The sequence below is a fragment of the Salvelinus alpinus genome, chromosome 12 (assembly GCF_045679555.1).
Source record: "Salvelinus alpinus chromosome 12, SLU_Salpinus.1, whole genome shotgun sequence".
In the NCBI taxonomy this organism is placed as follows: domain Eukaryota; kingdom Metazoa; phylum Chordata; class Actinopteri; order Salmoniformes; family Salmonidae; genus Salvelinus; species Salvelinus alpinus.
In genome coordinates, this window is record NC_092097.1 from 32664337 (window position 1) to 32782738 (window position 118402).

At 44.7% G+C, this 118402-nt stretch overlaps 3 protein-coding genes and 1 long non-coding RNA gene across 14 annotated transcripts; 1 reads left to right on the forward strand and 3 right to left on the reverse strand.

Annotated features, from left to right (window-relative positions):
* Positions 1 to 24463: 24463 nt before the first annotated feature.
* Positions 24464 to 71570, reverse strand: LOC139535901 (arf-GAP with GTPase, ANK repeat and PH domain-containing protein 1-like). Of its 4 annotated transcripts, XM_071335840.1 has the most exons (19): positions 49584 to 52662; positions 44898 to 44956; positions 44602 to 44689; positions 43221 to 43306; positions 42868 to 43009; positions 42447 to 42581; positions 42138 to 42259; positions 41731 to 41895; positions 38791 to 38877; positions 38408 to 38512; positions 37915 to 38080; positions 33460 to 33578; positions 33178 to 33319; positions 32741 to 32800; positions 32082 to 32233; positions 31808 to 31898; positions 31287 to 31509; positions 30664 to 31003; positions 24464 to 28459 (listed from the first exon to the last, which is right to left on the reverse strand). In XM_071335840.1, the coding sequence occupies exons 1-19, from the start codon at positions 50752 to 50754 to the stop codon at positions 28226 to 28228; spliced, it is 3687 nt and encodes a 1228-aa protein (XP_071191941.1). In that variant the 5' UTR covers positions 50755 to 52662; the 3' UTR covers positions 24464 to 28225. The 4 variants fall into 4 exon arrangements, with proteins under 4 accessions (XP_071191941.1, XP_071191942.1, XP_071191939.1 ...); XM_071335841.1 differs by lacking the exons at positions 32741 to 32800; positions 49584 to 52662 and adding an exon at positions 71173 to 71570 and having other exon boundaries at positions 37921 to 38080; XM_071335838.1 differs by lacking the exon at positions 33460 to 33578 and having other exon boundaries at positions 33178 to 33315; positions 49584 to 52660.
* Positions 59379 to 70293, reverse strand: LOC139535905 (uncharacterized). Of its 2 annotated transcripts, XR_011667224.1 has the most exons (7): positions 69740 to 70285; positions 69012 to 69193; positions 68777 to 68895; positions 68191 to 68268; positions 67731 to 67883; positions 66955 to 67616; positions 59379 to 61555 (listed from the first exon to the last, which is right to left on the reverse strand). It is a non-coding gene; the product is annotated as an uncharacterized lncRNA (long non-coding RNA). The 2 variants fall into 2 exon arrangements; XR_011667223.1 differs by having other exon boundaries at positions 66955 to 67883; positions 69740 to 70293.
* LOC139535904 (tetraspanin-31-like) lies at positions 70925 to 90631 on the forward strand. Of its 4 annotated transcripts, none has more exons than XM_071335845.1 (7): positions 70925 to 71062; positions 79752 to 79919; positions 80209 to 80289; positions 84498 to 84638; positions 84969 to 85076; positions 88106 to 88165; positions 88313 to 90631. In XM_071335845.1, exons 1-7 carry the CDS (start codon positions 71042 to 71044, stop codon positions 88385 to 88387), a joined length of 654 nt encoding a protein of 217 aa, XP_071191946.1. In that variant the 5' UTR covers positions 70925 to 71041; the 3' UTR covers positions 88388 to 90631. The 4 variants fall into 4 exon arrangements, with proteins under 4 accessions (XP_071191946.1, XP_071191949.1, XP_071191948.1 ...); XM_071335844.1 differs by lacking the exon at positions 70925 to 71062 and adding an exon at positions 77634 to 77845; XM_071335848.1 differs by lacking the exon at positions 88106 to 88165 and having other exon boundaries at positions 70929 to 71062.
* Positions 90222 to 106027, reverse strand: LOC139535902 (cyclin-dependent kinase 4-like). Of its 4 annotated transcripts, none has more exons than XR_011667221.1 (9): positions 105960 to 106027; positions 102098 to 102322; positions 100025 to 100160; positions 96036 to 96203; positions 94959 to 95068; positions 91900 to 91950; positions 91583 to 91718; positions 90917 to 91318; positions 90222 to 90695 (listed from the first exon to the last, which is right to left on the reverse strand). XR_011667221.1 is itself a non-coding variant. In XM_071335842.1 (8 exons), exons 1-8 carry the CDS (start codon positions 105968 to 105970, stop codon positions 91223 to 91225), a joined length of 933 nt encoding a protein of 310 aa, XP_071191943.1. In that variant the 5' UTR covers positions 105971 to 105985; the 3' UTR covers positions 90780 to 91222. The 4 variants fall into 4 exon arrangements, 2 of the variants coding, with proteins under 2 accessions (XP_071191943.1, XP_071191944.1); XR_011667222.1 differs by lacking the exon at positions 105960 to 106027 and adding an exon at positions 105460 to 105701 and having other exon boundaries at positions 90638 to 90695; XM_071335842.1 differs by lacking the exon at positions 90222 to 90695 and having other exon boundaries at positions 90780 to 91318; positions 105960 to 105985.
* Between the last annotated feature and the right edge of the window lie 12375 nt (positions 106028 to 118402).

The following is a 118402-nucleotide window of genomic DNA, read 5'->3' on the forward strand; positions in this document are numbered from 1 at the left end:
AGCATGGTGAAGTTATTAATTACATTTTGGATGGTGTATCAATACAATCAGTCACTACAAAGACACACGCATCCTTCCTAACTCAGTTAAAACTGAGGATGGATCAATAACATTGTAGTTTCACAATAGTAACCTACATTTACATTTACATTTAAGTCATTTAGCAGACGCTCTTATCCAGAGCGACTAAATGACAAAGTAAAAAGATGGAAGCCTGTACAGAATAAAAACATCCCAAAACATGTGTCCTGTTTGCAATAAGGAACTAAAGTAAAACTGCAAAAAATGTGTCAAAGAAATTAACTTTGTCTTGAATACAAAGTGTTATTGTCACGACTTCTACCGAAGGTGGCTCCTCTTCCTGTTCGGGCGGCGCTCGGCGGTCGTCGTCACCGGTCTACTAGCTGCCACCGATTCCCTTTTCTTTTTTCTGTTGGTTATGTCTTTATTGGTTTCACCTGTTTCTTGTTTGGGGGTTATTGCAGGGCTATTTAAGCCTTTTATGCTTGCCTTATTTTGTGCGGGCTTGTTTTCTGTTTTGTCGTGGAAGGTTATATTTGTGCATTTTTCCGGACTGTTTGGTGTCCTGTTTTGGGTCGGTCTTTATTTTGCGCCTATTGTTTCGGAGTGACCATTTAAACCGAATAAATACGGTTTTCCCCGAAACCTCTGCTCTCTGCGCCTGATTCCATACCCACCACTCCTAACTACGTGACAGAAGCCCGCACCCGAGTAATGGAGTCAGCAGGAGCAGCTGCACCACCTCTCCCATCTATGGAGGAGCGTGTTCTCCATCATACGACCATCCTCCACCGAATCAGCTCAGCGATGGGGCAGATGATGGAGAGAATGGACCGATGGGAGAGGAGTGGTCTCCCTACCTCGCCTCCAGCTCCTCCTCCGCCTGCTCAACCTATTCTTCCGGCGGCGTCGGGATCCAGCGCTCTTCGTCTCGCGCCCCCAAGGGAGTATGATGGGACGGCGGCTGGGTGCAAGGGACTTTTGTCCCAGCTAGAGCTGTACCTGGCAACCGTTCGCCCGACTCCCTCTGGTGAGGAGAGCATGAGTGTCCTCGTCTCCTGCCTGACGGGCAGAGCCCTGGAGTGGGCCAACGCGGTGTGGTATAGTCCAGACTCCGCCAGGGACCACAACCCAGAGTTCACCCGCCGTTTCCGGGCCGTGTTCGATGTTCCACCTTCGGTGAACGGCTGTTCCACCTTCGGCAGGAGAAGAGGAGCGCACAGGACTTCGCGCTGGAGGTCCGGACCTTGGCTGCTGGAGCGGGATGGAACGACAGGGCCCTGATGGACCACTACCGGTGCAGCCTCGGGGAGGACGTCCGCAGGGAGCTAGCTTGTCGGGACGCCACCCTCTCCCTCGATGAGCTCATAGACATGTCGATCCGACTGGACAACCTGCTAGCTGCCCGCGGGCGTCCAGAACGGGTCCTGTTAGTTCCACCTCCTGGCCCTCCCGCTCCAATACCTATGGAGTTAGGGGGGCCGCATCGAGGGGAACCGGAGGAGGAGGCTCCTCCTGCACCAGTTGTGGTCGGAGAGGACACACTGCCGATCGGTGCTGGAGGAGCTCGTCTGGGAGTCGAGAGGGCAGGCAGAGCACTTCTCGGTCACCCCAGGTGAGTCAGCACCAGACTCACCCAGAGCTCCCTGTTGGTCACATGTCTTTACTAATCTCTTTCCCTGAGTTTTCTCCTTCTCTCCAGCATCTCGATTCAGGCGCAGCTGGGAACTTTATGGATTGCGGACTCGCTCTTAGGTTAGGGATTCCATTGGTGCCGATAGATCAACCCTTCCCCGTGCACTCCCTAGATAGCCGACCGTTAGGGTCAGGGCTGTTCAGGGAGGCCACGGTTCCACTGGACATGGTAACGCAGGGGAATCATGGGGAGCGGATTAGTCTCTTCCTTATTGATTCACCTGCGTTTCCAGTGGTGCTGGGGATTCCCTGGCTGGCTAGTCACAATCCTAAGATTTCTCCCTGGCTCTCCAGGGGTGGTCAGAGGAGTGTTCAGGCAGGTGTAGAGGAGTTTCCATCGGTGCTACGATGGTGGAGAGTCCAGACCAGGTTTCCACTGTGCGCATTCCCTCAGAATATGCCGATTTGGCTGAAGGAGACCCAATTACCACCTCATCGACGAGGGGATTGCACGATAAACCTCCAGGTAAACGCAGCACTTCCCAGGAGTCACGTGTACCCGTTGTCACAGGAGGAGACAGTGGCTATGGAGACATATGTCGCTGAATCTCTGGGACAGGGGTACATTCGGCCCTCCACGTCACCCGCCTCCTCGAGTTTCTTTTTTGTGAAAAATAAGGAGGGAGGTCTGCGTCCGTGCATTGATTACAGAGGTCTAAATTCCATCACAGTGGGGTTTAGTTACCCGCTACCTCTCATCGCTACGGCGGTAAAATCATTTCACGGATTGCGCTTTTTCACTAAACTGGACCTCAGGAGTGCGTATAATTTGGTGCGTATCCGGGAGGGAGATGAGTGGAAGACCGCGTTTAGTACCACATCTGGCCATTATGAGTACCTCGTCATGTCGTATGGGTTGAAGAATGCTCCAGCCGTCTTTCAATCCTTCGTAGACAAGATTCTCAGGGACCTGCACGGGCAGGGTGTGGGGGTATACATCGATGATATCCTGATCTATTCAGCCACACGCGCTGCGCATGTGTCTCTGGTGCGCAAGGTACTTGGGTGACTGCTGGAGCATGACCTGTACGTCAAGGCTGAGAAATGTTTGTTCTCCAAACAATCCGTTTCCTTCCTGGGTTATCGCATTTCCACCTCTGGGGTGGTGATGGAGTGTGACCGAGTTACAGCCGTGAGTAATTGACCGACTCCGACCACGGTAAAGGAGGTGCAGCGGTTTTTAGGGTTTGCCAATTACTACCGGAGGTTTATCCAGGGTTTTGGGCAGGTGGCGTCTCCCATTACCTCACTGCTGAAGGGGGGGCCGGCGCGTTTACGGTGGTCGGCGGAGGCGGACAGAGCTTTTAGTCGTCTGAAGGCGCTGTTTACTGACGCTCCCCTGTTGGCTCATCCGGACCCCTCTTTGGCGTTCATAGTGGAGGTGGACGCGTCCGAGGCTGGGGTTGGAGCCGTGCTTTCACAGCGCTCGGGCACGCCACTGAAGCTTCTGCCCCTGCGCTTTCTTTTCGAAGAAGCTCGGTTCGGCGGAGCGAAACTATGACGTGGGGGACCGGGAATTGTTAGCTGTGGTAAAAGCTCTGAAGGTGTGGAGACATTGGCTTGAGGGGGCCAAGCACCCTTTCCTCATCTGGACTGACCACCGTAATCTGGATTATATCCGGGCAGCGAGGAGACTGAATCCTCGTCAGGCAAGGTGGGCCATGTTTTTCACCAGATTTAGGTTCACCATCTCCTATAGACCAGGTTCCCTTAACTTCTTGACGCTAGGGGCCAGATTTATTTAAAATTTTTTAATAATGTTCCCAAGGTAAACTGACTATTTCTCAGGCCCAGATCGAAGAATATGCATATAATATACAGATTAGGATAGAAAACACTCCAAAGTTTCCAAAACTGTCAAGATATTGTCTGTGAGTATAACAAAACTGATTCTGCAGGCGAAAACCTGAGAAAATCCAACCCGGAAGTGCTTTTTTTTATCCCTGTTCTGTTGCCTGCCCCTCTTCCATTTAAAGGCATATCAACCAGATTCCTTTTCCAATGGCTTCCTCAGGCTGTGACCAGGCTTTTTACATAGTTTCAGGCTTTTATTTTGAAAAATTAGCGAGATTTTTCAAAACGAGTCAGGTGTCCTTTGATTAGTTCCTGCGCGCGAGAGGGGTAGCTCGACGTTTTCTTTCTCTCTTTTATTGAATAGGTTACCGTCCTGTTGAAATATGATCGATTATGTATGTTAAAAACAACCTGAGGATTGATTATAAAAAACATTTGACATGTTTCTACGTACATTACGGATACTTTTTGGAATTTGTCTGCCTTCCAGGAACGGAACAAGGTTGTGGTTTTCTGAACATAACGCGCAACCCAAATGGCGTTTTTTTGTTATAAAACTAATATTTATTGAACAAAAACAACATTTATTGTGTAACTGGGAGTCTCGTGAGTACAAACATCCAAAGATTATCAAAGGTAAGCGATTCATTTTATTGCTTTTCTGACTTTCGTGACCAAGCTAATTTAAGGCTAACTGTTCTAGCATTGACTGATACACTCACAAACGCTTGGATTGCTTTCGCTGTAAAGCATATTTTCTAAATCTGACACGATAGGTGGATTAACAACAAGCTAAGCTGTGTTTTGGTATATTTCACTTGTGATTGCATGATTATAAATATTTTTAGTATTATTTTTTGAATCTGATACTTTTTTGAATTTTCTTCTGTTTTTCAGTACCGGAACGAGCATGTGGTTTTCTGACCATAACGAGCAACCCAAATGGCGTTTTTTTTGTTATAAAACTAATATTTATCGAACAAAAAGAACATTGTGTAACTGGGAGTCTCGTGAGTGCAAACATCCAAAGATTATCAAAGGTAAGCGATTCATTTTATTGCTTTTCTGACTTTCGTGACCAAGCTAATATAAGGCTAACTGTTTTAGCATTGACTGATACACTCACAAACGCTTGGATTGCTTTCGCTGTAAAGCATATTTTCAAAATCTGACACGATAGGTGGATTAACAACAACCTAAACTGTGTTTTGGTATATTTCACTTGTGATTCCATGATTATAAATGTTTTTGGGATTATTTTTGAATTTGGCGCTCTGCAATTCAGTGGTTGTTTAGGAAAATGATCCCGGTAACGGGATCCGTAGCGTCAAGAAGTTAACACTAAGGCCGACGCGCTGTCCCGTCTCTATGACACCGAGGAGCGGTCCATCGATCCTACTCCCATCCTTCCAGCTTCATGTCTGGTGGCACCGGTGGTATGGGAGGTGGACGCGGACATTGAGCGGGCGTTACGGTTGGAACCTGCGCCCCCACAGTGTCCAGCGGGTCTTCAGTACGTGCCGCTTGGTGTTCGTGACCAATTTATTCGGTGGGCCCATATGCTACCCTCTTCGGGTCATCCGGGTATTGAGAGGACGGTGCGAGGTCTCAGGGGGAAGTACTGGTGGCCCACTTTAGTGAAGGACGTGAGGTTTTATGTCTCCTCCTGTTCGGTTTGCGCTCAGAGTAAGGCTCCTAGACACCTGCCTAGAGGGAAGTTACAGCCCCTCCCCATTCCACAACGGCCGTGGTCTCATCTGTCGGTGGATTTTCTCACCGACCTTCCCCCGTCTCAGGGGAATACTACGATCCTGGTCATTGTGGATCGGTCCTGCCGTCACCTCCCATTGCCCGGTCTCTCTACGGCCCTACTGTTAAGGGAATTATGTTCCCAAGGTTCATAAACTGAACTTCAATTAAATACTCTGTCTGTAGCCCAGAGTTTGTAAGGTTCTGGTTGAAATGAAAGACAGAGGCCAGTCACAATAGACAGAATGTTTATTCCCGAGAGCTCTGGCAATCATACCATGTACATAGGTTTATATACCTCACATTTCGTTATAAATGTCCCTCCTCCTCTCTGACAATGACAATGCAGTTTCTAAGTTTATTCCAACACATACATTGCTTATCATATTCTGCAACATGTTACATAATCTACTGCAAGCCTAACGGTTTCTCCCCTCCCTGAGTGGGGAGACTTTCTTCCTGTTAACAGTTTCACAGTGGTCACAAGTTGTCTGTCACAAGTTGTCTGTCCACAGTTCCTCTTTTCCTCTGAACAAACATTCAAATCATTATACAGAGACAGGGTAGAATTCTGTTAGTTATAGTCCTATCATTACTTTAAACGTATACATCAGTTAGTCATTATACATAAAATCCATAATACCTACAGACTGCGGAGGCCCTGTTTACCTACGTCTTCCGGCACTACGGGGTGGCTGAGGACATCGTTTCTGATCGGGGTCCCCAGTTCACGTCCCGAGTTTGGAGGGCGTTTATGGAGCGTCTGGGGGTCTCGGTCAGCCTGACCTCGGGTTTTCACCCCGAGAGTAATGGGCAGGTGGAGAGAGTGAACCAGGATGTGGGTAGGTTTCTGCGGTCGTATTGCCAGGACTGGCCAGGAGAATGGGTGAGGTACGTCCCATGGGCGGAGGTGGCTCAGAACTCACTCCGCCACTCCTCCACGAACATGTCGCCTTTCCAGTGCGTGTTGGGCTACCAGCCGGTCCTGGCACCGTGGCATCAGAGCCAAACCGAAGCTCCTGCGGTGGAGGAGTGGGTGCAGCGCTCAAAGGAGACCTGGAAAGCCATCCAGGAATCACTCAAACAAGCTGGTGGGCGGCAGAAGAGGAGAGCTGACCGCCACCGCAGTGAGGCCCCCGTGTTCGCACCGGGGGACCGGGTCTGGCTCTCGACCCGAAACCTGCCCCTCCGCCTGCCCTGCCGGAAGCTGGGGCCGCAGTGTGTGGGGCCGTTTAAAGTCCTGACGAGGATAAACGAGGTGTGTTATAGGCTACAACTCCCTTCTTGCTATCGTATTAACCCCTCATTTCATGTCTCTCCTCAGGCCGGTGGTAGCTGGTCCCCTGCAGGAAGGTGAGGTGCTGGAGGTCCCTCCGCCCCCTCTGGACATCAAGGTGTTCCCGGCGTACACAGTACGTTCCATTCTGGACTCTAGACGCCGGGTGAGGGGCCTACAGTACCTCGTGGACTGGGAGGGGTACGGTCCGGAAGAGAGGTGCTGGGTACGGGTGGAGGACATCTTGGATCCATCACTACTGAGGAATTTCCACCGCCTCCATCCAGATCGCCCTGCGCCCCGCCATCCGGGTCGCCCTCGAGGCTGGTGTCGGCGCGTGGCTCAGGGGGGGGTTACTGTCACGACTTCTACCGAAGGTGGCTCCTCTTCCTGTTCGGGCGGCGCTCGGCGGTCGTCGTCACCGGACTACTAGCTGCCACCGATTCCCTTTTCTTTTTTCTGTTGGTTATGTCTTTATTGGTTTCACCTGTTTCTTGTTTGGGGGTTATTGCAGGGCTATTTAAGCCTTTTATGCCCGCTTGCTTTTGTGCGGGCTTGTTTTCTGTTTTCATATTTTCAAGCATTATAAGGACACAAGGCGAGACCCAAATGCAAACACAGGAGGCAGATGGTAGAGCTCCAATATATATTTGACCTTGTTTTAGGTTATTGTCCTGCTGAAAGGTGAATTTGTCATTTAAATTGGTTCTCTTGTTCACTTGCTCCCTCTCCCCTCTCTTTCATCGTGTTGTCAGGTTAGAGAGTTGCCAATTGGCAAAGATGTTGACTTCGGGAATAACATGCAGAAGGTTTATGTGAGTGATCTCATCGTTGTTGGTTTATCAGTATCTGTATTTGTTTGACATGTTTTGTTTGTGTGATTCCTAGTCTGGAGCAGAAATCTCCACTGTTCACCCTGAGCAGTATGCCAAGAGGTTCCATGAGTTCATTGCTGAGATCTTCAGAACACAGCTACAACTACAGCTACAGAACCATAGCTGGCTCAATACGAAAACACTCCTTATTTACTACCTTGTTGTTACAATTCCTTAACTGACAAGTACTTTCGTATAGAGATAAAATATTTAAACAAATTAAAGAGCTATTTATTTAATTGTATCCATCAATAAGTTTAAAAAGACTCTTAGTACTAACTTTGTCACCTGTGGAACACAGAGAAACATGATCATCATCAGGTGCCTCGAGTTCTGGATTTCTGGAATTTTGGACCTATCAGTCCTATTCTCTGTCGAAGTCTGACAACAGGGTGTGTTTTAATGGCTTCTACGATGATGGCAAGAGAGAGAGCATTGTCTTTATGGCATGCTCTTCCAGCTGATTCTCCGACCAGATGGAGGCACAAAAGGACAGAGTGGCTATTTTATGGACACACACTGGACTGGTATTTTAGAAAGACTGATTGATTTAAAGTCCTACTTCACTTGGACTTCCTTGCTTAAATCAAAACACATGGTGAAAAAATGCCTCCCCTCCAAAAAAATGTCATCACTGATTTATCTTAATATTTTTTTAGCAAATGTATTCAATGTTTGTTAAATCTATGTTTGAGTTGATATCTATTAAATTATCTGTAACATTTTCGGAAGTTGTGTGTCACGCCCTGACCATAGACCATTTTATTCTCTATTTTGGTTAGGTCGGGGTGTGACTAGGGTGGGTGATCTAGTGTGTTTATATTTATGTTGGCCTGGTATGGTTCCCAATCAGAGGCAGATGTTTATCGTTGTCTCTGATTGGGGATCATATTTAGGCAGCCATTTCCCCACTGGTTTTTGTGGGATCTTGTTTCTGTGTAGTTGCCTGTGAGCATTGCTTGAGCTTCACGTTTCGTTTGCTGTTTATTGTTTTTGTGAGTTTCCTTTATTAAACATGTGGAAACCAAATCACGCTGCACGTTGGTCTGAGTATATTTCCAGTTCGTATGACGAGCGTGACAGAAGATCCCACCACAACAGGACCAAGCAGCATGCCCGGGAAGAGAAGGTATCCTGGGCTTGGGAGGAGATAAAGGAGGAGAAGACATCCTGGACTTGGGAGGAAATTATGGCTGGAGACGAAAGCCTTCCGTGGAAGCAGACGCAGGGAGGGAAGGGAGGACAGCGACGACGCGGGGGTTCGCGGCCACAGAGTAAGCCCAAAAGACAGCCCAAATTTTTTTGGGGGGGGGCACACGGGGTGGTCGGCAGAGCCGGGGAATGAGCCAGAGACCGTCAGGGAGTCGAAGGAGGAACTCGACGAAAGATTCCGGAGAGAGGAGGTGGCGATGAGAGTGCTGCAGCGTGGGCGTGCTGAGGAGCGTGACACCAATCCGGTGTCATCTGCACCAGTTTCACGCATCTCGCCTCCAGTGCGCCTCCCCAGTCCGGTACGTCCTGTGTCTCCTCCACGCACTCACCCTGAAGTGTGTGTCACCGTTCCGGTACAACTTGTGCCGGTTCTATGCACCAGGTCTCCAGTGAACATACACAGCCCAGTACGTTCTGTGCCAGCTACCCGCACTCGCCGTGCGAAGTGTGTCATTGTTCCGGTACAATTTGTGCCGGTTCTACGCACCAGGTCTCCAGTGCGCCTCCACAGCCCAGTACGTTCTGTGCCAGCTACCCGCACTCGCCGTGCGAAGTGTGTCATTGTTCCGGTACAATTTGTGCCGGTCCTACGCACCAGGTCTCCAGTGCGCCTCCACAGCCCAGTACGTCCTGTGCTAGCTCCTCGCACTCACCATGCGGAGTGTGTCATCGTTCCGGCACCATCTGTGCTGGTTCTACGCACCAGGTCTCCAGTGCGCCTCCACAGCACAGTACATCCTGTGCTAGCTCCCCGCACTCACCGTGCGGAGTGTGTCATCGTTCCGGCACAATCTGTGCCAGCTCTACGCACCAGATCTCCAGTGCGCCTCCACAGCCCAGTACGTCCTGTGCCTCCTCGCACCATCCCTGAAGTGCGTGTCCCCAGTCCGGTACGTCCTGTGCCTGCTCCTCGCACTAGCCCTGAAGTGTGTTTCACCAGTCCGGTGCCACCTGTGCCTGCCCCACGCATCAGGCCTCCAGTGCGCCTCACCAGTCCAGAGCTCCAGGCGACGGTCCCCAGTCCAGAGCTCCAGGCGACGGTCCCCAGTCCAGAGCTTCAGGCGACGGTCCCCAGTACGGAACCTCCTGAGACGGTCCGCGGTCCGGAACCTCCTGCGACGGTCCACAGTCCGGAACCTCCAGCTCCAGGGCAGGAGCCTTCCTCTGCACCAATGCCCAGTCCGAGCACGGCGTCCAGTCCCGCTCCATGGCAGGAGCCTTCCTCTGTGCCGATGTCCAGGCACGGCGTCCAGTCCCGCTCCAAGGCCGGAGTCTTCCTCTGCGCCGGTGCCCAGTCCGGGCACGGTGTCCGGTCCCGCTCCATGGCAGGAACCTTCCTCTGCGCCGATGTCCAGGCACGGCGTCCAGTCCCGCTCCATGGCAGGAGCCTTCCTCTGCGCCGGTGCCCAGTCCAAACATGGCGGTCAACTCAGCTCCATGGCCGGAGCCTTCTTCGGCGCCGGTGCCCAGTCCGAGTGCGGTGTACAACCCAGCTCCATGGCCGGGGCCCTCCTCTGCCCCGATGTCCAGTCCGGGCACAGCATTCTACCCGGCTCCATGGCCGGACCCGTGGTCTGGGCGGGGGCAAAGTCTCGCACCAGAGCCGCCACCGATGCTGGACCCCCACCCGGACCCTCCCTATAGAGTCAGGTTTTGCGGCCGGGGTCTGCATCTTTGTGGGGGGGGGGGGGGTGGTACTGTCAGGCCCTGACCATAGAGAGCTTTTTATTCTCTATTTTGGTTAGGTCGGGGTGTGACTAGGGTGGTGATCTAGTGTGTTTATATCTATGTTGGCCTGGTATGGTTCCCAATCAGAGGCAGATGTTTATCGTTGTCTCTGATTGGGGATCATATTTAGGCAGCCATTTCCCCACTGGTTTTTGTGGGATCTTGTTTCTGTGTAGTTGCCTGTGAGCACTGCTTGAGCTTCACGTTTCGTTTGCTGTTTATTGTTTTTGTGAGTTTCCTTTATTAAACATGTGGAACCCAAATCACGCTGCACGTTGGTCTGAGTATATTTCCAGTTCGTACGACGAGCGTGACATTGTGGCTCTATCCCATAAATAACGTTCTGAGAACCATATGTTTCTTAGAGCTTGGTGAGAGCGTGGTTGTCTTATGATTATTTTATTCTGGGAATGGTGCAATATACCCAGCTGGCACAAAACGTTCTGAGAACCATGTGTCTCTTAGGTGGGAATTTCAGTACTTAAACATAACGTTTCCTACAGGTTTCTTCAGGGTTCTATTTAAAGTAATGTTTTCAAATTGTTCAGAGAACGTTAAGAAACAACATTCTTCTGTGCGAATGTCAGTACTTCAGCATAATGTTTTTTACAGGTTTCCTCATGGTTCTATTTGTCTGTGCCCAATAATGTTCGTACCCGGTTTTGTGCTTCTACCATGTTGTGCTGCTGCCATGTTGTGTTGCTACCATATTCTTGTCATGTTGTCACTCCACTAGGGCTCTCACCTACTCCCTGTAGGCTGTCTCATCGTTGTTGGTAATCAGGCTTACCACTGTTGGGTTGTCAGCAAACTTGCAGTCATGGATGAGCACGGAGTACAGGAGGGGGCTGAGCAAATACCCCCGTGGGGCCCCCATGTTGAGGATCAAATTGGCGGAGGTGCTGTTACCTACCTTCACCACCTGGGGATGGCCTGTCAGGAAGTCCAGGACCCAGTTGCACAGGGTGGAGTTCAGACCCAGTGCCCTGAGCTTAGTGATGAACAAAAGATGAACAAAATAAGTTGGTATGGGGAACAATGGCAATTGCTGAGTGGACACAGAGAGGTACAAAGTTGTTGTAAAAGGCGCTCTTTTCTAAGAAAGAGCCTGAAACAAATCCAAGACAGAAATGATCTGGGTCTGTGTGACCTGAGAGAGATATGGAATGGGAAGGAAATTAACTGTGTCTGTGTGACCTGAGAGAGATATGGAATGGGAAGGAAATGAACTGTGTCTGTGTGACCTGAGAGAGATATGGAATGGGAAGGAAATGATCTGTGTCTGTGTGACCTGAGAGAGATATGGAATGGGAAGGAAATGATCTGGGTCTGTGTGACCAGAGAGAGATATGGAATGGGAAGGAAATGATCTGGGTCTGTGTGACCTGAGAGAGATATGGAATGGGAAGGAAATGATCTGGGTCTGTGTGACCTGAGAGAGATATGGAATGGGAAGGAAATGATCTGGGTCTGTGTGACCTGAGAGAGATATGGAATGGGAAGGAAATGATCTGGGTCTGTGTGACCTGAGAGAGATATAGAATGGGAAGGAAATGATCTGTGTCTGTGTGACCTGAGAGAGATATGGAATGGGAAGGAAATGATCTGGGTCTGTGTGACCTGAGAGAGATATGGAATGGGAAGGAAATGATCTGTGTCTGTGTGACCTGAGAGAGATATGGAATGGGAAGGAAATGATCTGGGTCTGTGTGACCTGAGAGAGATATAGAATGGGAAGGAAATGATCTGTGTCTGTGTGACCTGAGAGAGATATGGAATGGGAAGGAAATGATCTGGGTCTGTGTGACCTGAGAGAGATATGGAATGGGAAGGAAATGATCTGGGTCTGTGTGACCTGAGAGAGATATGGAATGGGAAGGAAATGATCTGGGTCTGTGTGACCTGAGAGAGATATGGAATGGGAAGGAAATGATCTGGGTCTGTGTGACCTGAGAGAGATATGGAATGGGAAGGAAATGATCTGTGTCTGTGTGACCTGAGAGAGATATGGAATGGGAAGGAAATGAACTGGGCTCCTTTCTAAAAAATCACTGGGGTCTATCATTGTGCAAGTTTTACTGTAACTTTAATGCATTCTGTAAAACTGTGACACAATTTTGTGGATATCAATGTTTAGGTGGCAACAATATTTCAGGGGTTATAGAAGACAACAATAGAAGACAGCAGTATTTGGGTATGGCAAAATCTCAAATAGCCTAACATGTTAGTGCTTTCAGAAAGTATTCATGCACCTTGACTTATTCCATATTTTGTTTTGTTACAGCCTGAATTGAAAATGGATTAAATATATATCACCTATCTACACACAATACCCCATAAAGAAATGTTTGCTAATTTATTGAAAATGAAATACAGATATATCTAATTTACATAAGTATTCACACACCTGAATCAATACATGTTAGAACCAACTTTGGCAGCCATGACAGCTGTGAGTCTTTCTGGGTCTTGAAGAGCTTTGCACACCTGGATTGTACAATATTTGCACAATATTCTTTTTAATGGCCAAATAATAAATGTTTAAATATATAATCGTTTTTATGGATGGTTTATTATGAGATTTTAGGTTTTATTTATTCACACCAAAGAAAAGACAAAACAGTACAGATTAAAAAAACAGCTATAAACAGTGAGGTTGGAAACCCAAAGGGGCTTATATGAAAACCGCTCCACAAATATAAGTAAAAAAAAAATGTACGTTTGTTCAATCAGTTAAACTAAGCATATTAATCATAATTGTACATATACTCAGTATACAAGAAAAAACGTGTGTGTGTGTGTGTGTGTGTGTGTGTGTGTGTGTGTGTGTGAGAGAGAGAGAGAGAGAGAGAGAGAGAGAGAGAGAGAGAGAGAGAGAGAGAGAGAGAGAGAGAGAGAGAGAGAGAGAGAGAGAGAGAGAGAGAGAGAGAGAGAGAGAGAGAGAGAGAGAGAGAAAGAATTAGGCTACATGGAGGGGATTATTGGTTAGTTTGGGTCATCAGGCTGACCCCCAGTCTTCGCTTGAAGTTATTGAGGGATGATGAGGTTTTGGCAATGTGAAGATAACAATTCCAGAGTATGGTACTGTACCTCTGTATCTGATAGAGAAATGACTATGTGAGGTGCGGCAGTTGGGAGGGTGAAGGTTATCACAGTGTATTGTGTTATATAGATGGATTTCAGAATTAACCTGGAAGAATCCATTGAAGGGTACACTGTCTGGGAGGTATGAGTATTTGTAGATTAAAGTACATAATTGGCGTACATTCATGTCGTAAATACCTGGCTACCCCTACCCCGGTCAACTGCCCGGCACCCTCCACAGCATCCCACCAAAGCCCCCACCATTTCTCCTTCACCCAAATCCAAATAGCTGATGTTCTGAAAGAGCTGCAAAATCTGGACCCCTACAAATAAGCCGGGCTAGACAATCTGGACCCTCTCTTTCTAAAAGTATCTGCCGAAATTGTTGCAACCCCTATTACTAGCCTGTTCAACCTCTCTTTCGTATCGTCTGAGATTCCCAAAGATTGGAAAGCTGCCGCGGTCATCCCGCTCTTCAAAGGGGGAGACACTCTAGACCCAAACTGCTACAGACCTATATCTATCCTACCCTGTTTTTCTAAGGTCTTCGAAAGCCAAGTTAACAAACAGATGACCGTCCATTTCGAATCCCACCGTACCTTCTCCGCTATGCAATCTGGTTTCAGAGCTGGTCATGGGTGCACCTCAGCCACGCTCTAGGTCCTAAACGACATCATAACCGCCATCGATAAGAGACATTACTGCGCAGCCTTATTCATCGACCGGGCCAAGGCTTTCGACTCTGTCAATCATCACATTCTTATTGGCAGACCAAGACAGCCTTGGTTTCTCAAATGATTGCCTCACCTGGTTAACCAACTACTTCTCTGATAGAGTTCAGTGTGTCAAATCGGAGGGCCTGTTGTCCGGACCTCTGGCAGTCTCTATGGGGGTGCCACGGGTTCAATCCTTGGGCCGACTCTCTTCTCTGTATACATCAATGATGTTGTTCTTGCTGCTGGTGATTCTCTGATACACCTCTACGCAGACGACACCATTCTGTATACTTCTGGCCCCTCTTTGGACACTGTGTTAACTAACCTCCAGACGAGCTTCAATGCCATACAACTCTCCTTCCGTGGCCTCCAACTGCTCTTAAACGCAAGTAAAACTAAATGCATGCTATTCAACCGATCACTGCCCGCACCTGCTCGCCCGTCCAGCATCACTACTCTGGACGGCTCTGACTTAGAATACGTGGACAACTACAAATAGCTAGGTGTCTGGTTAGACTGTAAATTCTCCTTCCAGACTCACATTAAGCATCTCCAATACAAAACTAAATCTAGAATCGGCTTCCTATATCGCAACAAAGCATCCTTCACGCATGCTGCCAAACATACCGTCGTAAAACTGACCATCCTACCGATCCTCGACTTCGGTGATGTCATCGATAAAATAGCCTCCAACACTCTACTCAACAAACTGGATGCAGTCTATCACAGTGCCATCCGTTTTGTCACCAAAGCCCCATACACTACCCACCATTGCGACCTGTACGCTCTCGTTGGTTTGCCCTCGCTTCATACTCGTCGCCTAACCCACTGGCTACAGGTTATCTACAAGTCTCTGCTAGGTAAAGCCCCACCTTATCTCAGCTCACTGGTCACCATAGCAGCACCCACTCGTAACACGCGCTCCAGCAAGTATATCTCACTGGTCACCCCCAAAGCCAATTCCTACTTTGGTCGTCTTTCCTTCCAGTTCTCTGCTGCCAATGACTGGAACGAACTGCAAAAATCTCTGAAGCTGGAAACACTTATCAGTGTTTATCACGCTGCTCTGACAGCTGGTGCTGTCAGAGCAGCTCACAGATTACTGCACCTGTACATAGCCTATCTATAATTTAGCCCAAACAACTACCTCTTCCCCTACTGTATTTATTTATTTATTTTGCTCCTTTGCACCCCATTATTTCTATTTCTACTTTGCACATTCTTCCACTGCAAATCTACCATTCCAGTGTTTTACTTGCTATATTGTATTTACCTCGCCACCATGGCCTATTTTTGCCTTTACCTCCCTTATCTCACCACATTTGCTCACATTGTATATAGACTTATTTTTCTACTGTATTATTGACTGTATGTTTTGTTTATTCCATGTGCAACTCTGTGTTGTTGTATGTGTCAAATTGCTTTGCTTTATCTTGGCCAGATCGCTATTGCAAATGAGAACTTGTTCTCAACTAGCCTACCTGGTTAAATAAAGATGTTTTTTGTTTTTTTAAATAGACAAGAAATCGAGTTCTTAAACAAAGGTGCAGATGGGGCCAGGTAATTAGAGGAGGTGGCTAGTCTTGCAAATGTATTTTGTACGATGAGTAATTTGTGTAGGTAGGAGGCATATGTACTGGCCCAGACAATATTACAGTAAATTAGATATGCCTGAATTAAGATAGTATACAGTAGAGTTAGGAAGCTTGCCTGATGAACCAACCCACTCATCTTTCTGATGATACCAAGATTTCATCACTTTGCTACAGACAAAATGAATATCTCTCCAGGATAACTTTTCATCAATTAGAACTCTGAGGAATCTAGTGGTGTGACTTGTTCCATTTCATTCCCACCAAAATGAGATTCTGGCTCTTTTTCTTTTTTCCTTTTTTTTTAACAATATTTCTTATTCTTACTAATGAATACAATAAATATAGTTGTTTTTACATTTAAAGATAATTTGTTTATCTCGAACCATTCAGAAAATTTAGCCATACCTGAGTTGGCTTCATTAATTATTGAATCAAAATTCTTGTGTGATAAAAGCAAATTGGTGTCATCAGCAATTTTCTTTTATTATAAAAATGACACCGAACAAAACAATAAACACTACAAAAACAAACCGTGAAGCTAAAGGCTATGTGCCCTAAACAAAGTCAACTTCCCACAAAGACAGGTGGAAAAAAGGGCTACCTAAGTATGGTTCTCAATCAGAGACAACGATAGACAGCTGCCTCTGATTGAGAACCACACCCGGCCAAACACAAAGAAATAGAAAACATAGAAATAAAGAAACTAGAATGCCCACCCTAGTCACACCCTGGCCTAACAAAAATAGAGAATAAAAGCCTCTCTATGGCCAGGGCGTGACAAAGACACTGATTTAACCAGAGGCACCAATCTCATCATGACCTGCAGATGATATCTTTAAGTTACCAATTACCTCCATCACCTCCATTACAGTTGACATGATCATTAGAAATTATTCAATGCCCAAAATGTCAGATAGGGACTGTTAATCTTGGGGTGAAAAATAAACAGTGGACTCCATATGTTCCATGTCCTAAACTAGCATTTTGGCTTCCAAACTGTGTGTTGGATCTGTTTGGGTTCCCTGACCTCCCTGATTGAGAGGTGACATTGACTTGCCCTTCAGTGACCTCTGGATTTCGGCTCTTGCTCACAACTCTTGTGATAGTCTCAAGTCTTAATAATAACTTCATTTTAGCCCCTTTAGTTACATCATAAAATTGAACTCAGGGAGGCTCAGTTTGGTGAAATTCTTGTCTTTTTTCTTTTTGGAGGCTTCTGTCTTCTGTCTCGTGTATATCTCCCCTCTATGTTGGTCTCCTCTACTCTCCTGTCCTGTCCTCTCCTCTCCTGTCTTCTCCTCTCCTTTCATGTCCAGCGTGGATACAGTATCTGTCCTCTCATCTAACTGGGGGATGGGGGAGTGGGTGTGGAGTGTACTTTAACTGTGAGGCTTGTGTCTGTACCAGCACAGTGGTCATTGAGGAACATACAGAGCAAGTGCACAGAGCCTGAAATAGTAGTCTGCTCTATGCGCTGGGACAGTGCTCAGTAAACCAGGACTTTGATCTCTCTCAGCCGTGTGTATCCTGCTCTGCTCTGCTCTCTCGCTCCTCATCTTATCCTCTCATTACTGCTCTCTGCTGCTCACGGTAAGCCTCCTGATGTGGAGTCTTCTCTTCCCTTCATTGTTAATGCTAAATTGTAATTATTTCGCTTCTATGGCCTATTTATTGCCTTACCTCCCTAATGTTCTACATTTGCACACACTGTACATAGATTTTTATTTTGTGTTACTGACTGTATGTTTGTTAATGTGTAACTCTGTGTTGTTGTTTTTGTCACACTGCTTTGCTTTAACTTGTCCAGGTCGCAGTTGTAAATCAGGTTGATTTAAAACAACTGCTTTGCTTTAACTTGTCCAGGTCGCAGTTGTAAATCAGGTTGATTTAACCTACCTGGTTAAATAAAGGTGAAATAAAAAAATACAAATGATCTTGCAGGATGCATCCTAAATGGCACCCTATTCAAATCAAATGTATTTATATAGCCCTTCTTACATCAGCTGATATCTCAAAGTGCTGTACAGAAACCCAGCCTAAAACACCAAACAGCAAGCAATGCAGGTGTAGAAGCACGGTGGCTAGGAAAAACTCCCTAGAAAGGCCAAAACCTAGGAAGAAACCTAGAGAGGAACCAGGCTATGAGGGGTGGCCAGTCCTCTTCTGGCTGTGCCGCGTGGAGATTATAACAGAACATGGCCAAGATGTTCAAATGTGCATAAATGACCAGCATGGTCAAATAATAATAATCACAGTAGTTGTCAAGGGTGCAGCAAGTCAGCACCTCAGGAGTAAATGTCAGTTGGCTTTTCATAGCCGATCATTAAGAGTATCTCTACCGCTCCTGCGGTCTCTAGAGAGTTGAAAACAGCAGGTCTGGGACAGGTAGCACGCCCGGTGAACAGTTCAGGGTTCCATAGCCGCAGGCAGAACAGTTGAAACTGGAGCAGCAGCACGGCCAGGTGGACTGGGGACAGCAAGGAGTCATCATGCCAGGTAGTCCTGAGGCATGGTCCTAGGGCTCAGGTCCTCCGAGATAGAGAAAGAAAGAGAGAAAGAGAGAATTAGAGAGAGCATACTTAAATTCACACAGGACACCGGATAAGACAGGAGAAGTACTCCAGATATAACAAACTGACCCGAGCCCCCCGACACATAAACTAATGCAGCATAAATACTGGAGGCTGAGACAGGAGGGGTCAGGAGACACTGTGGCCCCATCCGATGATACCCCCGGACAGGGCCAAACAGGAAGGATATAACCCCACCCACTTTGCCAAAGCACAGCCCCCACACCACTAGAGGGATATCTTCAACCACCAACTTACCATCCTGAGACAAGGCCGAGTATAGCCCACAAAGATCTCCGCCACGGCACAACCCAAGGGGGGGGGCGCCAACCCAGACAGGAAGATCACGTCAGTGACTCAACCCACTCAAGTGACGCACCCCTCCTAGGGACGGCATGAAAGAGCACCAGTAAGCCAGTGACTCAGCCCCTGTAATAGGGTTAGAGGCAGAGAATCCCAGTGGAGAGAGGGGAACCGGCCAGACAGAGACAGCAAGGGCGGTTCGTTGCTCCAGAGCCTTTCCGTTCACCTTCACACTCCTGGGCCAGACTACACTCAATCATATGACCCACTGAAGAGATGAGTCTTCAGTAAAGACTTAAAAGTTGAGACCGAGTCTGCGTCTCTCACATGGGTAGGCAGACCATTCCATAAAAATGGAGATCTAAAGGAGAAAGCCCTGCCTCCAGCTGTTTGCTTAGAAATTCTAGGGATAATTAAGAGGCCTGCGTCTTGTGACTGTAGCGTATGTGTAGGTATGTACGGCAGGACCAAATCGGAAAGATAGGTAGGAGCAAGCCCATGTAATGCTTTGTAGGTTAGCAGTAAAACCTTGAAATCAGCCCTTGCCTTAACAGGAAGCCAGTATAGGGAGGCTAGCACTGGAGTAATATGATCAAATCGTTTGGTTCTAGTCAGGATTCTAGCAGCCGTATTTAGCACTAACTGAAGTTTATTTAGTGCTTTATCCGGGTAGCCGGAAAGTAGAGCATTGCAGTAGTCTAACCTAGAAGTAACAAAAGCATGGATTAATTTTTCAGCATTATTTTTGGACAGAAAGTTTCTGATTTTTGCAATGTTACGTAGATGGAAAAAAGCTGTCCTTGAAACAGTCTTGATATGTTCGTAAAAAAAGAGATCAGGGTCCAGAGTAACGCCGAGGTCCTTCACAGTTTTATTGGAGACGACTTTACAAATATCAAGATTAATTGTCAGATTCAACAGAAGATCTCTTTGTTTCTTGGGACCTAGAACAAGCATCTCTGTTTTGTCCGAGTTTAAAAGTAGAACGTTTTCAGCCATCCACTTCCTTATGTCTGAAACACAGGCTTCTAGCGAGGGCAATTTTGGGGCTTCACCATGTTTCATTGAAATGTACAGCTGTGTGTCATCCGCATAGCAGTGAAAGTTAACATTATGTTTTCGAATGACATCCCCAAGAGGTAAAATATATAGTGAAAACAATAGTGGTCCTAAAACGGAACCTTGAGGAAAACCGAAATGTACAGTTGATTTGTCAAAGGACAAACCATTCACAGAGACAAACTGATATCTTTCCGACAGATAAGATCTGAACCAGGCCAGAACACTGCACCGCCTGCAACCGTAGGGCTCTCCAGAGGGGGTTACCGGTCTGCAGAATGCATCACCGGGGGCACACTGCCTGCCCTCCAGGACACCTACAGCACCCGATGTCACAGGAAGGCCAAAAAGATCATCAAGGACACCAACCACCCGAGCCACTGCCTGTTCACCCCGCTATCATCCAGAATGCGAGGTCAGTACAGGTGCATCAAAGCTGGGACAGAGAGACTAAATAGTCACCACTAGCCGGCTACCACCCGGTTACTCAACCCAGCACCTCAGAGGCTGCTGCCCTATATACATAGACATGGAATCACTGGTCACTTTAATAATGTTTACATACTGCTTTAATAATTTCATATGTATATACTGTATTCTATTCTACTGTATTTTAGTCAATGCCACTCCAGCATTGCTTGTCCTAATATTTATATATTTCTTAATTCCATTATTTTACTTTTTGATTTGTGTGTATTGTTGTGAATTGTTAGATACTGGTTGCACTGTTGGAGCTAGGAACACAAGCAGTTCGCTACACTCGCAATAACATCAGCTAAATATGTGGATGTGACCAATACAATTTGATTTGATTACTTATTTCTCATGCAGGCTCTTTCCGTATGGTCTGATAATTCTCCAGACAAATTTTTATTTGTAAATATGATATCCACAGAAATAATCTGTAACAGTCCAGAGCTCTGGTGGTACTCTGGTGGGTTGCGTGTCATAGAGATTCTTATGACACTGTATTCATTTCTCTGATTTATTTCTGTATTTTCTCATGGTCCTGTAATGGATAAACTACCACCTACAGGTCATGAACAAGCACTAGCATAGCAACTCATCCTGGTACGAAGACAACCACACAGACCAGGACAACACCTCGCAGCGCATGGCACTCCTCCTGCTCTAGCTGCTGCTCTTCGTGGCCGGCCTGACGCTCAACGCCCTGGTGGTGTGGGTCAACTGGCGCCTGCTCAGCAGTTGCAACGGCTGTGCTCTTCTGTGTGCTCAATGTAGGCGTGTCGGACCTGCTGATTATAGTGGTGGTGCCCTTCTCCATCCTGTAGGCCATGTTGGAGAACGTGTGGTTGTGGGGACACTTCCTGTGCCGCTTCACCTTCCTCGTTTGTGTCATCAACTTCTACAGCAGCTCCTTCTTCCATGGTCTATATGATGGTGGAGCACGACCTGTCCGTGGTGCGCTCCGGCCCCACGAACTTGTGGCCCCAAGCAGACAGGCTCAGGGGGTTCCTCTGTGTCCTGTCCGTAGTTCTAGGCCTGCTTGATAACGCAAAGAATATATATAGGACACCACTCCTTGGCATGTTTTTATTGCTGCACAAACGTTTTGGGTATGAGCCCTTTTTCAGCGTGCAAGGCAATGACAATCAATGTCAACTGAACAATACCACAGAGGTGGGCATAATTATAAATTCACAGTCAGTATTGGCCCAATCAAGAGATCCCAGCAGAGAGCTGTGATGGTAACATGACAAACTAATAAAGATACTGTATATAGACACACAATGCAAATACATTATGATGTCATTACCTGCTGGATAACGCCCATGTGACGCTGCTGGAGTGGGACGAGCAGGAATGCTACATCTATCAGCACAACTTTGTGGACTGGTATGCTGCCCACACCTTCCTCTATCTGATCTTCCAGTTCCTGGGCCCGGCGGCCATCATCATGACCTTTAACATGCTGACTCTGCAGGCGGTGTGGACCAGACCTGAAGGGCTGGTTTAGGGGAAAGAACAGGGGGAGCTGTGGCTGGTTCATCTGTACTCCCTATTGTTTGTGCTGTGCTGGCTGCCCTTCCACATTGTCTTGCCGCTGCTGCTGGTGAACTAGCTGAACCCGAGGGTGCTGAGCTACCAGACGGTGGTCCAGGCCCTGTCACGGTTCCACTGCCTGGCCAACCCCATCCTCTACAACTTCCTCAGCAGGAGTTTCTGTGGCAACCTCATCGCCAACTTGGCTCGCCACCTGCCAGGGGAAGAGACGAGAATTACGTCAACGCAGGGGTAAAGGGAGGACGGCGGCCAATGAGAGGGCAAAGGAGTTGAGTGACGCTTGCACCAGCCAATCAGATGTGGAGTCTTAACCCATTGTTGCGCAGTAACAAAACTAATGTAGTGGAATGTCCCTTTGCCATGCTTAATGTCTCCCTCAATAAAGTGCATGATGGAATAAGCTAGCGGTTACTTTCTTTTCCTCTGTCACGCACTTCCTGTTTCTCGTTGCTGTAATGAAGGGCCCCCCAGTGGCATAACATTTCCAGGAAGGGAATATCGTCCATGTCCTGTGTCCATAAACACTGATGTCGAGGAATGCAGAAACTGGCTTAAGCACAGATCAAGTTATATCACCTATCACCTCCACCCTACCGGACACCCTAGACCCACTCCAATTTGCTTACCGACCCAATAGGTCCACAGACGACGCAATCGCAACCACACTGCACACTGCCCTAACCCATCTGGACAAGAGGAATACCCATGTGAGAATGCTGTTCATCGATTACAGCTCAGCATTTAACACCATAGTACCCTCCAAACTCGTCATCAAGCTCGAGACCCTGGGTCTCGACCCCGCCCTGTGCAACTGGGTCCTGGACTTCCTGACGGGCCGCCCCCAGGTGGTGAGGGTAGGTAACAACATCTCCACCCCGCTGATCCTCAACACTGGGGCCCCACAAGGGTGCGTTCTGAGCCCTCTCCTGTACTCCCTGTTCACCCACGACTGCGTGGCCATGCACGCCTCCAACTCAATCATCAAGTTTGCGGATGACACTACAGTGGTAGGCTTGATTACCAACAACGACGAGACGGCCTACAGGGAGGAGGTGAGGGCCCTCGGAGTGTGGTGTCAGGAAAATAACCTCACACTCAACGTCAACAAAACAAAGGAGATGATTGTGGACTTCAGGAAACAGCAGAGGGAGCACCCCCCTATCCACATCGACGGGTCAGTAGTGGAGAAGGTGGAAAGTTTTAAGTTCCTCGGTGTACACATCACGGACAAACTGAATTGGTCCACCCACACAGACAGCGTCGTGAAGAAGGCGCAGCAGCGCCTCTTCAACCTCAGGAGGCTGAAGAAATTCGGCTTGTCACCAAAAGCACTCACAAACTTCTACAGATGCACAATCGAGAGCATCCTGTCGGGCTGTATCACCGCCTGGTACGGCAACTGCTCCGCCCACAACCGTAAGGCTCTCCAGAGGGTAGTGAGGTCTGCAGAACGCATCACCGGGGGCAAACTACCTGCCCTCCAGGACACCTACACCACCCGATGTCACAGGAAGGCCATAAAGATCATCAAGGACAACAACCACCCAAGCCACTGCCTGTTCACCCCGCTATCATCCAGAAGGCGAGGTCAGTACAGGTGCATCAAAGCAGGGACCGAGAGACTGAAAAACAGCTTCTATCTCAAGGCCATCAGACTGTTAAACAGCCACCACTAACATTTAGCGGCCGCTGCCAACATACTGACTCAACTCCAGCCACTTTAAAAATGGGAATTGATGGAAATTATGTAAAAATGTACCACTAGCCACTTTAAACAATGCCACTTAATATAATGTTTACATACCCTACATTACCCATCTCATATGTATATACTGTACTCTATATCATCTACTGCATCTTGCCATCTTTATGTAATACATGTACCACTAGCCACTTTAAACTATGCCACTTTATGTTTACATACCCTACAGTACTCATCTCATATGTATATACCGTACTCTATACCATCTACTGCATCTTGCCTATGCCGTTCTGTACCACCACTCATTCATATATCTTTATGTACATATTCTTTATCCCTTTACACTTGTGTGTGTATAAGGTAGTAGTTGTGGAATTGTTAGGTTAGATTACTTGTTGGTTATTACTGCATTGTCGGAACTAGAAGCACAAGCATTTCGCTACACTCGCATTAACATCTGCTAACCATGTGTATGTGACTAATAAAATTTGATTTGATTTGATTTGAGTTAGTGGTGACTAATTCTACATTTTGTGAAGAAGGATTTGACTATTGTAAAAATTACCTGTAAATTAATCACGTCCCAAGTGGTACCCTAGTAGTGGTGAAATAGTACATTGGAAATAGGGTGCTATTTGAGACGCAACCAGGATTCATTAGCAGGTTTCTGTGGCTTGGCCTGAGCTGACACTACAGAATTCTTGAATGATATCGTCTGCCTTCTCATGTCTCCTCACAATCTACAGTACATGCTGCCTCCCCATGGCCGACACTGGAAATGAGTGTTTCAGGTTCATTTACCACACACACACACACACACACACACACACACACACACACACACACACACACACACACACACACACACACACACACACACACACACACACACACACACACACACACACACACACACACACACACACACACACACACACACACACACACACACACACAACCTTGCATAGCAAAACACTATACATGTACAGAGACAGATCCATGCCTGAGTTTTGCTTAACCCTTCAAGTCAATTCATTATAATGACAAAATACCCAGAAACATATTATGAACATTTTATTCTGTTGCTTTGTTGTATGGTGTTGTTTTCTATTTCCATCTTTTTTTAAGCAGATAAAGGTTTCACATTAAAATATGAAATACCCCCAAATCTATAAATAAAACACCACAGGTTGGACAGTAATTGTATTGACAGCTAGCTTGAATGAGCCATGAATCATGAACATGAGTAGAAAAACACTGAAAAAAAAAGAGAACCTTACACTATTTACAGACACAAAGTCATTGGAGATTTTCAATTTCAGTTAAAAAAAGACTAGCGGTATGATCATACTAGAGTAGATTTGTAAGTCTCAATATTCAAGCAACATGGTCCTTGTGGTATTATTATAATAGTCTCTAATGTGGCCACTAGCAAAACATTCTCAGCACAAGGCCAATGATTTCTCTTACTAATGATCATTTTGTACAGTTGGGATGATAATCGAGAATGACGTCTGCGACTTTTGGTTTTGAAACCCTTTTTCTTTTGGAGGTGTGGCAGTTCACCAAAACCTTACCAATAATTGCAATACATTCAATCAAACTGAAGGCATTTCATTTGTTTCACACTAAAACGGCGTCTGGCAGTAACACTGTTCAGCTAAAATAGGACATAGAGCAACTGCACTAGTGGGTCTCTCTCTCTCTATTCTTCGATATGACTACACAGTAAATCAATGTTTCTAATTTCTGAAACACACATTATGCACACACATTACAAGTCTCCATCTTGGAACTCAAAGTGATGTCATGGAGATACAGTCATGTGAAAAAGTAAGTACACTCCCTGGAAAGTGGTCTTTTGTTGTACATATTTGGACAGATGGATGTGTAATCTTCACTTCACCACAATTGACAGATAAAGGAAACCTAATTTAATAAATGACACTGAAAGACTATACTTTGCAATGTTTTATTTATCAAAAAATGTACAGAAATGCAACTCCATAGTGCAGAAAAAAATAAGTACACCCCTAGCTTCAATAGCTGGTGTTGCCCCCTTTGGCTGAAATAACTTAATGTTTCTTGTAACTATCTATTAGTCTCTTACATCGACAGCAAGGAATTTTTGCCCACTCTTCTTTACAGTACTACTTCAACTGACATGTTCGAGGGCTTTCTTGCAAGCACGGCCAGCTTCAAGTTCCCCCACAGCATTTCGACAGGATGCTGTGGGGGAATTCCATAACCCTCCATTTCTTATTTTTGAGTCATTCTGTTATAGCTTTGCTTGTGTGTTTTGGATCATTGTCCTGTTGCAAGATGCATGTTCGGTTCAGAATCATCTTGAATGATGGCAAGTTGTCCAGGCCCTGAGGCAGCAAAGCAGCCCCAAACCATAACGCCACCGCCTCCATGCTTTACGGTTGGTAGGAGGTTCTTCTGTTCAAAGGCAGTGTTCCGAACATGGCGTCTGGCAATGCGGCCAAACAACTCCACCTTTGACTCATCTGTCCAGAGCACATTGTTCCAGTAGTTTTGGTCTTCACCCAGATGTTGTCTGGAAAATGTCAGCCGTGTCTTCATATTCTTTTTTGAGAGCAGAGGCTTCTTCCTTCCTGACCTCCCATGTAGGCCAAGTTTGTGCAGTCTCTTTCTGACAGCTGACTCATGCACTTAGACATTGATTGTGGCAAGAGAGGCCCGTAGATCCCTTGATGTTACCCTGGGGTTCTTAGAGACTTCTATGAGCATCTTTCGGTCAGCTCTTGGGCTGATTTTGGTGGGACGATCTGGCCTAGGTAGATTGCCAGTGGTCATTTGTAGATGAGCCGTCAGACAGTGGAATGATGTACTTCAAATTGCTTGGAAATGGATTTGTAACCCCTCCCAGACTCATGGGCATCAATAATCTTTCTTCTGAGGGCCTCAGGTAGGTATTTTGATCTTGACATGATGTTTTACCAAACACCCATACGGTTAAGAACAAACCAGTTTCTAATCTTTATGGAAAGCTGGACCCTCCCAAGTTACTCTCTAATGATTTTCACCTATTTTGGTGCACCTGATTCTAATTTTAGCCATTTTATGTGATGGTAATGGTAGGGGTGTACTAACTTTTTCTGCTTAAAGAAACTGCATTTTTGTTTATTTTAATTGCATAACATTTTCAAAGTAACTTTTTTTGTGTGTGATTTGTTAAATTGGATCACCTTTATCAATGAATGTGGTTGGAATTTAGCTCAGATATCCATGTGTCCAAATACTGTATGTCAAATTTAAAAAAGACCACTTTCCAGGGAGCGTACTTACTTTTTCACATGACTGTAGATAGCGGACTGCCAAATAAAATAAATCAACAAATCTGTCACAGTTTTGAATCTCTCAACAGCTAAGAGTAACCCATGTGTATTACAAACAAGAACCTACCATATAAACTTCAGAACATACAATAACATTCTTGAACATGAAGTACTTCTCAATATTGATAACTATGACAAGTAAAGTAATAATATCAATTTCATATATGTCTTTCTATACAATTATTATTTTGACCTAAATTCTTAAAATACAAATCCTTTATCTGTCGGACAGTATTTCTTTTGAATTTGACCTCAGCTGAGCATTGTTCAGTAACTGACCGTTTTGTTTGACTGTGGTACAGTGATGAGGTTTAACAGTGGTTATGTTCGTTCCAGCACTGGCAGTTGGTGTTGGTCTTGGCTCCACTGTTAAGTTTCTGTATGAGTAAGTACAATGCCGTTCAGAGGATTCAATGAGCCCCCTCATACTCATTTTATCATAATGTAGCATCTTCATTGATTTAGCTGCATTTTGAGTTAACCTGCTCCACCTCACGTCAACCTAACCATCGAAGCACAGGAGAAATGTTCATATTCAATTTGACATTTACATCTTCTGCCGTCGATAACGGAAAGCATCTTCCCGTTTTCATATTGTTGTCTGTTATCATGGGATTCCAAGTACCTAGAGGTACAGTAGGATGAGAAAAAGCCACAAATCCACTGTCTCACACTGGTAATTCAATTATTGCAGTTCTGTACCTCTCGTTCATTTTCCTCTCCCAGCCCTGTGGTTTGAGAGATGTGATTGGGCATGAACCCAAGTCAGCATACAGGATGGGCCACCATTTTGGCCCCAGCGCTTGTCATTACATTATCCCTTTGTCTTTCTGTCTGTGTGTTACTAAGGTGCAGGGCACGGGTGGTGGTGTAGCAGTAACACACAGGTCAAAGTTCCCACAGAGCGGTGGTGAGGGGAGCCTGGAAGAGTGGATCATCAATCAGCGCCATAGTGGGGACAAGGTAGCCACTGAGTAGAGCAGTCCCTCTCTCTCACACACACACACACACACACACACACACACACACACACACACACACACACACACACACACACACACACACACACACACACACACACACACACACAGACACAGACACAGACACAGACACAGACACAGACACAGACACAGACACAGACACAGAGCCAGAGCCAGACACAGAGCCAGGTAAGAGTGAGCTCTGCCTTCTGGCTTTACGGTGGTGACAGTATTAGCTGCTTGTCCATTTTAGAGGACACTGTGAGGACACAGCCTCCCCCTTCAACTAGAGCCACCCTGGCATACATATGGTTACAAACACACATGCACCACCCACACAACCTCACACACACACACCGGCATTCTAACACACACTGACGCACACATCCACCCACACACATATCCCCCCTCTCTCTTACACACACACACCCTCTCTCTTACTCTCTTACACACACACACGTTTTCTAACCCCCTTCACATTAAGACACTGCTCTTCTGGAGCTGCTGCGGCTGAGGCTGCCGGCGCTGCTCTTGCGGGAAAGGCTGGGTGTCGTGGCGACCGAGAGGCTCGGTGTTGTGGCAACCGAAGGGGCGGGCTCGTTGGGGCAGCCATACTGTAGGAGGATGTCGGCACACTCCTGACTGCCAGCATAACGTGCCAACGTGACGGCCGTCTGCCCCTGGGCGTCCCGACACCTCACATCACTGCCATACTACGACCAGGGAGAGAGAGAGAGAGGGAGGAGGATTAGGGAGAATGAGAGAGGGCAATAAGATTCAGTTGAAATTCGTAGTGAATAAAAAAACACATGTATAGCTGTTTTTGGTCAAGTGTCACTTCTGTGTGATATCCACTACAGTATGTACAGTTGAAGTCGGAAGATTACATACACCACATTTAAACTCAGTTTTTCACAATTCCTGACATTTAATCCTAGTAAAAATTCCTTGTCTTAGGTCAGTTAGGATCACCACTTTATTTTAAGAATGTGAAATGTCAGAATATTAGTAGAGAATTATTTATTTCAGCTTTTATTTCTTTCATCACATTCCCAGTGGGTCAGAAGTTTACATACACTCAATTAGTATTTGGAACCATTGCATTTAAATTGTTTAACTTGGGTCAAACGTTTCGGGTAGCCTTCCACAAGCTTCCCACAATAAGTTGGGTGAATTTTGGTCCATTCCTCCTGACAGAGCTGGTGTAACCGAGTCAGGTATGTAGGCCTCCTTGCTCGCACACGCTTTTTCAGTTCTGCCCACAAATGTTCTATAGGATTGAGGTCAGGGCTTTGTGATGGCCACTCCAATACCTTGACTTTGCTGTCCTTAAGCCATTTTGCCACAACTTTGGAAGTATGCTTGGGGTCATTGTCCATTTGGAAGACCCATTTGCGATCAAGCTTTAACTTCCTGACTGATGTCTTGAGATGTTGCTTCAATATATCCACATAATTTTCCTCCCTCGTGATGCTATCTATTTTGTGAAGTGCACCAGTCCCTCCTGTAGCAAAGCACCCCCACAACATGATGCTGCCACCCACGTGCTTCACGGTTGGGATGGTGTTCTTCTGCTTGCAAGTCTCCCCCTTTTTCCTCCAAACATAATGATGGTCATTATGGCCAAACAGTTCTATTTTTGTTTCATCAGACCAGAGGACATTTCTCCAAAAAGTACAATCTTTGTTCCCATGTGCAGTTGCAAACCGTAGTCTGGGTTTTTTATGGCGGTTTTGGAGCAGTGGCTTCTTCCTTGCTGAGCGGCCTTTCAGGTTATGTCGATATAGGACTCGTTTTACTGTGGATATAGATACTTTTGTACCTGTTTCCTCCAGCATCTTCACAAAGTCCTCTGCTGTTGTTCTGGGATTGATTTGCACTTTTCGCACCAAACTACGTTCATCTTTAGGAGACAGAACGCGTCTCCTTCCTGAGCGGTACGACGGCTGCGAGGTCCCATGGTGTTTATACTTGCGTACTATTGTTTGTACAGATGAACGTGGTACCTTCAGGTGTTTGGAAATTGCTCCCAAGGATGAACCAGACTTGTGGAGGGCTACAATTTTTTTTCTGAGGTCTTGGCTGATTTCTTTAGATTTTCCCATGATGTCAAGCAAAAAGGCACTGAGTCTGAAGGTAGGCCTTGAAACTATTCTTGTTGCCAAATACTTTATACACAAACAAACACCCAAATTCTATACCAAAATTACCAATTTTTCTGATTGAATTGAATTATCTTATTAAAACATTAACCCTAGTGAATAACAACAAGAATAACATCTTCACGAATCATTATAATAAGATCTTTTCAGAGTGAATATAATTGCACTTAAATTGTTTGTTTTGTATTATTTTATTTTTATTGATATTTTTTGTATGTTTGAGTATTGTTAATACCTGTGTTTGGTTTGCTAGACATGTTTGATGTAGCAATGTAAGTTGATTTTTGTATTATGATTATTATTTTTTTAATATAAAATAATAAAAAAAATAAAAAAAAGTAGGCCTTGAAATACATCCACAGGTACACCTCCAATTTTCCAAGCTGTTGAAAGGCAGAGTCAACTTAGTGTATGTAAACTTCTGACCCACTGGAAATGTGATACAGTGAATTATAAGTGAAATAATCTGTCTGTAAACAATTGTTGGAAAAATTACTTGTGTCATGCACAAAGTAGATGTCCTAACCGACTTGCCAAAACTATAGGTTGTTAACAAGAAATTTGTGGAGTGGTTGAAAAACGAGTTTTAATGACTCCAACCTAAGTGTATGTAAACTTCCGACTTCAACTGTAAGTTATTTCTGCTATTCTTTGACTGTAGTGGCATGATGTCATGATGCCTCAAACCGAGAATGGATGAAAGAAAAAAAATGGAAATGCAGGATGAAGAGATTATAGGAGGGACGCTCTCTCACCCAGACGAGCAGCTGGGTCATGACCACGTCGGCGAGCTGGCAGGCGGCGTGCAGCGCGGAGCAAGGCGGCCGGAGGGAGCCCTCCAGGGGAGGGCTAGGGGAGGCAGCAGGGGGGGGTGGAGAGAGGTGACCCCCTTGGGGAAGGGGGGCATTGATGTCATCCTTGGTGCTATGGGCCAGGAGAAGGAGCAGGCGGGGGAGGTCCCTCTCCATCACGGCCGCCAGCAGACTGGCTGACAGCGTGTTGACCTCTAACCCCTGACCGGGGGAGGGCAGGGCCAGCGGAGCCACAAACAACCTCTGCTCGTACTTGGCCCGGATCCATGACTCCCGCTCCTCTCTGGGACCAGACAGACACACATGGTTACAGAGACACAAAGACACAGTTACAGAGACACGGTTACAAAGGGAACGGAGTGTGTGAATACAGGCAGGTGTATGTAGTCAGACACCTTCACATCTCCTATTTCTACTACTAGCTCTAGCACTTCTATCAACGCAACTGCCTCCTTTTCTACAACAACATCAACAACTGAAACTAGCAAGCTTGCCACTTATTCACACATTAAGTGTCCTATACTCTGTACCCCAGTGTCTCCCTTTCCCTGTCCCCCAGTCCTCACCGGGTGGCATCGGGCGTGGGTTTTCGGCGGCCCAGCGTACGTCCCTCCCAGATGCTGTTGGCCAGGTGGTTGCCGATGGCACCCAGCACCAGGGTGAGTTCTCTGGGCAGGTCGTCCAGGTCCAGAGAGCGGACACGGGACAGGTGGGTGCCCAGGTTCCTGTGGATTCCTGAACACTCAATGCAGATCAGAGCCCCCAGGTTCAGACTGGCCCATGTTGGGTCTGAGAGAGAAGACACAGTTAGGTCTGGGATCAGTCTATATAATAGGCTAAAACATGTACAGTTTTCAGTCCGGGTTGAAACTGCATGAGTAGGATGTATATGGGAGAAAGAGTGGAAGGATATGGAGAACGGAGGGGGTTCCACCCACACTGAAAACCAAGCTCAATGACATCTGGAAGATGGATGAGGAACCAAGAAAGCAGAAAAAGCAGTAGAGCAAGAAAGGAAAGAGAAAGAGAATAGAGATATATTAAGAGCAGCACGGAGAGATACAACCATCCCTAATAAATGACTTACTAGGTGCTTCACAGTCCACACAGAGACTGTTGCCCTTGGCGTTACGGATAGCCTGCAGTGCCACAGCTTCACTCTGGCTGTTCTTACGAGCCTGTGGAACACACACACAATTAGTCTCTCCTCAGTGACAGCTGGTTTCCAACACAAACACTTTGCCAGACACAGATATTTTCTTGTAGTGTGTGTGTGTGTGAGTGCATTCATGCGTGTGTGTTTGTGTGTGTGTGTGTGTGTGTGCATATGTGTGTGTGTGTGTGTTCGTCTACATTCTTGCCTTGTTCTTGCTGCTCTCACACAGCTGCAGGCTGGCCAGGATCTGGCTCTCGATGGCCGTTACCCAGGAGTCCCTCTCCTCCACACTCTGGGTCTCGAAGTGCCAAGTCTGGCCCGTGCTCGACACGATCAGAAAGTCAAAGTTATCCTCGTCTGATGACAGAACACATACAGTACACAGACTTGTATTAGAGACAGTCAAATCATGACGTTTTCCCTGACCATGTGACCTGACCAGGAATACAACATTGGTTCCAATCAGGTCACATGGTCAGGATAAAGTCATAAAGTACCACCCTGTGGGTTCAGAGGGTTACGTCCTCCATCACAATGATGATTGGTGGTGGATCTCCAAACGGCACGTACCTGCTAAGTAGACATCGGCATGCATTATTGCATTGCTGTCATGGTGGACAAATGCAGATGTATGGAGTATATGGAGAGAAGTCTTTTACCGAATGGAGATACAGCAAGTGCTTTGTCATAGAGACAGACTCAAGAGGCTGCTCAATAAAAGCAGACACTGACAGACAAATTGACAAACAGAAAAGCAGACAGTCAGACAAGACAGGCAAACAGGATGAAAAGCATGGCTGACAGGCAGACAGACCGAAACAGACAGACAAACAGGGCTGACAGACAGACAGAGTTCCTCATTACCTGTCTTGTTTATGTTTCTTAAGCTACCAAAGCTTTTTAGTTTCCACATTTTGCGCTTTGCTACAGGGTAAGAGATTAGCAGATCAGACATCCCAGGGAAGCAGGGAGAGAGAGAGAGAATAAAGGAACACAGGAGGAAATGAGAGGAAGACAAAATAGATCAAAGTGATAAAGGCAGATATTTTGGAGAGAATAAGTAGAAATTCCAGCAGAAGGGCATAGACTGAGTTGAGACTAAGCTTTTTCTTTATACATCTGTTCAGTATTGACCCTTTTCTGATTCACTACCAAAGTCTATATGGTGGCAGAATTCAATGTGCAGAAAATATATGATTATCTGTCATGAGTAGGGAATCATCTGATCTCACATACATTTATATCTGCAATGTACATTTATATCTGCAATCTGCAATGAGTACACTGTGTTGGAAGCTTACCATCTGCTTGGCCAATGGCTACGTCTCCTTTCTGGTTCATGCTCTTCTTCCTGCGATGCTTCTTCCTGTCAACCATTGGGGAGGCTGGGCCTGTATCTTTATAGGAGGAGGGTCTGGACACCCCCCCGATGGCAGAGTCTGCCACAGTCACACAAGCACAGGAAATAAGTTTGTGCCATATGGTATAAAAGTACAAAAAAAACGAATATCTACAATGACTCAAGTAAATTAAAAAGTGACAAAATAATTTTTCAAAGTATCAAGTCCACAGAGGACCAGGGTGCTTTGGGGCTTGTTAGAGAGAGTAGAGGGGCAGCGCTGCACCCCTCTGTTCCCCCCAGGAGACAAGCCTCCTCCCGCCCCCTCCTCTACGGGCAGGAGGTTACTACCACTACCAGGGACTATGGGGGAGAGAGCATCACATTTCAAAGAGATATTACATAAAGACACTCATGACAATTCAGTGATCAAACCAAATAATGTATAGATATTGTAATGTAGATCACACACAAAAAATGTAAAGTGCTTATTTCTGTTCTATGACATAAGTGAGAGAGATGGATGAAAGAAAGGTGTGAAGAAGAGTAAGTTACAGGTAGAATGAAAAACAGTGAGACCCCAAGACGGCTAGAGCGAGGAGGCTCTAGATTAGGTTCAGAGACAAGGAGAAATAGAAGGGGAGAGGTGATAAAGAGAGAGATTGGCTGTCCTTTTGGAGCCTAGGGTGTGCCGAGTAGTCAGACAAAAACAAGTATGGGCAATTTTCTGCATACGATTATGATCCGAGTATTTTTTGTAATTATCGGTGATTGGAAGAAGAAGAAAAAAAGAAAAGAAAAAGCACACATCTTTCTCATGCTAGTCAGTCATGTGCAAGGTTCTACGTGGTCTGAAACACTCAACTGGCTGGTTGTAAAGAGAAGGGTGGGTTGTACGTTGATCCTGCTGTATTTCTCCGTTCACTCCGTTCATAATTTCACCTGATCAGATTTCCTTCCATGTTTTCAGGCTGATCATTTACAGTGCATTCGGTAAGTATTTAGACCCCTTGACTTTTCCCACATTTTGTTACGTTACAATCTTATTCTAACATGAATGAAATATATGTTTTCTACACACAATACTCCATAATGACAAAGTGAAAACAGGTTTGTAGAAACTTTTGAAAATTTATTTAAAAAATAAATAAAAATACCTTATTCACATTCAGTGGTAAGAAAAAGTATGTGAACCCTTCGGAATTACATTTACATTTACATTTAAGTCATTTAGCAGACGCTCTTATCCAGAGCGACTTACAAATTGGAAAGTTCATACATATTCATCCTGGTCCCCCCGTGGGGAATGAACCCACAACCCTGGCGTTGCAAGCGCCATGCTCTACCAACTGAGCCACACGGGACTTCTGCATAAATTGGTCATCAAATTTGATCTGATCTTCATCTAAGTCACAACAATAGACAAACATAGTGTGATTAAACTAATAACACATAAATTATGGTATTTTTCTTGTCTATTTTGAATACATAATTTAAACATTCACAGTGTAGGTTGGAAAAAGTATGTGAACCCCTAGGCTAATGACTTCTCCAAAAGCTAATTGGAGTCAGGAGTCAGCTAACCTGGAGTCCAATCAATGAGACGAGATTGGAGATGTTGGTTAGAGCTGCCTTGCCCTATAAAAAACACTCACAAAATTTGAGTTTGCTATTCACAAGAAGCATTGCCTGATGTGAACCATGCCTCGAACAAAAGAGATCTCAGAAGACCTAAGATTAAGAATTGTTGACTTGCATAAAGCTGGAAAGGATTACAAAAGTATCTATAAAAGCCTTGATGTTCATCAGTTCACGGTAAGACATGTTCTATAAATGGAGAAAGTTCACCACTGTTGCTACTCTCCCTAGGAGTGGCCGTCCTGCAAAGATGACTGCAAGAGCACAGCGCAGATCTCAATGAGGTTAAGATGAATCCTAGAGTGTCAGCTAAAGACTTACAGACATCTCTGGAACATGCTAACATCTCTGTTGACGAGTCCAAGACACGTAAAACACTAAACAAGAATGGTGTTCATGGGAGGACACCACGGAAGAAGCCACTGCTGTCTGCACGTCTGAGGTGTGCAAAAGTCCACCTGGATGTTCCTACTGGAAAAATATTCTGTGGACAGATGAAACTACAGTTGAGTTGTTTGGAAGGAACACACAACACTATGTGTGGAGAGAAAAAGGCACAGCACACCAACATCAAAACCTCATCCCAACTGTAAAGTATGGTGAAGGGAGCATCATGGTTTGGGGCTGCTGTGCTGCCTCAGTGCCTGGACAGCTTGCAATCATCGACGGAAAAATGAATTCCCAAGTTTATCAAGACATTTTGCAGGAGAATGTTAGGCTATTTGTCCGCCAATTGAAGCTCAACAGAAGTTGGGTGATGCAACAGGACGACCCAAAACACAGAAGAAAAATCAACAACAGAATGGGTCAAACAGAAAAAAATAGACCTTCTGGAGTGGCCCAGTCAGAGTCCTGACCTCAACCCGATTGAGATGCTGTGGCATGACCTCAAGAGAGCAGTTCACACCAGACATCCCAAGAATATTACTGAACTGAAACAGTTTTGTAAAGAGGAATGGTCCAATATTCCTCCTGACTGCTGTGCAGGTCTGATCCACAACTACAGAAAACATTTATTTGAGGTTATTGCTGCCAAACCAGTTATTAAATCCAAGGGTTCACATACTTTTCCCACCCTGCACTGTGAATGTTTACACGGTGTGTTCAATAAAGACATGAAAACGTAAAATTGTTTGTGTGTCATTAATTTAAGCAGACTGTGTTTGTCTAATTGTTTTGAACTAGATGAAGATCAGATAACATTTTATTCCCAATTTATGCAGAAATCCAGGTATTTTCAAAGGGTCAACATACTTTTTCTTGCCACTAAGTATTCTGATCCTTTGCTATGAGACTCGAAATTGAGCTCAGGTGCATCCTGTTTCCATTGATCATCTATGAGATGTTTCTACAACTTGATTGGAGTCCACCTGTGGTAAATTCAATTTATTGGACATGATTTGGAAAGACACACACCTGTCTATATAAGGTCCTACAGTTGACAGTGCATGTCAGAGCAAATACCAAGCCATGAGGTTGACGGAATTGTCCGTAGAGCTCCGAGACAGAATGGTGTCGAGGCACAGATCTGGGGAAGGGTACCAAATAATTTCTACAGCATGAAGGTTCCCAAGAATACAGTGGTCTCCATTATTCTTAAATAGGAAAAGTTTGGAACCACTCTTCCTAGAGCTGGCCACCCAGCCAAATTGAGCAATCGGGGGAGAAGGGCCTTGGCCACCAAGAACCCAATGGTCACTCTGACAGGGCTCCAGAGTTCCTCTGTGGAGATGGGAGAACCTTCCAGAAGGACAACCATCTCTGCAGCACTCCACCAATCAGGCCTTTATGGTAGAGTGGCCAGACGGAAGCCACTCAGTAAAAGGCACATGACAGCCCACTTGGAGTTTGCCAAAAGGCACCAAAAGACTCAGATCATGAGAAACAAGATTCTCTGGTCTGATGAAACCAGGATTGAACTCTTTTGCCTGAATGCCAAGCGTCACATCTGGAGGAAGCCTGGCACCATCCCTACGGTGAAGCATGGCGGTGGCAGCATCATGCTGTGGGGATGTTTTTCAGCAGCAGGGACTAGGAGACTAGTCAGGATCGAGGGAAAGATGAACAGAGCAAAGTACAAAGAGATCCTTGATGAAAACCTGCTCTTGAGCGCTCAGGACCTCAGACTGGTGCGAAGGTTCACCTTCCAACAGGACAATGGCTCTAAGCACACAGCCAAGACAACGCAGGAGTGGCTTCGGCACAAGTCTCTGAATGTCCTTGAGTGGATGAGACAAAGCCTGGACTTGAACCAAATCTAACATCTCTGGAGACCTAAAAATAGCTGTGCAGCGACGCTCCCCATCCAACCTGACAGAGCTTGAGAGGATCTGCAGAGGAGAATGGGAGAAACTTCCCAAATACAAGTGTGTCAAGCTTGTAGCGTCATACCCAAGAACACTCAAGGCTGTAATCACTGCCAAATATGTTTCAACAAAGTACTGAGTAAAGGGTCTGAATACTTATGTATATGTAATATTTTAGTTTTTTATTTGTAATAAATTTGCAAACATTTCTAAAAACCTGTTTTGTCTTTGTCATTATGGGGTAATTTGTGTAGATTGATGAGAAAAAAATAACAATTTAATCAATTTTAGAATAAGGCTGTAACATAACAAAATGTGGAAAAAGTCAAGGGGTCTGAATACTTTCTGAATGCACTGTAGATTGCTGTTGCGTCCTACTATAATAAATCACATGGCCAGGACGTTTACTATCAAGCTATTAATGTGCATAATATCTAACAAATGGGGCAAGGGTAGCGAAAAAGATGCCGATGCTCATTCTGACCGAGTGACAACAAACTTGGCAGCCCACTGCAAGTTGAAAACACACACAAAGACACACACACACACACACCCCTTCCGTGCGCTGCTTCTAATCTGCAGCGTTTTTGCAGTGAGTTTTTTGCCAACATCTACTCTAGCATATTAAAACACTTACGTTCTTTCCGATCACGATTATCATCCGAACAGATCCGACTATCAACTGTCAATTTATGGATACGATTACAAATACGAGTATGGCCATGTCGGCACACCCCTATTGGAGCCCCTCTCACCCGCACTGGCCCCCTCAGGCCCCTGGACGTCTTTGACCAGGCCGTTGAGGCCGGGCGGAGGGCCACAGGAAGGGACGGCACCAGCACGGGGCGGGCGTTTCCCTGGCACCTTCACAGTCACCCTCAGCAGGTCCATCTCTTTCCCATGGACATTCTGCATGTAGTCCTGTCAGGTCAGGGGGAAAGGCCAACCATTACAGCAGATATTTCAAACATACGTATATAATGTTACTGTAGCATGGTCCAACCCATTCTGAGATTCAAAATGGTCTTCAGCAGGTTATACAAACTATAACAATGTAGCCAACTCAGGGATTCAATGAGATTCAATATCCGACCATATTCCAAAGTCTTTGTAATAGAGCCAGAGGATTTTCCTGACTGGTCATGTGGAAGCTCTATCATAAATGCATGTCCCTGATCAGCCCTTTATGTGTGTCAATACAAACAGCTGGAATATAGTGTAGCACTTAGTGTCAGTGCATTGACTCACGTTGACGCTGGAGTGATAAGAGAGCATGCCGTTGTTGGACAGCGTGACGTATTTCTTCTTCCATTCCTTGTTGAGGGAGTTCCCACTGCGCTTCAGCAGGATGCTCTGGTGGAGGGAGACAGGGTTGACGGACAGAGGAGAGGAGACAAGGATAAGACACACATTCTTTATCTGTTCTTTATTATGCTCCTTATGCCAAAAGAGCCTAGCAGGCTTCCACAAAATCTACCTCAACAAAATTCTCAAAGGTAAGTCAAATCCCTCTCTTAGCTCCATGATGTTAGTTCATTGTCTTTGATGAGCTCCTGTAGACTACTGTCAGTTCCTCTCTACAGAAGGGAGCATACAGCTCCTACAGGATATACTGTCTGTCTGTCACCTACCTGTTTGATGGGGATGGAGCGTCCACTACCCAGGTCTCCTATCTTACCGTCTGTACTCCTCCTCTCCGAGTCACTGCCCCTACGGCCCTGCAGACATGGCACAAGACAAACAACAAGAATAAACAGCTAAAGAGAAAACAGAGCGAGAGGGAGAGAGAATGCTGTTCATCGACTACAGCTCAGCATTTAACACCATAGTACCCTCCAAACTCGTCGAGACCCTGTGTCTTGAGCCCGCCCTGTGCAACTGGGTCCTGGACTTCCTGACGAGCCGCCCCCAGGTGGTGAGGGTAGGAAACAACATCTCCAGCCGCTGATCCTCAACACTGGGGCCTCACAAAGGTGCGTTCTCAGTCCTCTCCTGTACTCCCTGTTCACCCACGACTGTGTGACCATGCACGCCTCCAACTCAATCATCAAGTTTGCAGACGGCACTACAGTGGTAGGCTTGATTCCCAACGACGACGAGACGGCCTACAGGGAGGAGGTGAGGGCCCTCGGAGTGTGGTGTCAGGATAATAACCTCCCACTCAATGTCAACAAAACAAAGGAGATGATCGTGGACTTCAGGAAACAGCAGAGGGAGCATCCCCCTATCCACATCGACGGGACAGTGGTGGAGAAGGTGAAAAGTTTTAAGTTCCTCGGCGTACACATCACGGACAAACTGAAATGGTCCACCCACACAGACAGCGTGGTGAAGAAGGCGCAGCAGCGCCTCTTCAACCTCAGGAGGCTGAAGAAATTCGGCTTGTCACCAAAAACACTCACAAACTTTTACAGATGCACAGTCGAGAGCATCCTGTCGGGCTGTATCACTGCCTGGTACGGCAACTGCTCCGCCCATAACCGTAAGGCTCTCCAGAGGGTAGTGAGGTCCGCACAAAGCAAACTACCTGCCCACCAGGACACCTACACCACCCGATGTCACAGGAAGGCCAAAAAGATCATCAAGGACAACAACCACCCGAGCCACTGCCTGTTCACCCCATTACCATCCAGAAGGCGAGGTCAGTACAGGTGCATCAAAGCGGGGACCGAGAGACTGAAAAACAGCTTCTATCTCAAGGCCATCAGACTGTTAAACAGCCATCACTAACATTGAGTGGCTGCTGCCAACATACTGACTCATCTCTAGCCACTTTAATAATAAAAAATTGGATGTAATAAATGTATCACTTTAAACAATGCCACTTTATATAATGTTTACATACCCTACATTACTCATATGTATATACTGTACTCTATACCATCTACCATCTATGCCGTTCGGCCATCGCTCATCCATATATTTCTTCTTTTTTTTTACCCGTTTTTCTCCCCAATTTCATGGTATTCAATTAGTAGTAGTTACTGTCTTCTCTCATCGCTGCAACTCCCGTACGAAGAGGCGAAGGTCGAGAGCCATGCGTCCTCCGAAACACAACCCAACCAAGCCGCACTGCTTCTTGACACAACGCACATCCAACCCGGAAGCCAGCCGCACCAATGTGTGGGAGGAAACACCGTACACCTAGCGACCTGGTCAGCGTGCACTGCGCCCGGCCCGCCACAGGAGTCGCTAGTGTGCGGTGAGACAAGGATATCCCTGCCGGCCAAACCCTCCCTAACCCCGGACGACGCTGGGCCAATTGTGCATCGCTCCATGAGCCTCCCGGTCGCGGCCGGCTGCGGCCTGGGCTTGAACCCAGAATCTCTGGTGGCACATCTAGCACTGCGATGCTAGCACTGCGCCACCCGGGAGGCGTCCATATCCATATATTTCTATGTATACATTCTTATTCATTCCTTTACACTTGTGTGTATAAGGTCGTTGTCGTGAAATTCTTAGATTACTTGTTATATATTACTGCATGGTCGGGAACTAGAAGCACAAGCATTTTGCTACACTCAAATTAACATTAGCTAACCATGTGTATGTGACAAATACAATTTGATTTGATTTGATTTAGAGAGAGAGAGAGAAAGAAAGAAAGAGTGAGAGATAACTATTATACAGACAGAGAGTGAAGGAAAAAGCACAAAATAGGGACTATAATCCATGAAGAGAGCTAAAATAGGGACTATAATCCATGAAGAGAGCTAAAATAGGGACTATAATCCATGAAGAGAGCTAAAATAGGGACTATAATCCATGAAGAGAGCTAAAATAGGGACTATAATCCATGAAGAGAGCTAAAATAGGGACTATAATCCACGAAGAGAGTTAAAATAGGGACTATAATCCATGAAGAGAGCTAAAATAGGGACTATAATCCATGAAGAGAGTTAAAATAGGGACTATAATCCATGAAGAGAGCTAAAATAGGGACTATAATCCATGAAGAGAGCTAAAATAGGGACTATAATCCATGAAGAGAGCTAAAAAAGGGACTATAATCCATGAAGAGAGCTAAAATAGGGACTATAATCCATGAAGAGAGCTAAAATAGGGACTATAATCCATGAAGAGAGTTAAAATAGGGACTATAATCCATGAAGAGAGCTAAAATAGGGACTATAATCCATGAAGAGAGTTAAAATAGGGACTATAATCCATGAAGAGAGTTAAAATAGGGACTATAATCCATGAAGAGAGTTAAAATAGGGACTATAATCCATGAAGAGAGCTAAAATAGGGACTATAATCCATGAAGAGAGCTAAAATAGGGACTATAATCCATGAAGAGAGTTAAAATAGGGACTATAATCCATGAAGAGAGCTAAAATAGGGACTATAATCCATGAAGAGAGTTAAAATAGGGACTATAATCCATGAAGAGAGCTAAAAAAGGGACTATAATCCATGAAGAGAGCTAAAATAGGGACTATAATCCACGAAGAGAGCTAAAAAGATTACATTTCAAAGAAAGCACAGGGGACCTGAGAGAGGGTTATGGATGGATCAATGAGGAATCTAAATCAGTAAAAGTGTGTGTTTGTGGTTGGTTGGTATGTTACCGTGAAGCGGGAGCCGGTGCGTTGCCGGGGGGCACTGCGGACAGACCCTGGGGTGGCGCTGCCCAGCCTCTCCCCCCCTGCTGCCCCACCGATCTCCTTATGACTGATCACTGGGGTGGAGGGCAGGGAAGACGAGTAGTCACTGCTTTGACCACCGTTACTGGCCTGAGAGAGAGAAACAAAAACAAAGAAACAGAAAGAGTGACAGACAACAAAAAGGACAAAAGAGAGAGAGATTACAGAGAGCAAAGAAAGACAGCTGAATATGTGGAAAAGTCTGGAAACAAAATCCATAAATCTAAATGAACACTGATCTGTACACTCCTGTCCAACATTACCATCCTATTGATTTGGACCAGTGTCTTATCTCCAGTATGAAGGACTGGAGGCCAGAGCTGCTGCTGTACCTGACCAGGGAAGACTCCTGACACTGGGGTAGAGCCTCCAGAGTGACTGGGGGAGTTGGGCAGGGATTTACAGGAGGCCAGTAGAGCTGCCTGCTTCTTCACTGCCATGATCTTCTGGGCAGCTGTGGTAAGTAGAGAGAGGACAAAAACAAACATTACCCTTCTTAGACAGTCATCTTTCTAATCTAGACGCTGATATAGATGAATGTGAAATGAATTCAAATTGGTTTATTGATTCAAATTCCAGCTACATTGTACTGAAACAATGTAAAAAAGGAGCAGTGTGTGTGTGTTTGTGTGTGTCCTCACCCTCGGTGAAGACGCGGTTGACGTTGAGGCCGTAGGTAGCGCAGGTCTCGTAGTAGGTACAGCGCCTGACGTCTGAACACAGCTGTCTAGCCCTGGCATCCTCTATCACCCGAGGGTTGGTGCTGGTGATTTTATCTGGAGGAAGGAGGAACTACATCAACTACATCCTATTAGAAACCTTAATAAACCTTTAGAAACCCATACAGACGCTATCTTTAGTATAATATAGAGCAGGGTTTCTTAAACTATGGGTTGGGACACAAAGTGGGCCCTGGACATGTGAGAGGTGGGCATCAAGTTATGAGAATGCATCTTTAGGATGATTTGGGTCACGGGAGGACAGTCAATTTCTCATTTGGGTCTCGAGCTGAAAATGTTTGCTCACCCCTGTCATAGAGAGTGGGTATGGGTGGAGTCTTACCCTGGGTTCCTACCACTATGAAGGGTATCTCAGCGATGTTGCGGTGGATGCCAAGCTCGCTGTAGTTCCTGTACACTTCCTGGAAACTGGCCTCATTCTCCAGACTAAAGACCAGGATGACCCCGTCCACCCAGCTAGCCATCTGGAGAGGAGGGGAGAGGGTAGCGTAGGGGAGGTAATAGGGGACAAATGGGGAGAGAACAAGTGAAAGAGAGAGTTGTCAGAGGAGAACATAAAAATAACAGGTGAGAAGAGTTAAACAGTCCAACGTGTCAGAGTGAACCCCTGTCAACTCCATGTGTTTTAAGGGGGACACTACTCATCAGTCTGCAGTCAGTAAAGCCTCCACCTACCTGTGCATCCGGGGGTCCTGTCTCCTCCCTGATCAGCAAAATGTGACTGTTGCCATCAACAAGTACCTCCTTCTTATACCTGCCCCCTGATAGAGAAAGAAAGAGAGAGAGAGAGAGAGAGAGAGAGAGAGAGAGAGAGAGAGAGAGAGAGAGAGAGAGAGAGAGAGAGAGAGAGAGAGAGAGAAGCTCTATGTGATACAGTAGTATTTTCTTTACAGGAATGCTTTAAGGCTTAAGTACAAGGTATGATGTCAAACCAGTGTTAATTTCGTCAACAAAAATAATGACGTAAATATTAGTCAAACACCTATTTTTCAGTGGCAGTTGACGAGACTATAACTGACTAAATAGACTCAGAAAAAAAAGATTAATAATAATAAATATTAATAATAAAACGAGACAAAAATATCTCTGTGACTAAAATCTGACTAGTAAATGGACTGGACAAGAGTTTTTTGAGAGATTGAGAGCTTTGAGTGTTATTTGTAGGGTCCAATGAAAAGCATACATGACATAATTGTAAGGCTTTCTCATTGCAAAGTTGCAATGTTTTTATTGGTGGAAAATAAATACCATGTCCAGGTCATTCACAAGTCACCTCTCTGCCCAGCAACCGTTTTCCAATCTGGCGGCAACAAATCATTGACGCAAATAAGGCACACGCATTGGCGTCTCTCCCGGTGGTACATGCTTCCGGTAGAAAAAGGGGCAATGTTTGGAGCCACTTTACTTATCGTGTTAATTCAAACAAGACCGAATGCAACGTCTTACATTTTAGTAATTTAGCAGATGCTCTTATCCAGAGCGACTTACAGTAAGTGCATTCACCTAAAGATAGCTAGGTGGAAGACAGAGTTTGCACCCACAAGCTAATGTGGAAAAATACTACAAACCTCAAGAGACATCTGAAAGTGCATCATCTCAATATATATGCTCAGGTAATAACATATTAATAATGCTAGCTAGTTAGTTTGCAGCAACCTATCACACCTCTACTTATGACAGAACTTTGATTACATTATAGCTACAGTATGTCAAGGGGTGTTTGCCAATTTGCCTGTTGGAAAGAGAATTATGGGATAGGATGTTATGCAGAACAATATGTTGGTAGGACAAGGCTAAGTATGTTTGTGCACATGGAAGTCAGTGATTTATGTTTACTAGGTTAATGAGGCAATGGAAATGTGATGTGACTAAAATTAAAATGCATTTATAGTTGACTAAAATGGCCCACTGTTTTTATCATTTTGACAAAAAACAGACTAAATCATTATTCAAATGACCAAATTTTGACTAAGACTTAATTATATTTTAGTCAAAATGATTAAGACAAGACTAAATCTAAAAAAAAGAGTGCCAAAATTAAAACTGTCAAACTCACCTTCTGGGTTCTCCAGGGGCTGGTAGCTCCCGCTCATGTGTCTGTGGACCAGGGCTGACTTCCCACTGCGGAGACCTCCCAACACCCCCTGGACACATAGTCAGAAGGATATATCACCCCACTCTTTCTAATAGTGACATGTTTATCATACTCTACAACAACTACTTCTATTTACTACAATTATCATCATAGTATTCCATTAGTAGACACTGTCACTGTCGTTGTCTCTGTTGAAGCAGAAACAAGACTACACCTATTTCCTATTCCAGCGGTATGACAACAGCAATCACTCTCACCAGACGGAGCTCTTGGACGGTTCGACTGAAGGTCCATTCTTGACTGTTTCCGCAAGCCGCTGTGGACACACAGAGAGAGGGAAAGAGAGAGAGAGGGAGACTGATTAAAACATAAGGTCAATGTCGTGATCACGTGTTCCCTCTCCCTTTCTGCCTCCTGTCTACAGCTTGCTTAGAACAGGGGAAACCTTCAAAGTCACCGGCCGTCTCGCTCTACAGCACTCTGAAGCTGTGAGGAATGCCGTGCCGCGCCGTTCTTAGTGTGTGTGGCCCCATAAGTGCCCTGTCGCAGGTCCAGATGGCCTAGACTACAGAGTTAGGTGAGGGTGGGGGACGGAGAAAAGGAGCAAGGGAATGAGGTAGAGCCGCAAAGGACGAGTGCAAATGAATTGCACAGGCTCAGTAGTGAGGCTCAAGTTCATTAGCAGCTCTGTGGACGCAGCCAGAGTGAGCGTGCCAGTGTGTGTGTGTGTTTGTGTACACGTGTGTGTGTGTACGTATGTGTGCCTGAGCGTGTATGTGAGATGATTACCAAACAATCTCTATGTGTTTTATTCATCCAAAATTCCAATACAAGCCTCAGTAGATTTCACCATCATTTTGATGCTGCGCAGCAAGCTGAAAATGGGATGTAGAGAGAGAGAGAGAGATAGAGAGAGAGAGAACATTTCTGTGTCCACAGTGGAATGAGAATTTGGATATCCTCCAAGCATCATAATTACTGGGTACCTGTTATTTCACTGCATCGCCCAGAGGTGTTCAATAATATCTGAAAAGCACAGACAGGGGTCCTCACAACAGGTGACTGCCAATGAGTTGAGACTTTTATTGAAGTCACATAATTTTCTATCTATATACTACTGCAATAGCCATCACACAGAAAAGAGTGAGGTGGAGAACACCCTATGCTCACATGGGGGCCAACAGGGTAACAGGATTAAGTCAAGTCACACTACTGCATAGCAGAGTGGAAGAGGACTAGTAGGTAATGTAACATCCTGTAAGTGGCTGCCAGTACTATTCCTCATTGTGACAGAGTCCATCAATAACAGTTACATTTTAGTCATTTAGCACGACAGTCTTATCCAGAGAGACTTACAGTAGTGAGTGCATACATTTTCAGACTCTTTTGTACTGGTCCCCCGTGGGAATCGAACTCACAACCCTGGCGTTGCAAGCACCATGCTCTACCAACAGCCACACAGGACCTAAGAGTGCATTTGTTCAGATGTTGACCTGAAGACTAATGGAAATAATATACAGTAGAGCACACATGTAGAATGAATGTGAAATTCCTTTACAAGGTTTTGTGCATCTCAAATGGCACCCTATTCCCTATATAGTGCACTATACAGGGAATAGGGTGCCATTTGGCACTTAGAACCACATGTAACCGGTGTGAATAACCGGTGTGAAATGGATAGCTAGTTAGCGGGGTCCGCGCTAATAGTGTTTCAATCGGTGACGACACTCGCTCTGAGACCTTGAAGTAGATGTTTCCCTTGCTCTGCTGTGGAGTGATAGGTAACGATACTTCGGGGGTGTCAGTTGTTGATGTGTGAAGAGGGTCCCTGGTTCAAGCCCAGGTAGGGGTGAGGAGAGGGATGGAAGGAAAACTGTTACAAACACAACACAGGGTTAGACTGCATGGGGAGAGAGGGGGAGAAGGAAAACACTATACTTAACAAAAATCTAAAAGCAACATGTAAAGTGTTGGTCACATGTTTCATGGGCTGAAATAAAAGATCCCAGAAATGTTCCATATGCACCAAAAGCTAATTTCTCTCAAATGTTGTGCACAAATGTATTTACATCCCTGGTTAGTGAGCATTTCTCCTTTGCCAATATAATCCATCGACCTGACAGGTGTGGCATATCAAGAAGCTGATTAAACAGCATGATCATTACACAGGTGTGCCTTGTGCTGGGAACAATTAAAGGCCACTCTAACATGTGCAGTTTGGTCACACAACACAATGCCACAGATGTCTCAAGTTTTGAGGAAACGTGCAAATGGCATGCTGACTACAGCAATGTCCACCAGAGCTGTTGCCAGAGAATTTAATGTTTATTTCTCTACCATAAGCCGCCTCCAACATTGTTTTAGAGAATTTGGCAGTACGTCCAACCGGCCTCACAACCGCAGACCACGTGTAACCACGCCAGCCCAGGACCTCCACATCTGGCTTCTTCACCAGCGGGATGGTCTGAGATGAGCCACCCGGACAGCTGATGAAACTGTGGGTTTGCACAACCGAAGAATTTCTGCACAAACTGTCAGAAAGCGTCTCAGGGAACCTCATCTGTGTGCTCGTCGTCCTCACCAGGGTCTTGACCTGACTGAGGTTCGGCGTTGTAACCAACTTCAGTTACCAAATACTCACCTTCGATGGCCACTGGCATGCTGGATAAGTGTGCTCTTCACGGATGAATCCCGATTTCAACTGTACCAGGCGGATGGCAGAAAGCATGTATGGCGTCGTGTGGGCGAGCAGTTTGCTGATGTCAACGTTGTGAACAGAGTTCCTTGCGGTGGGGTTATGGTATGGGCAGTCATAAGCTATGAACAACGAACACAATTCAGTGTAGTTTCAATGTATGGAATCACTTGGGAAATGTTGGATTTTAGGTCAACTTCCCCTTTAAAGAAGACTGAAGTTATGGATGGGAAATAAAATCTTCAAAAGATTAACAAGCAGATTCATTCTGCAGGGCTGCAGATACACACACCTATGCTTGTACATGGACACACACACAAACGCACACACACACACACACAACGTTCATAGGCCTCCAATTGTGGACAAATTCTTGATTTGGGCAACAGGCAGTCTCTTACACACACACACACGCACACAGACACATGCAAACAGCCATATAAATGATGACACTGCCTCAATCAAAAGGGCCTTTGGAGGTCTGAGTAAAGCAGTGTTGAAGCCAACTCCAGTCAGACAGTATGATCCTTTCAGACACTGAATCCTCTCTCTGTGGGGACACACCAGAAGTGAGGGAGTCTCCACAGACACATTATATACTGCCTGTGCTTTGCTGTGCGCACCGGCCACACCTCAGGGACAATACGGTAACACAGCCACCACTTCCTTCCACTCTTGCTCTCAAGGGAGATTACATTTAAACGAAAGCCTGGTACCCTTCCCAACCCCCACCGGACAATTTCTGTCTGTATGTCTATTGGTCTCTCCCGCTCTCCACCCCCCCCCCCACACTCCTTAACCCAGCCCCCACCCCCTTCCAGCGTCATATCGCCGACCAAATAGCATCTCTTGCCGCTTGTTGTTGCCATGGCAACCGTTCTTCCAGAAACTGCCTGGCTCTCAGCACAATAAATTCTCTCATACATACAGTGGTGTGTGTGTTTGAGCACATTTACACAATTGTAAATCACACATACTATATTGATTAATATTGATGATATGGATATAAGACAGACATGATATTTACTGAGTTAACAAAATACAATTAAAATGTTGAAAATCTCCCCAAATGTATATTTTCATTAGTTATTACTTTACCCCTACTCTGATTGATATTTTGCAATCAAATATTTTGCAATCAAACTGAAATGCACCCCAAAATGTAAATGGCTATTCATTTCTTGTTCACCCAATCCCAATGTGGAGTCATTGAGGTAATGGGTTTCATTTGGATGTTGATTAACTCTGCAAGCAGAGCAGGAAGGGTCCCCTTCCTTCCTCCCTCACCCTCTGCCCCCTCACTCCTTCCCTCAGAAGAACACAGCTCTGTGTACTTCCACCCTTAATTATTCATGTCCCACTTACTCCTGACAAATTATTCAGCACTTACACCAATTCTACATACTCCTTCATCACACACGTCTACAACAGCACATTCGCAAATATAGTAAAATCTGAATATTTGATTACCATGGGCTATCTCATGTTTTCTTGTGACTGCTTGGAGTTGGAGAGAAATTTAGGCCAAGTAGGTTTTCATTGGCGGAAGCATTACTCTTGGGAGCAGGAGAAGCATATGCAGGTTGTCCTCTCTCGTTATTCAACCTTTTTCATGCCTAACACCCAACAGGACCTATGAGTGAATGTGCTCATTTTACTCTATCACATGAATGCATCATCATTCAAGTGATATCTTCTGCATTATATCCAGTATGTGACTGTGTGAACGGATTATAATGTATAATGCAATTTCCTGATTGGAATTCCAATTCTCTCTGAGGGTCCATCGAGGCATAGTGGCCATCCAATAACATATTTTATGACCAAGATGCATCACATGGCACCCTATTCCCTATGTAGTGCACTACTTTTGACCAGGCCCCATAGAGCTCTGGTCAACGGTAGTGCACTATAAAGGGAATAGGGTGGGTGCCATATTGGACACAGCCCAAGGCTTGCCCTCTCACTTCAAGGTCTTCAACCTCCTTTTCTTCACCACATTCTTGCACAGTCCATCCTGACCTACAGTGTGTGGTTTTCCGGCCAATATGGACTGATGATGGACAACCATCTAGAATGAGACCACAGTCTCTAGCATTGTGTAAACCATTGTGTAAACCATTAGAGTAAGATGGTACGGCAAAACATAATCCAGCCTCCAGTTGTGAAAAGTCTGAAATGGAATGGGAAGGACAGCTAGCCCTGGTGGGGGGGAATGGTGGATAGGTGGGTATGGGCGATATCTTACCTTCCTCCTCACTAGAACCCCTCTGAACGGGCGTGTAGATAGGGGGCGCTGTGTTGGAGCAGGGAGGCGCAGGCGTACTTTTTGTGAAGATCCCGCTGATGAACTTGAGCATCTTGCGGTCACGGGCGGGGGGACGCTGGGTGGTCCCCCCCTGACTCTGGCTGTCCTTCCCCTTCTTCAGGTCCTCAGAGAGGGAGTGCAGGTCACTGTTGTCCAGAGTGCGGCTCTTGCCCTTCCTCGGCGGTTTGGATATCTGAGGGGTGGGTTGGGCTGGCAGGGACGTTGAGCCTGTCTTCAGCCTGTCCCCTCTGGGGCTTTCCCTGGTCACCACGTCCGTAAACCCTCCCCCTACGGGGGCTCCCTGGCGAAGGAGGGTAGACCTGCCATCACTGTCCGCCCAGGATGCCCGGTAAGGTCCCAGAGAGGCCACAGCAGCTGTCATGGGAGACCGGTCCCCTATGCGGTTGTCTTTGCGGTCCAGACTCTTGGCGGATGGAGGCATACTCTGATTGGCTTCCCTCAACTCCCGCCGGCTTACAGCCCCGCCCCCGGCATGTGACCTCATCAGGACCTCGGGTCTCTGGGTGAGCCTGGGCGGTACGGTGATGGGCATGCTGCCCCGGGAGAGGGTGTTGCTTGCGTCGCCCATCCCTTCCTCGCACCTTGGAAACAGCATGGGTGGCTCCCGATAGAGCTCTGTTTTAGGGCGGGTTCCCTCTCTCCTTAGCCCTCCCACTGAGGGGACATCTGACACCCCTGCAAGTCCTTTCACTTGGTCTTTCACATTCTTCGGTAAGAGGGGAGACTCCTTGCTCTTAGTCTCCAACGTGACATCTTTTGAGGAGCCTGGACCACGACTCTCTCGCTCCTTCATCACAGGCTTCTCCCGCTCCTGTACAGGCCCCCCAAAGCTAACGTCCTCCTGCTCCTCTTCCTCCATCTCTGTGTTCCCCTCTACCTCCACCTCGGCACATGCATGTCCTCCCTCATCCTCAGTGGTCCTGCTCAGCTCCTCATCCTCTGGGCCCTCCACTCCTGCTCTCCCCAGAGCAAGGGTCCGTTGTGGCTGGGGCCCGATGGAAACTCCATCACTCCCCACAGCCTCGACCTTGACCAGGGTAAGGGAGATGAGGTAGGTGGTGCGTCTCTGTAGGGTGCCCGCGTGGCTCATGGGGGCGGCAGGCTGGAAGACAGGCAGACCAACCTCAGCGGAGTGGCAGCGCCCTTGCTGTGACCCAGACAGACCCACAGGGAACCGGCATAGCAATCCACAGCCGGAGGCTTCACCACGGAGACAATAGCCAGGCCAGACACCAGTCAGATGGTACTGTCAAACTGCCTGGCGTAGGGATACGTGTGATGTGGGTGAATGGTAACTTTGTCAAGAGGTGGTTGGAGTCTAGCTGGATTGCTTCTTCAGGCTTCTGAACCCATGACGTGAAAACTCAAGAGTCAGCACAAGCGAGACAGAGAATCACTCTAAGGTATCTTGAATTAGTGGAGCATACTTAACAAGGTTACTGAATTAAGTCTAGACTAGTTTTTATTTTAATCCTTCCTGTAATCCTCTCTTCACCTCCTCTTTGCTGATCTGTAAAGACTGCTGCCACTGGACTGCTCCACGGGTTCATTCACAATCCTCCCTTTCTCGTTCCCTCCCTCTCTCCATACGCAAGATTAATTCTATAGCCCAAAGCCAGGGATCTGAGATTGCTTTCCACGATCTTGATGTTTGAGACTGGGTAGTCTGGAATTATGATAGAGTCAACAAATGAGCCTGGTCCATTTCCCCACCAAGACTGTACTACGTAGCTCCCCACTTCACAAAAGCACACAAGATGAACTGCCTCAAGCCAGTCTTCAGTCTGTAAGCTTCTCAGATAATTCTTCATTTCCATTGAAGAATATCCATTGTACGCTTCAGAATCTTCATATTTTCTTATTCCCATTACATTTGACTGGTTAACAAATAATTGTTTCTATTTTTATTTTGCACCGTCACAGACACCAAAGGGTATGTACCGTGGTAAAGCCAAACCAGACATAGCAGGCAACACAGCAAACACAGAAAACAACCGCTTTAGCTGACCCAGCAGAGGAAAAACATTTACGGTAAATACAAGAAAAAACATAAATATAGAAATCATTCACGTGTCGCAAACGCGTGTGGTGGGTGGGTAGTCTCCTTCCGACTGCATACGAGGCAAAGACACACTAATGTCATGCATGAATCACGTATGTACGTATCGTGGATCAATGAAAGGCAGGCTGCAAACATCTGTTGTAATTCCCCCAGCAAAGAGAAGCAGAGATGGTGGCCAGATAGGCAGAACACAGTCACTGTTTCTCTGTTCCTTTGCCTGTAACACTCATATGTACAGTAGGTTCCTTCCCTCACTGCATCCTCTCCTCCGAGTGTCTCAGGCAATTAGCAAGTCAATAAAACGTGTCTGTGAGGCAGAGAGCGAGCCCACTGGCTCAGCTCAGCCCCTCCTTTCCTCCTCCAGATCTCCTCAGGGCCACTAGCCTCTCCGTTAGCCAACAGCTAGTCCAGCTCCAGCCTCAGCTCCAGGCAGGCAGACAGACAGAAGGGAAGGCTGAGGGTGAAGCGTCATGGGAGAGATGCCTGTCCTCGGTCAAGCCCACACGTTCTGTGGCTCGTGTCGGATCAGACAAAACAAAGAGGAGAAAAACCTCTGCCTCCTCCTACCCATCACTTGCTCTCTCTCTCTCTCTCCCGCTCTCTTTTTCAGGCAATCTCCGGGCAGTTCCCACTCTCTCTCTCTCCTTCTGTCCCCTCCCATCCTGCCTCTCAGGAAAGAGGGAGAGAGCGATGATGAACTGGATGAATCAGACGTCACAGGGATGAATGAAAGGAGAGAGCGAGGGAGGAAAGAGAAAAAGAGAGAGAGAGAGAGAGAGAGAATAGGAGAAAAATGAACAGGAGAGTATGTGTGGGGAAGGATATAACCGACAAATAAATAAGGTGGTTTGAAAACAAACTGAATGGGTCATAAATCTTGGGGCACAGAAAAGGGAGGGGATGCGTAGAGAGGAGAGAGAGGGGAACAGACAGGAGCGTAGCTAGAGGTGGATGAGAGAAGAAGAATGCAGGAGATAGAGGAAGGAAAAAGGAGAGATGGAAAACGTGGAAGAGACAGGAGAGGGGAGAAGGCTCTTTCTATCCTCTCCCTCTTCTCTGTCTTTTGCAGTCACACTATCTCCTTCCAGAAAAGCTCTCCTCAACCCCCTCTTAAGCAGTAAGCGTTGCAGGTAGCAACAGCCTATTCCACCCCATCTCTTTCACCTTTCTCAACTAATGGGCTCGCCTGTGACCAAGGTGTTTGGAGCTCCAGGACATTACGGTAGTGAGTCACATGTGCACCATCCTGGCTGTCTCCTTCATCCCTCTCTCTCTAAACCAGAGATATTGAAACTGGGGTTTGCGGAGGTCCTGCTGGGGGTCAATGAAAAGTCCTTAAGAGATTTAATATATATACATTAAGGACGTATTCACACCCCTTGACTTTTTCCACATTTTGTTATGTTACAGCCTTATTCTAAAATGGATTAAATAGTTATTTTCCCCCTCATCAATCTACACACAATACCTCATAATGACAAAGCAAAAACAGGTTTTTAGAAATGTTTGCAAGTGTATTAAAAATCTAAAACTGAAACTCAGTTTCAGACCCTTTACTCAGTACTTTGTTGAAGCACCTTTGGCAGCGATTACAGCCTCGAGTCTTCTTGGGTATGATGCTACAAGCTTTGCACACCTGTATTTGGGGAGTTTTCCCCATTCTTCTCTGCATATCCTCTCAATATCTGTCAGGTTGAATGGGGAGCGTCGCTGCACAGCTATTTTCAGGTCTCTCCAGAGATATTCAATAGGGTTTAAGTCCAGGCTCTGGCTGGGCCACTCAAGGACATTCAGAGACTTGTCCCGAAGCCACTCCTACGTTGTCTTGGCTGTGTGCTTAGGGTCGTTGTCCTGTTGGAAGGTAAACCTTTGCCCCAGTCTGAGGTCCTGAGCGCTCTGGAGCAGGTATTCATCAAGGATCTCTCTGTACTTTGCTCCGTTCATCTTTCCCTCGATCCTGACTAGTCTCCCAGGGGCTTCAGTGTGTGTGGCTGTGTGTTACCCACCTGTGTCACTTCTTTAATTGGATGGAATCTGTCAAGGACACCCACAGAGTGTGGTGATGAATCATGTCCCCTCTAAACTGAAATTATAATGTGTCACTCACTGTGACACTTACACAGAATGTTGCATAGACTCTCAGAGAGAACACACACACACACACACACACACACACACACACACACACACACACACACACACACACACACACACACACACACACACACACACACACACACACACACACACACACACACACAGGTGAGGTACTTGAATTGTAAAGAATGTAAAAAATATATTGTGAACTAAATAGATAAAATATCCATTGAACACAACAAGTGCAAACTGCACATCAAAGTTCAAAGATCGCACACGAGACAAACATTCCAGTGAGGGGTAGCAAAGCCATAGCATTCAACGTGGTGTCATGTTTGTATGTCATTGTTGTCATTGTTCTTTTAGCTGCTGTGACATTTATCAAGGCCACCACCACCTTACTGTGTAAAGAAAGATTGTGTTCCCTTTCCTCGGGAGACCACAGCCCTGTGCATTCCAACACACCATCTGCATAACTAAAACACTGCTCTGGAGAGCCACACCACCGCTGTCCTTATGCTAATCTGACAGTTGACACACGCTCTGTTCTGCTTTCTGGTGTAATTGCCGGCATCAGAGTACTAACATGTCTTCCTGAGGTGTGACCTCTTTCTTAAAGGAACACATCGTAATGACAATTAATATCCTCCTTTAAGGGTGCAGGCAGTGTGTGTGTGTGTGGGGGGGGGGGTAACGGGGGACTTAGGGGACCCCCTACGCAGGCAATCAAGAAATTGGGCACACACACACAGAGCTTATGACCCTTGAATCATCTGCAATGCAAATGGCATGATGGAAAAGGCACATAAATTACTGTGTAGGTTGGAATGATGTGCGTACACGCCTTACACACAGACATTGCAGAATGAAACATGCACGCACGTGTAGGGGGACTGGGTTCAGAAATCTAATCAGAGCTCTTGAGAGAAGATCTGGGGGGCTTCGAATCGGCCTAATTGCCGCAAAACTGCAAAATATGAGATCTGCAATAACACAAAGAGAGCAACTAGACGAGTCTGACAAGTCTGCATCTGAGTGATAAGGACTGGAGATTAGGATATCAGAAACAGAATCGTCTAACTGCCACACCAGTGAAGAGAAGCCAGAGGGTGTGTTGCAGTGAGCTGTGGTCTCTCCTGTCTCTGTGTCTCTCATAGAGATGGTAGTCAAGGTGAATAGTGTCCGTGACATTTGGACAGATCCCATAACAAGGAGTGTAACCTGCTGTGATGAAAGGCTAAATGACAACACAAGGTGGAGGGACAGAAGAGAGAGGATAGGGGGCAAGACGGGGGCGGTGTGTGGTGTGTGTGATGAAAGAAACAGTATAGGGAAGGTAAGGAGCATTTTTCTAATTTGTGAATTAGGGTGCAGGGGAGGGAGGAAGATGTATCAAAACATGGTCTGCCTGTCTCCTTGAGGCAGGAAGTGGCTCTGCAGACAGACTGCAGAGAGGAAGTAGCTTGATGTGCAGTGCTGTAAGGATGAGGAAAGGCTACCATTTTTAAAGGTGCAATATGTAGAAATCGATCCGTCATTTCCTCGTTGCTAAAATTCGAATAGTTAGCCTAATTTCAGTTCATGTGACAAAACAAGCAAAACAAGTGCAAAGAATCATTATAAAATCTAAAAAGCTGCAAAATGTCTTTTCCATAACCACTTTTTGTTTTCAGCTGTTTGAAGCTGGTGTGCAAAACTGAAACTTAACAGGAAGCATAGAAATAGAGCACATAGAACAGATCTTTTTTTAAAAAATGTTTAATGACGCCAGAGAAGAAGTCTGACGTTTTACCTGTCCCCAACTGATTATGTTTTTTTGTTTGTTTATTTGCATTGTTTGTAACTTATTTTGTACATAATGTTGCCGCTACCGTCTCTTATGACCGAAAATAACTTCTGGACATCAGGACTGCGATTACTCACCACGGACTGGCAGAATTTTTTTTTTCCTTTAATGAGTCTGACGAGCCTGACGTGAATGATATACTGCTTTCTCGGGAACAAGCCCAGATCCCCATGATTTGCGTGAAGAGGAGGTGGAGAAAAAGGGTCCAGAGAACGGGCTGCCTTCGGAGAATTCATAGGCGATCGAATAAACCTCCACTTCCTTCCATTCTGCTAGCAAACGTGCAATCTTTGGAGAATAAAATTGATGACCTACCTGGAAGATTAAACTACCAACGGGACATTCAAATCTCTAATATCTTATGCTTCAAGTCGTGGCTGAACGAAAACACTATCAACATACATGGTTACATGCTGTACCGGCAGGATAGAACAGCAGCATCTAGTAAGACAAGGGGCAGCGGACTATGTATTTTTGTAAATAACAGCTGGTGCACGATATCTAAGGAAGTCTAGAGTATCTCATGATAAGCTGTAGACCACGCTATCTACCTAGAGAGTTTTCATCTGTATTTATCGTAGCTGTTTACATACCACCACAGTCAGAGGCCGGCACTAAGACAGCATGGAATGAGCTGTATTGCGCCATAAGCAAGAAAAACGCTCACCCAGAGGCGGCGCTCCTAGTAGCCGGGGACTTTAATGCAGGGAAACTTAAATCCATTTTGCCAAATTTCTATCAGCATGTTACAGTGTTACATGTTACAGCATGTACACTTCAACTATGACAGACAAAATGAGTCTCCAGATCTCAACCCCATAGAAAATCTTTGGAGGGAGTTGAAAGTCCGTGTTGCCCAGCAACAGCCCCAAAACATCACTGCTCTAGAGGAGATCTGCATGGAGGAATGGGCCAAAATACCAGCAACAGTGTGTGAAAACCTTGTGAAGATTTACAGAAAACGTTTGACCTCTGTCATTGCCAACAAAGGGTATATAACAAAGTATTGAGATAAACTTTTGTTATTGACCAAATACTTATTTTCCATCATAATTTGCAAATAAATTCATAAAAAATCCTGCAATGTGATTTTCTGGATTTCTTTTTCTCATTTTGTCTGTCATAGTTGAAGTGTACCTATGATGAAAATTACAGGCCTCTCTCATCTTTTTAAGTGGGAGAACTTGCACAATTGGTGGCTGACTAAATACTTTTTTGCCCCACTGTAAATGTGCAACCAGAGGGGAAAAAAACTCTGGACCACCTTTACTCCACACACAGAGACGCATACAAAGCTCTCCCTCGCCCTCCATTTGGCAAATCTGACCATAATTCTATCCTCCTGATTCCTGCTTACAAGCCAAAATTAAAGCAGGAAGCACCAGTGACTAGATCAATAAAAAGTGGTCAGATGAAGCAGATGCTAGGCTACAGGACTGTTTGCTAGCACAGACTGGAATATGTTCCGGGATTCCTCTGATGGCATTGAGGAGTACACCACATCAATCGTTGGCTTCATCAATAAGTGCATCAATGACGTCGTCCCCACAGTGACCATACGTACAGACCCCAACCAGAAGCCATGGATTACAGGCAACATCCGCACTGAGCTAAAGGCTAGAGCTGCTGCTTTCAAGGAGCAGAACTCTAACCCGGAAAGCTTTTAAGAAATCCTGCTATGCCCTCCGACGAACCATTAAACAGGCAACGTGTCAATACAGGGCTAAGATCGAATCGTACTACACCAGCTCTGACGCTCGTCGGATGCAAACCATTACAGACTACAAAGGGAAGCACAGCCGAGAGCTGCCCAGTGACACAAGCCTACCAGACGAGCTAAACTTCTTCTATGCTCGCTTCGAGGCAAATAACACTGAAACATGCATGAGAGCACCAGCTGTTCCGGAAGACTGTGTGATCACGCTCTCCCCAGCCGATGTGAGTAAGACCTTTAAACAGGTCAACATTCACAAGGCCGCAGGGCCAGACGGATTACCAGGATGTGTACTCCGAGCGTGCGCTGACCAACTGGCAAGTGCTTTCACTGACATTTTCAACCTCTCCCTGTCCGAGTCTGTAATACCATCATGTTTTATGCAGACCACCATAGTCCCTGTGCCCAAGAACACTAAGGTAACTTGCCTAAATGACTACCGACCCATAGCACTCACGTCTGTAACCATGAGTCATGGGTCACATCAACACCATCATCCCTAGACCCACTCCAATTTGCATACCACCCTAACAGATCCACAGATGATGCAATCTCTATTGCACTCCACACTGCCCTTTCCCACACTGTCATTTCCCACAAGGAACACCTATGTGAGAATGCTATTCATTGACTACAGCTCAGCATTCAACACCATAGTGCCCTCAAAGCTCATCAATAAGCGAAGGACCCTGGGACTAAACACCTCCTCTGCAACTGGATCCTGGAATTCCTGACGGGCCGCCCTGAGGTGGTAAGGGTAGGTAACAACACATTCGCCACGCTGATCCTTAACACAGGGGCCCCTCAGGACCTCTATACCAGGCGGTGTCAGAGGAAGGCCCTAAAAATTGTCAAAGACTCCAGCCACTCTAGTCATAGACTGTTCTCTCTGCTACCGCACGGCAAGCTGTACTGGAGTGCCAAGTCTAGATCCAAGAGGCTTCTAAACAGCTTCTACCCCCAAGCCATAAGACTCCTGAACATCTAATCAAATGGCTACCCAGACTATGTGCATAGCCCCCCCTCCCCCTCTTTTACACCACTGCTACTCTCTGTTATCATCTATGCATAATCACTTTAATAACTCTACCTACATGTACATATTACCTCAACTAACCGGTGCCCCCGCACATTGACTCTGTACCGGAACCCCCCTGTATATAGTCTCGCTATTGTTATTTTACAGCTGCTCTTTAATTACTTGTTACTTTTATTTCTTATTCTTATCCATATTTTTTAAAACTGCATTGTTGGTTAGGGGCACATAAGTAAGCATTTCACTGTAAGGTCTACATCTGTTGTATTCGGCACATGTGACTAATAAAATTTGATTCGATTCGATCTACCGCTTCTTAGACTTGTTATAGACAGATCTATTACTCACATTTCTATGTGAAATTGGTCGGGTCACCCAAAAAGTTACATATTGCAGCTTTAGCGAAAACAGCAGCAAAAATATCAGGCTGTATAGACAGCAATAGAAATCACAAAGACATACTGTAAAGGAAGAGAGATACAAGGTTTTGTCTGCATTACTTGAAGGAACATGAATTTCTGTCAACACAGCATGTTCACTGAAACATCAGTGTCTCTCTATTCATACTGTCTGTTAGCAGTCCTGTCTCAGTTTCTACTGTAGCTGTCGCGTAGTGGGCTGACTGAGACGGGCCTGACCAATGTTATTATAGTTTTGTGGTTTTATATTAATTTTTATTTCTGTTAGTTTTTCCATTTTATTTGAAATTCAGTTTAGTCTCAATTAGTTTTCAAACATGATTTACTAGTTTTTCTTTAGTTTGAGTTCTATAAGAACGTATATATTTAGTTTTTATATTATTTTGTTTCAGTTTTAGTGTTAGGGACACAAAGTAGTGGATGTCTTCCCTGTTAGATGGTGATAACTAGTGGTAGTGATACACAAGCTAGGCCTTTTTGAAACATCTGTCACAATTCCAAAAGTGGTGATGAAGGAGTCAGGCGCAGAGAGCAGGGTAGTGAGAAGCTAGTGGATTTAATATTCCAAAAGAATATAACGAGACGGCTACGCCACACATACAAGGGCGCGTCAAGTACAGTCCAAAACAAACAGGACAAAATCCACATGGAACAGACACCACAAGAAAATACGACACCACAAACAGAAAAACAAGCCCGCACAAAAGTCGGCGGCCCAACTGGGTTTAAATAGCCCACAATAAACCTAAACACAAAACAGGTGCAACAAATCAGACAAAACTAACGGAAACAGAAAAGGGGATCGGTGGCAGCTAGTAGGCCGGAGACGACGACCGCCGAGCGCCGCCCGAACGGGAAGAGGCACCATCTTCGGCGGGATTCGTAACAACATCGACATCCCCTGTCAGAATTTACCCGGCAGATTCAGAAGCTTGAAAACCCCATTTTATTTTTGCCCAAAGTTTAGAAGAAAAAAAGAAAAAACATAATTCATGATGGTTTTTATTTGACTTTAGTTCGTTTTGGAGTCAAATATAATAGTTTCAAACGGGTCTGTTAATTATTTTATTTCAGATAACAATTTTTTTTCCATCTTTAGTTCAGTTTTAGTTTACTATAATAACCTTGGACCTGACACACACCCGGTTAGAAACTGAATCTGCATCCTATGGGCACCCTATTTTTTACATAGTGCACTACCTTGGACCTAGGTCCTGGTCCAAAGTGGTGCACTATAAAGGGAATAGGGTGCCATTTGGGACATAGGCCTACAAAAAGACTAAAATGTGGGCTTTGGGGTGAAGTGTTTAAATACTGTGGGTTCATTGATCACTTCGACCTCTGAAATTAGCATTCCTCGCACTCTCAATCCGTTTGGTCTCAAGCTGAACACACATCATACAGATACTTTAGAGTCATATAAAAAGTGAGTATGTATTTCTCTATGGATACTGGGTGTGTACAGGAGCTGAGGCAGTTACAAAACCATTTTGGATAGAGGTCAGCTAAGTAGAGTGAGCTCTAATATAGGACTTCCACTTTCTCAGCTGAAGTGAGGAGACAATGGGATAAAAAGAGAATCAGAGTGTTCAGACAAGCCTTGGGTCGTTCGGTCTCTGAGTCAAAATAGAATCTCAGTGATGAAGTATAAATAGAGAGTCTGAAGCTGCACTTCGGTGAAAACAGTCTAGACATCACTTCAATTTCAACAGATATTGATAAAGTATAACACAACAACAAATCATGTCCCAGTGCCTTATATTTATAATATACATTATGTGCATCCATATAAGTGTATGAATATTGGATGTGCATTTTCACACACACACTTTCTCATGTCATAGAAGCTATTAAAAATGAAAATGCTATTACCAGTAATAAGTGAGTATAGTGACCTATTTTAAGAGGTTGTACAGGGTAAATTCCTTCCCTTTCTGTAATTTAGGCTCAGACCTACATGTTATGGGAAGAGTGATGCTGCAACCTCTCTCTGCCATTTGTAAATAGGTTCTCAAACACTTACTTCATGCTTAGTTATCATAAGTTCTCTGCAATTACAACAGACTTTTTAAAAAAAACTATGGAGGTTGTCGGTCATGTAAGGGACATGGGACATGACTACCCTAGCTTTCGAGAACCCATGGGGCTTGTCATGCCAAATAGTGTCCCCTCTACGTCACATTGTTATTCGATAAACTATTAGTGTCCACTTCTATATCAACGGTGTGACAACATAACGATTAGAATTTTGGAGTTCATTACAAACTAAATTACATTCTTTTCATCATCACTATGCAAACAAAGCTGATTTCCGCGACAATTTCGCTGTTTAAACTAGTTTTGTTTAGCTAATAAAATGAAAACATTAATTTGAACTACTTGTGGGTACATTGTTATCATTAGAACATGAAATCCATGTCTTAAACGTTGCAGAAATGGCAAAGAAAACGTAACCTGCTTGACACATTAAAGTTACATACATTACAGATCATGAAGTCAGCTAATTTCCACTCTATTCATATGCAAACCCCTTTGATTCATACACTGGCTTGTCTGGGTGCCATGTTTTTATCTTAACCTGCACTGAAATAATATAATTTCAGTAGTCCTCTATGATTTTTTTTTCTATAATTAGTAGGTCCTAGGATACAATAATGAATAATGTGGAACAAATAAATATCGTCAAAAGATACCTTACAACTTACAATAATTAACACCTTATGTCATGTTTTGTCTTTGATCATCATGTCTTGTCCCTGTGCTTCCCTCTGCTGGTCTTATTAGGTTCTTTCCCTCTTTCTATCCCTCTCTCTCCTCCTCCCTCTCTCCCTCTCTCCCTCTCCCGCTCTCTCTCTCTATCGTTCCGTTCCTGCTCCCAGCTGTTTCTCATTCTCCTAACGACCTCATTTACTCTTTCACACCTGTCCCCTATTTTGCCCTCTGATTAGAGTCCCTATTTCTCCCTCTGTTTTCCGCTTCTGTCCTTGTCGGATTCTTGTTTGATGTTTGCTGTTCTGTGTCCTTGTTCCGCCCTGTCGTGTTTTTGCCTTCTTCAGATGCTGCGTGTGAGCAGGTGTCTATGTCAGCTACGGCCTGTGCCTTCCTGAAGCGACCTGCAGTCTGTGGTCGCGTCTCCAGTCGTTCCTCTCTACTGACGAGAGGATTTCAGTTTCCTGTTTTGGATTTACCTTTGATAATATCCAGGAGAATCATTGTTTGTTTAAGACTGGAATAAAGACTCTGTTTCTATTACGTCGCTTTTGGGTCCTCATTCACCAGCATAACAGAAGAATCCGACCAAGAATGGACCCAGCGACTACGGATTCTCGCAACACTGCCGTCGAGATCCAGGGAGCAATGCTCGGCAGACACGAGCAGGAATTGTCTGCTGCTCGTCATGCCGTTGAGACCCTGGCCGCTCATGTCTCCGATCTCTCAGGACAGTTTCAGAGTCTTCGTCTCGTGCCACCAGCTACTTCCTGGTCTTCCGAGTCTCCGGAACCTAGGGTTAATAACCCACCATGTTACTCTGGGCAGCCCACTGAGTGTCGCTCCTTTCTCACCCAGTGTGATATTGTGTTCTCTCTCCAGCCCAACACATACTCAGGAGAGAGAGCTCGGATCGCTTACGTCATATCACTCCTTACTGGTCGGGCTCGGGAGTGGGGCACAGCTATCTGGGAGGCGAGGGCTGAGTGTTCTAACGTTTATCAGAACTTTAAGGAGGAGATGATACGGGTTTTTGATCGTTCAGTTTTTGGGAAGGAGGCTTCCAGGGCCCTGGCTTCCCTACGTCAAGGTGATCGATCCATAACGGATTACTCTATAGAGTTTCGCACTCTTGCTGCATCCAGTGACTGGAACGAGCCGGCGTTGCTCGCTCGTTTTCTGGAGGGACTCCACGCTGAGGTTAAGGATGAGATTCTCTCCCGGGAGGTTCCTTCCAGCGTGGACTCTTTGATTGCACTCGCCATCCGCATAGAACGACGGGTAGATCTTCGTCACCGAGCTCGTGGAAGAGAGCTCGCGTTAACGGTGTTTCCCCTCTCCGCATCTCAACCATCTCCTCCCATCGGCTCAGAGACTGAGCCCATGCAGCTGGGAGGTATTCGCATCTCGACTAAGGAGAGGGAACGGAGAATCACCAACCGCCTTTGCCTCTATTGCGGTTCTGCTGGACATTTTGTCATGTCATGTCCAGTAAAAGCCAGAGCTCATCAGTAAGCGGAGGGCTACTGGTGAGCGCTACTACTCAGGTCTCTCCATCAAGATCCTGTACTACCTTGTCGGTCCATCTACGCTGGACCGGTTCGGCTGCTTCCTGCAGTGCCTTGATAGACTCTGGGGCTGAGGGTTGTTTTATGGACGAAGCATGGGCTCGGAAACATGACATTCCTCTCAGACAGTTAGGGAAGCCCACGCCCATGTTCGCCTTAGATGGTAGTCCTCTCCCCAGTATCAGATGTGAGACACTACCTTTAACCCTCACAGTATCTGGTAACCACAGTGAGACCATTTCCTTTTTGATTTTTCGTTCACCTTTTACACCTGTTGTTTTGGGTCATCCCTGGCTAGTATGTCATAATCCTTCTATTAATTGGTCTAGTAATTCTATCCTATCCTGGAACGTTTCTTGTCATGTGAAGTGTTTAATGTCTGCTATCCCTCCTGTTTCTTCTGTCCCCTCTACTCAGGAGGAACCTGGTGATTTGACAGGAGTGCCGGAGGAATATCATGATCTACGCACGGTCTTCAGTCGGTCCAGAGCCAACTCTCTTCCTCCTCACCGGTCGTATGATTGTTGTATTGATCTCCTTCCGGGGACCACTCCCCCTCGGGGTAGACTATACTCTCTGTCGGCTCCCGAACGTAAGGCTCTCGAGGATTATCTGTCTGTTTCTCTCGACGCCGGTACCGTGGTGCCTTCTTCCTCTCCCGCCGGAGCGGGGTTTTTCTTTGTTAAGAAGAAGGACGGTACTCTGCGCCCCTGCGTGGATTATCGAGGGCTGAATGACATAACGGTTAAGAATCGTTATCCGCTTCCCCTTATGTCGTCAGCCTTCGAGATTCTGCAGGGAGCCAGGTTCTTTACTAAGTTGGACCTTCGTAACGCTTACCATCTCGTACGCATCAGAGAGGGGGACGAGTGGAAAACGGCGTTTAACACTCCGTTAGGGCATTTTGAATACCGGGTTCTGCCGTTCGGTCTCGCTAATGCTCCAGCTGTCTTTCAGGCATTAGTTAATGATGTACTGAGAGACATGCTGAACATCTTTGTTTTCGTTTACCTTGACGATATCCTGATTTTTTCACCGTCACTCGAGATTCATGTTCAGCACGTTCGACGTGTACTCCAGCGCCTTTTAGAGAATTGTCTCTACGTGAAGGCTGAGAAGTGCGCCTTTCATGTCTCCTCTGTCACATTTCTCGGTTCTGTTATTTCCGCTGAAGGCATTCAGATGGATCCCGCTAAGGTCCAGGCTGTCAGCGATTGGCCCGTTCCTAAGTCACGTGTCGAGTTACAGCGCTTTCTCGGTTTCGCTAATTTCTATCGGCGTTTCATTCGTAATTTCGGTCAAGTGGCTGCCCCTCTCACAGCTCTGACTTCTGTCAAGACTTGCTTTAAGTGGTCCGGTTCCGCCCAGGGAGCTTTTGATCTCCTCAAGAAGCGTTTTACATCCGCCCCTATCCTTGTTACTCCTGACGTCACTAAACAATTCATTGTCGAGGTTGACGCTTCAGAGGTGGGCGTGGGAGCCATTCTGTCCCAGCGCTTCCAGTCTGACGATAAGGTCCATCCTTGCGCTTACTTTTCTCATCGCCTGTCGCCATCGGAACGCAACTATGATGTGGGTAACCGCGAACTGCTCGCCATCCGCTTAGCCATAGGCGAATGGCGACAGTGGTTGGAGGGGGCGACCGTCCCTTTTGTCGTTTGGACTGACCATAAGAACCTTGAGTACATCCGTTCTGCCAAACGACTTAATGCACGTCAAGCTCGTTGGGCGTTGTTTTTCGCTCGTTTCGAGTTCGTGATTTCCTATCGCCCGGGAAATAAGAACACCAAGCCTGATGCCTTATCCCGTCTCTTTAGTTCTTCTGTGGCTTCTACCGACCCCGAGGGGATTCTCCCTGAAGGGCGTGTTGTCGGGTTGACTGTCTGGGGAATTGAGAGACAGGTAAAGCAAGCACTCACTCACACTGCGTCGCCGCGCGCTTGTCCTAGTAACCTTCTGTTCGTTCCTGTCTCTACTCGTCTGGCTGTTCTTCAGTGGGCTCATTCTGCCAAGTTAGCTGGCCACCCCGGCGTTCGGGGTACGCTTGCTTCTATTCGCCAGCGGTTTTGGTGGCCTACTCAGGAGCGGGACACGCGCCGTTTCGTGGCTGCTTGTTCGGACTGCGCGCAGACTAAGTCAGGTAACTCTCCTCCTGCCGGTCGTCTCAGACCGCTTCCCATTCCTTCTCGACCATGGTCTCACATCGCCTTAGACTTTATTACCGGTCTGCCTTCGTCTGCGGGGAAGACTGTGATTCTTACGGTTATCGATAGGTTCTCTAAGGCGGCACATTTCATTCCCCTCGCTAAGCTTCCTTCCGCTAAGGAGACGGCACAAATCATCATTGAGAATGTATTCAGAATTCATGGCCTCCCGTTAGACGCCGTTTCAGACAGAGGCCCGCAATTCACATCACAGTTTTGGAGGGAGTTCTGTCGTTTGATTGGTGCTTCCGTCAGTCTCTCTTCCGGGTTTCATCCCCAGTCTAACGGTCAAGCAGAAAGGGCCAATCAGTCGATTGGTCGCATATTACGCAGCCTTTCGTTTCGAAACCCTGCGTCTTGGGCAGAACAGCTCCCCTGGGCTGAGTACGCTCACAACTCGCTTCCTTCGTCTGCTACCGGGCTATCTCCGTTTCAGAGTAGTCTTGGTTACCAGCCTCCTCTGTTCTCGTCCCAGCTCGCCGAGTCCAGCGTTCCCTCCGCTCAGGCTTTTGTCCAACGTTGTGAGCGCACCTGGAGGAGGGTCAGGTCTGCACTTTGCCGTTACAGGGCGCAGACTGTGAGAGCCGCCAATAAACGTAGGATTAAGAGTCCTAGGTATTGTCGCGGTCAGAGAGTGTGGCTTTCCACTCGTAACCTTCCCCTTACGACAGCTTCTCGCAAGTTGACTCCGCGGTTCATTGGTCCGTTCCGTGTCTCTCAGGTCGTCAATCCTGTCGCTGTGCGACTGCTTCTTCCGCGACATCTTCGTCGCGTCCACCCTGTCTTCCATGTCTCTTGTGTCAAGCCTTTTCTTCGCGCCCCCGTTCGTCTTCCCTCCCCCCCCCCCCCGTCCTTGTCGAGGGCGCACCTATTTACAAGGTACGGAAGATCATGGACATGCGTTCTCGGGGACGTGGTCACCAGTACCTTGTGGATTGGGAGGGTTACGGTCCTGAGGAGAGGAGTTGGGTTCCATCTCGGGACGTGCTGGACCGTTCGTTGATTGATGATTTCCTTCGTTGCCGCCAGGGTTCCTCCTCGAGTGCGCCAGGAGGCGCTCGGTGAGTGGGGGGGTACTGTCATGTTTTGTCTTTGATCATCATGTCTTGTCCCTGTGCTTCCCTCTGCTGGTCTTATTAGGTTCTTTCCCTCTTTCTATCCCTCTCTCTCCTCCTCCCTCTCTCCCTCTCCCGCTCTCTCTCTCTATCGTTCCGTTCCTGCTCCCAGCTGTTTCTCATTCTCCTAACGACCTCATTTACTCTTTCACACCTGTCCCCTATTTTGCCCTCTGATTAGAGTCCCTATTTCTCCCTCTGTTTTCCGCTTCTGTCCTTGTCGGATTCTTGTTTGATGTTTGCTGTTCTGTGTCCTTGTTCCGCCCTGTCGTGTTTTTGCCTTCTTCAGATGCTGCGTGTGAGCAGGTGTCTATGTCAGCTACGGCCTGTGCCTTCCTGAAGCGACCTGCAGTCTGTGGTCGCGTCTCCAGTCGTTCCTCTCTACTGACGAGAGGATTTCAGTTTCCTGTTTTGGATTTACCTTTGATAATATCCAGGAGAATCATTGTTTGTTTAAGACTGGAATAAAGACTCTGTTTCTATTACGTCGCTTTTGGGTCCTCATTCACCAGCATAACACCTTATGAAACTTTGATCGTTTTTGGTAGTTATGTCATTCATTTATTTTCACATATTTTTTGTATACTCACGTGGCAATCATAGACTAAAATACTGAATTCTGGTGTGTGGAATTCTGCCTGTCACTTGTTCTCAACAGGCAGCCAGTCTCAGAAGGGGGACTTGAAGAGGGAGACTGCAAAGTCCAGGCACTGCTGCTCTCTTTGTTCTGAGTGTTTGCAGTGCTAGTGTTTTTAGTTCATCTGTGTATCTCACATATTACGTGCCCAGAATGATAAGAGCAAGAAAACTCTTAGCAGATAATGACAACAACAGTAGCTGTAGATGATGTAATGAAAAGTTGGAGGGTGGTTAGTAATGGAGGACATAAGGTGGATCCACGTCTGGGTGTTGGGCAGAACCCCTAGGTACTGGAGAACAGGAGCAGAGTTAAAATGAAAAAGGTAGGAGATAGAGAAGTAAACAAGCAAACACACAGGTTACACTTTACTGTGAGAAAATTTGATGGATTACTGCAGCGTTACAACATAAATTAACAGCGGGCAATCATTTTTCCTGGTCAAAAACCTCCACATCCTTCTCAGTCTGTGCCTGAAGGTGGTACTTGAAGGCGTTCTAATCTGGATCGACAACTTCCACCACATCAGGTGGGGTTTCAGAGATCTGAAAGTAAGTTATACAAAAATAGCAATAGACAAACAACAACACTAAAAGACACTCACAAATTTGAAAGACTACAGTATATGCAATAATTCTATATAAAATTGCATTGTTTACCTCAGTCAACAGCTGCGGCTCCCATCCATACTTGGCCTGGATGCTGCTGTTGTGCGCAAAGAGAATTACCTTCAGGTTGTTCTCCCACCCTTCCTGGTATCAAGGGACTTGCCCATGGCAGTCTTGAGGGTCTGGTTTGTCCATCCACCAAACCTGGAGGGGGTAGAAAAGCGATATCTTTTGACAACGTAAGATATTGAAATATGTCTGATTATGTATGTACCATGGAATAACAAATTGTTAAAAACAAAACCCTTTTTAATGGGTTACATTAGGGAATTTAGAGTTAAGCACATACTCTTCCTTTACTGACTGTAATGGGTATTGCCTCCACCAACTTGGAAAGTGATCGGTCGCCGGAAGACACCAGCTGTTGCCATTCCTGGATTTCGTGAAGGGTCCAATGAGGTCCACCCCTAACATTTAAAAAGTGTTAGAGAGAAGATTACTTTATTCTTACCTGTATCTGTGTCATACTGTCACGATCGTCTTGAGTGGAAGAAGTGGACCAAGGCGCAGCGTGTGAAAAATACATTCTCTTTTATTTGAGAATAAAGAAAAAACACAAAACGAACACTATTATAAACCTAAACAAAACAACAAACGTGAAGCTATAAACGTAAGTGCACACACAAGCTACAAACGTACAACATAGACAATTACCCACAAAACCCAAATGCCTATGGCTGCCTTAAATATGGCTCTCAATCAGAGACAATAAACCACAGCTGCCTCTAATTGAGAACCAAGCTAGGCAGCCATAGACATACAAACACCTAGACAAGACACTGACCCATTAAACGTACAAACCCCTAGACAAACCAAAACACATACATTCCCCATGTCACACCCTGACCTAACTAAAATAATAATGAAAACAAAGATAACTACGGCCAGGGTGTGACACATACAGTCTGCAGATTTTTGTATTTGTAAGGATACTGACACACACACACACATTCTATAATATTGAACTATGCTGTGGTCAAATAAAGAAACCATTCCAAAACAACTAATCAGGGCAAAATTTGAATTGGGAGACTTACCGATCATGTGCCATGGTGAACCGATCATGTGCCATGGTGAAACAACTTTGATGGGCTTTATCTCCAGTGCCACTGTCTTCGCCCTCTCAAACTTATGGCAGGCTAGACAGGGTACTGACCTTTAAGCAAAAAGTGACAAATGTAAACATTGTGTGCTCTCTGATATGACATTAATTGAAATAATAATAATTTCAGATATAATAGAATGTGATTGATAAACAAAAAGTTATTTTACTTGCCCAGCTGTCCACCTCCTTGACAATTCCACGTCAGAAGAAGAGTAGGTAAATTTTGGCATTCATGCGCTTCACTCCAAAAATGTACACATGCATCTCGGTCAGCATGGCCTCCTTCTCCTTAGTAAAAATCAACCTTCTGTGTGGCTGGCCATCCTTCCCCGTAGGTAGATATGATTGCCTAACAAGTTGGAAGAGAAGAGTTGTTGAAATACTCAAGTCTAAGTATATTTGCACTACTGTCTTTCTCTCTCTGTTTCTCTCTCTCTCAATCTCTCTCTCCATCTGTCTTCCACTCTCTTCCTACCTCTCACTTTCATCCTTTCGCTCCCATTTTCTTCCTCCCCCTCTGTCTGTCTAGCGAAGACACCAAGTTTAAACCTATCCATTTGATTGATCAGGTTTAACTTATAGCTAGACACCTCAATATGACAGACATATAACTATATCGGTGGAGGCTGCTGAGGGGAGGATGGCTCATAATAATGTCTGGAATGGAGTCAATTGAATGGTATCAACCACATGGAAACCACGTGTTTGGTACCATTCCATTTACTCCCTTCCAGACATTATTATGAGCCATCCTCCCCTCAGCAGCCTCCGCTGAACTATATGTATAGCTAGCAACTACTATAGCTAACGTTAGAGGGAAAATAGTTGTTGAAAAATGGTTATACATAGCTAAATATGTCCAGTTATCTAATTGAAGTTAACTGCTTAACGTTACCCTGAATGTTTCTGAATGTTGCGCCTCTTGTCGACATCAGTGGTGTCTTCATAGTACTTCGTCAGGTTGGAAAGATAAAAGAAAATCTCCTCGAGGGATGCCATTGAAGTGCAAGCTACATACAAACAGAAAGCTGCAATAACAGTTATAATAGCTTGCTTGCTATCTAGCTAGCTAACGTTAGCTTAGCTAAATAAAACGGTCTGGCTAGGCATGCTGAGGTATAGAAGTACATTAGCTAGCAACGTCAATCTATAAAAACAACAAATTATGTACTCCTATTTAACAATATGTACAAATACATGGTAAAGAAAGTGTTCTCTTTCCAGTCATCTGAAGCAGCAGGTAGGCAGCAGGTAGTCACCGTCAAATACAGAGAGCAATTCTGAGGTAATAATTTTGCGCGGACTGAGCGAGCGTTTAAACGGTGAAATAGAACTAGAACTGCTCGCATCCCCTACGAGGTCAAATAGAGCCAAACAACCAGCATAGCAACTGACGCTTTGGTTCATTCCTTATTTCGGTCAGAATTTTGCAAGTTCACGCAACAGCCCTAGGAACAGAAGCTATAATTTATCGAATCCTATTGTGACGTAAAGGGGGACACTATTTGGCATGACAGGCCCTCTTTTGGGTTCTCAGCTGAAAGATCAGACCACAGATGGTTCCATGTGAATTACAATCCCCAGACTCTGTTTTAACGTTTAGAAACGTTAATAATCTTAATTTGCGATACGGTTTTGGAAAACTTTGGACCTTAACTTTCATACCAGCGAGAACGAATCTTTCAAATACAAAAGATACACTTACTGTATGTAGTTTAGCAAAGTTGCATCTGGCTATAACAGTCTCCAGCCGAGATATGACACATCTTCTCACCTTGTGCTGGCATTTCCATTGGACCATTCCATATTTCTGGTTGCAAACAAGTGTTACTCAAAACACAGCCAGGTGCAAATTTGATAAACTGTTTACAGTAAGTGTATCTTCTGTATTTATAATTCATATGAAAGTTAAGTTCCAAATGTTTCCAAAAATGTATCGCAAGGCGTATTTTAGTTTAGATCTAGCATTTTGGCAGCGTCGGGCATTTCCCTCACAAGGCTAAAGGGGACGTCCAATGACCCAATGTTATGCAATGGAATTGGAGTCATGATAAGAGCTAGCTAGACACCACCCTGCCTGCACAGTCTAAAAACAAGTCTGACAACCAATTATTGTGTAAGTGAATAATTTGAGCAAGGCTAAAGGAACAGATGCAATGCCATATCAAGCTGCCAGCACTTTTAAATTACGTTTTAAATGAGTTCATTTTCGTTACAGGTAGGCTATAATTTAATTTCAATGTAAATGCACCCACGATTTTTGCGTGATAAAGTAGGTTGATGGGAACTAATAGCATGCCCTGGGGCTAGGCCTATTGAATTGCTTACCTTGGATGCTGTGAAGGTAAACTTTTAAACCAGAGCGAAGCTGTTGGTCGTCGACCCTCTCCAACTGATTGAAAACTTTGGCAAAGTTGTTCTGTACAGTTTCATGCCGCCGTACCTCGGCCCGAATCGCATTGGAAAGCGATAACTTGTTACTGCTGTTCATCTTGACACCTGTCTCCGGAGATTAAAGGCGCGAGATTGTCGTTCGTTATCCAATTGAGCGCGCTTCTCCAAACACTTCAAGCAAGGCTAATCGAACCTTTGCATTTAGCTTGAGAACGTCTGTCTGTAGCCTACATCATTAATTAAAAAAAATACGTTTGAACGTCTGTCTGTAGCCTACATCATTAATAAAAAAATACGTTATTAATTTGAGCAAATTTCCTGTTGCATGTTGAAATATCTCCGTTTGTGCCTTACAATGTCTACTTCCTTGTTTTAAAGCGCCGCATTAATGGTGATGAGTTTTGTTTTGTCCTCGGAAAAATTATGACACCATATGAAGAGATTGTGTGTGTGCAGTGTGTGGCTTTGTTGCTATACATGTGAAGTATATAGCATATCATATGATATGTTTCAAGTTGTAATGTCACGTGCACAAGTACAATGGAATGCCTTTCTTGCAAGCTCTAATACTAAAAATAACATAAGGTAGAACAAAAACACACTAGAAATAAGATATAAGAAGAACACAAGTAAGTAAGCATACTATATACAGGGTCAGTCAATTCCAGTACCATATTTACAATGTCCAAATCAAAGAAAATTGTCACATGCGCCGAATACAACAGGTGTAGGTAGACCTTACGTGAAATGCTTACCTACAAGCCCTTAACCAACAATGCAGTTCAAAAAATAGAGTTAAGAAAATATTTACAAAATATGATGAAGTAAAAAATCTAATTAAAAGTAACACAATAAAATTACATAACAATAACGAGGCTATGTACAGGAGTAATGTCTGCAGTTTTCGGTTTGGCTATTTGTTTCAAGTGTATTAGTCTATAAATAAATCATTTTGCCAAAATTCGTCATCCCTCCCATGTCCTATTCGACTGTAGATGTTCTGCAATGTTTATTGCTTGCCTACATTTTGCTCCCTCCTCTATGTTTAATATAACACACATACATGAATTATTCATTTTGGTTGCCTATCCTGACGTGACGTTTGTTCTATAGAATGTATTTGACTCTGATATGTGCCACAGAAAGTATTTGACTCTTGTTACAAAATTAAGGAAATTAGAAGGGTGGGTGGGGCGGGGTTCGGCAACACACTACTGGTCAACATCTGCGGACCCAAGCCAAATCTTTTCAGACTCCTGAGGGGGAAAGGTGTTGTCGTGCTCTCGACCCGCTCCACTCTCGACCCGCTCCACTACAGCCCTGTCGATGTTAATGGGGGCCTGTTCAGCACTTTATTTTTCTATAGTTCACGATCAGCTCCTCTTGTCTTACTCACATTGAGGGAGAGGTTGTTGTCCTGGCACCACACTGCCAGGTCTCTGACCTCGTCCCTATAGGCTGTCTCATCATTGTCGGTGATCAGGCTTACCACTGTTGTGTTGTCAGCTAACTTAATGATGGTGTTGGAGTCGTGCTCGGTCACCCAGTCGTGGGTGAACAGGGAGTACAGGAGGGAACCAAGCACGCACCCCTGATGTGTTGTTGCATACCCTTACCACCTGGGGCACCACGTCATGAAGTCCATGATCCAGTTGCAGAGGGAGGTGTTTAGTCCCAGGGTCCTTAGCTTATTGATCAGCTTTGTGGGCACTATGTTGTTGAACGCTGAGCTGTAGTCAATGAACAGCATTCTCACATAGGTGTTTGTTTTGTCCAGGTGGGAAAGGGCAGTGTGGAGTGCGATTGAGATTGCGTCATCTGTGGATCTGTTGGGGCAGTATGCGAATTGGAGTGGGTCTAGGGTTTTCAGCATGATGGTGTTGATGTGAGCCATGACCAGCCTTTCAAAGCACTTCATGGCTACCGACATGAATGCTATGGGGCGGTAATCATTTAGGCAGGTTACCTTTGCTTTCTTGGGCACGGGGACTATGGTGGTCTGTTTGAAACATGTAGGTATTACAGACTCGGTCAGGGAGAGGTTGAAAACGTCAGTGAAGACACTTGCCAGTTGGTCCGTGCATGCTTTGAGCACACGTCCTGGTAATCCGAATGGCCCCGCGGCGTTTACCTATTTAAAGGTCTTGCTCACATCAGCTACGGAGAGCGTGATCACACAGTCGTCCGGAACAAATCAAATCAAATCAAATTGTATTAGTCACATACACATGGTTAGCAGATGTTAATGCGAGTGTAGCGAAATGCTTGTGCTTCTAGTTCCGACAATGCAGTAATAACAACAAGTAATCTAACCTAACAATTCCACAACTACTACCTTATACACACAAGTGTAAAGGGATAAAGAATATGTACATAAAGATATATGAATGAGTGATGGTACAGAACGGCATAGGCAAGATGCAGTAGATGGTATAGAGTACGGTATATACATATGAGATGAGTACTGTAGGGTATGTAAACATAAAGTGGCATAGTTTAAAGTGGCTAGTGGTACATGTATTACATAAAGATGGCAAGATGCAGTAGATGATATAGAGTACAGTATATACATATACATATGAGATGGGTAATGTAGGGTATGTAAACATTATATTAAGTGGCATTGTTTAAAGTGGCTAGTGGTACATTTTTACATAATTTCCATCAATTCCCATTTTTAAAGTGGCTGGAGTTGAGTCAGTATGTTGGCAGCGGCCGCTAAATGTTAGTGGTGGCTGTTTAACAGTCTGATGGCCTTGAGATAGAAGCTGTTTTTCAGTCTCTCGGTCCCTGCTTTGATGCACCTGTACTGACCTCGCCTTCTGGATGATAGCGGGGTGAACAGGCAGTGGCTTGGGTGGTTGTTGTCCTTGATGATCTTTATGGCCTTCCTGTGACATCGGGTGGTGTAGGTGTCCTGGAGGTCAGGTAGTTTGCCCCCGGTGATGCGTTCTGCAGACCTCACTACCCTCTGGAGAGCCTTACGGTTGTGGGCGGAGCAGTTGCCGTACCAGGCGGTGATACAGCCCGACAGGATGCTCTCGATTGTGCATCTGTAGAAGTTTGTGAGTGCTTTTGGTGACAAGCCGAATTTCTTCAGCCTCCTGAGGTTGAAGAGGCGCTGCTGCGCCTTCTTCACAACGCTGTCTGTGTGGGTGGCTTAATTCAGTTTGTCCGTGATGTGTACACCGAGGAACTTAAAACTTTCCACCTTCTCCACTACTGACCCGTCGATGTGGATAGGGGGGTGCTCCCTCTGCTGTTTCCTGAAGTCCACAATCATCTCCTTTGTTTTGTTGACGTTGAGTGTGAGGTTATTTTCCTGACACCACACTCCGAGGGCCCTCACCTCCTCCCTGTAGGCCGTCTCGTCGTTGTTGGTAATCAAGCCTACCACTGTAGTGTCATCCGCAAACTTGATGATTGAGTTGGAGGCGTGCATGGCCACGCAGTCGTGGGTGAACAGGGAGTACAGGAGAGGGCTCAGAACGCACCCTTGTGGGGCCCCAGTGTTGAGGATCAGCGGGGTGGAGATGTTGTTACCTACCCTCACCACCTGGGGGCGGCCCGTCAGGAAGTCCAGGACCCAGTTGCACAGGGCGGGGTCGAGACCCAGGGTCTCGAGCTTGATGACGAGTTTGGAGGGTACTATGGTGTTAAATGCTGAGCTGTAATCGATGAACAGCATTCTCACATAGGTATTCCTCTTGTCCAGATGGGTTAGGGCAGTGTGCAGTGTGGTTGCGATTGCGTCGTCTGTGGACCTATTGGGTCGGTAAGCAAATTGGAGTGGGTCTAGGGTGTCCGGTAGGGTGGAGGTGATATGGTCCTTGACTAGTCTCTCAAAGCACTTCATGATGACGGAAGTGAGTGCTACGGGGCGGTAGTCGTTTAGCTCAGTTACCTTAGCTTTCTTGGGAACAGGAACAATGGTGGCCCTCTTGAAGCATGTGGGAACAGCAGACTGGGATAAGGATTGATTGAATATGTCCGTAAACACACCAGCCAGCTGGTCTGCGCATGCTCTGAGGACGCGGCTGGGAATGCCGTCTGGGCCTGCAGCCTTGCGAGGGTTAACACGTTTAAATGTTTTACTCACCTCGGCTGCAGTGAAGGAGAGCCCGCAGGTTTTGGTAGCGGGCCGTGTCAGTGGCACTGTATTGTCCTCAAAGCGGGCAAAAAAGTTATTTAGCCTGTCTGGGAGCAAGACATCCTGGTCCGCGACGGGGCTGGTTTTCTTTTTGTAATCCTTGATAGACTGTAGACCCTGCCACATACCTCTTGTGTCTGAGCTGTTGAATTGCGACTCTATTTTGTCTCTGTACTGGGACTTAGCCTGTTTGATTGCCTTGCGGAGAGAATAGCTACACTGTTTGTATTCGGTCATGTTTCCGGTCACCTTGCCCTGGTTAAAAGCAGTGGTTCGCGCTTTCAGTTTCACGCGAATGCTGCCGTCAATCCACGGTTTCTGGTTTGGGAATGTTTTAATCGTTGCTGTGGGTACGACATCGTCAATGCACTTCCTAATGAACTCGCTCACCGAATCAGCATATTCGTCCATGTTGTTGTTGGACGCAATGCGGAACATATTCCAATCCGCGTGATCGAAGCAGTCTTGAAGCGTGGAATCAGATTGGTCGGACCAGCGTTGAACAGACCTGAGCGCGGGAGCTTGTTGTTTTAGTTTCTGTTTGTAGGCTGGAATCAACAAAATGGAGTCGTGGTCAGCTTTTCCGAAAGGAGGGCGGGGGAGGGCCTTATATGCGTCGCGGAAGTTAGTATAACAATGATCCAGGGTTTTACCAGCCCTGGTAGCACAATCGATATGCTGATAGAATTTAGGGAGTTTTGTTTTTAGATTAGCCTTGTTAAAATCCCCAGCTACGATGAATGCAGCCTCAGGGTGTGTGGTTTCCAGTTTACAAAGAGTCAGATAAAGTTCGTTCAGGGCCATCGATGTGTCTGCTTGGGGGGGAATATATACGGCTGTGATTATGATCGAAGAGAATTCCCTTGGTAGATAATGCGGTCGACATTTGATTGTGAGGAGTTCTAGATCAGGTGAACAGAATGACTTGAGTTCCTGTGTGTTGTTATGATGATCACACCACGTCTCGTTAATCATAAGGCATACCCCCCCGCCCCTCTTCTTACCAGAAAGATGTATGTTTCTGTCGGCGCGATGCGTGAAGAAACCAGCTGGCTGCACCGACTCCGTTAGCGTCTCTTGAGTTAGCCATGTTTCCGTGAAGCAGAGCACGTTGCAATCCCTGATGTCTCTCTGGAATGTTACCCGTGCTCGGATTTCATCAACCTTATTGTCAAGAGACTGGACATTGGCGAGTAGTATGCTAGGGAGTGGAGCGCGATGTGCCCGTCTCCGAAGCCTGACCAAGAGACCGCTACGTTTGCTCTCGTGCATGCTTCACTGTTGCTTGCCTCGAAGCGAGCATAAAAGGCTTGTCTGGTAGGCTCGCGTCATTGGGCAGCTCACGCTGGGTTTCCCATTGTAGTCCATAATAGTTTGCAAGCCCTGCCACATCCGACGAGTGTCAGAGCCGGTGTAATAGGATTCAATCTTAGTCCTGTATTGATGCTTTGCCTGTTTGATGGTTCGTCTGAGGGCAATGTGCAGGGATACTGGAGTCAGTTATCGCATGGTTGACCTGTGTAAATCGACTCGAGCTTCGCAACAATATTAGCTGTCATAAGTGTACAGACGGATAATCATTTACAATGATTCCAAATATGGTTAGGGAAAAAAGACGTGGCACAGTGGTCTAAGGTAGCTGTAGCTGTGTTCGAGTCCAGACTCTGTCGCAGCCGGCCGCGACCGGGAGACACATGGGGCGGGGCACAATTGGCCCAGCTAATTCGGGTTAGGGGAGGGTTTGGCCGGCAGGGATGTCCTTGTCCCATTGCGCACTAGCGACTCCTGTGGCGGGCCGGGCACAGTGCACGCTGACATGGTTGCCAGGTGCACAGTTGTTCCTCCGACACATTGGTGCGACTGGCTTCTGGGTTAAGTGGGCATCGTGTCAAGAAGCAGTGCAGCTTGGTTGGGTTGTGTTTCGGAGGACGCATGGCTCTCGACCTTCGCCTCTCCCGAGTCCGTACGGGAGTTGCAGCGATGAGACAAGACTGTAACTACCAATTGGATACCACAAAATCGGGGAGAAAAAGGGGTAAAAGTAAAAAGAAATGTAAAATACAAAAAATAATAATTATAAATCCCAAAGCATATGTGTTGACATATGCATGGATATATTTGCAATATTTGATCATTTATTTGTAATACATGGTCTCGACCATGATGATTGGTTGAAATATATAATCTTTGCTATATCTAAACCAATGACAGACAAGTGAGAGCCTCTCTCACCACACCCACTGATATTGACAGAGACAGAATATCTGTTGTACTGTTTAAAGAGTGAGCGGTGCTTCCTCAAGCTTCGGTTTCGTGAAAGTAAACAAAATAGTGAACAACGTCCAGAGGGAAATATTCCTTGTAGTTGGCAAAGTTAGATAGAATATCTTCAAGATGGTTTGTGGGGGATTTACGTGTTCTAAAAATGCTCTTTGTTCACTCAACGTGGTGTACATGGTAAGTGTCGCTAACTGGTTGTTGCTAATGTTTCCAGCTAGCAGAAGAATGATGATGCTAACAGTGGTAGCAGCAGTACTAGCACAGAGCTAACTAGGATCAATGTTCATTATTGTTTCACTGAGATTTAGCTAGAAGCAAACAATGGACTCTAATTTACTGTCATCTGCAAATGTTGTCACGGTCAACAAGTTATTAGCTACTAACATTTATCTATGCTTTCTGAAGGAGTAACGTTAACCAGCTAACGCTAGCTAGCTAACATATAATTTCATAAGATCATGAAAATGATTACGCAAGGATGTGTGGCGCTTACTACAGGCAGTAACGTGACAAATCATTTCTGATGATTGACTTGATTACCTGTTAGAGGTTGAATTGTATGTGTGTCCGGTATAAACATGCTGGAAGGGTAGCTAGCTACTTACTGTACGCTAATTAACATTTGATTGTATTTGTACCCATTCAGAGGGCATCAGATATGCTCTAGCTAACTCTATACTTTACGTTTGTCAGAGGACATAGCTGATTCTGTCGACAAGTGACGGGTAGCTAGCTATGTCACAGATCTCGTGATAGTAAACATAGACAACAGCATTATCTCTGTAATGTCAACCACAGCCATAACTAGAAATGATCTGTATGTACGAGTCATTTGAGGCGTGAAACTCCAGTAATCATACATAGCTAACTGTTATTGTGCCCTTTAATGACCATAATCCCGTGTGATTGCATTGCTACTGCACAGGGAACACATTGATATAAGATTAATTATATTGCTGCACATCTCGACAAGTGTTAAATCAGATATCCAGTGTTGGAAAATCTAAATTGTTTACATAGTCAATTTACACATAGCACTGACACACTTACCTCACCAGACATACCACCAGGGATATTTTCAAAGGCCACAGGTCCAGAATAAATTGAAAGAAACATACAATATTATACAGAGCGAAGATTGCATAGAACTTCTTTCCATCTCATATACCGCAAGTGAACAGCAAACCTGGTTTCAAAAACCAAATAAAGCAACACCTCACAATGCTTCTCCCCCCATGTATGTGTAACTGATAGATGCACATGGACACTATATGTTAATGTTTTTAAATGTATGTAAATTGTAAAGTATTTTGTCTGTCTTTTTCATCATGCGTCAGTCCCTAGTAAGGCTAGTTTTCGCCATTGGGATCAGCTAATTGGGATCCTAATAACATTAACAACAACAAAATGTATCAAATCATGTTGCATACGACTTGACACAATTAGATCATAGACATGTGAAGGTCTTGTGGAAAAAATAAAGGTTAGCCAAGCACACATTCACAATAAGGTCTTGTCTCATACCTAGAAGGTATATACCCCCTGACTGTTTTGGGGCCAACCATTTTAAAATAGCAACCAATAGTCTCTGTATTCAAGGTACATATTAGATTAGCTAGGCCAATTTTCATTTTTTCTGGTATAGCCTGGTTGTCACTAATAAGGGTTTACTTGTAGTTCATAGACACCAAGATGGACAAAAGTGTGCGTGTATACGAGAAATAGTCAGTGTCCGTTTCTTTGCCCATGTCTGTGTGTATTAGGGATTCATATTTTCCCGAAAAGCAACCAATACAATACTGGGAATAATTCATATTTATCCTATGAGTCCTGGGAAATACTGAAAAGATTGTAAGTGCCCATTTTAAAGCGTTTAAAGCAAGATATGGTCACTATGCCAGGGTTCTCCCCAAATAATGGGTGCTGCGCCGCCTTATCGGCTTGGCTGCACCACTATGTAAAGATTGTAAAGTGTTCCCGGGACAGTCCCGGGATCCCGGTTACTCATGTTAATCCCTAGTGTGTAATGTGTCAGTGTTTGTCTCATTCTCCCCTCACTTAGTTTCTCTCTCTTTAACCCCAGTTGGTTGGTCTGCTGCTGATCGGCGTGGCAGCGTGGGGGAAAGGCTTCGGCATCGTGTCCAGCATCCACATCATCGGCGGGGTCATCGCTGTGGGCGTCTTCCTACTGCTTATCTCCATCGTGGGTCTCATTGGAGCCCTCAACCACCACCAAGTCATGCTCTTCTTCGTATCCTTTATATAAAGGGCACTCACAATCGCAACACACTTTACAATAAAACAATACAAGTAAGGAGATCTTCAATGTCGGCCCTATTCATACCAGTATGGGCAGGCAGAGTTGGCCTATAATGTTCCAAAAGTCTTTGGTATGGGTCACTGTGCGAGTTTCGTGTGCGAGTTGCGAGTGTGCGAGTTTCGTTTTACTTTACTGAATATGGGTCAGTAGTAAAAATGTATTCTCTCAGTCTGTGCAGCCTTTGAATGTTGGTCTGGCTCCTTGACTGCTCCTCTCTCAGTACATGGTCATTCTGTTCCTGGTGTTTCTTTTCCAGTTTGGTGTGTCCTGCTCCTGCCTGGCTATTAACAAGGGACAGCAGGTGTGTGTGTGTGTGTGTGTGTGTGTGTGTGTGTGTGTGTGTGTGTGTGTGTGTGTGTGTGTGTGTGTGTGTGTGTGTGTGTGTGTGTGTGTGTGTGTGTGTGTGTGTGTGTGTGTGTGTGTGTGTGTTTTATCGTTTGACCTCTTCCAGCTCCTGTTTTCTATCTTATGTCCCATCACTCTCTGTCTTTCTTATTGCACACTACTCTCTATATATGGACGTGTGGTTGTCCCTTGCCTACTTCCGGCGCCGACAGAGATGGCCGCTTCGCGTTCCCGAGTAAGCTATGCAGTATATATATATATATATATTTTTTTAAATTTTACCCGCTTTTTCTCCCCAATTTCGTGGTATCCAATTGTTAGTAGTTACTATCTTGTCTCATCGCTACAACTCCCGTACGGGCTCGGGAGAGACGAAGGTCGAAAGCCATGCGTCCTCCGAAACACAACCCAACCAAGCCGCACTGCGGTCTTAACACAGCGCGCATCCAACCCGGAAGCCAGCCGCACCAATGTGTCGGAGGAAACACCGTGCACCTGGCGACCTTGGTTAGCGTGCACTGCTCCCGGCCCGCCACAGGAGTCGCTGGTGCGCGATGAGACAAGGATATCCCTACCGGCCAAACCCTCCCTAACCCGGACGACGCTAGGCCAATTGTGCGTCGCCCCACAGACCTCCCGGTCACGGCCGGCTGTGACAGAGCCTGGACGCGAACCCAGAGTCTCTGGTGGCACAGCTAGCGCTGCGATGCAGTGCCCTAGACCACTGCGCCACCCGGGAGGCCCGGTATTTTGTTTTTTTTATGTGTTATTTCTTACATTGCTACCCCAGGTAATCTTAGGTTTTATTATATACAGTCGGGAGGAACTATTGGATATAAGAGCAACGTCAACTCACCAACATTACGACCAGGAATACGACTTTCCCGAAGCGGATCCTTTGTTTGGCCTACCACCCAGGACAATAGATCAGATCCCAGCCGGCGACCCAAAACAACGGCGCCGTAGAAGGGGCAGACAGAGCGGTCTTCTGGTCAGGCTCCCGTAGACGGGCACATCGCGCACCGCTCCCGAGCATACTACTCGCCAATGTCCAGTCTCTTGACAACAAGGTAGACGAAATCCGAGCAAGGGTAGCATTCCAGAGAGACATCCGAGACTGTAACGTTCTTTGTTTCACGGAAACATGGCTCACTCGAGACACGCTATCTGAGTCGGTACAGCCACCTGGTTTCTTCACGCATCGCGCCGTCATAAACAAGCATCTCTCTGGTAAGAAGAAGGTCGGGGGTGTATGCCTTATGATTAACGAGACGTGGTGTGATCATAATAACATACAGGAACTCAAGTCCTTTCGTTCACCTGACTTAGAATTCCTCACAATCAAATGACGACCACATTATCTACCAAGAGAATTTTCAGACACATCGACGGCCCTGAAAGAACTTCATTGTAAACTGGAAACCACATATCCTGAGGCTGCATTTATTGTAGCCGGGGATTTTAACAAGGCTAATCTGAAAACAAGGCTCCCCAAATTCTATCAGCATATCGATTGTGCTACCAGGGCTGGCAAAACCCTAGACCACTATTATTCTAACTTCTGCGACACATTTAAGGCCCTCCCCCGCCCTCCCTTCGGAAAAGCTGACCACGAGTCCATTTTGTTGCTCCCAGCCTATAGACAGAAACTTAAACAGGAAGCACCCGTGCTCAGGTCTGTTCAACGCTGGTCCGACCAATCGGATTCCACGCTTCAAGATTGCTTCGATCACGTGGACTGGGATATGTGCCGCATTGCGGCGAACAACAACATTGACGAATACGCTGATTCGGTGTGCGAGTTTATTAACATGTGCATCGGTGATGTTGTACCCACAGCGTCTATTAAAACATTCCCCAACCAGAAATCGTGGATTGATGGCAGCATTCGCGCAAAATTGAATGCGCGAAACACTGCTTTTAATCAGGGCAAGGTGACCGGAAACATGACCGAATACAAACAGTGTAGCTATTCCCTCCGCAAGGCAATCAAACAAGCTAAGCGTCAGTACAGACACAAAGTGGAGTCATGATTTCAACGGCTCGGAGAAGAGAGGTATGTGGCAGGGTCTACAGTCAATCACGGACTACAAAAGAAAAACCATCCCCGTCGCGGATCACGATACCTTGCTCCCAGACAGACTAAACAACTTTTTTTCTCGCTTTGAGGACAATACAGTGCCACTGACACGGCCCGCTACCAAAACCTGCGGGCTCTCCTTCACTGTAGCCAATGTGAGTAAAACATTTAAACGTGTTAACCCTCGCAAGGCTGCAGGCCCAGACGGCATCCCCGGCCGTGTCCTCAGAGCATGCGCAGACCATCTGGCTGGTGTGTTTACAGACATATTCAATCAATCCTTATCCCAGTCTGCTGTTCCCACATGCTTCAAGAGGGCCATCATTGTTCCTGTTCCCAAGAAAGCTAAGGTAACTGAGCTAAATGACTACCGCCCTGTAGCACTCACTTCCGTCATCATGAAGTGCTTTGAGAGACTAGTCAAGGACCATATCACCTCCACCCTACCTGACACCCTAGACCCACTCCAATTTGCTTATCGCCCCAATAGGTCCACAGACGACGCAATCGCCATCACACTGCACAATGCCCTAACCCATCTGGACAAGAGGAATACCTATGTAAGAATGCTGTTCATCGATTACAGCTCAGCATTTAACACCATAGTACCCTCCAAACTCGTAATTAAGCTTGAGACCCTGGGTCTCGACCCCGCCCTGTGCAACTGGGTCCTGGACTTCCTGACGGGCCGCCCCCAGGTGGTGAGGGTAGGTAACAACATCTCCACCCCGCTGATCCTCAACACTGGGTCCCCACAAGGGTGCGTTCTCAGCCCTCTCCTGTACTCCCTGTTCACCCACGACTGCGTGGCCATGCACGCCTCCAACTCAATCATCAAGTTGGCAGACGACACTAGAGTGGTAAGCTTGATTACCAACAACGACGAGACGGCCTACGGGGAGGAGGTGAGGGCCCTCGTAGTGTGGTGTCAGGAAAATAACCTCCCACTCAATGTCAACAAAACAAAGGAGATGATCGTGGACTTCAGGAAACAGCAGAGGGAGCAGCCCTCTATCTACATTGACGGGACAGTAGTGGAGAGGGTGGAGAGTTTTAAGTTCCTCGGCGTACACATCACGGACAAACTGAAATGGTCCACCCACACAGACAGCGTGGTGAAGAAGGTGCAGCAACCTCAGGAGGCTGAAGAAATTCGGCTTGTCACCAAAAACACTCACAAACCTTTACAGATTCACAATCGAGAGCATCCTGTCGGGCTGCATCACCGCCTGGTACGGCAGCTACTCTGCCCATAACCGTAAGTCTCTCCAGAGGGTAGTGAGGTCTGCACAACGCATCACCGGGTGCAAACTACCTGCCCTCCAGGACACCTACACCCCCTGATGTCACAGGAAGGCCAAAAAGATCAAAACAACCACCCGAGCCACTGCCTGTTCACCCCGCTATCATCCAGAAGGCGAGGTCAGTACAGGTGCATCAAAGCGGGGACCGAGAGACTGAAAACCAGCTTATATCTCAAGGCCATCCGACTGTTAAACAACCATCACTAACATTGAGTGGCTGCTGCCAACATACTGACTCAACTCCAGCCACTTTAATAATGGAAAAATAGATGTAATCAATTTAAAACTAGGCATTTTATATGTTTACATACCCTACATTACTCATTTCATATGTATATACTGTACGCTATACCATCTACTGCATCTTGCCATCTTGATGTAATGTATCACTAGCCACTTTAAACAATGCCACTTCATATGTTTTCATACCCTACATTACTCATCTCATATGTATATACTGTACTCTATACCATCTACTGCATCTTGCCTATGCCGTTCGGCCATCACTCATTTATATATTCTTATGTTCATATTCGTATTCATTCCTTTACACTTGTGTGTATAAGGTAGTTGTTGTGAAATTGTTAGGTTATATTACTTGTTAGATATTACTGCATGGTCGGAACTAGAAGCACAAGCATTTCGCTACACTTGCATTAACATCTGCTAACCATGTGTATGTGACAAATAAATTTGATTTGCCTTGTGTGTTGCAGTGATTGCCATTCCACAGCACTCCTGTCACTGTCCTCACCTGTGTGCGTTTGGTCTCCAACCCAGGTGAAGCTGTTGAGTGGTACCTGGGCGTTGATGAGCAACGACACGCGGCTGGGCGTGGAGAGCAAGTTGAACTGCTGTGGGCTGCTGAACAACAACCAGAGCAAGGAGCAGTTCAACGAGGACGTGAAACTCTGCAATGCGGTGAGAGAGACACACCAGTTTGCTCTCTGCGCTCAGCCTTTAAGACCTTTCTCTCTGGATGTGGTTCTCTGCATGTGGTTTAAGCCACTCTGGTTACTCTCTGCCCTCAACAGCTTTCCCAACTTGTCTTAACCATTACAGATCAAAAACAAAACCAGCACTGGACTGCCTATTATAGGTAGAAAGAAAGAAAAAAAAACAGGATCGCAGTAGACCGTAATCTTATGGTTGGCCTTTTACTCTTTATGCAGATGCAGTCGTATGTTTGGACTTCCTCTCTTTATGTGATTGTTGTCTCATTGAAGGCTTTCTCGTTCCCCCTCTGTGTAGCCCTGTAAGCATGCCAGGTGTTTCACCTGTGGGGACTTGATGCTGCAGCACGCTGCAGAGGCTCTGAAAATCCTGGGTGCAGTAGGACTCTTCTTCAGCTTCACAGAGGTCAGGAAACCGCTCCTGACTATACCTACAAGAGCTAAAATACACACATCACAACACTCACACTCATCCCTAAATGCACAAAGGGGGGAATTCCGACCCGAGTTAAGCACATGTAAATGGTTTATAATTCTCTTTTTATGCACTTTTCTCTCCATGCGTATTCTGACCTTGAACTTAAGCACGAGAATAGCATACTATTCACCGGCTATTCGTTTGGGTGGAGATTTAAGAAATGACGATGTCACACCGAATTCTGACCTTGACTTAATTCCCTTCATAATTCCACCACCTTTACGCGCGATTAATAAGGTCGAGCAACAACATCTTTATTATTTCTGGAAGAACTAACACCATTCTCCATGCACTGTAATTTACAAATTGACAAGAGATTGATAAAAGCTAGGTAAATGAGTAAGCCATTTGGATAAGGGGATTGTAAATATAAATTACAACTGTTTGAGATCTATTTTACCTTATGATCACTGGAGACAAATGTGAAACCAGATATATGGCAGCAAACTGAAGCATATCAACATATCACCTTTTCCACAGTGAAGTTATGAAATGCTGGCCTTATACAGTAACTTGGGATGAAATTTGGAGACTCAAGCTATAGGGTTCTGTAGCCATGCGCAAATGACAGTATAGCGCCAAACCTATAGAGTTGATTTATGATTTCTACAATGTTTTAATTATAAGGCCAGACTTTTCAGAATTATTATTATTTATTTTTTTTGTATTTTTTTTGTGTCGTGTTAGCCGCTTTCGGTAGCCACAATCAGTTATACCCACATTTTATAATTGTCACTGACTTTAGTGTTGGATTCCTTACATCATTCCATTACATTGTTAGTTTGTTCCTGAGGATCGCTAGCAATAGTGGATCATATTAGGCTACCGTATTACAAGTTGTGCAATAATTTGGGACATGTAGCCTATTTGAGTCATTATGGAACTCAGACCACACTTAGCAGGTTAAACCTGGAGCCTGGCGCACGGTTCACGATGACTGGATTTTGTCATCACAGTTGCATGATTATTAGGGTAGATTTATAGGACTACTGTTCAACCCCTATTGTAAAAATTTTTCACCTTCCAATATTTCATGGATCGAACGATTGAATATGTCAACTTTCAGGATGAATCAAACCACTTTTTGATTCACAAATGTATTTTGTGTGTAAAGGCTCTCTAAACCAGCTTTTTATTATTAATAATTACTATCCTAACGCTAAATCGTATACAAGATCAGAGCATTTTTTAAATCTACCAATTGGTGCTGGCTTTCTTTACATGGCTTTCTTTCATTGAGCCCTAATATTCTGAATTGTTCTCTCCATTTATTCTAGTGAATCTGTCAAATTCAATTTAAAGGAATGGCTTTAGATAAATGTACTGAAAACTCCACAGGGAAATCTGTTGGCCAGCAAGCAGGAGGGTTTTCAGCGGTTTAATTAAATACACTGCTCAAAAAAATAAAGGGAACACTAAAATAACACATCCTAGATCTGAATGAATGAAATATTCTTATTAAATACTTTTTTCTTTACATAGTTGAATGTGCTGACAACAAAATCACACAAAAATGATCAATGGAAATCAAATTTATCAACCCATGGAGGTCTGGATTTGGAGTCACACTCAAAATGAAAGTGGAAAACCACACTACAGGCTGATCCAACTTTGATGTAATGTCCTTAAAACAAGTCAAAATGAGGCTCAGTAGTGTGTGTGGCCTCCACGTGCCTGTATGACCTCCCTAAAACGCCTGGGCATGCTCCTGATGAGGTGGCGGATGGTCTCCTGAGGGATCTCCTCCCAGACCTGGACTAAAGCATCCGCCAACTCCTGGACAGTCTGTGGTGCAACGTGTCGTTGGTGGATGGAGCGAGACATGATGTCCCAGATGTGCTCAATTGGATTCAGGTCTGGGGAACGGGTGGGCCAGTCCATAGCATCAATGCCTTCCTCTTGCCGGAACTGCTGACACACTCCAGCCACATGAGGTCTAGCATTGTCTTGCATTAGGAGGAACCCAGGGCCAACCGCACCAGCATATGGTCTCACAAGGGGTCTGAGGATCTCATCTCGGTACCTAATGGCAGTCAGGCTACCTCTGGCGAGCACATGGAGGGCTGTGCGGCCCCCAAAGAAATGCCACCCCACACCATGACTGACCCACCGCCAAACCGGTCATGCTGGAGGATGTTGCAGGCAGCAGAACGTTCTCCACGGCGTCTCCAGACTCTATCACGTCTGTCACATGTGCTCAGTGTGAACCTGCTTTCATCTGTGAAGAGCACAGGGCGCCAGTGGCGAATTTGCCAATCTTGGTGTTCTCTGGCAAATGCCAAACGTCCTGCACGGTGTTGGGCTGTAAGCACAACCCCCACCTGTGGACGTCGGGCCCTCATACCACCCTGTTTCTGACTGTTTGAGCAGACACATACACATTTGTGGCCTGCTGGAGGTAATTTTGCAGGGCTCTGGCAGTGCTCCTCCTGCTCCTCCTTGCACAAAGGCGGAGGTAGCGGTCCTGCTGCTGGGTTGTTGCCCTCCTACGGCCTCCTCCACGTCTCCTGATGTACTGGCCTGTCTCCTGGTAGCGCCTCCATGCTCTGGACACTACGCTGACAGACACAGCAAACCTTCTTGCCACAGCTCGCATTGATGTGCAATCCTGGATGTGCTGCACTACCTGAGCCACTTGTGTGGGTTGTAGACTCCGTCTCATGCTACCACTAGAGTGAAAGCACCGCCAGCATTCAAAAGTGACCAAAACATCAGCCAGGAAGCATAGGAACTGAGAAGTGGTCTGTGGTCACCACCTGCAGAACCATTCCTTTATTGGGGGTGTCTTGCTAATTGCCTATAATTTCCACCTGTTGTCTATTCCATTTGCACAACAGCATGTGAAATTTATTGTCAATCAGTGTTGCTTCCTAAGTGGACAGTTTGATTTCACAGAAGTGTGATTGACTTGGAGTTACATTGTGTTGTTTAAGTGTTCCCTTTATTTTTTTGAGCAGTGTATATTCAGCAGGCGCAAGGGAACCACGCCTGTAAAGCCCATTACGCAGCTGCATAAGGTAAATCTGAATACAAACAACGGAGAAGTGCGTAAGAAAGGCATACATTTCCTTGGTCTGAATCGGTGCCCATACAGTACAGGTGAACACTATCACCATATACAGACACACACATACACATTTCTCATGAATGTTGTTCTGTTTCAGATCTTGGGTGTGTGGCTGGCTGCACGTTACAGGAACCAGAAGGATCCAAGAGCCAACCCCAGTGCATTCCTATAAGAGCAGAGCGTGAAGAGGCCCACAAGTTACGCACCATGATATAGACACACACACGCAAAATACAACATTGGAGATACACATACATACACACAGATGTGCCAATATGAAAAGAACAACACACACTCGCAGCCTGATGCCAATTGACAACCCACTAAGTACCTTCTGGTTCTCACATGTGCATACACACACACTGGGGAAGAAAAGGCCATGTTGGTCTGTACAGTTTCTTCTCATGTACGATAGGATTGTTCAACAGCTTTTTTTTGTATTACTTCTATGTCAGTGTTTCTCAACCTCTGGTCTGTGGACCTGCACTGCTCTTTGGGATAATGGGGACCACTCCCTCAGATGCTAATACTTATTTACTTTGTTCTTAATTAGAAGTTTTAAACAACACATTTCTCCAGAGGTATATCTGGTTCATGTTCATTAGGCACCAAACAGAAGAACATGTACAGAAACAAGGAGGGACCTGCACTTTTCCAATAAGAAAGTTTTTATTTTCCATTCTACGTTTTGCTAATGAATATGAGCCTGTGCTCACTAGTCCCTGGTACCAAACCAGTTGAGAACGACCCCGTTCAGAGACCCCTATCCCTGTCTGTCCATGATGTGGGTAGACTACACAGACGCAGCACCCTGTGCACCAACTACCAGCATAGCACTGTGTGTGATGGCATACACAGAATTGATCTTTTTTTAACCAAGAAAAATCTTTTATAATTTAAGGGTTTTGTCTATGCCACAAAATGTTGTGATTGTGATTTTACATAGTAGACTTCTGTGTAGCTTCTGTTGATTTTTAACAAGATGTCATTGTGTGCAGTGTGGCCATCAATATTTCTTGACAAAGAAAGCGGTGCCTTATAGATCATGTCATGTTAGTGCCTTGGGTGGGAATTAGATTTTGTGCCAAACTATTGATTAAGAGGGGATACTGAATTGGATAGTCTATAGAGACATTTCTCTTCCTTTTGAGCTAAAACATTAAGCACTTTAATGGAGTTCAGACAATAAAAACGTAGGCGTAATTCAGTTACCCCCCCCCCCCCATCTATCCACATAGCACTTTATTCAACACATGCATTTGCTCCTGTATAATATTACATTTGTTTTGTTTGTGGTACTATGGACACTAGAGGGCTTTGACACTGAGTAAAAGTTGTCATTAAACAATTCATCTGGACCACCAGAGTTAATACTGGAGATAATGCCTTTGTGGAGATGCTATGGGAAATGCAACATGTTTTTCTCACATCTCTCCTTGGCCTGTCCTGATATGCACCACCCTCACCTCAATTGTCTCTAGACATAGAGCTAGGACATTTTAACATATTTAATGAATGAACAAAACATGTTTGCCAGTGTTGATAGTTGTCACACACTCCTTCATAAAATAAGTGCAGCCAGTCTCAAAAGTTGAGACAAACTAGTCTGGAGAATTAAAATGAATTTAACGCTTTGATTAGGAATATACAATTAAGGGAAAATGTAGAACTACAGCACAAAGCAATGGGCAGCACAGTTTTTGGATGATCTAGCTTAAGTGGTACCACTACCTGCCTTCATATGTTGACACTGAACCATCTGATCCTTTTCTGTGCATTTTTGTTTCCACTATCTATTTTGTAATTAACCTGAAAGTGTTTTCCTAGTGGCACTTTGCCAGATTTTATTTATTTGCCTGTCATTGGAGGAAATCATTTGCTATGGCCTAATTGATGCAATCTTGGAAGAAGTTTAAAAGCTTTTAACCACCTGCCTAAATACTTAGCATACCAGTGACTGTTCACAATAATTGTCAATTTGCAGCATCTAAAAACTGAGCAAAGAGTTGAGGAATGAGTTTTATTAAGTATTGCCCTTAATGGTAACTCTGCTAAAAGCCTTTGGTTGCACAGTGCTTCTGCACAGCAATGGGTTGTCAGAGTTAGTATATTAGTGATGTGGCACTTCCGACGGCTGTGAGACTGCCACTATACGTCCTGACTCAAGGTTTTGACCCTAAAGTTTGTCCATGATTGACAGAATGACTCATGTTCTAGATTATGGCAGTCTCAGCTTCCTGTTGCTTTTCACCCAAATGGCTCCCTATATAGTGGACTGCTTTCAAGTAGTGCACTATATACGGAACGGGATGCCATTTGGGACTCAACGTTCTTACTGTGGACTTGATTGCCTGCTTAACCTTAAGGTTTATTTTTTGTGCAGCACGTTTTTCCTATTAAATGTCATGATTCAGGAGCCTGGTTTGTTTAGTCATTTCATTCACTTCTCTGAATTTGTAATAAGACAAGACATTTACACACTTTGAATTAACCTAGAAATTGAAAAGGGATAGAAAATGCATTTTCCATTAACATTGAATATAAAATGTAGTTAGAAATGCCTGTTAGTTGATTGTAGCAGCTTTATTAGTCTTTGCAACACTGATACATTGGGAGGGATGCTTGGTACAGAAAAATACATTTGGCCTGTAAACCTGTTCAACAAATGCCACTTCGCTACTGTGTTCATGTGTGAATTTACAAAAATACATGAAGCTATAATATTAATGACTCAGGACAGTTATGCCGTGTTGTATGTATGGGTGCACATTTCACTTGGGGAATGAACGAGTCAATCCCTCTTCAGGTTCATATCCATATTGGTCCTAAAACCCCACTTCTCTCCTTACATTCTCCAGGTGGTCCACTGGGTGTGAGTAGCTTGTGTAGTAAGATAAAAGGACCCACAACAGGAACCTGGCCTGAAATGCACTGAATGACAATTACACAAATGGAGTCAGGGTTACCATTCCTCATGGTACCGTCCTTCCATGTCATTAACTGCATTTCAACCATTTGTCACTTCCTCATTCTCCTGGAAGTAAGGATGTTCTAGAGCATTCAGGGCAGAGATTCGTCTTAGAGGGTCAAAAGTTAGCATTTTCTGTGGGAAAAACAGAACACTTGAGTTACAAATGTGAATCCTATCTTGTATACCGCCATAGCTTTATTTCATTAATCATAGCTTTTACAAGCATTGGTCTGGATAATAAAAAAAATACACTTTTGGCCAGGATTCACACTAACCCAAGTGGATCCTGGACCGGTTTATACAATTCTACCATTTTGCATTTCAACGCTACCAAAAAGTTTATTTTCACCAAACCGAACACCCTCCACAGCTGGTTAGAAAACCAAGAAGTCTCACCAGCAGCAACTCTGTCCCCTGTTTATTGATCTCTGGAGCGTAGTCGGTGATTGGGCGGGGGCTGATAGGACTGAAGTTGTGTCGTGAGAGGGTGACATCAGCAGGCCACTCCTCCTCAGGTGGCAGGCCAATCACACTGTGGAATGGCAGACAGGAAGGTTCAAGCCAGCCAGTCACACAAGCGTTTCAGAAAGAATTGACAGAAGACTGATCCAAAGTGACAAGAGGGTTACGTCCCAAATGGCACTTGTCAAAAGAAGTGCACTATATAGGGTGCCATTTGGGATACAACCCAGGAGATTCCAGCCCATACTCACTTGAATATCTTTCCCAGTTGGTCCACTTCAGAGTCTCCACAGAACAATGGTCTACATGAGAGAGTTTGGATTTGTGTTAAAGTGCTGTTGGCCAATTTCCCCAGCTGTGAAACAAGCAGTATCGTCTTTCTATATGCCCCCAAATGCCTCCATTTTATTGTTCCGACCTATAGCCATGTCTGTGGGACATTACAGGGGCCTGGCTGACCCTTCTGTGTAGACTGGTGTGGCCTGGTCGTTAGTGTGGGGCCATAATGATAAGAGAAGAATCCCTGAGTGCCACAGCAGTAGTCTGCTATACTGCCATTTGACTACATGGTGGCAGCATAATCACAGAAATGAGTGCTCGGTCCCACTACAGCCAGAAACAAATTGGGTTTGTCTTCCTCCGTATGTGACTCGTTTCAGGAAACTAGGCATATGTCGCGAGTCACTACTTCACAGGAGAGCCATTTGAACAAAAACGTATTAAAAAAATAATAATAATTGAAATGTGTTTTTTGGCAGAAATGCCTTCTGGAACACGTGAACTTTCATGTGCCTTAATAACAAACGTGTATGCCATCTGTAAATACGAATACACGTTTGTTAAATTACGAGCCTAGTTGGTTAAGCCACAGAAAAAGTCAACAACCTTCCCACTAACCATGATTGGCTGAGATAATGAGTGGGCTGGACATACCGAGAGAGGAGTTCAGATTGGTCTGCCATACAGGAGGCTTCTGTCTAATTGAGCTGGTAAGTCTGTTGGTAATCCTGTCGATTACAGCTTTCTTTTTTATGTATCATGTACTTTCTGGAGGATAGAGTTTTGGAATTAGAGTATGATAGCTAAAGAGATGGAGAAAACACCTGTTTCTGGATTACATCTTCAAACTAAGGGCAACCATGGCATAGCATCCAGGGCCCCGACCTCCAGCGGGCCCCCAGATAGCATATGATAGCAAAAATGTGTAGAATTGGTCCAATTTCCTGCAATTCTACACATTTTTGCTATCATATGCTATCTGGGTGTCCGTTCAGTAATCTGGCCATGAGTGTTATTAACTTTGCTGGGTGGAATATTATCGATTAATCCAATGAGAATCATGTTAGAATATCAGATTAAGGGCCCCCCGAGTGGCCAGGTGGTCAAGCAAAAACTAAACCAGGAAGCACTGTCAACCAAAAACTAAACCAGGAGGCACCAGTGACTCGGTCAATAAGAAAGTGGTCAGATGAAGCAGATTCTAAACTACAGGACTGTTTTGCTAGCACAGACTGGAATATGTTCCGGAATTCTTCTGATGGCATTGAGGAGTACACCACAACAGTCACTGGCTTCATCAATAAGTGCATCTGACGTCGTCCTCACAGTAAACCCTACATTCATACCCCAACCAGAAGCCATGGATTACAGGCAACATCCGCACTGAGCTAAAGGCTAGAGCTGCCGCTTTCAATGAGCGGGACTCTAACCCGGAAGCCTATAAGAAATCCCACTATGACCTCCGACGAACCATCAAACAGGCAAAGCGTCAATACAGGACTAAGATCGAATCGTACTACACCGGCTCTAGTCCTCGTGCCCAAGAAAGCGAAGGTAACCTGCCTAAATGACTACCGACCCGTAGCACTCACGTCTGTAGCCATGAAGTGCTTTGAAAGACTGGTCATGCTCACAACAACACCATTATCCCAGAAACTCTAGACCCACTCCAATTTGTATACGGCCCCAACAGATCCACAGATGATGTAATCCCTATTGCACTCAACACTGCCCTTTCCCACCTGAACAAAAGGGCGGCAGGTAGGGGGTGGTGGGTACCCTAGTGGTTAGAGCGTTGGGCCAGTAACCGTACATTGACTCTGTACCTGTACCCTCTTTATATAGAGTCGCTTGTTATTTTACTGCTGCTGTTTAATTATGTTACTTTTATTTTCTATTTTTTACTTAACCAAGCATTGTTGGTTAAGGGCTTGTAAGTAAGCGTTTAACTGTAAGGTCTACACCTGTTGTATTCGGCGCATGTGACAAATACAATTTGATTAGCCACGAGGTATCCTGGTTCGAGTCCAGGCTCTGTCGCAGCTGGCCGCGACCGGGAGATCGATGAGGCGGCGCATAATTGGCCCAGCGTCGTCCTGGTTAGGGGAGGGTTTGGCCGGCAGGGATGTTCTTGTCCCATCGCGCACTTGCGACTCCTGTGGTGGGCCGGGCGCAATGTACTCTGATACGGTCGCCAGGTGTACAGTGACACACTTGGTGCGGCTGGCTTCCTGGTTAAGTGGGGATTGTGTCAAGAAGCAGTGCGGCTTGGCTGGGTTATGTTTCGGAGGACGCACGACTCTCGACCTTCGCCTCTCCCGAGTCCGTACGGAAGTTGCAGCGATGGGACAAGACTGTAACTACCAATTGGATACCACGAAATTGGGGAGATAAAGGGGTAAAACAATTAAAAATACTATAAAAATGTCAATTAAAAACAAAATATGAATATCGGATTAATGTGTATATAGCTACTTACGTATACACTGAGTGTACGAAACATTAAGAACACCTGCTCTTTCCATGACAGACTGACCAGGTGAAAGCTATGATCCCTATTGATGTCACTTGTAAAATCTACTTCAATCAGTGTAGATGAGGGGGAGGAGACAGGTTAAACAATTGAGACATGGATTGTGCATGTTCACCATTCTTCAGGTGAATGGGCAAGATAAAAGATTTGCGTGCCTTTGGTAGTAGGTGCCAGGCACACTGGTTTGTGTCAATAACTGCAACGCTGCTGGGTTTTTCACACAACAGTTTCCTGTGTGTATCAAGAATGGTCCACCACCCCAAGGACATCCAGCCATATAACTGGGACGCATTGGAGTCAACATGGGCCAGCATCCCTGTGGAACTCTTTCGACACGCTCCGACCAATTGAGGCTGTTCTGAGGTCGGGGGGGGGGGTGCAACTCAATATGAGGAAGGTGCTCTTAATGTTTTGGACACTCATTGTACATTACATTAAGAGTCTCAAAAGATAAATACAGGTATTTTCCAGTATATCAAATAAGCCTTGACCACTCACTTGCGTCGGAACATCTCAGCAAAGATGCAGCCCGTGCTCCAGATGTCCACAGGCGTGGCATAGGTGGACTGGAGCAAGACCTCAGGAGGCCTGTACCACAGAGTCACCACCTGAGAGTCGTGGAGGAGAGAGACGTCAAGGGGGCAGTTGGTAGTATTATGAATGCATATTAATTTTAATGCATGAAAACTGAAATCCGCCATACCCAATTTCTACCAGCATGTCACCTGTGCAATTTGACGCAAAGAAACCTCTAGATCACCTTTACTCCACACAGAGACGCATACAAAGCTCTCCCTTACCATCCATCTGGCCTATCTTCCTGATTCCTGCTTAAAAGCAAAAACTCAAACAGGAAGTACCAGTGACGCGCTCAATACGGAAGTGGTGCGATGAAACGGATGCTAAGCTACAGGACTGTTTCTCTAGCAAAGACTGGAATTTGTTCAGGGATTCATCCTGTTTGTCTATCCTGATTGCCTAGTCACTTTTACCCCTACCTACATGTACAGATTACCACAACTACCTCACCTGCACATTGAATCAGTACTTATATTATTTTTTGCACACACAAAAATACTGTCTAACTCTGCATTGTTGGGAAAGGGCTCATAAGTAAGCATTTCACCGTAAGTCTACACTGGTTGTATTCGGCACGTGACAAATTCATTTTTTAAATTGAATATTTAAAACATACAATATACTTGTAGTTGTTGAGCGGCTTCACTGCATCACATTAGTCATCTAACAGACTCCCATCCAGAGCGACACACAGAAGCAACCAGGGTCAACGCCCTGCTCAAGGGCACGTCGACAGATCTCCCACAAGGTCAAAAACGGGGACCCGAACCAGCGATCCATCAGCCCAAGCTCCCAAACGCCAGGCCTCCAAGAGCCCCCCGAAAGTTCCCCAAGACATGCCCCGAGAAAAAAAAATGCATTTGATTTGATATGAGTAGGATGAGAGAGAAGTATGAATGTATATGAATATTTATGCCAAGTGTAAAGCATAAGTAAGCATTATGGTGAATGCACAGATACCCCTTCAATCCTCAACAATAGTGTGTGTCTTCCTACCACAGGAGTGAGGGCCATGTGGTAGCTGTAGATCCTTGCCAGTCCAAAGTCGGCGAGCTTCACCTGACCACGGCTGGTGACCAGGATGTTCTCTGGCTTCAGGTCCCGGTGCACCACGCGGTTCGAGTGGAGGAACGCCAGGCCACACAGCAACTGACGCATCAGGTCCTAACACACACAGGGGGACACATTTAACCTGCGTACCATGCTCGACCGACTCAACGGTCTTCCATCACATCCAGCCAGGTAGAATGAGAGGGAAACCTATACTGACTGTACAGCTGGTCCTGTGTGCAAACAGGCCTGGTTAGGGCTGTGGCGGTCATGAAATTCTGTCAGCCGGTGATTGTCAAGCAAATAACTGCCGGTCTCACGGTAACTGACAGTTAAATAACATAAACACATTTAGCATCTCCTAGCTTCCACGCATAGCGTACCAGCCATTGATGCAGACCTTGGGAACATCTACATTTTAAAAAGTCTAATAAATCCATGTAATATAGCCTACACTATCACAATAAATCCTTTACTTATTTTAGACGGGTCTAAAGAAACATGATATGAAGAAAATATAGTCTATTTCAGAAGAACAGAATAGCATACTCTGAGTTGTCCTTTTTATTTAACTAGGCCCTGATCTGGCTATGCCAATTTTTTTATTTAACTAGGCAAGTCAGTTAAGAACAAATTCTTATTTACAATGACGGCCTAAACCGGCCAAACCCAGACAACGCTGGGCCAATTGTGCGCCACCCTATGGATGGGACTCCCAATCACGGCCGGTTGTGATGCAGCCAGGGTTTGAACCAGGGTGTCTGTAGTGATGCCTCTAGCACTGAGATGCAGTGCCTTAGACCGCTGCGCCACTCGGGAGCCCTATGGCTGTGGGCTACACTAGTTCATTTAGCAGACAAGATTTGCTTAGAATTCTGTGGCATTATTTTATAGTATGAAGAATACAATTGAATATTGCTGAATAAGATAGAAAGGATGTTTTCTCCAAACGATTTCTGAGGGAGTGCCACATGAAGCTATTCTGTGATGAGCAGTTAAGAAACAGGTCCCCCTATATGCTTAATTTAGAGTTATTTATGCAACTTTTGTTGGCTGCATGATGCGACTAATGATGATTTGAAAAAAGTCAAGGCATGAGCTCTGCTTTGTTTCTTGCACAGGCTGCACACACTTCATCAGTCTCTCATTCACAATTTGAAAAGCACTTGACAATGCCTCGAATTTCCTAGCGGCATCCCCCTAGTGTGGCCGTAATGACCCCTAAAAAAATCCATGCCTTTTGCGACCAGTGGCTGTTGTGCCCTTGGGCTGAATATAATAATTTTTATTCCCTTCTCCCGGCTGAGTGTTCCGAAGCACCTCTCACTCAAATAAATGGCTCTCTCAGATATCTCAATTATAATTAGCCAATGCCCGTCACGTGATCGGGTTCTTCTCACAGGCATCTATCTCAGCTCCGAAGTAGGCAAGTGAAGACATACATCAGGGATGCAACTACACGCTTCCTTCTTATCAAATTCTGAGATGTTAGAAGAACTGTCCACATTTCCCTTTAGTCAGCCAACAAGAGTAGGCGTAGCCTATGTCAAACCACTAGCCTATGTCAATCTACTAACCCCCATAGTACAAAAGTTGACCTATTCTATTCATCAACTTGTCCTTCTGTGCGAGAAATACATATTCCAAACATAGTCTGGGACAGTTCTGGGATGCAATTGATCCCAAATTAATACTACCACTCACATTAAAAAAAACTTTTCAAAGCAATGAGGCTGATGCAACAGATCAGAACGTTCATCTTAAAATGTTGATAAACTAATAGACTATTTCTTCTTTGCGAACACGGCAGTAGGCTATGTTCCAAAATTCCATCAATTAGCGGGAAAACACCATTATCAAAAGTGATCGCAAATGCGATTATGCATGGAATGCTTTATTATAGAGGTGTATTTTTATGGTAAAAATTTTCTTCCCGAAACTTGAAACTCATGTGCTGCTTATGTATGCCAGTTAGATTCAACACTGGTTGTAAAGTAGATTAATGTGCTTAATTTTAAGTAGTTATTTGGCCACTTTAGTTGTGATACAAACCTTATCAAAACATACAGGCCTGCATAGGCTAGGCTACATGAAGTGTGGGACTATGATTTGAAAAAATATTTTTTGATTATGATTTGATTAAATATTGTCTTTACATATACTAAATAATATGTGTGAAATTTGTTTTGATTTAGAATGGACCATTATCATGCACCTGTCTCGGAACAGGGGCAGGGGGAAAAAAAAAACAAACATGTCATTTGTACACTAAAATAGTGAATGGAGGACGCTTTTCCTGTGGTTAATTTTCATGCCAGCCAGGTAGGCTATACTCCTGTTTTAAAGCAAAGCAATGTGCTTAATATTAGGAAATTTGAGAAATAAATAAATATTGTAGGCCGAGCCTATAGAAAGCTGATGGGATCCTCCTAATTTTAATAAAGGCCATCAAAACTCATTTCGCACGCATTTCCATAGCCTATAGAAACGTTGCGCAATATGAGCTCATGGGCTCTCAAAGTGTTTGATTAGATTTTCGATTACATGTGCATTGATGTCAGAGTGATTAGAGGGACAATAGAGTGCTGAGTACCAGGCAGTTAGCAAGTTTGGTAGGCTACTAATAACCATCAGCAGCATCAGAGCTTGGAGAAGCCTAGTTAACGTGACTAAACGGTCACGTGGAATTTGACTGCGGTCATGACTCGTGACTGTCGGTAAAATGGTCACTGTAACAGCCCTAGGCCTGGTTCCATTTCAGTCCCTGGCCCCTAGACCCCACCGCTTCGGTAGACTCCATAGTAAAAGCAATGTGGCGGAAGTTCTACTTCAACTATTGGAGGTCTAGTACAGCTATCCAAACGCTTCTGATCACCAAACACTGCAGGTGTGTGGAGGCAAAGAGCAGGGACAGTCTTGGTCAACTGACAACAGCCAAAGTAGGTGGAAGATCATGCAAGTGTATAGTTTTGGGTGGACTACCTCTAACATGGTTTACATGACCTAATATGTTATACACTATATATACAAAAGTATGTGGACACCCCTTCAAAATAGTGGATTCCACTATTTCAGCCACACCCGTTGCTGACAGGTGTATAAAATCGAGCACACAACCCTGCAATCTCCATAGACAAACATTGGCAGTAGAATGGCTCAGGGACTTTCAAATTGGCATCATCATAGGATGCCACCTTTCCAACAAGTCAGTTCATCAAATTTCTGCCCAGGTCAACTGTAAGTGCTGTTATTGTAAAGTAGAAACGTCTAGGAGCAACAACGGCTCAGCCGCAAAGTGGAAGGCCACACAAGCTCACCGAACGGGACCACTGAGTGATTAAGTGCGTAGCGCGTAAAAACAAACATATCCTTGGTTGCAACACTTACTACCGAGTTCCAATCCAAACTGCCTCTGGAAGCAATGCCAGTACAATAAATGTTTGTCTGGAGCTTCATGAAATGGGTTTCCATGGCCAAGCAGCCGCACAAAAGCCTAAGGTCACCATGCGCAATGCCAAGTGTCGGCTGGAGTGGTGTAAAGCTCGCCGCCATTGGACTCTGGAGCAGTTGAAACGCGTTCTCTGGAGTGATGAATCACGCTTAACCATCTGGCAGTCCGACGGACGAATCTGGGTTTGGCGGATGCCAGGAGAACGCTACCTGCCCGAATGCATAGTGCCAAATGTAAAGTTTGGTGGAGGAGGAATAATGGTCTGTGTCTGTTTTTCATGGTTCGGGCTAGGCCCCTTAGTTCCAGTAAAGGTAAATCTTAACGCTACAGCATACAATGACATTCTAGACAATTCTGTGCTTCCAACTTTCTAGTTTGGGGAAGGCCCTTTCCTTTTGGTCATGTAGTGTATTTAACATGGTTTTACGGGGACCTAATAGGTTATATTTAACATGGTTTACGGGGAACTGAGGAGGCTTCTTACTTGGATGCTGCTGGAGGGCAGTCCTGGGGCGGGGGCCTTCGCAAGGTAGGTCTTAAGGTCCTGGTCCACGTGCTCAAACACCAGGGTGACTTTAGTCTCCTGATCCGTCCTCAGGGTGGCACACACGTCCATGAGTCTGATGTACACACAAACACAGAACACACACGTCCATGAGCCAGTGTACACATACAGAGTGTGTGAGTGGAATGCACACATCCCTAACTTTCACACTAGTGCTGGGCCATCCACAACACTCAATAGAGAGAAAGCCCATTGTATGTGCTGCTCTCAAGGGATTTAATTTAACCTGCACTACAGTTCAGGTAACATTTCAGCTGCCGTGCCTTCTCAGAGATTAGTCATTATTGTGGAGCAGGTTAAATCCAAGCACCTGACAGCAGCACACATACCATGTGTGGGATCGCTCTTAATACACAGTCAAACAGACAAGTTTATGGTCATTCATCATAATCTGAATGAGAGGCATGCCATGTTGAGTCAGTCGCTAGCTAATAACCTTTATAGAACCTGCTTATCAAAACATACCAGTCAGTCTTTAAGCATTACCCAGTTCTGTGGCTATGTGGGCGGAGGGTTGTAGAGATACAGGTGATCAGGTCAAAACTGAAGTCTCAGGCTACAAGTCACAACAAAACCAACACTGACTGTGTGATTGAGAGCGTTTGTAACTGTGTTAATGTGTTTGTGCATGTTTATCCAATTTGTAAGTCGCTCTGGATAAGAGCGTCTGCTAAATTACTTAAATGTAAATGTAAATGTATGCAGTTCAAAGGCGCTATTGGTGGAGAGGAACAATTTACGTGTATGGGTGTGTTGATTACTTTATGGCATTCATTCCCTTTTTCATGATATCCAATTAGTAGTTACAGTAATGTCCCATGGCTGCAACTCCCGTACAGACTCGGGAGAGGCGAAGGTTGAGAGCCACGCGTCCTTCGAAAAATGACCCCGCCAAGCCACACTGCTTCTTGACACACTGCTCGCTTAACCCAGAAGCCAGCTGCACCAATGTGTTGGAGGAAACACCGTAACGCTTGCAACCGTGCATGCGCCCGGCCCCCCACGAGTCGCTGGAGCGTGATGGGACAAGGACATCCCGGACGGTCATACAAGCAAACCACACAGTCCAAATGTGCACTTCACATTTCCATATTTGAAAAGTCATGTAATTTACAGCATCAACGTTTATGATCGCTTTACAGTATCAACATTTCCGATGTACAGTTACAAGAATGACTTGTCATACCCTGGGTCATCCTGAAATGAATGAACCTGTTAGTCGTATTGTGAAGAAAATTTGCCTCGGGAACCCACACTTGAATGCACTCATGACTCCATTCCATACGCACCAAAATGACAATTTGTTTGTCTGAAGTGCCTTGTGAAACACTAAGATCGTATTTTATAACTTAGCTAGTCATTTTGGCAAGAAGCTTTCAAATGATGCCCAGCTGACCCAGATTGCAAATTATAATAAAACGATTTTGGATTGCGTAAACAGTAAGTGTGATGGTGGGGACGCAGGACTGTGTTCCAAACAAAAATTGTGCTTGCCTCAGTTCCTTCATGGCAAAGCTAGGAGAGCTAAAAAAATTTAAAAAAAAACACCTTATAGTTGAAGGCTCTTTCCTTGAGTCATAAAAGTGCATTGAAATTACTGTGCACAGTTTGGAGAGGTGTGGCCACTTGGAGACACCAGTTAGACCTTTTTCCCTCAAATCCTTAGAATAGTTTTTTCTTATGTTGCACCTACCCCAAAATGTACATGAATCTACTGACTTTTGAAAGCAAGAATATGTAACCAGTATGTGTGTTTATCGGTCTTCATAGGCCTATTAGTGTGTAGGTGTGTTGGTTTTCAGACCTCGAAAGAAGTCTCTCTACATTCCAAATGGGGTTGAGGCTTATACCCAGATCTACACAAAAGTTGCATGGAACGTGAACTCATCTGAAAACTAGACCTCTTTCCTGACCTGAAAACATTTGACAATCTTTGATTTTGGCGTGAACTATTGCTTTAAATAAAGGTTCAATGAATGAATGTGTTCTAACTTGACCACGTTGGGATGGTCAAACTGCTCCAGTCTCTTCAGCAGGGCCACCTCTCTGACTGTGGAGATGGGGAGGCCATCTTGGTCCGTCTGGACGCGAACGCTCTTCAGAGCTACAAACTGGCCGCTCTCCAGGTCCCGAGCTTTGTACACCGTCCCGTACGCACCGCCTCCGATCTCTGCCACCGGCTCGTACTGGACCTCACTGCCCTGGGCCATGGCCTGGCTGGCAGACAGACAGAAAGAGAAAAATAGGTACGGTATGACTACAATGTCCTTCTACAGTAAGACACTGTCCCCTCCCTGCCACGTGCTTTCCAAAATAGAGGTCCACCTGTCTTAGGTCCAGCTCATTACCACCCCAACAACCTTTCACCTTCTAGAGCACTGGACCTCATGAGCTGGGGTAACTTCTGCATTCCAGAGTGGAAGAGGCTGTCAGAAAGATTGTGTGTGTGTTAGTGATGCGCGGGTTGACTCATAACTCGTGGACGGGTTAAGGGTCATTACTGTGTGGCTGACGGGCGGGTGGGTGGCGAGTTGAATAAAGAGAAACAATACCTTAAATCCACAAATGTATAATTCTTGTGCAATTCATATAGGCTACATTGAGGTTATTCTTTCATTATTTTAGGCTATCTGGTATTAGTGCATAAACCTAAACTTTATGGCTTCATTGTAAACACACCAAATTGCCTACACCAAATAATGCTTTTGGGAACGGGCAGAAAAAGTTAACATAAATCCACAGAGGCAAAAAGGTAATTGTCGAAGTTTAACTCAATAAGACAAAAGCTGCAAAAGGAGAGTTGAAAATAAAGAAAAGGGAGTGCCAGAAAAGTAATGTTTAGAAAATATTTATTGAAGTGGTAAAAGAGGATGATAGCAGTGCTGGCTATGTTATGTTTGATGATTGTGAGGCGCTATACAAATTCGACAGTCACAAGACGGGACTTGAAATAGGCCTATGGCATGTCAAAGGAACTGTAGCCTACTGTTTAGATGGGTTAAATGGAAACTGAAATCTGGACACTGACTGTAGGTCTATAACCTCTCACATAGCCTTAATAATAACTCCTGCAGAATTAAGCACTTCTTGCAGTAAAATGATACACAAAATTTGGACTTGGGAACAGGAGTGGAGAATGATGGTTTATTTCTTTCTGCGTCTTCAGAGAATTCAATGCTCAGTTAGATACCATCTGTAGAGGTGCTGTCTTAATTATAAAAGCTGATAGTACTTCAACCACATAAAATATGCATGGACGCCCAACTGAAATCTCATCAAAACACGTAGTTTTCACAGCTTTCTTTTCCCTTACAACAAGTCAAACTGATATTTTGCACAGAAAATCTTTATTGTATTTTCTCCCCAGTCCCTAAATGTCTTTGCTCCGCGAAAGAAGACAGAAAACTTTACAGACGTCAACTAGATTGAAGCATTCATTCTATCGATCTATTCCAGGCTGTATCACAACCGGCCGTGATTGGGAGTCCCATAGGGCGGCGCACAATTGGCCCAGCGTCGTCTGGATTTGGCCGGTGTAGGCCGTCATTATAAATAACAATTTGTTCTTAACTGACTTGCCTAGTTAAATAAAGATGTTTTTTAAATACAGTATTCTGTTGTGCAAGGGTTTACTAATAAGTATTCTAGGGCAACATATAACATAATGACAAAAGAGAAGCTGTATCTAAATATAGACAAGTTGCACACACTGTCAAAAAATCGTTCTGCCGAATTTGACTGTAACCTACAGTGTATTTTCTATATTTGCGGGTTAGGGTTGTGTGCAGGCTCAGATTTTCACTTGATCACTTATAGTCGGGTGGCTGCAGATGGGTGAACAAACAGCTGACCAGCGCACCACTAGTGTGTGTGTGAGACTGGGTTTGGAATCTGACCTGATATCCAACGAGACAAGAGTTCAGTCAACAAGACATTCCTGTCCTCAACCACACAGCTCAGGCTCCCTGGGTGAGGGTGAGCAAAAAATACATTCCTGTCCTCAACCACACAGCTCAGGCTCCCTGGGTGAGGGTGAGCAAAAAAGACATTCCTGTCCTCAACCACACAGCTCAGGCTCCCTGGGTGAGGGTGAGCAAAAAATACATTCCTGTCCTCAACCACACAGCTCAGGCTCCCTGGGTGAGGGTGAGCAAAAAATACATTCCTGTCCTCAACCACACAGCTCAGGCTCCCTGGGTGAGGGTGAGCAAAAAATACATTCCTCGGAGACAGACATACGACTGAATGATGCCACTATCATGACGCTATGTATTCCATACTACCTGCAGAACTAAACTAACTTGTGATCAATAAGTTGGCATACTGTACATTGCCAGTTATGCACAAAGTATGTAAACAAGAAGGAAGTATGCTAAATGCTAGAAGAGCAAGTCACCATATAATTACCGTAAAACAACTAATATGTGGGTGGGTAATAATTTGGGTGTATGCTATTGTTTAACTTCTGTTGCAAAAAAAGGTAATTCCCTTGTGTGTAGTAAAACGGGGTCCAGTTTCCCAGACAATGATTAAGCCTTGTCCTGGACTAAAACACTATTTCAATAGAGATTCTCCATATATAATGTCTAGGCTTAATCTGGGTCCGGGAAACCAGTCCCAAATGTTTTTACCAAGTTGCCATCCTTAGCTACTCCTAGAGCCAGCAAGTATACAATGGGTAGTCTCCTGGTTGACAGGTGTATATTATCAACAACAGGCCAGGAAGGGACATAACAAATTGGTATTTTTTCTATATTTAAAATGGTCCAAAGAATGGTACATCAAATACATCTGAAATATTTCCTAATGTGGCTTTATATTCTACCCAAGAAAACAAAAGGTTGGACAACTTTCATTGTTAATTTACCTATGTCCACATACAATGGTAATAACCATCATGTAATATGTAGTTGTCCTAGTATTTTATCACTAAAATAAACTTCTAAGCATGCAAAATTAGGTAACGTTAGCAAAATATTGGACAGAACTTGTTGCACAAGGCAGGAAAACGAAAGCCCCCCCCCCCCCCGAAAACGTGTGATTCCTCCATGACTCTTTTTTTGTTAATTAAATCAGTAAACACAGAATCGATATGCCACAATAGACGTGCCAAAAAAATATTGGATGTTAAATCACGGTTCCACACTTCTCTTTGGCATGGCAAACATTTGTAGAGGCAATAGGAAATCCATACACCAAGTTGTGCAGAACTTGTGTGGTCAGGCCTATGATCTGACACTAGTGCCCCCAAACTAGCAGGAATACATTGCAACTAGCGACATCTGGTTTTTAAACGTATTTACAAGATGATGTGAACAGTATTTTAACTAAATTGGATCTAATATGCTACTTACCACGTTTCTTGATGTTTTCGTTAACTGGCTATACTGCTACATTTAGTGCATGAACGAAAACATGTTTTTCACTTGGTTCTTTAGTATCAAACCACATTCGAGGTAGGTCGCACATAGATTTCACACTAAACTTGCGGATGTCTTCGATCAAATCCTTCGATTTAACTTCGGCCTTACTTCACTTTTCTTAAAACTGGCAAATCACTTGGTAGTGGAGGCGCTTCCTGTCCGCTTACAAGGCGGAGCCAAAAATCTATTTACCTCCCTAAAATAATCATGACAGCTTTGCAACATATAACTTAGCCACCCACTAAGTAGTTCTGTAGTATGATACATCTGCCAATTAGCCTACATGTTCAAATGTTTATAAACGTTATGAGTGAGTGAACAGTGCAGTGAGTGAATCTTTAATAAATACTGAATTCTATGACATGCTAATTATTGTACTTTTTTTCTCATGTATAACATTATCTGGTTTATTTCCTCCATAGACAACTTACACTAGAAACATTGAAGAAGAGTTTGTGACTCAGGTCTGCCCCCGCGCGCGCAGAGCTCCGTGAGTGATGAATGAGGACCGCGCACCAAACCCCTCCCAGCTCTTTATCGCGCTGCTATTGGCGGAGAACTGCTGTTGCTAGGCTCATCTACTACTCTGGTTTGCTGTGAGAGCCCAAACCCCCATGCATTCCAAAGGAAGTATTCAGAATGAGTGATTCAACTGAAATGATTCTGTATATTCATTTGGTTAGTGCTCTCCGTGATCTTGGGATGTCCATACCCTAACCTTAACCCCTATTCTTACCCTAACCCTATCTGTTTATTTGATTTTATTTGGATAACCATTAGCTTTTGCAAAATCATCAGCTACTCATCCTAGGGTCCACAAAAAAACACAAAACATGACAAGTAACAGAACACGGATAGACAAGGACAGTCATTTAAATTTAAAATACAACGATATACAAACAATACAACAATAAAAAAGAATACAAACAATACAACAACAAAAATTATGTGTGTGTGTGTGTGTGTGTGTGTGTGCCTGTGTTTGTGTATCCTGCCATTCCATGAGATGTTATTGAATCCGTTTTTTAAAGGTCATTTTTCTGTTTGCGTGAGTAATTGGAGATGGAAGGGAGTTCCATGCAATCATGGCTCTGTATAATACTGTGCGTTGCCGTGAATTCGTTTTGGACTTGGGGACTGTGAAGAGAGACCCCTGGTGGCATGTCTTGTGGGGTATGTATGGGTGTCTGAGTTGAATGTTGCTTGATTATGCAGACAATCTGGAATTTTCATCACAATAATATTTCTCATAAAAACTAGAAGAGAAGCAGTTAATCTCTCGTCGACCTGACTGGCATGCATGTTGTTGATTTCAGTTCTGTATGTGCAGTTAAGGGCAAGGCGTGCTGCTCTGTTTTGAGCCAGCTGCAGCTTTGCTAGGTCTTTCTTTGCTGCAGTTGACCATATTACAGGACAGTAATCAAGATGGGAGAAGACCAGAGTCTGAACAACTAGTACAGGTGATTTCTGTCAAAATCGCAGAACATCTTTTTATAACAGACATACCCCTCTCCATCTTCAAAACAACTGTGTCAATATAACTTGCCCATGATAATTGACCATCCAATGTTATACCTAGGAGTTTAGCTTCCTCAACTTGCTCAATCGTCACACCCTTTATGCACAACTCCAATTGAGGTTTAGGTCTTAGAGAATGTTTTGAACCAAATACAATGCTTTTAGTTTTACATCTGTACATAAGACCAGTTTATTACCATTCTGATACTGACTGTAACCAGTAGTGGAAAAAGTACTCGTTTTTTTTTTATACTTGTACTTTTGATACCTCAGTACATTTTAGCAATTCCATTTACTTTTGATACTGAAGTACAAAATCTTGGAGAAATGTTTGGGTTAAGTGGGTTAAAATCTTTCTGTGCACAGAAGGTGCACAGAGGGACATGTCAAAATGCTGAATTTTGGCACTTTAGCAAGTCTTTATTTATATTAAAAAATCTGATTTATTGAATTCTCCATGTGGTCTATATTAAAGGACACCTCATTTAATATAACAGGCTTTTAAAATGCAATATTGGTGCATAATTTCTACTTACAATATCAAAGGGACACAAAAGGCAAGCTTTTCGTGGAACGACCCAGCCAGCACATAACATTCAGAGAACCATACGTTTCTTAGAGCTTGGTAAGAGCACGGTTGTCCGATTGTTATTTTGCATACAACCTTCCCACAACTTTCTGGGAATGGTGCAGGATAGTTGCTTGGCTTTGGAACATTCTCAGCACATTTAAAGAACTTGACAAAAAAACGTTATTTTCTTTGTATTTCATTACTTAAACAGAACGTTTTCTGAATGTTCAAACATGGTTACATTTAATAAACATTTTGATAATGTTCTAGGAATGTTTTCCAACTGGTTTGACATTGGGAATGTCCTCAAATTGTTCAGAGAACATTAAGAAACAACGTTCTTCTTTGAGAACTTCAGTACTTCAATTTCAGTACTTCAGCAACGTTTCCTACAGGTTTCCTTATGGTTCTATTTAAAGTCATGTTCTCACATTGTTCCAAGAACATTAAGAAAATATCCCATAAAAACCACAAGAAAACTTTAGTAACGGTCAGAAAATGTTCTAATAATTTTATTTAAAAACATATACAGTGCTTTCAGAAAGTATTCATACCCCTTGACTTATTTCAGATTTGTTGTGTTACAGCCTGAATTAAAAATTGATTAAATATACTGAACAAAAATACAAGCGCAACATGTAAAGTGTTGGTTCACATGTTTCATGAACTGAAATAAAAGATCACAGAAATGTTCCATATGCACCAAAAGCTAATTTCTCTCTAATTTTGTACACAAATTTGTTTACATCCCTGTTAGTGAGCATTTCTCATTTGCCATGATAATCCATCCATCTGACAGGTGTGGCATATCAAGAAGCTGATTAAACAGCATGATCATTACACAGGTGCACCTTGTGCTGGGGACAATAAAATGGCACTCTAAAATGTGCGGTTTTGTCACACAACACAATGCCACAGATGTCTCAAGTTTTGAGGGAGTGTGCAATTGACATGCTGATTGCAGGAATGTCTCCCAGAGATGTTACGAGAGAATGTAATGTTCATTTCTCTACCAATGTCGTTTTAGAGAATTTGGCAGTACGTCCCACCGGCCTCACAACCACAGATCATGTGTAACCATGCCAGCCCAGAACCGCCAGCCCAGGACCTCAACTGTTCCAGGCAGCTGGAAGACATCGTGTGGGCGAGCGGTTTGCTGTTGTCAATGTTTTGAACAGAGTGCAGTGGCGGCGGGGTTATGGTATAAGCAGGCATAAGCTACGGACAATGAACACAATTGCATTTTATCGATTGCAATTTGAATGCACAGAGATACCGTGACGAGATCCTGAGGCCCATTGTTGTGCCATTCATCCGCCGCCATCACCTCATGTTTCAGCATGGTAATACACAGCCCCATGTCGCAAGGATCAGTACACAATTCCTGAAAGCAGAAAATGTCCCAGTTCTTCCATGGCCTGCATACTCACCAGACATGTCACCCATTGAGCATGTTTGGGATGCTCTGGATCGACGTGTACGACAGCGTGTTCCAGTTCCCACCAATATCTAGCAACTTCGCACAGCCATTGAAGAGGAGTGGGACAACATTCCACAGGCCAGAAACAACAGCCTGATCAACTCTATGCGAAGGAGATGTGTCGCACTGCATGAGGCAAATGGTAGTCACACCAGATACTGACTGATTGTCTGATCGAGACGCCCCTAATTTTAAAAAAGGTATCTGTGACCAACAGATGCCTGTCTGTAATATATTTCAATTGACTGATTTCCTTATATGAACTATAACTCAGTAAAATCTTTGAAATTGTTGCACATTGCGTTTTATATTTTTGTTCACTGTATATTTTTTTCTCTCACCCATCTACACACAATACCCCATAATGACAAAGTGAAAACATGCTTTTAGAAATGATTGCAAATGTATTGAAAATGAAATACAGAAATATGTAATTAACATCCGGATCCACACACTTGAGCCAATACATGTTAGAATCACTTTTGGCAGCGATTACAGCTGGGAGTATTTCTGGGTGAGTCTCTAAGAGCTTTGCACACCTGTATTATACAATATTTCGACATTATTATTTTTTTAATTCTTCAAGCTCTGTCAAGTTGGTTGTTGAACATAGCTAGACAGCCATTTTCAAGTCTTGACATAGATTTTCAAGACGATTTAAGTCAAAACTGTAACTAGGCCACTCAGGAACATTCACTGTCATATTGGTAAACAATTCCAGTGTATATTTGGCCTTGTGTTTAGGTTATTGTCCTGCTGAAAGGTGAATTTGTCTCCGAGTGTCTGTTGAAAAGCAGACTGAACCAGGTTTTCCTCTAGGATTTTACCTGTGCTTAGCTCTATTCCATTTATTTTTATCCTAAAAAACTCCCTAGTCCTTGCCGATGACAAGCATACGGATAACATGATGCAGCCACCACCATACTTGAAAATATTAAGAGTGGTACTCAGTGATGTGTTGGATTTGCCCCAAACATAACACTTTGTAGTCAGGACAGTTAATTTCTTAGCCACATTTTTTGCAGTTCTACTTTAGTGCCTTATTGCAAACAGGATGCATGTTTTGGAATGTTTTATTCTGTACACACTTCCTTTTTTCACTATGTCATTTAGATTAGTATTGTGGAGTAACTACAATGTAGTTGATCCATCCTCAAATTTCTCCTATCACAGTCATTATACTCTGTAACTGTTTTAAAGTCACCATTTGCCTCATGGTGAAATCCCTGAGCGGTTTCCTTCCTCTTCAGCAACTGAGTTATGAAGGACGCATCTATCTTTGTAGTGACTGGGTGTATTGATACACCATACAAATTGTAATTAATAACTTCACCATGCTCAAGGGGATATTCTGTCTGCTTTTTTAAATTTTTGCCCATCTACCAATAGGTGCCCTTCTTTGCGAGGCATTGGAAAACATCCCTAATCTTTGTGGTTGAATCTGTGTTGAAATGACCTTACAGATAATTGTATGTGTGGGGTATAGAGATGAGGAAGTCATTCAACAATAATGTTAAACACCTATTATTGCACACAAAGTGAGTCCATGCAACTTATTATGTGACTTGTTAAGCAAATGTATACTTTTGAATTTATTTAGACTGCTATTACAAAGGGGTTGAATACTTAATAACTCAAGACATTTCAGCTTTTCATTTTTTATTAATTTGTAAAAATGTCCAAAACCATAATTCCACTTTCACATGATGTGGTATTGTGTGTAGGCCAGTGACACAAAATCTCAATTTAATCAATTTTAAATTCAGGCTGTAACACAACAACATTTGGAAAAAGTCAAGGGGTGTGATTCACCATGTGAATACTTTCTGAAGACACTGTACGTTCCGTTCTCTGCATCAACAAAACTCCCTCTATCCTCTATCTTGTTAAGAGTGTTCAGGTGTGTTGGCCATGGCCTGATCTTAATGAGTGCTTGTTTCCTTTTAAATGGGGTACGTTTGAGTAGACTGAAATGAACAGCTTTGTATGAGTTTTAAAAAAACATGGCATGCTAGCTCTTTCCTGGTGGCTCAGTGGACTAATTCCATGGATTGAGAACAGAAGATCATAGGTTTGACTCTCACTGATGCCGTGCCACAATAAAAAAGAAATGTGTTTGCATGATTAATGCTTCGGGAAATAAATGTATTTTTGTGCTTGGAGTTCAAAACAGTTAAGCTAGCAGTGTTGTTAAAAGTCTTATTGAAACATGTACTCAGAACGTTATTTAATTATCTTCAAATAACCTATCATTTCCACTCTCAAAACATTAATAAAACCCCAGGAAAACTTTCAGGGAACCAGAGTAAAACATTCTCAGAACCTCATAGCAACATAAAAATGTATGTTCCCAGAACAGGCTAAATTTTCACTTCCATTCTCAGAACGTTTAAAAAACGTTCAGTTTTAACGTTTAGGAAACATATGGCTTTGTTCCCAGAACCAATGGGAAACCAAAAGCCTACGTTCCCACAACTCCCAACCCCCTAAATGTGCTAGCTTGGCACAAAAACATTTCTCTAATACCTTCAATGCTGTTCTATTTGTACTTAAGTTAACTGGGCTTCTTAATGGTCCTATTATATACTTCGTCATGACCCAGTTGGGTCTGAACACCTATAACGATAACATTCTGAAGGAGGCAAGCTCTTGTAAGTTGTCAACACCATGGTGAAGTTGGACGCTCTCAGGCAAACGAGCACAGGACCCTATCCTGTCTGCTGGGTCTCCAGTGGGCCCTCTGCCAGGACCCTCCCCGCCATGCTGGCCCATATGCCAGGGTATATTTCACTCAGAGTGGCTGGCTGCAATAACGGTTGCGGTAGCACCACTGAGTTGGGATGACCATCTGTCCACCAGAGAGCTAGCAGGGCCTGGGCAGCCTGCAGCCTGTCAGCTACTAGACCAGAGAGTAGAACGATCTCCAGTCAGTTTGTTTGAGGGACCAAGATTATCCAGTAATGCCTACTTTTAAGTACTCTTATAAGTCAGGGTTGTGGGGGGGGGGAAACGTATTACAGTTTTTTACAATCACTTTGGCACTAATTTCGGAACCTTGATGTCATTTTTCAAAGCTCCAGACACAAAACTCACAACCAATGATCAAAATGAAAAAAATTCTAAACTAGAACACTTTTTCCAATTGCTTGGATACAATACACATAAAGCTAAGATCATTTGTTCATTGAACTAAAATCACCTGTTCAAAATGACAACTTAAAATCAAAGTATTACCATTTCAAAATGCAATTCACACATTACATCTGAGATGACTATCTATTCATTTCATTACAATGATCTAACTATCAATTGATACAACTGCTCAAAATGATAAGTAGCTGTTGCATTCCTCTTAATGCATAGTTTTATGGAAACTGACAAACAATATTCCATGTTTAGATCATGAAAGTTTCAGGATAACGAGATCCATTGACACCAATTACCGTGGAACATGAACCAATTGGACTACATTATCTATGGATGTAATATTTCATTATCATTCTTTATCAGACACTGTTTCTATTGTCCCATGTACCACTTTTCCAGACCATATTTTCAGATTTGACATTACTGTACACTCACTGGCCACTTTATTAGGTACACCTATCTAGTACTTGGTAGGACCCCTTTTGCCTCCACAACAGCCTGAATTATTCACGGTGTTGTACGTTAAGAGAAGCCCTTCTGCACACCACTGTTTTAAACGGCTGTTATTTGAGCATTTGTGGCCTTTCTGTTAGCTTGAATGAGTCTGGACATTCTCCTCTGACCTCTCTCATTAACAAGGTGTTTTGCCCACAGAACTGCCGCTCACTGCATGGGTTTTGTTTATCGCACCATTCTCTGTAAACTCTAGAGACTGTAGTGCATAAAAATCCCAGGAAGGCAGCTGTTTCTGAGATGCTGGAATCACCATGTGTGGCATCAACAATCATACCACGGTCAAAGTTGCTTAGATTACGCATCTTGCCCGTTCTAATGTTAGGTCGAACAACAACTAAAGCTCTCTACTCAATATACTCTATATATTGAGTTGCAGGCAGCCACATGATTCGCTGTTCGAATGTAACCTTCCTTGATGGGCTAAATCAGGTCTGTAGAGCTGATGGCATGACCTATGTCATTGTGTGGGATAATGTCAGGTTCCACCATGCTCAAATGGTGCAAGCATGGTTTCAGGACCATCCACAATTTACCACCCTGTACTTACCCCCATACTCTCCTTTCCTAAAACCCGATTGAGGAATTTTTCTCCACATGGAGGTGGAAGGTATATGATAGGCGCCCTCACGAACAAGCCACCATTCTCCAGGCCATGGATAACGCATGCAATGACATCACGGCAGACCAGTGTCAGGCCTGGATTTGCCATGCCCGAAGATTCTTCCCAAGATGTTTGGCTAATGAAAGCATCCATTGTGATGTGGATGAAAACCTATGGCCAAATCCACAAGACAGGGTTGAGGGAAATATAGAAGTACAGTAATCAATCCTTTGTTTTGCTTTTTACAGTAAGCCAGGTGAGGAACACTGCAGTTGATGTTTTACTGTAGTTTTTTTTTTTTGTAGCTAATTATTTTTGCTTTGATTCAAAGAAACCTATGAGTGATTTTATTGTATTTCATCAATAAATTTCAGATTTTGTTCAATGATTCCACTGTGTCTGTAGTATTTTCTTTACTAGTCCTTTTACAGTGATGTATTTATGTGTAGTACCATAATGAAACATGTATCACATATTTTGTACTACAATATTTAATGATAGAACGAACAACTACACAGTGAAACTATCGGTATCTTGTGTGTGGGTGATCTAAATGAATGTTCCTATGCTATTTCATGATATTTTTTTTATTTGAACCAATGATTCTGCAAGTGCAAGGTTTCTTTAAAGATATGAATGCACAATGCAATGTTTTGAACATTGGACAGCCTGTGTTACAAGTGATGACCGTTTTGAGTTTTGTGTCTAGAGTTTTGAAAAATGACCACAAGGTTCTGAAATTAGTGCCAAAGGGATTGTAAAAAACTGTAAGAGCACCCTCAAAGTTCTGTATCCTATTTTGTACCATGGTCACTTTTAGAGTTTACAGTTTTTTCCAATTGCTAACACACTAAAATGACATGCACAGCATAATTATTTAAACTGACACACAGAGAGCAAAACCTCTTCTCAAGTTTCCAAAAGTCTAAACACATTTTCTGCTTTACACACATTTTGCAATTCAAAATGGCACTTTTTAAATACACTGCACACGCTTCTCTGCATAAGACACAACAATCTGACATAAAGTCACATGTTTGCCATTTCAAAACACTGCCATTCAAAATGACACTACATGAGCTAATTGGCCAATACATGTGCCACCTGGCCAAACACCTCAATGGTTAATTGTTACCACTTCAATCAGGAAGTAAGCACTATGAAAAGACCACAAAACCTTTTGTTTTACAACAACAATGGAAGCCGTTGCAGAGAGAGGAAGGGGAAGAGGAAGAGGGAGGGGGAGAATGAGAGGGGGAGGAAGAGTGAGAGGTAAGGGTAGAGCTGGTAGAGGAGTTCATGGCCAAAGAAGACAACAACTTTCAAATGAAATCAGAGCAACCTTAGTTGATCATGTCATCAATCATGGGCTGACAATGCGAGAGGCTGGACAGAGAGTGCAGCCCAACCTGAGCCGTTTTACTGTCGCCTGTGTCATCCGGACATTTAGACTGGAGTACAGGTATGTAACCGAAATTTATTTCACACTATGTAGTACACCCCATGTTATAGTGTATCAGGTGGGTGACACCTGTTTACTTCATGAATGGCTGATGTCATACACTAACTGCACAAATTTCCTGTAGAATTTACTCTACTGTGGAGGAAATATCTTTAGGCTGCATTGTCCAAGCCCTATATTTTTGTTTTTTTGTTTTTCTAAAGGACTGAGAGACGCAACCATGGTGGAGGAAGGGGCCAAATGTTCACTGGGGTACAGGAAGCTGCCATTGTAAACTTGGTTTTGGAAAATAATGAAATCAGATTACGAGAAAACCAAAGCCACATCATCCAAGACAACACCATATTCAACAACATTCAACGAGTCAGTCTGTCCACATTGGCTCGCATTCTCAAGCGAAACCAAATCAGAATGAAACAACTTTATAAGGTGCCGTTTGAGAGAAACTCTCAAAGAAACAAAGAGGTCAGACGAGCATATGTGGATGTAAGTACAATATTGACTGCAGTACACTACATGCAACATTGTTTCCCAGTGTACTGGATAACACCATATTGACTGCTTTTGTTCTTTGTTTTCAGGGAGTACTGGGAATGGATGCTCATGCAATCCCACATGAGTTCATCTTTATAGATGAGGCTGGGTTCAACCTAGCAAAGACCAGAAGAAGGGGGAGAAACGTCATTGGCCACAGAGCCATTATAGATGTTCCTGGCCAACGTGGTGGGAACATCACAATGTGTGCTGCCATCTCCAATACGCATGGTGTCCTCCACCGTCATGCCAACCTTGGACCATACAACACAGCCCATATTCACACATTTCTGGACAGACTCCACAACATTCTCATACCACCAGAGCGTATGAATGATGCAGACCATCAAAGAATCTGGTATGTTGTAGTATAGGACAAGGTGAGCTTTCATCGTGCAGCCCCAGTCCAAAACTGGTTTGCTGACCACACACCATTTCTCGTGCAATACCTCCCACCATACTCACCATTTCTGAACCCCATAGAAGAGTTATTTCCGGCATGGCGGTGGAAGGTATACGACCGGCAGCCCTTTGGGCGCATGCCTCTTGTGCAGGCTATGGAAGAGGCATGTGATGAGATTGATGTGGGTGCGATTCAGGGATGGATAAGGCACTCAAGGAGCTTCTTCCCTCGATGTCTGGCAAGGGAAGATATTGCCTGTGATGTGGACGAGGCGTTGTGGCCAGACCCAGCTGTGCGGCAAGATGCTGCCTAATTATTTTTCTTGACTCTTTTTTTCTATATATTTTTTCTGCACATTTTTTCTGCAATTTTCTTTTTCAGTTTACTGTTTTTTTGTGAGCATATTTTTGTTCAGTCCAATGTAAATATATCTGCTGTGCATATGTTGCACTGACTTGTTTGGTGAAAAATAAAAAATAAAATGTTTCAACAGCATGTGTGTGTATCTGCAAATATTTCTGTGCATCTGAAGAATTTTCTACAATTTGAACTATTTTAGTATTATGGCAAAGCATACTAAAGATGACAGTGCTTTTCATTATGCCCAACAGTGTGTATTTGGTTAGACGTGTGTGCCAATGAAGTGTGTGCCATTTCGTGCAAACGTTTGATTTTGATAATGCTATATGTAGTTTTGGTTGCAGTGCTGAATTTTGCAGCATATAAGGTATTTTGCAGTTTGGGTGTGTGGTTTTGTGAATTGTGTTAAGTATTTTGATAAAACCAGCCTAGTTTGCAAAATTGTGTTTTAGCAATTGGGGAAAACTGTATTATTCCACTCTATTTGTCTGTTTCCGATGGTAATATATCAAAACCGCAGCAAATGACAAAGAGTAGTCAGGCTGATCATTGATTTGTAAAGACCCACAATAATGGGAAGAGGATAATTGGGTGAGAAGTTCAGGGCCAGGGAAAATAAGTCTTGGTGAATGTAGTATTTCTGGTAAACAAGCTAGACAGCTGAACTGAGAGAGTTTTCTTTGTACTTTGAACACGCTGCCTTGCCAGTACAATCTGTGTGCATTTGGTGTGGGTGACGTGGCTGAGTGTAGACAGACTGTACTCAGCCAGGTGTGTGTGTGTGTGTGTGTGTGTGTGTGTGTGTGTGTGTGTGTGTGTGTGTGTGTGTGTGTGTGTGTGTGTGTGTGTGTGTGTGTGTGTGTGTGTGTGTGTGTGTGTGTCTGTCTGTCTGTCTGTCTGTCTGTCTGTCTGTCTGTCTGTCTGTCTGTCTGTCTGTCTGTCAGTCTGTCTGTCTGTCTGTCTGTCTGTCTGTCTGTCTGTCTGTCTGTCTGTCTGTCTGTCTGTCTGTCTGTCTGTCTGTCTGTCTGTCTGTCTGTCTGTCTGTCTGTCTGTCTGTCTGTCTGTCTGTCTGTCTGTGTGTGTGTGTGTGTGTCTGTGTGTGTTGGTTTGAAGTGTCTGTTTTGTGTACCTGTGTCTGTGTCTTGTCAGTGTTTTTTTGTGAGTGTCTGTAGTCTTCTCGTGTGCTGGTGTGTGTTATTATTCAGACTGATGGTCACAAAGCTGCTCAGCCCTTTGCAGATAACCTATGAGACATAATGGTGTTGCTTTGTTCTTGACCAATAGCCAATATTACTAATGTCTCTATGACACAACCACCCTCTCTTTCACCCTCTCTCTTTGTCCATCTGCTCCTTTAAATTTGACACTATCTTTCTTAATCTTTCTTCCTTTTGTTGCTTCTGCTTTCTCCCACAGTAGTTATCTCCCAATTACTTAGCTAACATTGTGTGCTGTAGTGGTGTCTCTCCCACTGACAGAATTTCAGAGTTAGCCTGCCTGGACAATCCACTGGCCTTTTCAATGGACATTACATTTGACATTTATATTTAGCAGACGCTCTTATCCAGAGTCAGTGCATTCATGTTGTAGTCAACAGTTAGCCTGTTGACGTCAACTGATTGAGCTTATTTAAACTTCATGTTCTTAAATAGATAGTATGAAATGTGATGTAGGCCTACCTACCGGTTGTTGCTTTTTTTAACACTCATACAGACAGTGGTTGTTAATTTTCCATTGCAGACTCTAAACCTAAATCTATTTTTCTCTCTACTTCTGGGTCTCCCTGTCCTCTCTTGGCTCTTGTCCTCCACATTAATTATCTAATTTCAGCACTAATATGTCAGCATATAATGAATTGTACTGGTTACAATTATTTTTAATACTCTTGTTTCATCTGTTTAATTGATTAATACATTTAGTGGATGGGACAGTGTGAAAATACGTGAAGTCACTGAAAAGTTTGTGTTATATTGTAACGCTGAGTAGAAACCTGAGTTATTGAAGTTTAAAAAGTAGGCACATTAGTGATCATGACACACAAAGTTTTGAAGCTGGGTGCATCCATATACTGGAGAGATCCATTTTAATGTTGGCCTCCACACAGTTTGCCCTTTATCATGAGTTTGATTAAGAACCAATTCTGTTTTACAACAATGACGATCTGTCGACTGTTGCAGTGGGAAGATGAGGATTCAAAATGACCTAGTTAAAAACTGCCAGCAGGTTGATTTGATGGCAATCAAAACCAGTATCAGAGGCCAGGTAAGACATTGGGCCAGGAC

Bases quoted from the DNA above. Each gene is read 5' to 3' on its own strand.
- LOC139535901 (XM_071335840.1), bottom strand. From the start codon at position 50,754: ATGAGCCACGCGGGCACCCTACAGAGACGCACCACCTACCTCATCTCC. The intron at 44,957-49,583 runs GTAAGATATCGC...GTGTGTCCACAG, and splicing joins GGGTTCTAGTGAGGAGGAAG to CGGCTTGCGGAAACAGTCAA. The intron at 31,510-31,807 runs GTAAGTCATTTA...CTTCTCTCTCAG, and splicing joins TGTGGACTGTGAAGCACCTA to ACCCAACATGGGCCAGTCTG.
- LOC139535904 (XM_071335844.1), top strand. From the start codon at position 77,783: ATGGTTTGTGGGGGATTTACGTGTTCTAAAAATGCTCTTTGTTCACTC. The intron at 79,920-80,208 runs GTATCCTTTATA...CTCCTCTCTCAG, and splicing joins ACCAAGTCATGCTCTTCTTC to TACATGGTCATTCTGTTCCT. The intron at 88,166-88,312 runs GTAAATCTGAAT...GTTCTGTTTCAG, and splicing joins CCATTACGCAGCTGCATAAG to ATCTTGGGTGTGTGGCTGGC.
- LOC139535902 (XM_071335842.1), bottom strand. The intron at 100,161-102,097 runs GTTAGAACACAT...TGTGTACATCAG, and splicing joins GACCATCCCAACGTGGTCAA to ACTCATGGACGTGTGTGCCA. The intron at 91,951-94,958 runs GTGAGTGGTCAA...TCTCTCATGTAG, and splicing joins GCTGAGATGTTCCGACGCAA to ACCATTGTTCTGTGGAGACT.